Source organism: Micromys minutus, assembly GCF_963924665.1.
Source record: "Micromys minutus genome assembly, chromosome: 2".
In the NCBI taxonomy this organism is placed as follows: Eukaryota; Metazoa; Chordata; class Mammalia; order Rodentia; family Muridae; genus Micromys; species Micromys minutus.
The window spans coordinates 91199042-91314931 of record NC_137971.1 but is presented as its reverse complement, the minus strand read 5'-3'; the positions used below and the strand labels follow the sequence as shown (position 1 = coordinate 91314931).

Here is a 115890-nt window from a genome sequence, read left to right as displayed (position 1 = left end):
CTTACTGTTTTTATCACAGGTAAACATAGTGACAGACATGTGATTATTTTGTTAGTATCTTTCTCCCTTAGTAAACTATGAGCTCCAATCATTGTATTTCTCTTCACTTTTGAATGATATCTTTGCATTTATATACTTAGTGGAACATGTACCATGGCACATATGAAAATCATAAGACAGCTTGAAGAAGTTGTTTCTATCTATCATGTGGGTCTGAGGAACCAGGCTCAGGGTATCAAGTTTGGTGGCAGCTGCCTTTGCCAGCTAAGCTGTTGTCCATCTCCATTTTGTTTGATTTTATTTTTCATATTTTTTATTAAATGTTTTTACTTACATTTCAAATGTTATCCTCTTTTTTGATTTCCACTCCAGAAACTCCCTATCTCATCCCCCTCCCTCTACTTCTATGAGAGTGCTCCCCCACCAACCCACCTACCCTTTACTGCCTCTCCTGGCATTCCCCTACACTGGGGCATACAGCATTCACAGGACCAAGGACCTCTCTTCCCACTGATGTCTGACAAGGCCATTCTTTACTACATATGCAGCTGGAGCCATGGGTCCCTCCATGTGTACTCTTTTGTTGGTGGTTTAGTCCCTGGGAGCTTTAGGGGGTCTGGTTGGTTGATATTGCTGTTCTTCCTATGGGGTTGCAAACGCCTTGAGCTCCTTCAGCTCCATACTTACTTTCTCTTTAGTCCTATGCAGGTAAATTGATATACAAATCCTTAAACTAGGACTCCAATATTACTAGTTCTAGTTTCAAACTTTTACAAGATGCTACTACATCAGTAAACTATTTTAATAACAATATACTAACACCTAGATTTTAACTGTAAAGTCCTTGAGACAAGTAAATTAATCTGGATTCACATACTTTCACAAGTACTAACTGCCAATTTAACATTCTAATAAACTATTTTCATATTTAAAGAATATTAAAATGCAAAATTAAGTACTTAATGTGAACATTAGTTCTCCAGTGCAAGCCACACACTGAAGGAATGCCAAACAAGAAAGTGTCAATGAAATCAGCTTCTTGGAGCATAAGAATACCTGGTTTGGTCTTCAAACTGCTTTCTGAATTCCAACCAGTTTTCCATCCAAAACTCTCTTGTATAGTTCTTGCTTACTACCTGATAAGAAATTTAGAGCTAACACTGAAGCATTGGTCTTAATTAAAGGTATTCATGCCAATCAGTCAATCAATCAATCAATAAAACAAACAAACAAACAAAAATCAGATGCCTCTCTGAGGCTTTATGCCCAGACCACCTGTAAATGAAGAACCAGGCCAACACAGTGGGATGGCAACTACTTAGGACTAGATGCTGAATTGACAGGCTTTTCTGAAATATTTATTCCCTAGTCATCTCAGAATGCCAGAGTTAGGTAAAAGGTTCCTAAGGATCCCTGTAAGAAAAGTGCTGAGGTCCCTGATTACCTTCTCAGAGTGGATTTGGTAGCTGTAAGAAAAGGGTAGCCAATGTACTTGTGGAGAGGAGAAACACCAAGCTCTCCACATCCTCAGAATGCAGGTCTATTCTTCATACTGTGCTAGACTTTATGCATTCCTGCTCTGGGATCTATGCCACTGTCCCTTAAGAGTCCCCTCTGAGGAGATGGCTCGAGCAATGGGAAGTATAAAAACCCTAGAGTAAATATGTTCCCCTGTGTTCTGTCATTTCTCTCATTTAAAGGTAGCAGAGAAGTTGAGAGTCAAGGCTCGGGTTGTCCTGGAGTGATCCCTAAGTCCAGCTCTCCATTTTCTAGAACTGAACCTCAGAAACAGCTTATTCTAAAAGCCAGCATCAAGCTGGACAGATTCTCAGGTCTGTGGAGTCCCACTGATTCCCAAAAGAGCTTTTCCTACTAACCCTCCCATGGCTCAGACGGATTAAAAAAAAAAGGATTAGCACAACTAGAAAAATTTTAATTATATGGTGTCAGCAAGCAGGGTAACCATCTTGGTTGTGTGAAAAGTCACCTTACTAACTCTTAAAAGTCTTACAAAACAAGAATCTGCTTGACATTTTATGACCATGTGGCCAGACCGATATTTAAAGCCAGCTTCTTTATGCTCAGTGGTTACAAGCACTAACTGTTCTAGCAGATGACCCAGGTTTAGGGTCAGCGCCCACATAGCAGCTCACAAGCATCTATAACTCAAGTTATATGATATCTAATGGTGTCTTCTTGTCTCCATGAGTACCAGTTATAAAAGTGATGTGCTTACATATGTGTAGGGACAATACATATGTGTAGACACATAAAAATAAATACATTAATAATTACATTTTTAAAATCCAGCCATCACGTTTATTTAATTCTTTTGGTCTTTAGATTCCATGTTTGTAAAATGAAGGACAAATTCCTGCAGATATGAACACATGTAATCCAACAGCACACAGCAAGAGCTTGAGAAACTCTTGAAAAAACTTGCTGATAAATAAAATTATCATGTTTGCTTGTAAATACATTTTATATAGATATATATGTGTATATATGTGTATGTGGTGTGTATATGTGTATATAGGACATGAAACTAAAAGGACATCTTAAAGAATAAATGACATTAATCTAATGGAGTGGGAGTATAGAGAGCCTTTTACTGGAGATTAAGCTGCAGCTCTGTAAGCAAAGGCCTTCTCCATGGCTCCCAACTGTGGAACTTGATGAAAACAGGCAGACAATGGGGGGGGGGCGGTATCTGGGAAGGGAAGTTTATTGGCACTCCCTCCAGACCTCTAGTTACCTCATTAGCATGAAGAACTCTGTTTTGAGCCTACTTGACTGAGGTCACATCCCTTTTCCTGTTGTCTTAGTCTGGGGTGTTTGAAATGCTTCATCTATATGTGGAAGGGCTTGGGGCTTGGACGTGCTTGCCCTTACCTGACTGATGGTCACAAATCTATGAGGGGTTCCAGCTATGTGAAAAGGTCCTGGTGTTGGGAGCAGGCAAAACTAATACCTTCCCTTCAGGGTCTCTAGGGCTTCAAGCTTTTGGCTTGACCTTACCAGGGTTCCTTTCAAGGTCCGTCACCCCACAATTATCAAAAAAGTAGATAAAGTCATTAATTGGGGAAATGTGCATCTAATTCAGAAGGAGATATTTCTTTAAAGCTACTACTATTTATACATATATTTTACTATGTTATTTACAATTATGAGAGATGTATAAAAATGGGGAACATTTTACTGGTATGATGTATATAAGCCAAACTATCAAGGGGACTGAAGCAGGAGAATCAACCTGAGAATTGTAGTAAAGTCACTTCCTACTTCTTTTTGTACATTTAGGTGGGCATATAGCCCAACATAAAACACATAGACTTTAACACACACACACACACACACACACACACACACACACACACACACACACTGTACTGTATCTCCACCATCGGAAAATGTGGATTTTAAGATTCATTTTAAATTTGTGCATTTTCTAGAGATGGTCCACTCTGCAAGTTTATTGAAAGAACAAAACTGGATATTTCTCCCTCCTGATTACGTTATTTAAAGCATCTCAATCATCGTAATAATACATTATTTTGTCACATTCTAAGTTGAATCACCCTTTATGTTACATGTACATTGTTATTCAACATTTTTTATAATCTTATTTTTTTATTAACAGATGCTGAACATATGATTATACACAATTTAGATATACAATATTAGTTCAATATTAAAATTTAGGTATATTTCAATATTATTAAAATGGGCTCTTTTAAATATAATCTACATAAAGTAATATTTATCTCCTCTTACAGGAGAGATAGATATCATACTATATAAAATAGTTATGAATAATTTGAGTGGATATGTGTGTGAGAGAGAGAGACAAAGATTTTAGATATCTTTTGACCAAGTTTTTTGGGGGAAACAAATGTAATTTCCATAAATAAAATGCTTTGATGTTTGCAAGAAATCCAAAGTGATGTAAGATTTTAATAAAGAAAATGAGAAAACACCATATTTAGTTTTCATTTTAAAAAGAAGAGAATGAAATGTATGACTTTTTAATAAATTATGACATTTTTATTAAGTTATGATGGACCCTGTGGTGGGGATTCCTAACCATGCTGAATCTGACATATGGCAGCTGATAAAAAAAAAAAGTCCTAATAGAAATGTCAATTAGAAAAAATAAAAGTCGTTAAAAATCCCAGGTCAAAGAAGACAACATTGTGCAGTGAGGACAAACATCTTCTGAACCTAGATTTTGCAATATTACACAGATCAAATCTTGGTTCCCAGCAGGATTTTGTGAAGCCTCCGCCGAATCTCCTTGGTTTTGATGGAATAGATGACAGGGTTGAGCATTGGAGGTACAAACAGATAAACCAGCGATAAGAGGGTATGCACATACCGTGGGGCATGCCTCCCATATCGAGCAGCCATGGACACACCTACCATGGGCACATAGAAGATGAGCACAGCACACAGGTGTGACACACACGTGTTCAGGGTCTTCAGCCTTTCTTCCCGGGAGGCAATAGCAAGCACGGAACGAAGAATGAGAACGTAAGAGAAGGAAATGAGTGCCGAATCCAGCCCAAAGGTAGAGATGACTATGAACAAGCCAAATGTATTATTAATGGTAATATCACCACAAGGCAGCCGAATCAGATCTGGATGCAGACAGTAGGCATGGGAGAGCACATTAGCCTTGCAGAAAGGCAGTCTCTTCAGAAGGAAAGGTAATGGGAAAATCATGCAAAAGCTTCGAAGGAAAACGCACACGCCCATCCATATCACCCGGGCATCAGTGAGCACTGTGGAATAGCGCAGTGGGTTGCAGATGGCCACATAGCGATCAAAGCTCATGGCCAGCAGGATCCCAGACTCCATGAAAGAGAAAAGGTGGATAAAGAACATCTGGGACATGCAAGAGTTAAAACTGATCTCTCTTAAGTGGAAACAAAACACAGCCAGGACTGTGGGCAGTGTGGAGAAAGACACACCCAGGTCATTGCCTGACAGCAGAGACAGGAAGTAATACATGGGCTGGTGTAGACTCTCTTCCTCCTTGATGATGAAAAGAATCAGGGCATTGCCCACTATGGAGACAGTGTAGAGAACACCAAGGAGCAGGAACAACCAGTGCTGAGAAGTCTCCAGCCCTGGCAGTCCTGTCAAGATGAAAGGAGGCGACCAAGAGCTGTTGTGGGCTTCACCTCCCATTCTGGACTTCTTAGATGCTCAGAACTCTACCCTATTAAAAACACACACACACACACACACACACACAAATTTACATTTTCATGCATGGCCTGAGTCCAGTATTATTTTCTTTCTTATATCTATGTAGTCATTCACTTTAGAAAAGCTTTGATTCTGAAAGTACTCAATGTTGCCTTTCATTGTCCAAAGATTTCTGAAACTCTGAGCTGTATCACTGAACTTACCTGGAAATGGACTTTTTCTCCTTGTTTACCTGTGTCTACTGTTTTTTCTTACTATTAAGGCTGTGAACTCAGCTTATCAATATATTAGAACTAGTTTTTTCTAGTACCAACATAAAATTCTATTAATCCCAAGGTCTTCGGTTATCACAACCTCTCTTGATGCAAAACACTCATCAGACCACAATCTTTTCTTCTCTCTACAAAGTGATAGAACTGAGATTCTGCAGTTACTAAACCTATAGACCAGTTGCCCATTGTTTCCATCCATTCATCCAGATGAGAAATAAATGGCCAGAAAAATAGATATCCAAGCTAACTGTGGTAGTTCATACCTGTCATGGTCATTCAGAGGCTGAGACTCTGAGACTGAAAGTACTGAATTATTAAGTTTTCTAGCAAGACCCTGTCTTTAACAATATCCATCCACAGTGATAAGCATCCATGAAATGAACTGGCTATGCTTGCACTTTCTTCATTCCTTGATACCTCTTTCTCATTCCTCTACCCATTCAGCTAGTGACTGCTCTTCTCTCTGAACATTAGGATTTACTGAAAGCAAATTCTTAGCAATTTTGTTTATCATCAACTTGTAATTAGCTCCTGAAAGCTACGGAATTAATAATCACTTCTCTAAGCATTGCTTTCATAAGTAGTTTTTCCTTTTAATGACCTCACCGTTAAACCCAAAGTTAAGACTGAATCACAAACAATGCCTGCAAAACGCCATTTCCATCGCTTACCACATTAACCATGTAATACTGATAAAATTACAGACCCAAAGTGCTTCCTGCAGCAATTCATTTCATATCTTTCCAACTACACCCCATGCCTCAGAACCGATATACCACATCCCTAGTCCATGATCACAACCTCTTCAAGTCTCATTTAAGAAAATATTCATTATTTAGTTTTCTTTCTGATCAGAAGGTGCCATCTTCTGTAACTCCTGGCAGATTATGATAAGTAGTACTATCTTTTTTTCCCCTCAGAACATGTTTATGAACACTCCTCTAAGGTCTATTTTTTTGTGTGTGTGCTAAACTCTAGATTTTTCTTAGAAAAGTATGGGAGTGGATATTGTAGTCACAGAGTTTGCATTCATAATACAGTTATGGGGTAGGCTTTCAAGAAAATAATGTCTGATTCAGAAAGCAGGCGATGTTTCTTGGACCAAGAACAATAGACTGAAAGCAGAAAAAAAAAAAGATGATGAAGAAGAAAGGATGCAAAAATAAAAAAAGAAAAGTGTAAAGGCAATGGGGGCAGAGGAAAAACAAAAAAGAAGAGATGAAAAGAGGATAAGAAAGGTGAGGAGGGGAGAGGAGAGGAGAGGAGAGGAGAGGAGAGGAGAGGAGAGGAAAGGAGAGGAGAGGAAAGAGAGAAGCGCAGGTTCTCCTTCCAGTTGAAATGTTGCATTGCTGGGATTTCTAAGTTAATTGCAAAATCTTAGCACTTGATTTTGGAGCTCTGGATGATTCAAGTCACCTACCTGAAAATAACAAGAATGTCCAGTGTGATGAGAAAAAGAGCATCAATCAGGAGCATGCCTTGCACATGTCCTCCTGGTGCTTCCTTCAACTTTGTCTTGACAATGACATGACTGTATCTGGAAAGTCCTTAGGTAATTACAGCTCAGGTGCTCATGGACGTCTGGGAATAGAGAGCAGCAGCAGCATACACACCCCCCGGACCAAACATTTCATCTTCCCATGGGGGTACTTACCTTCCATACTTGGGCTCTATCTACAGAACCACACACACACACACACACACACACACACACACACACACACACACACATACACACACACAAATATGTATTTATTCACATACATATACTTATATACATGCACACATTCATTATACATAGATACACACTCACACACCGTTCTTAACTTGTCTTGAGTGTGACTCTTCTAATGATCATTTCAGATAAATTTGCCAGATATAATTCTCTCCAAAGGGAAGCTCTTCAGAGCATGCTGGCTGAACACGCTGGTGACTCTATCCAGTCTTTAGCATTATACTATCAGTACTTAACCTTAGAAAAGATAACATAATAACTAATCCCACATGGTAGCCTGTAGACTGAAGGGCTCCCATGAACTTCTTTTGCAGTCATTCTTGTCGCTGTACAATGCTTGTCATTATCTATTTGTAGGACAGAAAATGAAGTTTATGGGGGTGAATTTGCTTCTCAGTCAGGGGGTAGAATACATTCAGAAATGGAAGTTCTTGTCTAGATTTCAATGCTACCTCTAACATTTGCCTGTAGTGAGATTACAGTAAAATTTACATTAAAATAGTCTTATTTTTACTTATGAATCTGTGTAAGTGTAGGCAGGTGCTCATTACTCTGGATCTTTCAAAAAGAGCATCCACAAAGAAATCTGATGTGGATAGCAGCACTGCTTTGTAATGCCGTACAGAAATTGTTCTATTGTTTTATACCAACTAATTACCTGTTATTCTTTGACTGCAGATAAATATTCTAACAGCAATGTGTTTGGGAGATTTAATTATTAAAGGATACAAAGTATGGCGTATTCCCAATATTCCCTGAAATCACTGAGTACAGGGTTGAGGGCCTTTGGGACTTCCTGGGTAGGGGTGGTCACAATAGAGTGGTACACATATGTGGAAGTGAATGTGGTATACATCTGTGGAAGTGAATGGCTCTACTACAAAAGGTAAATCCTTGTCTCTGAAGAAGACAGAACACATATCTTGGAAGCTACCAAAAATTGGAAGCTACCCGGGCTGCAGAACTCAGGGAAGTTCTTTCAGGGTCCCTAGACCTTCCCAACCAAATGTAGGTAGCCTGTATTTCTCCATCTAGCTCCCTTTCCTTTTTAGCTCACATTTTATTTCAAATATGAAATAGATACTATTTTCAAAATAGAAAATATAGACTTTGCATGAATAGAAGCAACACCTTTCTAAATGCCATTTCTAATTAATAATAATATTTTGTATTAATCTTGCTCAATATTTATTTTAGAAAAACATGAACATATTTAGCAATAACATGCAAAGTTAAAATTTTGACTCACAAAGAAATCAGAATCTGTAAACACTGACAACAGTATTAGTGGTAATGCATAGGTAAGATGAAAGTTTAATGAAAGCTGTTTCGGTGATCATTAATTAGAGATAAGTAAATGGAGATGTGCAAAGTATCTGAGTTCACAAGTTTTATGTGACTCAAAGGTGGCACCAAGAACTGGAAAATGCTCACTTTAATATTTTAAGCCTCTTAAATAAAGTATATAATAAATTAGGTAGTTGACTGAAGGAACCTGCTGTGAACTATATATTTTTAGATCTGTTGTTTACATATATATTACATTGCTTTACTCATCAATAATATAAAATGTAGTAAGAGAGTTCTTAAACCCAGCATTAATGGAGCTAAAGCAAGGCCCTTTGTCATGTCTCTGCCTCTCTATCTCTGTCTCTCTGTCTCTCTTTCTTCACCCTACTCTCTTCTTTCACTTTGTGTGTGCATGTCTAGATATTTGTATGTACAGATACACATGGTAAATACAATAATTTATGTTTTTAAATTGTATGCAAGACATTTTTTCCAACAATTTTTGCTCATAAATGATTTATTTATAGTTCAACAAGATTGTATGTTGCATAGCTTTCTTACCCTCTATGCTATTTTAAAAATATTTACATTGACAGGAACCATCTGTCTCTCAACATTTTTATAAAAGTAGTCAAAAGGAATCAACAATAAACTATCTTCGATGTGAGGTGTGTTGTAATGGGTAACTTTTGACTTCGTCCTCAATGACAAATTAACGTTTAGTAAGTCCACATTTTATTATTTTCCCACCACTAGCAGCTTATCCAGGAGTTGCATCAATTCATAATTCATAGAGCACCATGCTTCATTAGCCTGCAAAATGGGATGTGTAGCCACTGGTGTGATGGGAATGACTGTACACTTATGGTTATTATTGTTAAGGAGTAACTAAGCACTGAGAATTGCTCAAAAGAGACTCCCTGCTTGATACTGTCGATAGTCCTGAACAAGGCTCGAGGTAGGCAGGTCACAGCGCCTAAAATAAAGCCTCTTACTATTTTTTTGTTATTCACGTCAAGTTGAATTGTCTTCCAATTTTTATCTCTATGCTCATAGGCTTAGCTGCTGTCAAGTTAGTCAGGAAACCTATTTATATAGGTCAGCATTCAACAGGGAGAGATGCGTAGGAGGTAAAAATGCTAAGAATAAGAAGAGACTGAGTACTAAAAGAAACATTTTTATTAAGCTCACAATCAAAAAGACTCAGCAAGCATCATGGAAAACGAGGTGGAGTGTAAGAGGTGAAGGACAAGGAGGAGTGCTGGGAAATGCTGTCTTCTGGTCATGACATGGGAATTTCATTCATGTATCCAAAGCACCTATGTTATGTACAAAAGGCGGCAAGATCAAGTCAGACAAAATTCCTGCACCAAAGGCAAAAGTACTTTTCAGGGCCCACCAACACTGAGAAAACTATTCCTATGTGATAGTTGTTGGGGCTGGTAAAACCATTCTTTTTTAGGAAGTGGCCACTGATAAAATTCCCATGCTCCAGTGGATGACCCATACCCATGCACATATTAGCAGCACTGATTAGATTTACTGGGGTATCTTAAGGGGGAAACAACATGCAATTGGAAAAAGAAGATGCTGAAGGGAATGCTCAGGCAGAGGTAAGGGATGGAAATGTGGGGTTCTTATCATATTTCATTGTACATATGCATGAAATGCCCAAAAAATAAAGACAAAAATAAAATGTAAAAAAATCATGGAGATAGAGAGATAGCTATGTGATTAAAACTTACTTCGAATTCAGACCGATGGTTAGCTGCAAGCATGAACAGCTGAGGGTGCTAAAGAAAGGACCTAAGGAGCTGAAAGGGGTTGCAACCTCATGAGAAGATAACATTATCAACCAACCAAATCCTCCAAGACTCCCATGGAGTAAAACACCAACCTTTGTGCACACTTTAAGAGACCTATTGATCCAGTTGCATATGTAGCTAAAGATAGCAGTGTCTGGCATCAATGTGAGAAGAGGCTTTTGTTCCAGAGAGGACATGTTTTCCCAGTGTAGGGGAATGCCAGGGCAAAGGGGTGGAGAGGGGGATCAGAAGGGAGTGCACCTTTGTGAAGGCAAATGAAGGGGGAAGAGAGCAGGGCCAGGGCGGGGTAAAAGGATAACATCTCAAATGTAAATACAGAGTATCTAATAAAAAAAGGAAAAAAATCACTTGGTGCATGAAGACTTGAGTTTCATTGGCAACATCAATGACAAAATATGTATACTTCCCCCTTCTTAAGGAAGCTTCTTTTCTCCACAGATGAAGAGCACTACAGAAAGCCACAGTTTGTTGAAATGCAGAGACCAACTGACCATGGGGTGTCCAGACCCATTTGATACACTACAACCCACAAACCTAAGGTTCAGGGAATATAGCAGAAGATGAGGAGGAAACACTTTCAGAGTCAGATCAGATGTCTACTGCAGGACTATGTCTTCTGGAGATTACAAGGACTTGAAATCATAAAATACCAACTATATGACTACCTAAACAAACTAATGTGGGTGAGGGAAATCTCACAAGGCCTCAACACTATATGAAGACATTTTCAAATATTAATGATATATGAGAGAAGAATATTTCTTCTCCATTGATGAACCTCTAATTTGTCATTTAGTCCCAAGTGGTCTATTCTATACACAGGTACATATGAGTAGCACTTATATACCAAACAGGTTGCATGTATACATTTATTAGTGCATATATAAAATAACAATATTTTTATAAGACCAAGAATATGCAGAGTGGAGACACATGAAAAAGACTATAGAAAGAAGGAATAACATACACTAAATACACATATATAAACTCTTAAATTTTAAAAATAATAGAGAAAAATTCCTAATTTAACACTGAACAGGTGAACATATTATTTTAATTTCTAAAAACCCAAGCAAGGCTTTATGAACACCTGTAACCGAAGCAGTGCAGTTGGACAGATGTAGGAACAAGGAAAGTTAGGGTCTTTCTGTCTACCAGACAACCTTCAGATGCAGAGCAAGAACCTTTCTCAAAGTCTTGAAGCAGAGAGAATGGCAGAGCAAGATACCTATTATCCCCTTCTGATCATTTCACATGCACACAGAAAATGTACTCACACAAAATTGACACTACACAGAGGGAGACACAGAGGCACAGAGACAGAAACACAGGTTCTAGCTCTACCCTGTAAATGCATAAAGAATCCAAGTTTTTTGCTATTTAATTAGGTCTTCTAGAGGATTGTCTAATCTGCAAGCTTATCAGGAAAGCAATGTTACATTACTTGATATCTTTTCCGTATTCTGTAATTATTTTAGCTATTTCAACAAATTTAGAAAATACTTTATTCATAAGTTCTTGAATTTAATTTTTAAATTTCTCTTTCACTGTCATCAAACTTATCAGACAAATTTTTCAGTCGCATGAATATAGACACAACAAATAATTTTACATATTTCATACGTTTTAGTACACATTGTCATTGCTGATTATATATTTATATACAACCTAAATTATGACATCAAAATTAGCTGAATTTCAAGATTACCAAAATACCTTTTAATAAAATTTATATACAAAATTTTTTATCTCATTTCTAAGGTCAAATGAACACCATGTTCTGTATAAAATAAATGTTTCTATGCATAGTTTATGTGCAGGTGGATGAGTGTGTGTGGGAGAGAGATGTTTTTGTTTTTACTGTGTTTCAATGTAATTTTAAAAATAATAGCATGGTAATTTTACATAATGTATGCTACATTTACTTCCCAATATTCCCAGCTCAATCCTCCCATCTCTGAGACTCTCCCACCACCCTCAGAAAAATATCAAGTACAAATTGTTTTGCCCATATATTCACTAGAGAGAGGTCAAACTCTCAGTGGCCAGCTCCTAAAGAAAACTGAGTCCTTTCCCACTCCCCACTCCCAGCCCTGCCAGAAGCCAATAACTGTGAAGAGCTCATCTTTAGCATCCCTATCACAATTTTTAAAATTAATTTCTTTATTTTATAAAATATTATTATAGCTCACAAATTTGATACATAATAATATATGATGAATACACAATTTTTTTCTTTTTTCTTTTTTTTTCTGAGAAGGACTGAGGTTTCCGCATTTTGGCCTTCCTTCTTTCTGAGCTCCATATGGTCTGAGAGTTGTTTCTTGGCTGTTTAGAGCTTTCTGAGCTACTATCCAATTATCAGTGACTGCATTTCATGTATGTTCTTTTGTGACTGGGTTACTTCACTCAGGATGATAGTCTCTAGCTCCATCCATTTGCCTAGGAATTTTATAAAATTATTGTTTCTAATAACTGTGTAGGCTGGTACAATCACTCTGGAAATCAGTCTGGCAGTTCCTCAGAAAATTGTACACAGTACTATGTGAAGACCCAGCTATTCCACTTCTGGGTATATACCCCAACGATCCTCCAAAAAATAATAAGGACACATGCTACACCATGTTTATAGCAGCCTTACTTATAATAGCCAGAAGCTGGAGAGAACCCAGATGTCTTTCAGTAGAGGAATGATAGAGATATTGTGGTACATTTAGACAATAGAGTACTGCCCTGTCACAATTTTTAAGTGTGTTCTTCAGTGACTTTCTCTCTAGACTATTGTATCTTTGCAGGAGGCAGGGACATTTTCACAGAAACCTCTGTCTAAAGAGAAAGATTTTTAAATAATACTATCTGTATATAAACTTTGGGAGAAAAAATCTAATTGCTATTATAAAACTGTTTCCATATCAAAAAGAGTATGTATCCTTTAGTAGAGAAAATGGAAAGATATTGTAACATAATGGGAAGCTGATTATCAGCCTTTTTTAAATTTAAGAAGTAAAGGAAACATCTACATTTTTTTCTAAATAATAAATAACCTATCTTATCATAATAAAGACTTGCTTTGAATCCTAAGTGCTCCCATCCAATATCTGATAAAAGGAATCACAATGCTAAGGTGGGAGATCAAATAAATATCTGTCTAATAAGATCTTCAAAACATAAGCTGTTGAAGTTATAGTAAATATCCTCTGAACATAGATAGACATTACAACATCCTTCTACTCAAAATTTGTTCCCCAGCAGGATTTTGCAAAGCCTCCGCCGAATCTCCTTGGTTTTGATGGAATAGATGACAGGGTTGAGCATTGGAGGTACAAAAAGATAGATGAGTGATAGGAGTGTGTGTACAAAGTGAGGGGCATGCCTCCCATAGCGAGCAAACATAGACACACCTACCTTAGGCACATAGAAGATGAGCACAGCACACAGGTGTGACACACACGTGTTCAGGGTCTTCAGCCTTTCTTCCCGGGAGGCAATAGCAAGCACAGAACGAAGAATGAGAATGTAAGAGAGGAAAATGAGTGCCGAATCCAGCCCAAAGGTAGAGATGACAATGGAGAGACCAAATATGTTATTAATGGAAGTGTCACCACAAGGCAGCCGAATCAGATCTGGATGCAGACAGTAGGCATGGGAGAGCACATTAGCCTTGCAGAAAGGCAGTCTCTTCAGAAGGAAAGGTAATGGGAAAATCATGCAAAAGCTTCGAAGGAAAACGCACACGCCCATCCATATCACCCGGGCATCAGTGAGCACTGTGGAATAGCGCAGTGGGTTGCAGATGGCCACATAGCGATCAAAGCTCATGGCCAGCAGGATCCCAGACTCCATGAAAGAGAAAAGGTGGATAAAGAACATCTGGGACATGCAAGAGTTAAAACTGATCTCTCTTAAGTGGAAACAAAACACAGCCAGGACTGTGGGCAGTGTGGAGAAAGACACACCCAGGTCATTGCCTGACAGCAGAGACAGGAAGTAATACATGGGCTGGTGTAGACTCTCTTCCTCCTTGATGATGAAAAGAATCAGGGCATTGCCCACTATGGAGACAGTGTAGAGAACACCAAGGAGCAGGAACAACCAGTGCTGAGAAGTCTCCAGCCCTGGCAGTCCTGTCAAGATGAAAGGAGGCAACCAAGAGCTGTTGTGGGCTTCACCTCCCATTCTGGACTTCTTAGATGCTTGGTCCTCTATCCTATAAAGACAAATACATTCCTTTATATGTGGTCTCTGGAGAAGGTACCTCTTATGCCATCTAATTCCTCATCTGAGAGCGCCATCTATCTTGTTTCATCATTGGAACATTTTTGAATTTTTTGAACTGCCCCAATGAACTCACGTGAAACAACAGATGTTTTGACATCCTCCTAGTCTAGGCATATTACTTTCTCCTTCATTGGATAAACTCTTTCTTTCTAATATATGAGCATTTTTTTTTTCAAAACCTGAGATGAACCTCCCTTGCTCTCTACTTTTCCAGTTGTGATCTCTTCTAAGGCAAGACACACTCATTAGGCCACAATCATGTTTCCTCTTCCAATACTGCCAGGCTACTGAGCCTCCAGTATCCACTTAGGACTCCCAGTTCCCACCACTTGAGTCTTCTAATGCTTCCATCCATTTAAGTATCACACGAAGCACTATACAAACTAAGCTTATTGCATCTATATGTTTTGGGATATTTATACATGCGTACATATGCATTTATGCATGGAACAATTAATGAAATGACAGGCCATACATTTGAAAAGAACAGAGAGGAGTACATGAGAGATTTTGGAGGTAAAAATAGGATTAACAATATGACGTAATTATATGATAATCTCTGAAACTAAAAATAATGAGTTTAATTTAAAAACAATGAGGTAAATTGTAAATAAGCAGAAAGATATCCATGCAAGCCTAGATCAGACCTGTGTTATCACCTGATATCCTGAAGCAGGGGGATTGTGACTTGCAGTCCACTTTGCACAGAAAACCAGAACCTATCTCAAATTGAAAACCAAAAGCCTATAGAGATGCTTTGTGACTCTTGTACGACCACCATCTTGCTCTCCTGTCCACCCATGACAGCATGTTACTTCCCCATGAAGATTCTGAGGATTACTTCAGAATTAAACCGTACTTAGTGCCTGAAATCAATGAAAGTGATTATGCCTAAGGTTAAAACTCATTTTATGCCCTGCCTGGGCATCTCCTTTTTCTTTGCCTACTACCTAATCAGTTCACTCTGGAGCTTTTCACGGTCCTCTGATTTCCCACTTCACACTACCAACAGTCACTCATAAACTAAGATCTTTTACTATGACGTAAAATACAAATGAGTGTTTCAAAAAGACCCAGGGTCTTTGATGTATAGGCCAAATACTAGATTTTTTTGAGAAAAGTGTTGAAGGTGGGAAGTAGTCCCAAAGCCTTTATATCCAAAGTACAGCCAGTTGGAGTATTCCCTCTGGGAAAGTAATATTTGATGCAGAAAGCAGGTGGGATGTGTCTGTGCAAATACAGCAAATAGAAAATGTAGATACAAGACGACAAGAGGAAGAGCCAGCAGGAAAGGTAAGAATTGGGTATGAAAAGAGTTCCTTCTTCTGACTGGAGTGCTGTGGTTTCTAAGCTGACAGAAGAGCCTTAGAACTTGAAATGTGGAGTATCAGACACTACCACTCGCCTACCTGACAGTCAGATGCATAGGCTGGATAAACGTAATTCTGGGGATCATTGGTTATCTCTCCGTGATCCCCAACCCTGCTTCTTCCAACTCTCTGTCCTGAGAAGGATATGACTGTATCCGGAAAGTCCCTTAGGTTATTACAGCTCAGACGTCTCATGGACGTCTGGGAATAGAGAGCATCAGCAGCATACACACCTCCTGGACTACTTAGCATTTCATCTCCCATGGGGTTATGACAGAGTGGAAATTATCGGAACCTAAGAGACCTGTTCTTAAGAAGATTTACCTCACCCCTTATTCACAGAAGTGAGAAAAAATGACTCCCTAAATTTTTGTAACAATTTATTATTTAATTCTAAGTCTTCCCATTCAGTTTATGGCCTTTGGGCTTCCCTCCTTACCTCCCTCCTTCCCTCCCTCCTTCCCTCTTTCCATTCCTCCCTTCTTCCTCTCCCTCCTTTTCTCCCTCCCCTTCTCTCTCTGTCTCTTTCTCCCTCTCCCTTTCTCCACATCTCTTTCTCCCTCTCTCCCTCTCTCTCCCTCTCTCCCTTCCTCTCCCCTCCCTGTCTCTTTTGAGTGTGTGTGTGTGCGTGTGTGTGTGTGTGAGCACATGTGCACATGTGTTAGTGTGCGCTCTCGTGTGTTCATGAGCACACACACACACATACACACACACACACACACACACACACACACACACACACACACACACACACGTGCTCACATTTATAATCAGTATCTACCAGAAATGCTGAATCCTGTAAACAGAACTCAATTTAAACTTCAACATTTAACTTGATCAAGACACATAAAAATCACTCATGATCCTCCATGAAGTTGTTCTGAACCCTTGTAAGAAACACTCGTTCCTAGGAAAAGATGAAGAAAGTTGGGGGTATATATGTATACTCTATGGAGGTACAAGGAGGCCTGGGGGGCAAGGAGGAATGTCTCTGATGGGCCCATGTTGGGAATTCCTTTCTGCTGAGGGACCAGCCACATGAGGACCGTATAGTACAGAATAGAGTTTATTCAGGGCATGGGGAGGGAAGCTAAGAGGGTCATAGGGGCAGAGAGTGAGAAGAGGGGAGTAGAGAAGGAGACAATGGCCATGATCACGTGGAGAGAGAGTGGGGAAGGGAATGGGGAGATGAGGGACAAAGGGAGAAGAGAGGGAAAGACCAAGAGAACTCAAGAGAGAGAAAGAGAGAAAGACAGAGAGAAGAGTGAGTAAGCAGCCCCCGTTATAGTGTGAGGTAACTGGAGCGGAGCACACCTGGCTGTAGGTAACTGTGGGGTAGGGTATATCTGGCTGTTCCAGGTAACTGTGTGGTGGGGTTTATAGCATCCCAACCCTAGTCATACACAGCTGGTCAAGCAAATCATGTTACTGCAAATTGTGCTATAGAGGATGGTTTTGTAGTAAAATATTGAGACATTGCACTTTGTTGTTTCCTTCAAAGATGGCTTTGGAATACCTATTAGGGAAGTATAACGGTCATAGGAATCCACAGATAAAAATAAAGACATTTCATAAACTTAAATTTTAGTCGATATTACTCTTAGCGCAAGAAAGGTTCCTAACCCCTCCCTGAATGGCTTCATTTTTTTAACCTATAAGTAGATACAGCTATATATCATAGAATTGTTGGGGTGATTGAAAAGAACATGAAAAAGCATTGGGGTGACACATTGATGACTAGGGAAACTTCTACCACTGCTACAACCTGAACAAAGAAGATACATGCAAACTCGGCATTAGGAAATTTAGAGTTTCTATCAGCAATGTCCTTCTCACATGACATATAAAATCATAAGCTACAAGCAGAGCTTGGGATTAGTAGATGTAGTGGTTTAAAAGGCAAACAATGACAAAATAGTTGATGGGATAAATCTAAGCAATAGAAAACTTGCCTAGCCCGTGGAGGCCCCAAAGTTTAGTCACTCCAGAAGCTATGAAAGGAAAGGATGAAAATGTTCAAACCTGGGCTCATTGTAATACTGAGTTTATCATTCTTTTAAACCTGTCTACACACTATTTCATCAGATTACTGTTCTATTACAAACTTTTTTGATTTCCTGATAACCCTAATCTGTAGCCCCTTTCTCTCCCAGACTTACTATAGAACAGTCATTAAGGGAGTTGTCAAACACCGAAGTCCTATTTCCTGTGTTACACGTGTTCCTTTCATGCAAGTTCATATTTATTCACTGAAGGCATCTCTCTTTTGTGATTTATTGAAAAAAATGAGATAGAATCCAATGTGCTAATGCAGGATTTTATGGATGAATAGATGGAAGGATGGATGGATGGATAGATGGACAGACAGATGGATAGACAGACAGATGAATAGATTATGGAAACCTGCATGGCCATGGAAGGGATTTCATGACATGGTTTTCGACCCCTGAATCAAAGCCAGAAGGACTTGGGTCTCCACAGTATTGACATTTGGTGCAGTTATAGACCTTGTTTGCATAATAATTACATTTTTAATTCATTATCCTCCTTCAGGGATGTTTTCCATGCCAAGGATATTGGGCCATGTTCTTCCTGCCAAGGTTAATGACTTCATGATAATTAGAAACAACAGGAGTCTGGGAGGAAAGAGTATGTTTAATGTTTCTTATCAAAATGGTGAACACTGTGACCTTCAAGATAGTCCTTATGTTGTAGGAAAAAATTCCAAAAACATGAGTTCAAGAATATATAATTTCTCAACTATACAGAAAATAAAGATGAAATATGAATTCTATTAGGACTTCATGGAGCTAAAAGAACAAAGGCAGCTGAACTAATGAGCCAGCTTGTCAAAAAATACAAAGGAAGGCAGATATCTAAGTTCAAAGTCAGCCTGACACAGAGTGAATCTAGGTCCAGGCGTGATGGAAGTGGTAATTTCAAAGCCAGATCCCAACCAGCTATTTTATTGTCTATGCTTATAAAAACAGGCTGATCTCTGAATTCATTTGCTATGTTTAAAAATATATACCTGCTCTCCTTTGCTAGGAGGCTAAGGTCATAAAATGCTGATCTGTGGTATTATCAAAAGGAAACGTAGGATAATGACTGAGTTGATATAGAGATAAAAGACTAGACTTTGGTCTGCAAAAGCCAAGCTATCTCCCAACTGTCTGGAGAGCCACCTTGAGCAGAACACAGTCATTTCTTCTCCTGCTCCCTAATGCCACTTTCTCAGGACCCCTCTTCAAGCCGAGGCTGGGACCTGGCAATAGAGTGATAGCACAATTATCAAATCAAAGTAATTAGCATGCTCCACTTTTAACAGCTATTTCCTTGTGGTGAGAACATCGAAACTCTTCACTATTTTGAAATGCACAATAAGTTATTGTTACTTTACTGTGTAATACTAGAATGTTTTTCTTTTATCTAGTTGTGACATTGTGTCCAGTGGCCATACACTCTTTATCCTTTTTCTGCTGTGTTCAACCTAAAATTCCATACATAACTGAAATAAAAGGTCTTTTGTTATTCAGTAGTTGGCTTACTTCGAATATCATAATGTCTTGGGTGGGTTTAATTAAATACCATTATTTATCAATTTACTAGTGTATTGCAATTATTAATTGAATATTCATATTATTAATTAACATGGAATTAATATAAAAAGTATGGATACAATCTTTAGTTTTCTTTTTCTTTTTTCAATTGTATTTAAAGAGCTTGGCTATACCATGCACTATGCTGGGTACAGGGAGAGCTTTAAGTTTCACATGACATTTAGCTATAAAATGACACCATGCAACACTATTGATCCTCTTTGCCTTCTTAAGAAAGAAAATATTCACATGTTTATCAACAGGAAATTATGGAATCTTCCTCACCTGTAAAATAGAAAAGAGGAAGAAGACGCAACAAAGTGCCTGGGTTGGTTTTTGTTTGTTTCTTTGCTTTTCTTGCACTTAAAAGTCTCAATTCAGACTTGATCTTGATTTTCTTTATATGATTACAGCAGAAATGTTTAGTAGAATAATATGAGAAGATTGTATTCAGGTCTATTTATTTATGATACAGTCAAAGTCACTAAACAACCAAATTCATTAAAAATATTTATTTAAGCACATTTGACTTGATTTGGTTGATAATTGCTATTATTGTAAACCATAGTTCATGGGGTTCATAATATATAAGGTACTTCATAAATATATAAGGTACATTTATGGAATGTTTGAAAATAAAGTTTTTTATCCAATTGTAATACATATAGCATTTACAATATGATTAACAATAACAGCTCCATATAAAATTATTTTTTAAAAGCATAATCAATTTTAGAATAAGATGTTTGACTGTTACAATTCAACCTAAAGAGATTACTGACACACAAATAAATACTTTATTAACTCACTTCTCACTTTGTATTTGTCTGATGCATCATGGGCCTCAGGATGAAGGCTAACAGAAGAAACAATGAATAAGGTACAAGCAGAAAAAACAAGTTCACTAAACTGAGTTGGTTAAAATACATTCCCCAAGGCTAGTATGACTGCAATGAAGGCAGTGAGTAGTTAAATCCACTTGGGTTAAGATTCAGGGAAGTTCAGACAAAACATTTTTGTAGAAATTAACTCACACATGTTATATTTTAGGAAATGTTTAATACTTTAAATTTTCACTTCACCGGGGCCATAGTGTATATATAGAGGTCAGGGCATAACAGCTTTCAGGATTCTGTTTGAGCCCTTCAAACATGGGGAGTCAAGCTTAGTGACAAATTCCTTTACCCACTGGCCCAACTTACTGGCTTGCATGTCATATTTAAAACTCAACAAAGAATCTTGTATTTATAAATACACGATGATATATAATTATATAATAAAAATATGTATGAACAAATAATGTATGTCTATTATTACATAAATATTAAAGCAATTCATCTTGTTATACTTTAAACCAAGCCTATGAAGTAAACAGATGAAAGACTGATTCCTTATTTCACATGCGGAAAAAAAAAAATGTCAAGACTAAAATCTCAAGTTTCATTAACACTTTCTCCTATTAGAATCAACATGACTTAAAGAGCTAGGAAACATTTCTAAATAAAATTCTCATCCGAAAAATGTTAGCAATGGTTTATAAGTTTGTTAATTTGTTATCTCTTTACCTTAGTTACACATTTACTATTCCTTATTCAACCATTTTTTCACTTAATCCTTTAATATTAGTCTTTCACTGTCAGATCCGATCTCAATGGGAGGATCATGGCAGGTCTCATACGGATGGATAGAATAGCACAAGATTACTGTCTTATTCTTTGTGAATAAATATATTCATGGAGAATTGCAAAACAGTCCCCCAGAATTAAAAGCAAAGGGCAGTTAACTTCAATTAGGTTAAACTAAATGCCGATGTGCCTCTGGTCTCCTGTGTGTCAGCAAAATGTCCAACGAATTCTGAAGACAAATTGTAAGTACATAAGCAGCAGAGAGCTTCAGCTTTTCAGACCCCAAGTACCAAATTAGTTTTGACTAAATTCCCACAGCACAGAAGACATGTGTTCATCCCACATTAACCCTATCTAAATCTTTATCTTTTTTATGCATATTCCTCAAAGCCCAAGACTATCACTAGAGATTTTAATATTAGTCTTTGGCTCTCTAGAAAATAACGATTCTCTTGCTTATCCTGAAAACAAGATTGCTTTCTGTCTCTAAGAAAAGTTAACAGAGTTAAGTTCTGGTTACGACCCCAAATGGTGTTAGCCGATACAAGCCTAATAATTTAGATTAAACTTATCAGTGATCCTGGAACTTTAAGCACAGACCTCACATCCCTTAGTTAATCTCTCCCTATTCTTGTGCCCGGCTGTCCATACCACCAACACTAGATCATGTACTGTTTCTGTCTTTTCCTGAGTCACAACTTCATTCTGAAAAGCATCTTGAGGAGTCTCCGGCGTATCTCCTTTGTCTTAATGGAATAGATGATAGGATTTAGCATAGGAGGCACAAAGAGATAGAGAACAGACATGAGGATATGGACTGCATGAGGCAGGCCAGCCCCAAAGCGATGCACAATGGAAACACTGACCATGGGCACATAGAAGATGAGCACAGCCAAGATGTGGGACACACATGTGTTGAGTGTCTTCAGGCGCTCCTCCCGAGATGCAATGGCCAGCACGGATTGCAGGATAAGCACATAAGAGATGAGGATGAGTGCAGAGTCCAGGCCAAAGGTGAGCAACACAATGGACAATCCATAGTGGCCATTGAGGGAAACATCAGCACAGGCCAGTTTAATCATGTCCACATGTAGGCAGTAAGCATGGGAGAGGATGTTCTGAGGGTGACAGAAAGGCAGCCTGTGCAAAAGCACTGGGAAGACAACAATGAGAACAAAGCTACGAAGGACTGTTCCCAGGCCCATTGCCACAATGCGAGCGTTGGTGAGCACCGCGGCATAGCGCAGGGGATTGCATATGGCTACATAGCGATCAAAGCTCATGGCTAGAAGGATGCCAGACTCTGTCCAAGAAAAGAGATGTATAAAAAACATCTGAGCCAAGCAGGCGTTAAAGCTGATCACTCGGGCATGGAAGCAAAGGGCAGCCAAAACAGTTGGTAGTGTGGAGAAAGACACGCCCAGGTCATTGACTGACAGCAGAGACAGGAAGTAGTACATGGGCTGGTGTAAGCTCTGCTCCTCCTTGATGATGAGGAGGATCAAGGAGTTGCCTATGATGGAGATGGCATAGAATAAAAGGAGAGGGAGAGACAGCCAGGGCTCCATGGCTTCCATTCCTGGAAAGCCTGTCAGAATGAAGCTGGGAGCCTGAGAGGCATTGATCCTGAAGTGTCCCATGGGATGACAGAGTCATTTGTCACCAGTCAGATGGATGTTTTGGAAAACTATAACATGTGACCAATACGACTGGTATTCCTGTGGATGGAAAGGCAGCACATAGCTTTATTTTCTTTTAATAATAATTGCACATGAATTTGATCTCTGAAATCCACTGGTGAGCTGATCAGAAGGTTTTTAACCTCTAGCTATGGGAAGATGCTTTTTTTCTAGGCCTCATTCAGAAAATGAATTGGACATCAAGTGTGGGAGTTGAGCATCTCATTCAGTCTCTTAGTAGCTTCTTGGGCATGGTCTTTATGATCAGTCAGTCAGCTACCTCCATATGCTTCCAACTTCATAGCCATTACCTAAGTTGATCTATAGGAAATTAAACATCCAATCTGAAAAATAAGAAAACAAATGTCTAAGTAAAATAAAGTTTCTTGAAAAGGAAGCTATATGGCTAGAACCTGAATTCTACTCAACTACAATCTCCAGGGTTTTTTTTTCTCTGTAAACTGATAACATATTGAATGTTTTTGTGTTTATGACATACCATTGCTGTTCCTCAGCTGGAATGTCAGATTTTCCCAGGTGTAGGTGATAAGAAATGTTGCCTTCCATCTGCCCAAATGCAGCTGTGAGAGGACGTGGTGGAAGAGCAACATACCTTTTGTTTTACATCCTTCTTCTTTGCCCTCTTGTATATGTTTTAGACACGCTCATTTGAGCAAGAAACTCCATTTGACAATGTTTTGTAACATTTCTGTGTCAAGCCTATAAGCATTTACTGCCTTGTAAAAGGTGGCTTTAGAATTTGTTTGCCAGATCAGTTTCTGTGTCTCACAGATAATCATTAACACACATATCCATAATTGAATAGCATACTGTTCCTATCTTTATTATTTTATATAAGCCTCATAAAATAGTTTCCTGTGGCAGAAGATAAGTATTATATCAGGGAATATTAATATTAGATATCAGAAGGAAATTACTTCTTGGGGTACAAGGATTTGAGACAGTCCCAAGAGTCCGGAAGGAAGGATGAGTTTGCTGGAAAATAGCATTAGTATTGAAGTGATAGAAAGGGCAGACAAGAAATACTTGGAGACATTTTTACAGTGCAATGACCTCCTGACAACACCATACAAAGAAAGAACACTACTTGTTTTAGGGGATCCATTCACTTTAAGAAGAAAATCTAAAATTGTCCTAACTAAAAGCCTGCTTAAGGGGGAAAAGAATAGCATTCATATCTGTTTCCACTTAGCCGGAGAAGATAAAGTGGCCTTTGTGGCCCCTTCTGACACTAATGTCACTTTTCTTAGTAGTTGTCAGGGAATTTACACTAAGGAACAGAATGAGGACAGGGCGTGAAAGAAGTGGTAAAGAGTTAGAAAGACAAGAGAACAAATAGAGGAAAGGCTGAAATAAAAAGAAATGTTAAAAAGAAATACTATGAAAATGAAAAAGGCCAAGTGGGGAAGTGTAAGGTTCCGGATGCAAGATCAGAGAGGGAAGACTAAAGTGACAACGGCAGCAACACTGAGAATAAAGATTAAGAGAAACTCAAATACCACTGCCAACAGCTACAAGGAGATATATTACCCTGCCTCATGCTCTAGGCATCATGTGCTATGCTCAGCCCAGAATTTGTGAAGGCTATAGAAGAAACCATATCCATACCATATTTCTCAGGAGCTCATCTCAACCTCTGAGCAATGCAAGGTCTACAGCAAGACCTAATATTCTTCACCCAAACACTGTTGGGAATAGGTTCATCGCCACAGGATCCTCGTGTTTACCTCCTGCGTTTTATTCTCTTGGGTGCTTCAGAGCTCTGTGCAAAGAACAAGATAAATGTCCCTCTCTTTCTAATCAAACAAAGCTGGCATGCACATGTGGCATGCCCTTATGACTGCCAGGGTCTTGTAAGCAATGTGTCAAATCATAGTCTGAGTTACAAAGAGCCCAACACTAGAACATGATATTATATGAATAATTCATTCTTTCTCTCCTCCAGCTAAATGGAACCCTTCCCCTAGGCCAGTTCCTACTCACTCAAAGACTCATTCACAGAATAGATGCACAAGCTGTACAATGAGGCTAGATAATCTCATAAACAATAAAAACAAATTCTTGTAGGTGAAGCTTAAGGGCATTGCTTTACTCAATCCTCACAACACACTTCACAGAGAAGGAATCCCCGTGTTTCATTTCAGAGAAAACTGGAGGCTCAGAAAGTGGAAGAAAACTTAAAGTTATTAGTACCAAGAGGCAAGACTCCTTTCAAACACAAACTATTCCTTTACTTGCTTACAGTTATCACAGTACATAACAGAGAGACATAATGCAAACCTGTAATCAAAACACAGGCAAACTAATGCAAAAGGATTGTAAATTGTAGACAACTCTGGTTGAGTCTAAAGCCTTGGGCAGCATGAGGAAAAGATGGATACACTTTGCCTCCATAGATTATTAACCCACTGCTATTCCATTTGTTTTCCGATTGCACTCACTTTGATGCAAGTGACAATAATTCATCCTCCTGCATGGTAGAATAAATATACTAAGGTTTAAAGTACACCATGATTTGCCATAATTTCTTCTTTTTCCCCTAAGAGTAGCAATTTTATCTGTCATACCTCATTCCATTACACAGGCAGCACTTAGGATTGTTTGTACCACATATCCATGTTTACTGTTGATAATTTTGATGTTGGTTGATGACAAATTATTTTTATAAAAACAAAATAAAATGGTATTTTATGATATTTATTTTAAATTTTTCATTACAGTATTCAACATAGAGTATAACTAGTTCAGAGTTAGTTGTCAAATGGACAGTTTAACTAATGCCTTACCTTCCACAAATTTTGCCACAGATGGATAAATTTGTTTTTCACACAAACAAAAAAAATGAACCCTGGGTGTTTTCTTATTTTATGTATCTGTGACATAGCTTCTAAATGTTCCTGTACATTTGTAGCTTGTGTTCTTTTTAAAGCATTTTGGCATAAAACTATATGAATATATTTTTGTCAGTACTTGATGTTTTAAGATTTGATAGTATGCATTGAAATATTACTAGTTACAATGAGCAAAAAGTACATGTAAAACAAAACATAACATAGAAATAGTCAAAGTTTTCTTGGTATGTAAAGATTAAACATAATGATTTTTAAATACCAAAAATTGCCACAAGGCTACCTTCTTAGCTTTTGAGTTATTAATGATTTAAGTTCTAGGTGTACCCCCACTCTGAGAGAGTGCCATAGACTTATTGTTCTTTTTTTTTTCTCTCTAAGGACTGAGGCTTCCACTTTTTGGCTTTTCTTTTTTGAGCGTCATATGGTCTTTGAGTTGTTTCTTGGGTGTTCAGAGCTTTCTGGAGCTAGTATCCAATTATCAGTGACTGCATATTATATCTTTTCTTTTGTGACTGGGTTACCTCACTCAGGATGATATTCTATAGATACATCCATTTTCCTAGGAATTTCATAAAGTCATTGTTTCTAATAGCTGATTAATATTCCATTGTGTAAATATACCACAATTTCTGTATCTATTCATCTACTGAAGGACATATGGGTTCTATTCAGCTTCTGGTATTATAGATAAGGCTGCTATGAACGTAGTGGAGCATGTGTCCTTATTGCATGTTGGTGGGTATTTGGGGTATATGCCCAGAAGTAGAATAACTGGGTCTTCAGATAGTACTATTTCCAATTTTCTGAGGAACCATGAGACTGATTTCCAGAATGGTTGCACCAGCTTATTACCCCACCAACAGTTGAGGAGTGTTCCTCTTTCTCCGCATTCTCACCAGCATCTGCTGTCATCTGAGTTTTTGATCTTAGCCATTCTGACTGGTGTGAGGTGGAATCTCAGGGTTATTTTGATTTGCATTTCCCTGGTGACTAGGGATGTTGAGCATTTCTTTAGGTAATTCTCAGCCATTCGATATTCCTCAATTGGAAATTCTTTGTTTAGCTCTATACCCCATTTTTAATTAGCTTGTGTTTTTGTTTATTTGTTCATTTGTTTTATTTTCCTGCCGTAATAAAAGGATGAAGCTATTGCTTCACAACTTGAACTTTTGGTTTGGACTGGCTTCTGGTTTAGAAGAGTACCAATGGATTTCTTTAATGCCTGAGTTGGGAGTAATGATGATTTGCAAGAAACTCTGGGATCTTTCTTCAATAAAACTAATTAAGTTTAGTTCACAGGTTTTGATATAGAGATTGGTTGGTCATTTAGGTATCTTTTAGACTTGCAGCAGTTTATTTGACTGTGTCCCAACAAACAGAGTTTTCAGGTTTCTGATGTTCCTATGATTCCCCATTATTGTATAATTATTTTATAAAAGATTAAGGCTTACTGTCAATAGTTTTGAATGTTGAATCTAGGCAATGAGGGTGTTTCTGAAATTCCACCTTACACCAAACAAAATTGCTGAGGTCAAAAATTATGGTAACAACATTTGTTGGCAAGAATGTAGAGAAAGAGTAACACTCCTCCATTGCTGGTTGGACTGCAAGCTAGAAATCAGTCTGGTGGTTCCTCAAAAAATTGGAAATATTACTACCTGAGGACCTATTTATACCACTCATGAGCATATACCCAAAAGATTCTCCAACATATAACAAAAACACCCAGTCCACCATGTTCATAGCAGCCTTATTTATAATAGCCAGAAGCTGGAAAGGATCCAGATGTACTTCAACAGAGGAATGGATACAGAAATCGTGGTACATATACACAATGGAGTACTACTCAAATATTAAAAATAATGACTTCATGAAATTCACAAGAAAATGGATGCAACTTGAACAAGTCATCCTGAGTGAGATAATCCAGTCACAAAAGAACACACATAGTATGTACTCAATGATGAGTGGATATTAACCAAAAAGAAGTTTGGAATACCCATTATACAACTCACAGACCATATGAATCTCAAGGAGAAAGAAGACCACACCAAAGTGTAAATGCTATATTCCTACTCAGAAGGAGGAAGAAAATAATCTCAGGAAGTAGAGAGAGAAAGGGGTCAGGGAGGGACAGGGAAGAGGGAGAAAAAGGGGGGGGGGGTTCAAATATGAAAGGAGATGGGGGAGAAGTTCAGAAGGTCAGGAATTTTAAAGAGGATATGTAGCAGTTGGGGAGGGGGAACTGGAGGTAGCTACTAGAAAGTCCCAGACACTAGGAACCCAAGAGATACCTAAGACCCAAAAGAGAGGACATTAACCAAAATACCCAACAAAGGGGAGATAGAACCTGTAGAGACCATATCCAGTGGATAGCCACGGCCACAGCTGAGAAATAAGGCCACTCACCCACCTCAAAAATATTAATCCATGCAAACTGAATCTAAGAGCACATCAACACAAACATTCATCATGGTCAAGTAGGCTTCATCCTTAGAAATTCAGGGATGGTTCAGTATACAGAAATCCATCAATGTAATCCAGTATACAAACGAACTCAATGATAAAAACCACACAATCATCTCAGTAGATGTTGAGAAAGCAATTGATAAAATTCAACACCCCTTCATTGTAAAAGTTTTGGAAGGATCAGGAATTCAAGGCCCATATCTAAATGTAGTAAAAGGAGTATACAGCAAACCAGCAGCCAACATCAAACTAAATGGAGAGAAACTTAAAGCATTTCCACTAAAACCAGGAACTCGACAAGGTTACCCATTCTCCCTGTACCAATTCAATATATTACTGGAAGTCCTGGCCAGAGAAATTAGACAACAAAAAGAGGTCAAAGGGATACAAATTGGAAAGGAAGAAGTCAAAATATCACTATTTGCAGATGATATGATAGTACACTTAAGTAACATCAAAATTTCTAGCAGAAAATTTCCAAGCCTGATAAATAACTTTTGCAAAATGGCTGTATATAAAACTAAGTCAAACAAGTCTTTGAAGAAAGAGATTGAGGAAGATGAAAGAGAGTGGAAAGCTCTCCCATACTCATAGATTGGCAGAATTAATATAGTAAAAAGGTCCATCTTGCCAAAAAAAATCTACAGATTCAATGTAATCCCCATAAAACATCCAACTCAATTTTTCATGTAGTTAGAAGGAGCAATTTCCAAATTCATTTTTAATGACAAAAAACCCAGGGTATCAAAAACTATTCTCAACAATAAAAGAACTTCTGTGGGAATCACCATCCTTAACCTCAAGCTGTATTACAGAGCTTGTGATATTTGTTGTGATAAAAATGAATGGTACTGGAACAGAGAAGAGCAGGTAGATCAGTGGAATAGAATTGAAGACCCAGAAATAAACCCATACACCTATGGTCACTTTTTCTTTGACAAAGAAGCTAAAAACATCCAGACACCATTTTCGGTAGATAGTGCTGTTCCAAATGGTGGTCAGCATGTAGAAGAATGCCAGTCTTCTTATTGCCTTGTACAAAGCTCAAGTACAAGTGGATAAAGGAGCCTCCACATTAAATGAGATACACTGAAACTAATAGAAGAGAAAGTGGGGAAGAGCCTCGAACACATGGGCACAGGGGAAATTTTCCTGAAAAGAACACCAGTGGCTTATGGCCTAAGATCAAGAATCAAAAAAAAATGGGACCTCATAAAATTGCAAAGCTTCTGTAAGGCCAAAGACACTGTCAATAGGACAAAACAGCAACCAACAGTTTAGGAAAAGATCTTTACCAATCCTACATGTGATAGAGGGCTAGTATCCAATATATACAAAAAAACTCAAGAAGTTAGACTCCAGAGAACCAAATAACCCTATTTTAAAAATGGGAAACAGAGCTAAACAGAGAATTCTCAACTGAAGAATACCTAACAACAGAAGCACCTAAAGAAATGTTCGACATCCATAGTCATCAGGGAAATGCAAATCAAAACAACCATAAGATTCCACCTCACACCAGTCAGAATGGCTAAGATCAAAAACTTGTGAGATAGCAGATGCTGGAAAGGATCTGGAGAAAGAGAAGCACTCCTTCATTGTTAGTGGGATTGCCAGCTGGTACAACCACCTTGGACATCAGTCTAGTGGTTCCTCAGAAAATTGGAAATATTACTACCTAAGGACCCACCTATACCACTCCTCAGCTGAAAAATTGCTCCAACATATAACAAGAACACATGCTCCACCATATTCATAGCAGCCTTACTTGTAATTGCCAGAAGCTGGAAAGAACCTAGATGTCCTTCAGTTGATGAATGGATACAGAAATCGTGGTGTATTCACACAATGGAGTGTTATTCAGCTATTAAAAATGTCTTTATGAAATTCTTAGGCAAATGGATGGAACTAGAAAATATTATCCTGAGTAAGGTAATCCAGTCACAAAAATAAATAAATAAATAAATCACACATGCACACACACACAGAGAGAAACACACACGGTAGGCATTCATTGATGAGTAGATATCAGCCCAAAAGCTCACATTATCCAAGATACAATTCACAGACCACATGAAGCTCAAGAAGACGACCAAAGGAGCAAGACTGAAGCAAAGTCCATCCAGAGACTGCCACACCTGGGCATCCATCTCATATATAGTCACTAAACCCAGGCAATATTGTGAATGCCAAGAAGTGCATACTGACAGGAGCCTGATACAGCTGTCTCCTAAGAGGCTTTGCTAGAGTCTGACAAATACAGAGGTAAATGCTTATATTCAACCATTGGACTGTGAATGGGGTCCCCAATGGAGGATTTAGAGAAAGAACTGAAGAAACTGAAGAGGTTTGCAACCCCATAAGAACAACAATATCAACCAACCAAAGACCCCAGAGTTCCCAGAGACTAAACCACCATCCAAAGAGTATACATGGAGGGACCCATGGCTCCAGCTACATATGTAGCAGAGGATGGCATTGCCTTGCATCAATAGGAGGAGAAGCCTTTGATCTGGTTAAGGCTTGATGCCCCAGTGTAGGGGAATGTGAGGGCAGTGAGGGGCATAGAAGCAGGGGCAGGGGTGATGAGATAGGTGGTTTCTGGAGGGAACACTGGGAAAGGGGATAACATTTAAAATGTAAATTAAAATATCCAATAAAAGAAAAAAATATAAATCCACAATTCCTGCTGTCAAAAGAAAATGCAGGGACAATAAGTGGAGCAGAGACTGGAGGGAAGTCCATCCAGAGACTGCCCTACCTGTGAATCCGTTCCTTCTGTAGACACCAAACCCAGACACTATTGCTGATGCCAAGAAGCGCTTTCTGACAGCAGCTTAGTATAGTTATCCCGGAGAGGCTCTGCCAGAGCCTGACCAATACAGATGCGGATGCATGCAGCCAAACATCTTGGATTAAGCTCTGGGACCGAAATGAAGAAGTTAGGGGAAGGACTGAAGGAGATGAAGGGATTTGTAAGTCCATAGGAAAAACAACAATATTAACCAACCAGATACCCCAAAGCTTCCAGGTACTAAACCACCAACCAAGAGTACACACAGGGGACACCCATGGCTCCAGCTGGATATGTAGGTGATGATTGCCTTATCCACCATCGCTGGGAGGGGAACTCCTTGGTTCTGGGGAGGCTCGATGACCCAGGGTAGGGGAATGCTATGGTGCTGTGACAGGCGTGAGTGGGTGGGAAGGTGGAGGAGTACTCTCACAGAGGCAGGGGGGGGGGGAATAGGGTTTGTGAAGGGGAAACTGGAAAGGATGATAACATTTGAAATGTGGATAAATAAAATAACAGATAATCAAAGGAAACTTAAAAATAATAAGATTTTTAAGTATTTACAAATTGGGTACAAGATAAGAACATTAAGGTTTCTACTTCCCTTCTGATTTGCAGTTTTACCTGAGCATCCTTACAGAAGAAAAGATTGATGTCATTGATAGGTGGACTCTGGTACTATATAAACACGTTTGTATGGAGCTTAGACCTCTTTTTCTGAACCCGAAGAGTTTGGGAGGCCAAAGTATTCACATGTTGCCAGGAAGCAGACATAAAAATCATTGTCTCCCTGTTCTATATTCAGCCCATAATGAATGAAGGCTGGATGGAAAGATTTATCAAGACAAGAGGCCACCAAGCTAATTTAGAAGCAAAACCGAAAATTCCACATAAAGTATCTCTAGTTTTTAAAAACTGGGGGAAACGGGGTTTTGGGATGTTTCATTAGAATTAGGATTACACTTGGAATTAATTACAAACTTGGCTATAAGCATCCAGTCATATAAGAACAAGTTAATTTTTCTGAGATTAGAAGCTGATCTCCAAGATCAGTGAGTGCACATTACAGCATTGTCACCTACATTACAAATATTTTGCACTCTCCTGTATGTTATTTACATTTTAAAAACCAGCACTTGGAGTGTAACTGCTGAAACAATCCTGTTGTGATTCATTAATGGTGGTTACATACAAACTAAATGAAGAAAAATGGTATCTCATTAAGGACTAATGTGTCCTTTTTATAAACTTCTTTAAAATTTTGTGACATTTTAGTGGTATTTGTTGCCTTTATTAATGCATGATCAGACATTTGAGAAGACCTGACCAGAGAAACAACAGGGCTCATACCTGTGGCTCACAATCTGAAACAGCAAAGGGTCCCACACTGAGAACCTTTACTTAATTCAATTCTCAACTGTCATGTTTCTGAAAATATTGGTAATTTTAAGGTGTATTTTGTGGACTGAAGGCTAATATTCAGGGAGCATGTACTTGACACTTTGCCCTAGAGAGGTCCTGTGTCCACAGAAACCACAACATACAGTGCATGGAAAATCCAGAGACACTAGCACACTTATAGAGAAAAGGAGACAAAAGAAGGGAAAAAAATGAGAACGAAATATTGCAAAGTGTTGCTTCAGTATTTTCCTCAAGTCCCCTGTGAAAAACTTTATTTCTTTTTCCTTTTTCAACATTTCCTTATTATTTTCCTGAAAAGGAAGCACTGTGGATCAAGTCCCTAGGGCAAATCATCTGACTTCTAAATTTGAATATTCCAATCCATACATAACCATGCCCTTTGAATAAAAAACGATATCAAACACAATCCTTGTGTTTACAAAACTGAGGACAGTTCTATCCAGATTACACACTTGCCTTTCATGTCCCCAAACAAACCATCCCAGGCAGCTACACATCACCTATACACATGAACATTCTATCACTCACACCTCATGAGCTTCCTGTTCACACATGACAACCCCCCATAAGCCTACCAGCCTAGGATCAAACCCTTAAGATTAGAGTCTCTAAAAGCAACTGTTCAAAGAAAGAACTCAGGGTTCAATTGCTAAGATCTAAAAAGAATCAGGGAACCAGGCTTAGAAAATGACTCATAGCACGGCTGCATGGAACAACTTCAGGAGCATGCCCCTGTTTGGAACATAGTGCCACAACAACTCATCTGCTTCCATCTTTGTCCTGCACTAAAGATGTATCAAACCTTTAAAAAATTCAAGTACTGACAAAATATGTTCATATAGTTTTATGCTAAAATGCTTTTAATAATCTGTACAAGTGTCTGTTTTTTTTTAAATAAAGTTGTAAGGTAAAAAGAAATTAAGTAATGTTCACTATTGCTTAATTAAAAAAAAATTATCTGTATTTCACCTTTCCAGAGTCTACATCCATTTTTCAGAGTATCCTCCTTACAATTACCACTATTCTCTTGGGATGAGAATAAGCTTTAAAAAAAAAGCACAAAGTTCTCCCTCTAATTTTCATCATCTAAGTTTTTCCCCTAGGAACTGTGGTTATCAAAAAACAAATCTTCACACAAACTCTCTCTCTCTCTCTCTCTCTCTCTCTCTCTCTCTCTCTCTCTCTCTCTCTCTCTCTCTCTCTCTCTCATCCTTTAAAATACTGAATGATTACAGAAACAAGTACAATGTACAGAGTACCTACCATGTGAGAAAGACTCTGAAATTTGGGCCATGACCATCTAAATTGATAGTTAAATGAATGAAATACTGCAGTTTAAATCAAGACCCCTGGGAGCAGGTTGCACCTCTGACAATAAGGATTGTTCACTCTGGTCTCCTTGGTTCATTTTTGTGAGCTCAGACCTCTCAGTGAGATCGAGGTACAAATGACTAAACTCTCCACCACTCTGACTGCAGGTATGGGATGGAAAAGAGATGCTTCTACAGTTAGAGTTTGTTTGTATGTTTGTTTCTAAGTTTAAGAAGAGAATTTTATTTGATCCTAAGAGAAAAACAACAAACAAGCTGTGGATATAAGTATCTGCATGAAGAGAAATGGAGCTGTGTGTGTGTGTGTGTGTGTGTGTGTGTGTGTGAGAGAGAGAGAGAGAGAGAGAGAGAGAGAGAGAGAGAGAGAGAGAGAAAGAGAGAGAGAGAGAGAGAAAGAGAGAGAGAGAGAGAGAGAGAGAGAGAGAGGCAGGCCTTATGAGCTATGATTGGGCAAAGAAGGGGGTGGCTTCAGAGAAAGAATGAAAAAGCCCAAAGTGCCAGGGAAGGCATGTTAGGCATGTTTAGCCTTCGGATGGTTTCCCCCAAAAGGGGGAAAAGGAGAAGTAAAAGAAAAAGTAGTGCTTCCCTGCATCATGGCTCAGAGAAATGGGCAGACAGCACAGTGGAGATTCCAGAGTGTGGCCAGGCAGAAGGGGCTACAAGCTTTGACTTGGTGACAAAACATTGTGGGAGATAGGCAAACCAGATATTACCGTTCTCAGTGCAGAAAGAATTAAAACACCTCAGCAGTGTTTTAGGGTTTGTTGATGTCTAAAATTAATAGATAGATGAGCTTAGGCTGGAATTCTGTTGTATATAGAACAAGATTACACAGAGATTTGAAAATAGCCTTACAATATTCATGTGTCTAAATTAATTCAGATTTCTTGAAACCCAACAAAAAGATATCTGTGAGTATACAATGTGTCACTGAAGGAAGAAACATACAACACATGCTATCCTTCTGTGATATCTTATTCTTTAGAGTACCTTTGTTGCTGGCAACACCAGGTTTAACCAGTCCTTCTTACATCTGATTCTATTAGCCCCTGGCCTGCTCCCTGGTCATTGTGTCTAGGCATTGCCCTGGTATGTTTGCAGGCCCATGAACTGCCTTTGCAGTAATTGGGAGCCACATCTAATATGTGTGATATATTTCATGCTTAAATTACTATAAATCCTCCTGAAACGGGTGGATATATTCAGGTTGACTACCACTTAAGATACAAAAACAAGCTGTTTGGCATATAATTAGGTGGATACTTTACAGACACAGAAAGGATTAAAGTGTGGGGGGAATGAGACAAATGGGGGGGGGGTTAATGTTGTCACTGTGAATTGTCAACTAATTGTTTTAGGGAAAGAGTTCAAAGGTTAGATGTCAGCCATGCCAATGAAAAGGTCGAGATTAGGAAGCACAAAGACAATCTCAACCCGGTAGGGTTCTTTAAAGGTAGTGAATAAAATCAAATTAAAAGATGCCTAAGAAGCCGACTGAAACCAAGCTTCAAAACCTGAGAATGTAAAGAAATGTCCCTAGCTTTTTGTTCAGAAAAGAAGGAAATCATACTTGGATGTGGTAGAAGATTGGCATGAATTAAGCAGAGAGAAAGAATAAACTGCTGGGGGGATGGTTTGTGCATTATGTACCAGGAGGATGTCGTCGCAGGCTAGACACTGGTACTTTTGTTCTTACGGTTGAGTTGTATTCTATAGACATTCCTTCAACACCTTCTGATTGGTTTAATAAAAATCTGAGTGGACAATAGCAAAATAGGAAAATATGGGTGAAACTTTTTTTATATCTTGGGGAAGGTATTCTCCATATTTACAATTCAGGTGTTATCTCCTTTCCACCAATCCCATCACACCTCCCCACACATTGCCTCTATGAAGGTGCTCCCTCTCCCAACCTCCCTCTCCTACCTCAGCATTCCCCTACACTGGAAAAACCACCTTTTGCTGGACCAAAAGCTTCTCCTCTCATTGATGACAGAGAAAGATATCCTCTGCTGCATATGCACCTGGGGCCCTGGGTCTCTCTATACGAACTCATTGGTTGGTATTTTAGTCCCTAGGAGCTGTGATGGGTTTGGTTAGTTGATCATGTGATTCTTCCCATAGGGTTGCAGACCCTCTCAGCTCCTTCAGTCCTTTCTCTAGCTCCTTCATTCGTGTCCCAATGCTCAGTCCAATGGTTAGCTGCAAGCATCCTCCTCTGTATCGGTATGGTTCTGGCAAAGCCTCTGAGGAGGCATCCATATCAGGTTCCTGCCAGGAAGCACTACTTGGACCAGCAATAGTGCGTGGGTTTAGTGGCTGCATATGCCATGGATTCCCCAGGTGAGGCAGTCTCTGGATGATCTTTTCTCCAAACCCTGATCCTCTATTTGTCTAATTATTTCTTCCCATGAGTGTTTTGTTCTCCCTTCTAAGAAGGACTGAGGCATCCACAATCTGGCCTTCACTCTCTTTGAGCTTCATAAGTTCTGTGAATTGTTTCTTCAATATTTCAACCTTTTTAAGAGGACTAGTATCCACTTATGAGTGAGTACATACCATGAATGTTCTTTTGTGACTGGGTTACCTCACTCAGGATAATAGCATTAAGTTCCATCCATTTGCCTAGGAATTTCATGAAGTCATTGTATTTTTAATAACTGAATAGTACTCCATTGTGTAAATGTACCAAAATTTCTGTATCCATTTCTCTGCTGAAGAACACCTGGGTTCTTTCCAGCTTCTGGCTATTATAAGTAAGGCTGCTATGAACATGGTAAAACATGTGTCCTTGTTAGATTTTGAAACTATTTTTAGGTATATGCCCAGGAGTGGTATAGCTGGGTCCTCAGGTAGTACTATGTCCAATTTTTTGAGGAACCACCATATTAATTTCCAGAGTGGTTGTTCCAGCTTAAAAGCCCAACAACAGTGGAGGAGTGTTCCTCTTTCTCCGCATCTTCACCAGCATCTGCTGTCACTTGAGTTTTTTATCTTAGCTATTCTGACTGGTGTGAGTGGAATCTCAGGGTTGTTTTGACTTGCGTTTCCCTGATGACTAGAGATGTTGAGCATTTCTTTAGGTGCTTCTCAGCCATTCAATATTCCTCAATTGGGAATTCTTTGTTTAGCTCTATACCCCATTTTTAACATGACTATTTGATTTGCCAGAATCTACCTTCAAGGAAAACAAGGAACTCTGGAAAAGAATTAGGTGAGAATTTGCCAGCCAGATTCAGAGGAAGAAGCAAGTGCCAGTCCTCAGTAAGGAGCCCCATGACAGAATGCTGATTAGTATAAATGGGACAAGTATAAGAGATAGTTACGAACAAACCAAAGCTAAGTCGAAGCATTCAGAATTACCGAAAGGTATCCATGTAGCTGCCAACTGGAGACAGTCCATCAATAATAAACATTTAGCTTGATAGTCAGAATTTTGTTATAAATGCATACAATAAACGATGAGTAAAGAAAGAAGAGGCTGTTTTATATGACAGTCTTTTCAGGGGCTCAGCCCAAATTAGTGGAAATGAATATTTTCACAATTAAAAAAAAAACGTTTTTCTTAGAAAGGCCATTATTTTAGGTGAATCAACTATATGCCTGATGCTGCAGGGCTGGTGCATCATTTAACCTGCGGCAGAGCCTTCTTCAGTCACGGATGTCTCCCTCCAATGTGAGTGACAGCCTCCCAGCAACACTCTTTCTCACAGGAATCCCTGGGCTGGAGGCTTTTCACATCTGGATTGCCATCCCTTTCTGCATCATGTATCTGGTAGCTCTGCTTGGGAACGCTGCCCTCATCCTTATCATTGGGACAGAGAGTGCTCTTCATGCACCCATGTACCTCTTCCTCTGCCTTCTTTCGCTCACTGACCTGGCTCTCAGCTCCACCACTGTTCCGAAGACACTTTCCATTCTGTTGCTCCATGCTAATGAGATTTCCTTTGGTGGATGCCTAGCTCAGATGTTTTGTGTCCACTCCATCTATGCTCTTGAGTCCTCAGTTCTCCTTGCCATGGCCTTTGATCGATATGTAGCTATCTGCAACCCACTGAGATACACAACCATCCTCAACCATACTGTCATAGCTCAAATTATCTTTGTTGGCATAGTCCGCAGTGTGGCTATTGTCTCCCCTTTCATTTTTTTGCTGAGGCGACTGCCCTACTGTGGTCACCATGTCATGGCTCACACATACTGTGAGCATATGGGCATTGCTAGGCTTGCCTGTGCCAACATCACTGTCAACATTGTCTACGGGCTGACTGTGGCTCTGTTGGCCATGGGCATGGATTCCATTCTCATTGCCATTTCCTATGGCTTCATCCTCCGGGCTGTTTTCCGTCTCCCGTCCCGTGATGCTCAACACAAGTCTCTGAGTACCTGTGGCTCTCACCTTGGTGTCATCTTAGTTTTCTATATACCTGCTTTCTTCTCTTTCCTCACCCACCGCTTTGGTCACAACCGAGTTCCCAAGCATGTGCACATCTTCCTGGCGAACCTCTATGTGCTGGTGCCTCCCGTGCTCAATCCCATCATCTACGGAGCAAGAACCAAGGAGATTCGGAGTCGGCTTCTAAATCTGCTTCACTTGAGGAAAGAGCTAGCATGAAGTCTGAGCAGAGATTAGAGATAAGAAAAATAAAATATTCTGGAAGGAAGCTCTCTGGAAGGAAGAGGATGGTACAGATGAAGAGGAGATTTAATGGTCAAATTGAGTAGACCATTTTTATGGGACTTTTAAAGGAATTCTGAATAGACCAGAAGTATCATATTTTTACCCTTCTCTCAGATATGGTGTCTTGACTACTTTTATGTCAGCTTGACACAGCTAGAGTCATCTAAGAGGAGGCAAACTTGATCGAGGAAATTTCTCCATAACATCCAGCCATTGGGCATTTTCTTGCTTCGTTATTGATGATGAGGATCTAGGCCATGGTGGGTGGAGCCACACCTGGGTTAGTGATCCTGGGTTCTAAAAGAAAGCAGGCTGAGCAAAGCCATGAAAGCAAGCCAGTAAGCAGCATTTCTCCATGGCCCCTGCACAGCTCCTGCTGAGTTCCTGCCCTCACTGCTTTCACAATGACTGAAATAGACCCTTTGCTCCCCAAGTTGCTTTGGCCTTGGTGTTTCATCACAGCAGTAATAACCCTAAGCACCACAAGTAGGTACAACTTCCTAAAGAAGTCAGTTACCAGCCTTATGGAAGGCCTGGGTTTTGGGAAAGGGACAGTGTACTCTGAGTCCAGTGCAACATTAAAAAAATAAACTTAGTATGAGTGGGAATCCAAGTTTTGACATTTCACCCCTTCAGGTAGCAACTAGGGCTCAAAGTCCAGGCAGAATGCCTAAACCTAAACATTTCTATTTACTAATTGTGTAGCTTTGAACTTCATGTACAGTGCCCATGTGCCTTAGGTTGGCTAGTAATTAACTGGTGGCATCAACATCTAACTCATACTGGGCTGTGAAATGCATGTCAATAAGTAAAGGAAATTTTTAGGGCATTGCTTGTAAAAGTTCAATAAACAAATGAAATGAAAATTTTGCACAATCTTCCTAAACACTAGAAAGCAACTTCTTTGCCTCTCTTTTTAAATTATTGTGTTTCACGAGTTATTGTGGTAACTGCATTAGAGAGAATATCTGCAATATGTAAGTGGTATTTGAGGTAGAGTTAATACTTAGTAAAATGAGTCTCCTCCCATCCTGTCTCCTGTTTCACTTCAGACCTGAAGTTGCCCCTCACTAATTCAGACAAGCTGAGTCAGTCTATCAGTCATCTCAGTTCTAAAATTTACAAGTTAACCTATACTGCTCAAATAGATGATTGCTGTTATTTGAAATTTAAAAAGATGTAGACTATGTAATTCAGGAAGAGACTTGGGGTTACACAAGACAGTTTTTCATAGACAGAATATTATCTAGCCTTTTATGGCGGGAATAATGTAAGCTCTGGACGTTTAAATCTCAGCTTCTTAGTCTTCCTGCTACATGAATCAGGATGCCCCACCTACCCAGATCCATCTTTAAAAAGTGCTTGTTATGGTATCAGAAACAAAGAAAATATTCAATTCAGACTGGTAGTAGTTGATACCATATAGTTAATCCTATTTGAATTAATGAAGACCTATATGTTTCTGATCTCCCTTCTAAACAAGAAGTCATCTGCAATTAACATTGGCTTTCAAAAGAAAACATCTTCAGTGGAGGCTCCCTGACTGTGTTAACCGCATTTCAGGGTAGGCCCGTATGCTCAGCAGTTTGCGGCCAATACAGAATGAACTCAGTGGTGGTATCGGAGATGTTTTTTGTTTCATAATGCTTTGCTTGTGCAATTTTTATCTGACTGGACTTTTGCTTCTGTATTGCGGTTACTGGTTTTGTGATTTTTATGGGTTTTGTTTTTGTATATATGTTTGTGTTTCTTAAGTTTTTCCATTTTTTTTTTCTAGTATGGTTGTTGGTTTGCCTTTTTGTTTTTTAAAAAGAGAGAAAAAAAAAGGTGTGGGGTTAGATGGGAGAGAAGATTGGGAAGACTTGTTGGGGGGGCAAAACATGATCAGAATATATATCATATCAATTTTCAATAAAAATGTTTCAAAGATCCTTTTGCAAAAAAAAAACTGTATTTTATTGTATGGCATGAAAAAAATAACATAATGATTATTTCCTTGTTGGTTCAATAATATTCAAACTTGCATCACAGCATGTATAGTAAATACAGAATTAACAAACACTTAGGGCCCTCCTGGGCAGCAGGGCTGGCCGACCCCGGGGATTGAGGACTAGGCCACGGGGCCGCTCCCTGAGTAGCAGAAAGAGAATGAAAGAAGTAGATAGTTTCAGTGTACCTGGTTTAATGTAGAGATCTTTGGTCCACTTACACTTGAGCTTTGTACAAGGAGATAAGAAAGGGTCTATTTTCATTCTTCTGCATGCTGAGTGCCAGTTGGACCAACACCATTTGTTGAATAGGCTGTCCTTTTTCCATTGAATGTTTACTGCTCCTTTGTCAAAAATCAGGTGACCATATACATGAGGGCTCATTTCTGGACCTTCTATTCTATTCCATTGATCCACGTGCCTATTTCTGTACCAGTATCATGCAGTTTTCAGCACAATAGCCTTGTAATATAGCTTGAGGTCAGGGATGGTGATTCCCCCAGATGTTTTCTTGTTGTTGAGGATGGATTTCGCTATTCTAGGTCTTTTGTTATTCCATATGAAATTGCACATTGCTCTTTCCAACTCAATGAAGAATTGGGTTGGAATTTTGATGGGGATTGCATTGAATCTGTATATTGCTTTTGGTAGGATGGCCATTTTTAAAATGTTGATCCTTCCAATCCATGAGCATGGAAGATCTTTTGAGAAAGTAGGGAAAACCTTAGAACACATAGGCACAGGAGAAATTTTCCTGAACAAAACACCAATGACTCGTGCTTTAAGGTCAAAGATTGACAAATGGGACTTAATGAGATTGCAAAGTTTATGTAAGGCTAAGGACACTGTCAAGAAAACAAAACGGCAGCCAATAGGATGGGAAAAGATCTTTACTAACCCCACATCAGATAGAGGCCTAATATCCAAGGTATACAAAGAACTCAAAAAGCTGGTCACCAGAGAATTAAACAACCCTATTAAAAATGGGGTATCGAGATAAACAAAACATTCTCAATTGAGGAATATGGAATGGCTGAGAAACATCTAAGGAAGTGCTCAACATCCTTATACATCAGGGAAATGCAAATCAAAACAACCCTGAGATTCCACCTCACACCAGTCAGATTGGCCAAGATCCAAAACTCAGATAACAGCAGATGCTGGCGAGGTTGTAGAGAAAGAGGAAAACTTCTCCACTGTTGGTGGGGTTGTAAACTGATACAACCACTCTAAAAATCAGACTGGTGATTCCTCAGAAATTTGGACATACTACTACCTGAAGATCCAGCTATTCCACTTCTGGGCATATATTCCAGAGACACTCCAATATATTACAAAGACACATGCACCACAATGTTCATAGCAGCTTTATTTGTAATAGCCAGAAGCTGGAAAGAACCCAGATTTCCTTCAGTAGATGAATGAATACAAAAATTGTAGTACATTTACACAATGGAGTACTACTCAGCTATCAGAGACAATTACTAAAAAAAATTCTTAAGAAAATAATTGAATCTAGAGAATATCATCCTGAGTGAGATAACACAGTCACAAAAGAACAGACATAAAATGCAGTCACTGATAATTGGATACTAACCCCAGAAAGCTCTGAACACCCCAGAATCAACTCACAGACTGCATGAAGTTCAAGAAAAAAAAAAAACATTATGCTCAATCCTTACACACCAAGAAAACTTTGACTAATTCCAGGTTACATCCTGTTTTACATGTACTTTTTGCTCATTGTAACTGTAAGATCTTAATGCACACTATCAAACCTTTGAAAAAAAATAGCCAAGCACTGACAAAAATGTATTTGTATACCTTTATGCAAAAATGCTTAAAATTTGTTCTTTATCTTTGTTTTTTAAAATAAATTTGTTCAAAAAAATAAAATAAAATAAAACGAATAGATAAATTAATTTAAAAAAAGAAAGAAGTAGATAATCTTGACAGTATAAAAGAAGAATGGGGGCTGGGGAGATGGCTTAATGGTTAAGAGCACTGACTGCTCTTCCAGGGGTCCTGAGTTCAATTCCCAGCAACCACATGGTGGCTCACAACCATCTGTAATGAGATCTGATGCCCACTTCTGGTGTCTCTGAGGGAGAGACACTGTACTCACATACTTAAAAAAAATAAACAAATAAAATCTTAAAAAAAAAAAAAAGAAGAAGAAGAATGGGTTTGTGAAACAGGACCTCCTGACAATCAACCCTTCAATGATAATCAAGAAAAGGACTGTGAATATTTTGTTGACAGCCTTTTTGAGGAAACAGAGAAGGCTGGTGCCAAATGCTTGTCCCCCACTGAACATAAGAAACAGGGAATTGCCTTCAGAATTACGGGAAGCTTTTGATAAAGATGAGGTGGATGTTAATGTTGAAGATTTAAAAAAATGAAGTATGTATGTCTACCAAGCCTGTGTTCCAGCTCTTCTCAGAACAGGGCCACAGACTAGGAAGTGCTACACCAAGAATCGTTTCCAAAGCAAAGAGTACTAAAGTTGACAATAAAAGCACTCTGTCTGCTGTTTCACTGAACAACCTGGAGCCCATTACCAGGATCCAGATCTGGATAGCCAACGGGGAAAGGACTATCCAAAGATTCAACATTTCTCATAGGGTGAGCCACATCAAAGACTTCATTGAAAAATACCAAGAATCTCAGAGAAGTCCTCCCTTTGCCCTGGCAACAGCTCTTCCTTTCCTCAGATTTCTGGGTGAGATGCTCACATTGGAAAAAGTAGATCTGCAGAATGCTGTAATCATTCAGAGACTCCAAAAAAACTGCCGAGCCTTTTAGAAAACTGACAGTTTCTATTTTTGAGAGACTGAGAGAAATGATGGTTGGAAGGAGACATGCTGAAGTGGGAGGCAGAAGTCAGTGTGACTAAACTCGTGGTTTGGGGGCTTCCTAATCCCTTCTGAGGGGGTCAGGCATCACAAGCTAGGAGAGTGACATGGCTGTCAACCAGAGTCTGCACTTTTCTCAACAGGCTATTCAGAAAAAAAATACCTATTTTCAATACTAGTTAACCAATGTGATATATAAAATAGCTGTATCATTAATCTTAATGTAGTCCTAATTAGCAGAATATTCAATTAGCTAAATTAGCATCAGCATTCAAATATTATTTTGAAACAACAGATATTTATATGTTAGCTAACTCAGTTTTTAAATACCAATACATTAAAATATTATGCATGACATATTAAAAAAAGTAATATGACTTCTGGCCTACTTCCTGACCAGGGCTGGATCAGTTACCTAAAGTCCTCCTACATCCTACAATCTGTCTGCCTCTAAGGAAGTCCACAGTAACCAAGGACACATAACTGTTCCTGTCTAAAAGAACTGCAGAGACAATAATGGAGAAGAGACTAAAGACAGGAGCCTAGCATGGCCGTCCTCTGAGAGGCTCTACTAGCAGCTAACTGAGACAGACACAGACACCTACACCCAACCACCGGATTAAACTAGGGCACCCCTTATGGTTGAATTAAAATGATTGAAGAAGCTGAAGGGGAAGGCTGGTGACCCCACAGGATGTCCAGCAGTCTCAACTGACCCAGTCCCCAGGGAGCTCACAGAGACTGAGCCACCAATCAGGAAGCATACACCGGCTGGTCTGAGGCCCCCTGCCACAAACATAACAGAGAACTGCCTGGTCTGTCCTCAGTGGTACACCTAATCCTCAAGAGACACAAGGTCCCAGAGAAGGGGGAGACCTGGGGAGGAAACACCCTCTTGGAGGCCAGGGCAAGGAGTGGGATGAGGAAGTGTTGGATGGGGAAGGGGAGGGGGGCAATGGCTGGAATGTAAGTAAACAAAATAATTAAAAACAAATAAGTAAAAAGCTAACACTGTAACCAAATCATTACATCACACAGCTGCGCATAACAATCTTTATTTAGTCAATAAATAAATGGTATGACCAATATGTTACTGTGATAAGTACCTTAAAAGCATATCTAGCACATAGCCTGGTCTTAAGATACTATTGAGCAATTTGACTCTTATTTGTCTATATTACACTGAGACTGGCTAGTCCAAAGACTCAGGACACAGGTAAAGAACTATTTTTAGCCAGGAAGGCAATTGAGGGACTAGTGTCACAATGTTCACAGGTGAAATTAAAAGACAAATGTCAACTCTGGCCATAAAGAGTTCTATGTTACATTTTAATTACAACTCCATACACCAGGAGCCACTAGGAACAGGGCCTTGTGTCTTGGTATAAGGAACTTCAAACAGAAAAACAAAGTATGGAGAAGAGATAGGCCTCAGTGGAAGAAGATGTGTTTAATCCTTGCAAGACTTGATGCCCCAGGGAATGGGGAGACTAATGGGGTGAGGAAAGTACACTCTCAGAGGCAAGGGGGAAGAGGAATGAGATGAGGAACTGTGGGGGAGGGAATGAAGGGGGAAAATGACTAGGATGTACATAAATGAAATAATTCTTTTAATTTATTTTTTAATCTTTGTTTACAGTCCAGACTTTATCCCCTCCTGGTCCACTGTCCAAATGTTCCACACCCCACACACCGCCCCCCGTCTCCAAGAGAATGTCCTACCCCACCCACATACACACACACTCCACCAGAACTCCCCTCTCCCTGAGGTTCCAAGTCTCCAAGGGTTAGGTGCATCTTCACTGACTGAGTCCAGACCCGGAAGTCCTCTGCTGTATATGTGTTGGGGGGTCTCATGTCAGCTGGTGTATGCTGCCTGGTTGGTGGATCAGTGTCTGAGAGAGCCTGGGGGTCCAGGCTAGTGGAGACTGCTGGTCTTCCTATAGGGTCATCATTCTCCTCAGCCTCTTCCAGCTTTTTCGTAATTCCGTCTCAAGGGTCACCAGCTTCTATCTATTGGTTTGGTGTAAATATTTCTATCTGACTGTTTAAGCTGCTTGTTGAGCATTCTGAGAGCTGGGTTCATAGGTGCTCACAAAGACTGAATGAGCCATCATGAAGTCTGTGGGTCTGTGCTAGGTCTTCTGAGTATGTGTTATTGTTAGCTTGGCATTTTTGTGGGGTTCCTAACAGTGGAAGAGGGGTATCTTCTATTATTTTATATGCTTGTGGGATCCTTTCCCTCCTATTGGGATTCCTAACAGCCTTTATGTGAGAGTTTATGGCTAGTCTTATTCTAACAACTTGTTAGGCTATGTTCAGTTGATATCCCTGAGAGGCCTGCTGTTTTCTGAAAGGAAATTAAGGAGACATGGACCTGGGAGAAGAGAGAAGGTTGGTGGTGTGGAGAGAGAAAAACATTCAAATGTGAGAAAAGAATTTTAAAAACTTAAAAACAAAAAGAATTCTGATTACTCTTGTTAGAAATATATAACCATCTTAATATCATGACTTGTTTTCTATGCTGTCTCAGTGAGATACTAACCTTCTGACGATACAGAAAGATGTTGTCCATTCCTGTCTCAAAACAAGACTCACTTTACAAAACCTGATGATCCTGGCTGTGGTGCAACAAAACAGTAAGAAATAAAGTTTGGGTCCCTCCATCTCTGTGAATCACAAACTGTGTTACTTTGGGGAAACAATGGATCTTCGCTGTGCTTGTGCCTTGCCTTTATAGCTCTACATAATTTGTCTTTCTATATAAAAGGTTTAGTGTGGCAGCTGTGCTGAGAATAAAGAAAAAATGAGAGTATAAGGAGTGATGCCGACAGTGCTGTTTAAATGCTAAAGTCATAATGTGAATATTGTCACCGTGCTAATAAAGCAATATGTCAAACATAAACCATGTAGAGTTGAAGTGGACAGACTTCTGCACACTCAGGTCTATGATAAAGAAATAAGACACCCTATGAAAGGCTCCTAGACACATATGCTTGCCATCAAAACTTTGATCAAGAACTTTCCAAAGTGCTCCTTGCTATGTGAGTTTCAAAGACAGCCATCCTGGTGCAGAACACTCTCCTAATAGTCTCCACTGATGGCACCAAGTCAATTCTAGAGATACAGTTTCTCTAACCACGTTTTGTTTCAAGGGGGGAGGAAGAGTCAAAACAACTGTAAAATTCTCCTTGTTTGATTTTTTTGAAGACATTGCTCTTGTTTGGGTTAATACAGTCTGGATTTACAAAAGCAATGACAACCCCACAATGATGCTCTGCTGTTATCTACCAAACACATTCTCTTTGGAGAATAACCCCGATACTTAATTTCATGGTAGTAAACTGGACAGCATAGCAGCAATGAGAATGGTGTTTTTAAAGCACTCTCAGAGTTTTTAGCCACTAAATACAAGATGTGGGAGAAGGAGTCTTGGGGTGGGACATTAAGGCACCTACAAGCCTGCAAAGTACTTGGTTAGAAAAAAGTGAATTTGCTATTTTCTTTTATGTTGTTGTTTTTGTTTCTTTATTTTTTATTTTCTCCTTTTCAACCTTTTTCTCCTTTTTTTCATCCCTTCCTTTCTTCCTTCCTTCTTTTCTGGAAAATGAGGAAAAAAATGAAAATTTTCAGAAAATTACAGATGTGAGCCTTGTCTTGAAACAGAGGAACTGGCAGCATCTTTTTCTGTCTTCAGAGGTTTAGAATCTCATTTAGAGAAGCACAGGTCAGAAAACGACCCAAACCACAGTGGCAGGATTGTTATATATTTCTAACATGAACAAATAGGATTTGAGCCTGTTGCAATTAGCCTTTTTTCTCATTAAATTGGGATATAAATTCTTCAACTAAATCTATGAATAGACAAAATGATTCTGTTGTTTAGATAGGCCCTGCAAAAACGAATGATGGGAGGCCATCCAGGAAATGCAGGAACGTTTGGAAAAATGGATAAAAAGTCCAGAAAACAAATGGATTTATCTTTTAAGAGACCATCATTGACTCTAGCATGGCCGCCTTCTGAGACAAAGAAGAGCAAATCCAGATTGGAGTTAAAACGTAGATAAATGTTTCTAAAACTGAAATGTAAAAGAGGAAAAAAACAATTCTCCATAGCAAAAGAAACAAGGATGAAGAGGGTTTTATGGATTTCACTGTGTCAATTGATGCGAGACACTGCCCACCTCTGAGTACACTGTACACCTTGAGAGTGTGCTGACATGTTCTTCACCAGACTCTGGGGCTCAGTTTGGAATGTATGCATATAATGTGTAATAATCATGCCTATTACTTCTCTATACTCCACTGTAGGGTCTAATGCTTCCAAGTAATGGATTCTCTTGGTCCTCCGGTCTCCAGGCCCCATACTGAGTGAGTTAGCAACAAGAAAAATATCTAATTGTTTGTAGGAGAGTGACAGCAACAGTAGGTGAGAGGAATTTGGTTTTCTCCACCTTCCCTTCTCCCTAAGCTTGATTGTTAATTTTTCTTCAGATGGCACTATAAGATGAGACTCCACTGCTGAAGGGATATGATTTGAGAAGACAAAGCCCTCAGTAAGGATCCTAGACATAGCTCACTCATGTTTTCCAGTTGAATCTTGGGTGGAGATCAGAGAGGTTTGGGGTTTGCACAGAGACACAAGTTCTGTGTGACAGGTATTACATGTGAAGTGGACACGTGCAAACTTTGAGAAATAGTTGCTAAATCCTGTGGATGTCATTGCTGCTATCTTACAGATGATAAAGCAGAAAGTGTGGATCACTGCAATAATGGAGACTTGTTAGCCCAATGGTCTAAGTACTCCACACAATGGACAGTCAGTAGAAGGATGCAACTGAATAAGAATATGTTAATCTGCACCTCTATAACATGATGAGAGAAATGTATATGCATGTGTATTATGGTTTGCCGTCTGCAACATAATTCCCTGTCCACCGGTTCAATACCGTCCATATTACCTAATGTTACTTCAGTATATACTATTAGTTTCAGCAAACATTTTTTACGGTGGATAGCCAATATGGGCTGATATATTTAAACATGTGCAGTGTGAGATTCCGTTCACTCATTCTTCCAAGTATCCTTCCATCATTCCTACACGTCATCCTATTCCAGCACTGACAGTGCACAATGGACTGGTTTTAGCACAGCCACTACCTCCCTTTCCCAGTTCTGCGGTTCTCGCTCTTCACTCCCCTTATCTTGTTTGTCTGTTGCCTTTGTTCCTGTTATGTGGTTGCTCTTAAACTGTGAATACCCCAGAGCATGGGACATCTTCCAACAAGAGAACCAGAACTGTGGTTATGAAAAGGGCCAAACCTTTGAGGAATAAATTCTAAAAGAGCTGGTGTGACATACTCCACCATTCAAGTACCGTTACAGAGTTGAGTTCTTAAAGAAAATTTTTAAAAGTGCGTTTGTCACAGAAACAAGACTCTATAAGTCAAACTATAAATAGAACTTGAAAAAGCTTCTGCATTTCATTGTGATAACTCCCTAACTATAAAGATTCATAATTACCCCTGAAAGGGAGATAGGTAAAAATTCAGAGGCAAGAATTGCAGATACAGACCAGTATCTGACAGGGCAGTAGAGACAAGCTTTTTGTAGGAGAAAAGGAAGAAGCCTGTGGAAGAGAGAAGATGGTCCTTTTGACAGAAGTCAAACTCACAGAAAAGGATCACAGAAAAGTTAGGCAGGTACCAGAGGAAGTTAAAAGCCAAATGCACTCTAGACAGAGAAACTTCTGGGTAAAGGCGTGGTACGAGAGATCTTAGGTTACTAACAGAATTCTATCACTATGGAAGTAACTAATAGTTGATGAAAATGCTGATGGGAGATATGGATGTTGATTCAGTGTGACTGAAAACACCAAAATTCTCAGGACATATCCAGCACGTGTGTGTGTGTGTGTGTGTGTGTGTGTGTGTGTGTGTGTGTGTGTGTGTGTAGTTGAGAGGTTGACATCAGGTATCTTCCTTTTCTGCTTTTCACCTTATATTTTGAGAATGAATGAAGATCATTGATTGGCTAGGATTAGCTGGACAGTGAGCTCCCAGCATCCTCTTCTTCCCCCATCCCATTGCCTAGTGCTAGGGATAAAGATGCACCACTCTACCAGACCTTTACATGGTTGCTGGGGATTTGAACTCAGTCTTCAAGCTAGCACAGGAAACACTTGACCCGTTATCCACTGAACCATCTCCCCAGCCCTGTTATGCCTGAAACATGAAAAGATTCTTGGATTAGAGACATGAAAATAAGTAAATCATGCTGTCAGAGTGATATACAAGTCCCTCCCCAAGTAAGACGATGCTACCCACCCGACCCCAGATCTACAACACACAGGAGCTCCAAGCAATCTTCTTTAATGTAGAACAGGTTTGGGCAGGGAGAGAAGGGCTGTCCAAATGTGCTCATAATCCGAGGAAGAGGAATTCCTAAAATAAGTGCCTTCCATCCCCTTCTCCCTTTTCCTCCCTCTCTACAGAATGGTGCAATCGTGACATCAGATGGAGAGACTACTCCTGCGGAGCCCCTAGAAGCATCTCAATGGCGGCGTGGATATCTCCATCTGTGGCTACCAGGGCCTGCAGATTTGTGTCACGGTTAGCAAACCCTAAGGCCTTCAGTTCCTCTAGTTCTTGCTGGTACCGACCTTCAGTGAATGGGTATGCGGGCAATGCAGTTTGGGTAAACTGGGAACAGGCACTGGCCAAGGAATGGAAGAGCTGAAGAAAGGCCAAGGAGTGTTGTGTGGTATCTTCTCTGTGGACTTGTCTTCTACCCCTAATTTCTTGGGCTCCTCTAGCCCCACGTGGTTTAGCTGACTTCCGAAAGAATGGTCCCAGCTCAGGCACCTCCCTGGACAATATCTGTAGGCCATCCTCTATCTGTAACAATGCTTGTAGCGCTCGAGGGTTGGCAAGGATGGAAAGAAGCGGTATATGATGTAGTAGGGGGTTACCAGTTGCCAGCTGGTGTGCCAGGGATGGATTCTGCTGCAGGACAGTCGAGGCTCGGTGTATACCACAGGGTGAGAGTCTCAGCTGACTGGCTAGAAGGACTTTCTCCACCGGCTGCTGGCCCTCTTGGGAGGGGAGATCGGAGCCTGGATGTAAGTCTAGTGTACCAGGTCGGCACCCTGAACTGGCCTGACTTGAAACTATGCCCTTGACCTGGGTAACTCCTCCTGTACTGACCTCTTGTGCCAAGGTCCTGACCGGAGCAGACGTGGCTGGAATGGTGGTAGAATCGGAACTGCTGTGAGCGTTGTTGGCTTCTCCTCTACACAGCTCTGAGCCTGAAATGTGTCCTTTAGAAGCCACCAATAAGGCCAAAGTGGAGAGCATGACCTGCTGAATGTCAGAGCAGCTAGGATGCATAGCGTTGTCACCCCCTGGCACGGCTTTCAGGGCCTCCAGCCTCTTCTTGTGTTCCTGCAGGACTTCCTGCTGTCGCGGAGGTTTCTGAAAGGTTTCCGGAAACTTGAGAGCTGGGTCCCGTTTCTGTGCCATCTTTGAGGATTCGGGAATGTGTACGCCGTTCGCTTGTTTCTCGTTCGCCAGTCCTTGGATCAGAGGGTCTTCCAAGAATTGCACCACAGACTCTGGTGCCGTAGGCAGCAGTTGGCCAAGCTGGCTGAAGAAATCAGCTGGGTCAGGTGAGCTCCGGGCCAGCCGGCCAAGCTTGGCTGATGGTTCTGAACGGTGGGTACAGTGGCCTGTGGGGCCTGCTAGAGTTCCTGTACAGGCTGACCCTTTCGAACGAGACCTCACTACCACGTGGACTGTGGAGCCATCAAGAATACCACGCTGGCTCAGTATGTCTTGATCCCGGAGGATCTTCCCCGTGAAGATGAGCACCAATCGGTCAGAGTCACAGTGAAGGTATTTAGAGATTTGCTTCTTAAGGCGGTGGACGTTGCTATTTTCTGCCAGGAAAAACTCTTGGCAGTCCTGTGGGGTCTTGATAGACACTCTGATGATACGCGAAGATGGCTCCCTACCAGACACCAGCTGGCTGTCCCCCGCTTCTTCCCTAGCCCGTGCCATATTTCCTGAAGAAGAGGATGCAGGGTTACGTGAGGGCACAGTGTAGTGCACACCTGCGGAAGCTTTGATGTGGCACTGAGCACACCTGGGATAAGGGACCAGTAGGTGTTCAGTGATGTCCTTTCACCTCCGTCCTGCAGGTCCCCCCTGCCAGTGTAGCCCTACAGCCACCTGGCTCCCATAGCGGGGGTCAGCTGCTCCTCCCTTTGGCAATCTTTAGGGGATATGGTGTCAGTGATGAGGTCACAGTTGAAAGGTACATCTGAATGGGGGCAGGGCAGAAGTCAGCCATCTGCCTAAAGTTGGGTTTTTCTAATGATTTGACTGAAGCAACAGACTGGGGAGGGGGAGCCTGTCAGTGTCTAGGAACATATTTCACATAAACGTCTTCAAATCCTAACACTAAACTCGACAAGTGATAATGGTTGAATAGGAAAGAAAGGTCTGAGAATTAGCTAACGAGGCACTCATTCTGGCCCCTACTCCTCCACTAAATTACAGTGTGTTCTCCATGATCCAGTTGAGGGCCTCAAGTCCCGTGTTCTATCTGAACAAAATGAAGGTGGGTGATTATAATGTGTAAACAGTTCACAGTTTCAATGGGATCTTTATTTTCCAAGGTCCCAGGTCCCAGGTAATCTCACTACATGGTTCTAAAGGTAGCATATTCCAGACCTGGGAGCGGAACTACTTCAGAAGAAACCTGGGGGTTGAGGAAGAAGGGATATGGGTGGTACTAGGGAGGGATTACTGAATGGTTTAGAGGGATTGTTGCCTTTCCAGGGAGGACCCAAGTTCAATTCCCAGCACCAATTTTAGGCAGCTCACAACTGGCAATCACCCCAGCTCTAAGGGATCCATGACATCATCTGGTTTCTGAAGACACTTATACATGTAGCAGACATACGTAAATAAGTACATATTTACTAGTACATATGTCTAGTAAAAGACAATCTTTAAAAAAAAAAAAAACTACTGTAGACTCAACTCAGAGGCTGGTGGCTGAGTTAAAAGAAATAACTGGTTCTTTGAATCTAGATCTAAATATGATTGAGCTACTATAAAGCTGTGTAAGAGGGATTGTATTTCAGCTAAGAATGTGTTAGGTTTGTATATTAGCCATAACACTCCCTCCCTCCCTCTCTCTCTCTCTCTATCTATCTATCTCTATCTCTCTCTCATTTCTCTCTCCCCGCTCCTCCTCCTCCCCCTCACACACACTCACACACACACACACGCATACACACACACTCATCTTTTTTCCTAGCTCTAGAATTTTCAGTAACCACAAAACCCAGACAAGAATTTGGCTGTCTAGAATGCCATCTCAAAGGGAGCTGGCAAGAGATAAAATATCCACCTAGTTCACTCTGCACCTGCACTGTTTAATAGATATGAACTAGGATCTCAAGTATCAGCCAACAGCAAAACATGGTAAAATGTAATTTCAGAGTCTGAAAGAACGTCTCACTCCCAGTCATTTGCACAGTGCCCTACAGCTTGCTGACAGATAGCCTTCCCAGATAGTACCCAGCCCTCAGAAGAACTTCTGCCATACAACTGTAGCTGCAAAAGCAATTCTTAACAATTTGCGTTGTATTGTCCCCAAGATGGGAGTTGTCGAAGGGAAGAAAGGGGATGAAGAAAACAATGTAGTCATGATTTAATGTGTGGTTATTAGTGTTTATGCTTATACAAGTTTATAATAAAAAGGATCGAACTGAACAAGTGAAAACAAAATATTCAATTCGAGGAGCAAAGGGGCACTGAGAAGTGAAAAGAAACTGAGTCCTGTGTTCAAGGCAATAAACAGATTAAAGAAAAGCCTGATGCTAAGTAGAATAAAGGGAGTGGTGACCTCAAAGCAAGGGCCCACCAAGCTAAGTCTTTAAACTGTAAAAATGTACTGAAATAAACTTGAAAAGGAATTAAGGAAAAGCTTCAGTACAGGCATGGTGTGCATACCTTTTATCACAGCACTCTGAAGAAGGACGCTGGTAGATTTCTGAGTTCAAGGCCAGTCTGGTCTATAGGGCAAGTTCCAGGATAGCCAAGCTTAGACAGTGAAGGAACCCATCAGAAATAAAGAACTTGTAAAAATTTATTTGAATAGGGAGACCACACCTAGGAAGCAGCAGAACTTGGCAGCTTCAGCTGTGTAATTCTGACTTTAAAGTCAAGGACAGAAGAAAGGAGTTGTGGAATCTCCCTCTGAGACTAATGGAACTTAGGCCAGACCTGTGTCAGGAATGTCCCTACCTGGAGCCCTAGAGAGTCAATTGTATGGAACTGCGAGGGTGAAACCTGAGTTGCCTCAGAAACTCCAAGATAGTGAAGATGCTAGATTTGTGGGATACCTGCCAAGGAAATCTACTACCAAGGGAGAAACCAACCCAAGAGAAAGAAGTGTGTTGCGGTCAACAAAGCTGAAAGGAGTCGGAGATCTAATGAATGCTTTGACATTGATCGTGGAGATACAGAATTTGGATTTTGCCCAGATGGTTTTCAGTCTTGCTTTGGTGCAGTATTTCCTCACTATGCTTCCTTTGGGAACTGTAATATACAGCCTCTGCACTTTCATAAGCTCTGGAAACTTTTGACGTTAGACTGAATGGATTTTGCATCATTATATGGCTACGTGCCTGTGGGAGGCAGTGTGTGGAATGTAGTGATTTAAAATAAAAATGGAGCCCATGGGTCCATAGCAAATGGCACTATTAGGATTTGTGGCCTTGTTGGAACAGTTGTGGCTTTGTTCTAAGAAGTGTGACACTAGGTTCTGGGCTTTGAGGTCTCAGCTCAAAACCAGGCCTAGTGGCACATAGCCACTTCTGTCACCTGCTAATTTGGATATAGAACTCTTAGATCCTTCTCCAGCACCATGTCTTCCTGCATGCCACCATACTTCCCACAATATTGATAATGGACCAAGCCTCTGAAACTCTAAGCCAGCACTGATTAAATGTTTTCCTTTATAAGATTGCTGTGGTCATGGTGTCTCTTCACAGTAACAGAACCCTAAGACAGATCCTCTTAACCACTAAGCCACCCTTCCGGTGCACAATGACCTTAATTTTATTAAAGCCAGGTTTGAATTAAATCAATTTAACTAAACTCAATTCGGGTAGAAAGACCAGCATTGTGATGCTACTAGTTGTAGTATCTTGGAAGTGGAATCATTTTTGTTCTTAATATTCTTTTTTTCCTATCAACATATCTGCAGTTTATATACACCAATCTTTCCTAAAATAGTGATGACTTTCTGACTCATATCACACTTGCATGACAATCAACACACCAAGGAGGATAAGCTATGTTGCCAGGAACAAGGCAGTTTTCCTTCACAGTGCCCACTCAGAATGTGCAGTAGAAAAAAAAGACTCAAAGCCACAGCTGTTAAACTTTAATGTTTGAATCACCTCAGAGTTGAAGTATGGAGGGGAAGGAACTAAGATGTTAAGAGAACAGAGAAAGCTTGAAAGGAAGAATATTTTAATTGAAAAGTAAAGACTTCTATTGTAAATTTCTCAGTTCTCTACCAATTTGTAACCTTGGTTGCCTTTTCTGAACTTTGAATTCTGCTCCATGTTCAGGAAAATGAACAAACAAAATTCAAGAGCATTTTGTCAGAAACAATGGTCTGAGCATTTACATTTTTGTCACTGAAGTTATAACTATTAACTATGCACAGATAGAATAAGGACATAGGTGTGTAAATGTGGGCATACACGTGTATAAATGCATCAACTCCATGCACATACTTGCAGGAGTCAAAGATTCAATACTCCCAATGAAATACCTCAAATAACGCCCTGCCCACATGTTGGGAACTAAGAATTAAAGCAGAAATACTTTTTTCCTTTGGGCACAGTGATTAAAAGCATGAAGTCTAGAAGAAGACTATCAAATTTCAAATCTTGACTCTAATAGGATGCTTCCTAACTTAAGCAATGTGCTTCCTCCTTCTTTTGTGCATCATTCTTCCTGATTCTTAAGTCAAAAACACGTGGCAAAAAGAAAGGGAAGATTAGTCTTCTCCAGGGACAAGACCCTTGGTAGGTTATCTAATTCCAACTGGTCAGCTGAGATTTAAGCCCCATCTACTCTGTTTCCCATACTCCATCTCAACTTCAGGACTCCTGAACAGTGACACTATATGTGTGTATAATATATAATATACATATATATACATATATATATATACATATACATATATATATGTGCGTGTATGTGTGTGTTACATTATATGTGTGTGTGTGCAAATAAAACCTGTTGAATCCATTCAGTGCTGCTCATATGTACATATGTTTAAGGCTGACACTTGGGGTTAGTTATCCAGCTAAAGAGCTCATTCCTGGAGAAGACTGATCCTCCCTCTTTCAAAGTTTATTAATTGCCTACAGTCCTTCACCTAGGGGTGGTGTCTTGTGAGATTTCCTACATCCAGGTTGCAAAGTGTGCAGGTCTTGCTTAGAAGAGTGTGTTGCTAAGATTTCTTTGGTACAGCTCCATGTTACATGGAAAACACTATCTCATACCAGATTTTCTTATCCTCTGGCTTCTAAAATCGTTTTACTAAAGTGATGCTCAGCTTCCTCTCTGGGATCAAGCAGCTAGAGACTTAATCACTTTTTTGTTTGATTTGGTTTCTAGTAAATCTCTTGGTAATGGAAAAGATATACCATTTGGAGGGAGCCAGGTACTAGGCCAGTGTAACATCTAAGTCTGCCTTTTCTTTTCCACACATATAAACTCTCATCCCATCTTGTCAAAGTACAGGTATTTCGTCTTGGACCACTGTTTCTAGCAAGACTCAGAGCAATGACAGTGAATGGGAAGGGATAGAAAGTCCTAGCAGTACTCGTTCAGTGACAGCAACCTGTAAGGGTCCTCTCTCCCTCAAATTCCAAGAGCCTTTACTCCCTCAGACACCAGACACCAGCTCTGTTCCATAGTGGCTTCTGTTGATATATATTGACTGTTCTCCTAAGCATTTCCTCATTCATTCTTCCTTCTACGTACTCATATTTCAAGTCTCTGTCATTTAACCATTTATGTGTGTTCCATTTGTTAACATCACCTTAGTTGCTGGGTAGAAAGCAACAACCTTCTCTCCTCCAGGATGGTCTGTTTTCTCCAGGTACAATACCATGGTGCTGGGTAAGTCAAGCTCCAATGAAGCAAAGATTCCAAGCACTCAGTCAACTCTGAAGAGCTCTTGAGAGTTAGCGGGATAGTAAATTCATGCAACAGTTACAGATAACTGTGTGGCAGATCTTTAAAAACTGTTGGATGTTTCAAATGATTCAGTAACATTTCTTCTGCATATATATCCAAAGGAAGTGAACTCCATATAAAACAGAGAAACCTGGATGCCTGTGTATACTACAGCAGTATGTCTAATTATTAATATGTGTAACTACCTAAATGGATGAATTTTTAAAATCTAGCATGTATACACCATGGAATATTATTTGACCATAAAAAGAATGAAGCCTTGTTATTTGCAACAATTCACATGGTGGTTAAAAAATGTTATTTAATACAAAGTAAACACAGGAAAATAAGAGTTCTGTGCTCTCTTATGTATCTTAAGTCAATAGGAGAGCTTAACAACATGCCCCAGTTGTAAGGACTGCTCTCATGGCACTTGTGAGCCTTTGGGTTTGATCCCCAGTCAATTTGAAAGCAAAGTAGAAATCAAAACAGGAGCCTGGGTTTGATGTGTCTGTGCAGTATTCAAGAAGGAACTGACTCACTGAACTCATATACTAGTAATTCCTGTTAACAGAAAAATGATATGACAAGAACACAATCCACTAAATGCTCTCCTAGCCATGACCCTAAAACTCATCCTAGGACTGCAAGGATGGCTCAGCAGATAAGAGGTCTGGTTCTTCCAGAGGTCCTGAGTTCAATTTTTAGCAAACACATGGTGGCTTACAACTATCTGTAATGGAATATGATGCCCTCTTCTAATGTGTCCGAGGACAGCTACAGTGTACTCAAACGAAATAAATAAATGACAAATAAACAAACCTTCATTCTAAATGTTCTCTTTCTGAGAAGTTTACAAGAGATGTTTATGTGTGTGTACCAGGTCTTAGATGCCCTAGAATTAGAATTCCAGGTGGTTGTGAGGCACCTACCCCAGAAAAGGTTCTGAGAAACAAAACTGGGTCCTCTGCAAAAGCAGTATGCACTCTTAACCACTGAGCCAAGAAATTTTTTGTACAAAGATTCCTCTTGGCCTTCCAAAGCTGGAAACCATGTGTTGCACGAAGCATCTTCTGCAGGTAAACAGACCCTGCAGCCTGCGTCTTTTGGGTTTCAGGAAACAGTGGGATTAAGCTTGCCTCTTGATTCTGCTTAGTGCTGCAAAGGGAAATGTTCTTTTTATTTGGTCAAGGTTTCCCTCAATCATAGGAAACAGGCAGGGGAAATTGAAAGGGCAAGGGCTAACAGCTGTATGGCTGTAGGACCCAGCTAGAGATTGAACTGCAAGTGTCCAGGGAATGCTGTTCCTAAAGCTTGGTCTCTTCTTTACACCATATGCTAGCAGCTGCTTTGGTTACTCTAAGATTTGATTATAGAAGCCAAGCTCTGAGGCTCTGACATTTAAATACACACCATAGGTGGTTTTCCCATAAAGGTATAATCCACTGAAGACCTCTTTCCTTCCTTCTGTGTCTACACTGTAGCATGAAGGCTCTTGTCTGTGTTCCTAGTCTGTTTGACTTGATGGACTGTATTTGGTGTATGCACATGCACATGTACATAGGGTATGCACATTCAGAAACACACTGGAATACATCACCTGTGCCATTCTACCAATAAATATTCATACAGACATTCCTGGGTATAGGTACTGAAAGTCCCAGCTCACTTGATTCACTTACAGGTTGTGGCATTTTTACACGGGAAACACACAGGTAATGGGGACAATACTCTTATCTGAAGTCTGTGTCAAAAGTCCCTCTTCGTACATAACATCCCTTCTGCAAGAACAGCCAGCCTTCTTTCCCCTGCAAAGATTTATCTGCTTCATTCTGAACATGTTGCAAGTTTTATCTCTGGATGGCTTACCTGTCTCCCCAGACTGGACTATCAACAAGTCTGCTCATGCTATGTCATAGATCTGCACCTGTTTCCTTTTATGTGTGCAGCATATATATGTCGGAAAGGGAGTGTGTGTGTGTGTGTGCTTGTGTGTGTGTGTGTGTGTGTGTGTGTGTGTGGTGTGTATCAGGATATATATACTGAAAGAATTGTTCACATATTTATTGTACATATATGTTCACACAAAAACACAAATATTAATCTTCTAAAAGGAGGAGACAAGGAGAAAAGAAGAAAACTTTTCTCTCTGAATCTGTCTGTAAGAAGTAATATAAACTGGGTAAGACTGCAGAATCCATAATTATAATTGAGACTGGATTCTTGCTATTCTGACTCTTACCAACCCAGAGAGTAATTTCAAGTTTGTCAGATAGGCTTGAGAGATAAGAAAAATAAGCAATAGTGTCCTTTTTCAAGTCAGGCGTGTAATAGGGTATACCAAAACAGAGTGTGCAGTAGCTGCTCCTGTAGTACATGAAAATCTGAAGAACTTCCAGAAACCCCAGAAATTTCATGGACCTTCAAAGGGTGGTAGCAACATTTCCTTCCATCCCCAAGATTTTGACTCCTCTAGCTTCTAACCGTTGAGCTTCCAATACCCTCCAGAGAAACCGCCTTTACCACCTCTTTCTCCACATGTCCTCCTCCTGTTCTCAGAGCCCACAAGAATCAGACTCAGGCAATTGGCAGCACTAGAGACTGGATGTAATTGCATCTCAAGATAGGCACACACAGAACTCAGTCAAAGGCCCCAGGTAGAAGAGTGTCAGGCACAGTTGGATCACACAACATCCCTGCCCTATTTCTGGCTTGCCATCTTCCTTATTGACTCCAGAAGATTGTCTCCACAGTAAAGAACATCATAGTAATTTGGTTTATAGTGAAGCTGTATTCAAGAATAGGAGAACTAGGGTAATAAGACATGGGGGAAAGCACAAAGGAAAAGATATGGTCCAACAACAAGAGTTCCTAAGACTTCCTCAGTTTCTCCACAGCAGCATCTACATCACCCCCTGTAGCGATGAGGGCCTGGAGATTGGCTTCAAGATTCAGAAAGCCCATAGCCTGTAGTTGTTCCAGTTGTACCCGGAAGTGAGCCTCCAGTTGTAGCTGCTGGGGATTGGTACTAGCTAAGGCTTGCAACACCTGGAGGAAGGGTGAGGAATGGAAACCTAGCTCTGCAGAACCCTGTACTAGGGAAATCTGAGGACTTGCAGCTGGTCGGGGATCCTCGGACATAACAACACCTTCCCTAGATTCTGTACCTCCTGTTACTCCGCTCAACCCTGCTAGGCAGGGCATGAAGCAGAGCAGAAGGCGGGGTGCTTCAATAGCCAGAATCTGCAGACCCTGCTCAATCTGCAGCAAGGCTTGCATGACACGGGGATTTGCCATGGCTGTCTGAAGTTGCAACAGTAGAGGTAGCTGTTGCTGTATCTCATTCTGCATTCGAGGGATTTGATTTGTGCCAGCTGATCTCAGAGATCTTGAGTAACCTGTTGGAGGAATCCAGGGAGATTCTGGGACTCCAGGAGTGGCTGACATAAGGGAAGAAGGCATAGAAACAAACGGGGATCTTTTGGCAGAATCTCCGATCTGAGAGGTAAGATTGGGAAGGCCAGTACTTGGGCCAGTAGAGCCCTTCCCTGCATCATGTAGGCTTCCACCTTGTCCAGTACTGTTCTCAGATGAGTGTCTCAAGAAAGCTGGGCAAGAGGACTTTCCCTTGATTGCTACTGACTCTTTGGGCAGAGGTTGGCCTGATCTAGGTTTAGGGGATGGGGGTAAAGTTGGAGGAACTCTGTTTCCTGATAGTGGTGCTTTCTGGCTTTGGCTTGGAGTTGGCACAGCACCCTGCAGATAAGGTCCCAGGAACTGAGAAGTCTCATGTAATTGTTGGAGATAATCAAAGAGTCCTATGTTACCTAGAAAGCTTGGAAACCTGTTTCTACTCTCAGATGTATCCTGGTCCCCAGACTGTCTCCCTTGTCTGCCACCTGAGACCCCATATGTGGAAGTCCAGGGATTGGGAAGAGGGTCACAGTTCTCTGTCCTTGATGGTTGGCTGCTGGTAGTGGTAGCACTAGCAGTAGTAGCAGTAGCAAAAGGATTGCCACCAAACTGCTCCTGTACTGCATTAAGCATAGGATCCATAATATCTGTATACATAGTACGGAGCACATTATAGCCACCAGGGATGCTCTCCAGGTTACTGAGTGCTCGATCCTGGCTACGCATCATCTCCTGCATCATGGAAGGGTTACGTAGAAACTCCATTGTCTGCCGCATGATCTCCGGGTTGTTAAGAATATGGCCAATCTCAGGATTCTGCTGGATCAGCTGCTGCATGTGAGGATTGTCAAGAACCAGCTGGCGCATTAAACCCGTGTTGGACAGCAGACCCTGGATGAAGGGATCATCAACTAGCTGAGCCACAAGTTCAGGCACTGAGATGTGCTGCCACATTAGTGAGCCTGGCTGATCAGAGAAGCTACCTGAGGTCAGACTTAACCCACTGAGGCCTGTGAGGACCCCTAAGCTGAAAGAAGGAGACGCATCCACAGGGTAAACAGAACTTGGCTGAGGAAGTTCTCCAGGATTTGGACCTGGAGTAGACACTGGTGGTGCTGGGCACTCGGTGCCTGTGGTCCGACGCTGCATCTTAATGACCAGATGGACTGTGAGGCCATCTCGAACTCCACACTGTGCCAATGAGTCAGGGTCCTTGAGGATTTTTCCCGCAAAGATCAGGACCAGCTGATTTGGATGTGCCTTAAAGCGATGTGATATCTTTTCCTTTAACTGCCGGATGGTGCACGTGTCTACAACTGAGAAATCCTCCTTGTCCTTGGGTGTCTTCACTGTCACCCGGATGAGCTGGGAATCCTGGGCTGGCACTGGGTTGCCCTGTGGTAGAGCCTCTCCACTTTTGGCCATGATGGGCAGCAGGAGGCCCAGGTCTGTGGGGACACAGCTGAGGGGATGGGGGTGGGAGACGAAGATCATCCTTTCAAACAATGATGAAAGTGAGAAAGGGGTATAAGGAGGACCTTGGGTCTCTGGGGCAGGGGAAGGTGTAGTGTTCACATGGAAAGGACCACTAGGTCACTTGGAAAGGAGTGCTTTGAGAAAATTATGGACTTAGGATATGTTGGTCAGGGAGAAAAACACTCGGGGCCCAGGGAAATGGTCTTGAGATGATGAATAAAAAAATGGGGGGGCAGTGAAAGGGCCCAATTTGGGGGATACACACCAATCTGCTGTGGCCCCGTCTTTCCTCTTAGGCAGGGCTCCAAACTGCCCTCATCTTGCTGTGCAGCCACCCTGAAGGCCTTCTGGGCTGGAACCTATTCTATCAGGTCACCTCTGTGACCTCAGCACTGACATCACAGCCTCACGCCATGGACACTGGAGACTCCAAGGTGATCAGAGTTCCTGGTAACCCCAAACTCCCCACTTCTATTGTTAATTAAGTTTTTGTACAGAGGAATGGTCATATAAAGAAACTACATGAGGGAAGTCATATGCAATTTAGAACAATAGAGTTACAGGTGTTTAGGATACATATTTTTATCTAACAAATAGAAGTGCAGTAAAATAGTTAAATATTGCAAGTCTAGTTTATATCAATGTTGAGATTACTTGATTTACTGACTGGCTAAGGCTAGCTATACAATATATATAAAAATAGATGAAAAACTGCTAAATGTCCTGGTTGTACATAAGATTACCTGTGTAGTATATACAAATAAATAGCTATGAAAATACTGCCTTTGGTACAAGATTAAAATCTGGAATATTATAATTCAGAGAAGGGGGATGAACAAACAAGGTAGAATATAAAAGATCAAAAGGCATTGCAAAAGTAAAAGAGCAACCAACTACTGAAAATTAAATAGCTCCAAAGGGCCAACTGACTACAGAACTTTTAACCTATTTGATAATTTCATACATGTATACATTGATCATATCTACCCATAATTTCCCTCCCCATTTGCTTCACATTCCCCCTCCACCCTCTTGTTCTCTTGTTTGCTTTTTCTTTTTTCTTTATTGAATATTTTATGTATTTACATTTTAAAAACCTTTCCTGGTTTCTCCTCTAGAACCTCCCTCTCCCATCCCCCCTCCCTCTGCTTCTGTGAGGATGCTCCCTCTCTCACCCACTCCCACCTCTCTTCCCTGGCATTCGCCTACACTAGATAATTTAGCCTTCACAGGACCAAGGACTTCTCCTCCTATTGATGCCAGACAATGCCATCCTCTGCTACATATGCAGCTGGAGCCATGGGTCTCTCCATGTGTACTCTTTGGTTGGTGGTTTTGTCCTTGGAGGCTCTGGAGTAGAGGAGGTCTAGTTGGCTGATATTGCTGTCCTTCCTATGAGGTAGCAAACACTTCATCTCATTCAGTCCCTTATCAAACTCTCACATTGGGGTCCCCATGCTCAGTCCAATGGCTAGCTGCAAGCATTCTCATCTATATCAGTAAGGCTCTGGCAGAGCCTCTCAGGAGAAATCCTTATCGGGCTCCTCTTGTCAGCAAGTACTTCTTGGCATCAGCAATAGTGACTTTGTTTAGTGGCTGCACATGAGATGAATCTCCAGGTGAGGTAGTCTTTGGACGGCCTTTCCTTCAGTCTCTGCTCCACTCTGCTTCTTTATACAGGAGAAATTCTGGGTAAAATTTTTAAAAGGGTGGGTGGCCCACATTCCCCAACCAGAGGCCTTGCCTAACCTCTGGGATATGGTTTCTACAGCTTCTCCCTCCCCTTTGTTGGGCATCTCAACTAATCTCATTCCTCATTTTTTCTGGATCCTGGGAGCCCCTTGCTTTCCTGGCATCTGGGACATGCTGATGGCTACCCCCAGTTCCCCATCCCCCATTGCTACACACCTCTGTTCAAATTCCTGACCCTCTGTATATCATTCTCATCTCCTCTCGTGTTTCTTGTAACCCACTAAGGCCAGTTAATGCAGCCTGCTGTTAGACTGCCTGACTCTGCCAGCTTGGTCTTGTGTAGCTCTTTTGCAGGTAACTATAGCTGCAATGAGTTCATGAGTGCAAGTCCATGCCATATCCAGAAGACATCATTTCGCATCACTCTCTTACAATCTCCTCTCCGTACTTCCATGCTGTTCCCTGAGCCCTGGGTGATTCTGATGTGGATTCTAGGAAGAATAGGTAGCTCATGAATAGGTAGTTGGGATGATTGAATAGATTAACCGAGGCTTTGGTAATAGACCAGCAACAATAAGACCAGCAAACACAGCTGTGTGGCTTACTTGCATACACCAGTTAGGCAGAGCTGGGTATAACTATGATGTTTGCTAGAGAATTGTTTCATTGATGGATCCCAGAGTCATCCTGAAACTAGAGAATTTGGGTCAAGAAGCATTCAGAAGGTTCAAGATTGACAGCCACTTCTGAGAGCACTGATAATGAAAGTGGCACCTACCTTGTTATATGTTGGAGCATCTTTTGGGTATACTCCCAGTAGTGGTATAGCTGGGTCCTTAGGTAGAACTGTTTTCAACTTTCTGAGGAACCATTAGATTGATTTCCAAAATGGTTTCACCAGATTGCAGTCCCACCAAAAATGGAGGAGAGTTCCTCTATCTCCACATCTCTGCCAGCATCTGCTGATGCCTATGGTTTTGATTTTAGCCATTTTGACTGGAGTAAGGTGGATCTCAGGATCATTTTGATTTTCATTTCTCTGATACTCCAACATATAACAAGGACACATGCTCCACTATGTTCAAAGCATCATTATTTATAATAGCCAGAAGCTGGAAATAATCCAGATATCCCCCAACAGAGGAATGGATACAGAAAATGTGGTACATTTACACAGTGGAGCACTACTCAGCTACTGAAAACAGTGCCTTCATGAAATTCACAGACAAATGAATGGAACTAGAAAATATCATCCTGTGTGAGTTAACCCAGACACAAAAGAACACTCAAGATATGTACTCACTGATAAGTGGATATTAGTACAAAAGCTCAGAATACCCATGATATAACTCATAAAACATAGGGAGCTTAAGAAGAAGGAAGACCAACGTGTAGATGCTTCAATCCTACATAGAGAACAAAACAAAACAATCACAGGAGGTAAAGCAAGCACAGGTCCTGGGAGGGAGAGAGGAAAGGGATGGAAAAAGGAGGGCAGGATCGGGCATTGGAAGGGACAGGAGAGTACAGAGGGTCAGGAAATTGAATAGAAACACAGAGCAGTGGGGGATAAAGAGCTGGAGGTAGCCACTAGAAAGTCCCAGATGCCAGGGAAACAAGAGGCTCTCAGGACCCAACAGTGATGACTTTAGCTGAAATACCCAACAAAGGGGAGATACAACCTATAGAGACCATATCCAGTAGACACTCAAGGCCCCGCGCATCTCAAAATTTTTAACCCAGAAATATTCCTGTTCAAATGAAGACAGGGACAAAAATTGGAACAGAGATGGAAGAAGAGGCCATTCAGAAACGTCTCCACCAAGGAATTCATCCCATCGGCAGACACCAAATCTCCACACTATTGCTGATGCCAAGAAGCTCTTACTGACAGAAGCCTGGTATGGCTGCTCCCTGAGAAGTTCTGCCAGCATCTGACTCATACAGACACAGATACAGCCAGCTATCTGACTAAGTCCAGTTGCCCCAATGGAAGAGCTAAGGGAAGAACTAAAGGAGCTGAAGGGGATTTCAACCCATAAGAAAAACAAATTCAGCTACCTGGACCTACCACCTAGAGCTCCCAAGGGCTAAACCACCAACCAAGAAGTATACCTGGAGAGATGCATGACTCCAGATACATATTACCAGAGGATTGCCTTATCTGACATCAGTGGAGGGAGAGGCCCTTGATTCTGTGGAGACTTGATGCCCCAGTGTAGGGGGATGCTAGGTCAGTGAGACAGAAGTGGGTGGGGGAGCACCCTCATTGAGGCAATGAGAGAAGGGAGAGGGGATGGGATAGGGGATTTGTGGATGGGGTTACCAGGAAGGGAGATACCATTTAAAATGTAAATGAACAAAGTGATTAATAATAAAAAAGAAAAAGACAAAGGAAGTGATACCTACCACAAAGTGGAGAAGCAGGACTTCAGTGGACAACTTCCATTACAGAAGATCGCTGAGGAAATCTTTGACAAAAGGTTTTATGTATGAGAATTTTGTTATGACCTACGTCATGTGTTTTGTGAGATTTAGATGTTTGGGGAAAATGGTGACATGATTTTGAGGATAATAAATGTAAACATAGTTAGATGGGGTATGTTCAGAAAACATGGAAATGAAAAATAGTAAGATGATACCACATCAGGCATGGTTGGGATGTAATTGTCATTCCAGCATCTGGGGAGGCAGATGCCAGAGAATATGTTCTAGGCTAGCCTCATTTCTTTCTAGATAGGATAGATAGATAGATAGATAGATAGATAGATAGATAGATAGATAGATAGATAATCATGTCTATATGTACCTATCATCAACCTATCTACCTATCAATCTTCGGCTGTTTATATAAACAGACACAGTATACCTATAATTCCTTGAAATATTTTTGGTAGGTTGTAGTGGTGACAGAGGGTCTAAAAGGAAGCTTACTAGAAGTGATGGAAACTCGGTGCTCCTGCCTCCTTATACTTGCTGATGATAGTGACTTTGAGGCTACCTTTGAAATACAAGAGAGTCTATCCCAAAAACAAAAAGAATATGTTTTGCCTATATAGTTAATGACTGAAACAGTGCCAACTTATTACATTATTACAAGAGTATATTTTTTAATAGCTGGACCACAAATGGTTGTGTATCCTTCCAGGCTGGGATATTTAGACATGGCAAGAAGAAAAGGTAGAGCTTGGTGAAGTGCATGATGTCATGCAGACATAGTGTTCCATGGACGTCTAGATTAGGAATGATGGGAATCTGCAGTAGAGGTGACTCTAGTTGTACCTCTGGTAGATAACAGAAGACAAGTAACAATCTACATTTTGTAATCATGGAACTAAAAATTTATAAGAGGCCCCAATTATAAATACCAGTATCTCATTTATACATGAATCCATCCTACCTAGATCTATCATAGCTCTTCTTTCATGTTTAATTAGTTTTTGAAAAACATGACTAAATATCTAGGCCTCTGTGATGTTTCCCTTTATCGCACAAGTCTCTCTCACTATATTTGGTCTGTTCTTGTACCACTAAGAGATTTGTATCTATGTATACACGTCCTAGGTTACATGCATTTGTTCTCTGACACTTGGTCATTCAATTACATAAGCAAACAGTAATTAGTTATCAAGAAACATATTATATATTATTATATATTATATGTATATTATACACCACACACACATATGTATATATATATATATATATATATATATATATATATATATATATATATTTGTCTATCTGTGTATCTGTATTTTGCCTAGTAGGCAAAGCAAAGACATCAAGCACCTTTTGTTGATTTCCTGGTGGGGGGGACAAACTAAACATGTTGATATTCACAATCAATCCCAGCACTGGGGCAGCAGAGATCGAGGGATTGACATGGGTTGAATGCCAGTTTGGTCTACATAGAAAGTCTCTGTCTCAAAAACAAGATAAAATGAAGGCAAGCCTCAGATGAAGGCAAGTAGGTGTAGCCATTTTATTGACAGATCTTCTAGCCATGACCAGGAAGCTAGTATTCAGTTGAGCAAGCATTGATTGGTTTCTCCTGTTCCAGGACTTCTCACAGTTGGAAACATCAGGAAAGATAGGAAAGGCGGGTGAAGTGGTCAAATGGGTCAACACGCAGTAGAAAGCAGTTGGTGAGACGTAGTGGTTAGAGTCCCTGAGAACCCTTGAGCTTGTGAATAGCAGCATTAGTGTCACCATCAGTAGCAATGAGAGCTTGTAGGTTGGCCTCATAGTTCACAAATCCCATGGCATGAAGACTTTCCATCTCTTTGCTGAAATGAACCTCAGGGGATTGTAAGGAATGAGAAGTGTCTCCAGACAGAGGCTGTACTCTCTGAAAGACTGTTTCAGATTTGTGGCAGATTTCAGGACACGGAAGCTCAGCCGTGTCTTGCACATTCCAGGTCCAGGGTACTGTATCAAGGTAGCCACAACTGGAAGGAATAAGCCAACCTAGACACCATAGGTAAGGTTCAATGTAGGGCAAAAGGGCAGGAGCCTCTGTAGCCAATAGCTGCAGACCGTGCTCAATTTGTAATAATGCTTGGGATATGTTGGGGTTGGCTAGGGCTAAAAGCAACTCAGAAAGCTGTGACAACTGCAAGGATGTGGGGGTTTGCTGCCTCCACTGCTCATTCAGCTGGGGCGTATTTATGTGCAGCAGCATCTGAGCTGCTATGTGTGGGTAGTTCCTAAGCAACTGGATCATGCCTCCTGTGATCTGAGAACTGGTCTGGTCATCTGACTGCTGGAGATCATCCTCTAAACACTGGTCAAAGCTACGTAGAGGGATGGTAGTATCCTTGTCACTTTGTTGAGGCTCCTGCGTGACTGGTATGGTAGGTAAGGATGGAATCTCAGCTGGCTGCTGAACAGCACAGATATTGCGTTGGCCATGGGTGGCAACTGTAGCTGGATTTTCTCTGGAAGCATTGTTGGTGTTGTTTGCAGTAGCATTTGTTGGAGTGATTGATGATAATCCACAAGAATTTGCATAAGTAACTTGGTTAGAGGAGAGCTGGTTCCATTGTTCTTGGGGTGATAGTTGAGATGGGGAAGGAGTCTGGACTTGTTCTAGTACTTGTCCCTCCAGAAGACCTGTAAAAGTGTTGCCCTCCAAAAGATCATGAGCACCATTGAGCATTTGGTCATTGAAATTGCCATAGCTCTGGCTCAGGGCATTGTTCCCATTTGGAATATTCTCTAAGTCCAAGTATGGTTGTGGGTTCAGTGTGTGCTCAGGGTTCTGTGCTGGCTGCTGGATCTGCATTATCTCTTGGATGATGGCAAGGTGCCTGGCCAGCTCCAGAGTCTGGCATAGGATCTCAGAATTGTCAAGGAGATGGGAAACTTCTGGATTCTGCTGTATCAGCTCTTGTATATCTAGTTGTTCCGGAGGCAGCTGATGCATGAAGTATATGCTGGGCAGCAGTCTTTGGACACAAAGATTCTCTAGAAACTGTGCAGTGTGCTCTGGACTACCCACTTCTGGGTCTTGAGTACCCACCTGGGCTACATCCGGCTCCATGAGAAGGGATGATTCCATTTTGGTTTCACTTACGCCTGCAGATTGGCATACCACACTGCTATCTCCTATGGGGTTTCCGTCTTGATGGCAAGGATTGCTGTTTGGGTTCCGGAAAGACTGAGCCAAGGATCTGGAGCCATGCTTGGACTTGATGACCACATAGATGGTGTGGCCATCCGTGATGCCCCTCTGGCTTAATGTGTTATGGTCTTTGAGAAGGCGACCCATGAACACCAGTACCAGTTGTTCCATTTGGCATTGGAAGTGAACAGACAGCTTCTCCTTGAATTGCCTCACTGAGGTGTCATCAGCTACTGTAAAGATGTTCTCGTTGCCTGGAGTCTTCACAATCACTCGAATGACACCTGGAGAGATATTCCCATCTGCAGGCACACCTGCAGGATACATGCTCTGGGGCATCCTAGCAGATCGAAAGATAATATGCGGCACAGACCTTAGTGGAAACGCAGATGGGGAGCAGGCAGAAGCAGGGGCAGGGGGGTGAGGGCAGACAAGTAGTGGCCTTCTTTGCAGGTGTTGTGTTCTGAGGTCATAGGTTAATTTTTCTTGATGCCCCAAAAAGGATAAATGAAATAAAGTCAGTATTATTCAATGAACCCTCACCCCGATTCTCCAGATGTGGCCCAGCTGAGGCCCGGCATGGCTACTGACTCATACTTGGCACAGAGTGGAATAAGTAGGGATGACCCTTCATAGCTGCCCCACCCCCAAGGGCATGACCTGTTCAGAAAAGAAATATTGTGATGTCAACTTGAGCCTCACAATACATCATGATGAAATGGGGATGAATAAATTTGATAGGGTGCGGATGTTTCTCTTCATAATAAAACAAAATAGGGCAGACTTTAAAAATAGATAAAAGTTTCCAGTAAATAATAGGAGCAATAAGACAGATGTGGAATGTATGTTTCTATAGTATTGTGTATAGGTCCCTCTTTGGAATAGTTCGGCTTATTTAATAAAGTGCTGGATCTGCTGAAACTATTAAAAAAAAAAAAACTCATCTTGAGAATAAGAATGGAGTCTCCATCACAGGAAGGACTTACTAATTTTGTTAATGACCTTGAAAAAAGTGACCATTAGAAAGGAAAATAGAAACCAGACTTGATAGAACATGCCTTTAACCCCAGCACTATGGAAACAGAGGCAGGAAGCTGTCTATGGTAAGCCTGGTCTACAGAGTAAATTCAGGCCAGCTTTGTCTCAAAAATTAATCAAATAAAATAATATGTTTAAAGAAAGAAAAATGAAACAAAGGTGAAAATCTTATGTGAAAAGGTAAGCCACATTGTCCTCTGAGGTCTAGACTGTGGGACTGTAGACTTATGTGAGAATCTGTCCAAGTAGTAAGTAAAAATTTTCTTCTTCTCGGGGAAGCAGGCATGACACTGGCCATGGAGGCTTTTTACAAAGACAGTTTCAAAGTAGAGGAGAGTAAGCTGCCATACACAGCACATTTTTATTCACATAACTTACGTGTCATTTGATCTCTATCTCTGCCAGCATACCAGCCTGAATGAGTGAAGGATTTTAAGGTCGTTGCCCAGACTTATGTGTAAGCAGCAAGGAAAGCAGGTGTCTCTAGGTCAAGTGATAACAAGGAAAGAAGCTTAGCAATGCATTTCCTAAGGGAAACAAGTGAAGAGTCAAGATTCTTGGGACTCAGATTCTTAAAGATAGTATTTGACTGTTTTTGTTAATTGGGAAGCTTATGAATTATTAGTGGATATATTGATATATCTACATGAATACCTAAATGTAGATATATATATATATATATATATATATATATATATATATATATATATTGAAATTTCACATGTTCTAGGATTCATATTTGGGAAAATTCACAAAAGAAAAGTGTGTGCATCCCCTAGCTTGGGAAGAATTGTGGATCTGGGTTTATACAGCCACCTAGAGAAAGGGGAGAATTGTGTAGCCAGATAAGGGACACACGGCATTTGAAACTGAATGTTCTCAGTGTGTTGAAGAAGGGAATAAAAGGACAAACACACACTAGGAGACTTCCTGTAATCATACCAAGAATCTTTATTTAAAATGTCTCGAGCCACAGTTCCATCCATATCCCATCATACAAATTCTGACTGACACCCTGAACACAGTCAGGCCCAAGTGCCTTTTCCAATTCTAGTGAAATTTAAGATCAGTTGAGGGCAATGAAGAATTTATCTTCGGACCAAGATTCTGCCTCCCTTCTCTGCGGAACCTTTTAGGGGTATGAAGATCCAAGAGGGAATTTCTGCACCCGACTCTCAATACCAGCTTCCATGGATCTTCTTTGCTGAAGCCAGATGCACTCAACCCTGAGAACTGACGGTTACGTGACTGTAGAATTCTAGGTACTATCCTGATAAGTTTTAAAGTATGACACCCAAGCTCAGAAAGAAAACGGGGCAACATTTCTCTAGCTAATTTTTTGGGTTTTTTTTTAAGTGCTAAGGATAGAATAATGAGTTTTCTTCCTACTGTGCTAAGCATTGTTTATAGGGCCTGATACATGCTGAGCACAAGATTCCGCACCCAGCTACTCTCCCCACCCCTCCCTAGCTAACAATGTATTTTGTTTCTTAATCAAATCCTTGCAGGCCATTATTAGCATCCTAATGTGTTCACTAAGATATTGATTATGTACAAAGCAAAACCAATCAGTATACCTCAATCATTTGGGTGGATAGTTATTAAGGGAGTTGTCCTTCAAGAGGGGAGGGAGAAAACATAATTCTGACAGGACCCTGGTGAGTCATCTAGTCTCCAGTCCTGGATGGCTTGTTGGACCTGATGGATTGGGATGGAGCTGGAGCCCCAGAAGGCCTTTTCACGGGAGAGCTTGGCAACTTTTGCTTTAGTGTCTGGAAGGTGAGGTCATAATTTATTAAGAATCCATCATTATAAACATAGAGCCTGTGATCCCAAGGGCAGTAATTGATGCCATGCAGAGTTTCCAGCATCTTGTCCAACAGGATGCTGAGGTGGTGTTCCTGCCCAGTGGTCGTGTCATAAGCATAAAATATTTCCTCTTGACGAGTGCTTAGTGAGCGTAAAGCATAGAGAACCCCACAGGCCATGAAGGCCCCTGAAAGACCAGGCTTATACTGGCTAGTGTACCAGGTTTGCTCAACTTCTAGGGTGCTATCGTTGAGAAGACTGACAACCAAGTTGCCTTTACTCTCCTCTGTGGCATACAACACCCACAGTCCCTTCTCGTCTCCAGCAAAATCTATGGCGGTCCAAGGCACACAAGCATATGAGAAGCGGTTGTTGTAGGTGGCACTGGGCAATGGGCGTCGCAGCACTAGGGTGTTGGAGGAAAGATCCACCTTGGCCATGTCTCTTGTGCCATAGTAGTTAAAGTACATGAAGTTCTTGTAGACAGTGTTGCCACTGCCATCACCATAGCCCATCTTCCATTGCTCATAGTGCTTCAGCAGCACAAGGTCATCATAGGATCTGTGCAGCCTATAGTAGTCAAAGTACCTAGGCCAAGCCCCACCCAACATTAGAACCATTAAGTACGGCAGTAACTGCAGTAAAGTACTATAAAAATGGTCACCCCAAAATGGAACATCTATAACATAGAAGAGAGGATGAGGAGATTAAGTGTAACAACCAAAGAACCAGGAGACCTGCTGTGTCTTCTGGGCATAACAGGAATTTTGTACCAATGATATCACAACAATATGGCCACCCACACTAGACCAGTACACATTCCAGCATAGATGTGGGAAAGGTTTCTGAGGTCACCACCCCAGGATAAAGAGCTACAAGCAGTCCACAGCTGTGGAGGAAAGAGGGTCTGTTTTCTTCAGGCACAAACCCCCTAACAGATTGTCTATGCCCACATGGTCAGTCCTACAGATATGTACATATGGGAAACATCAATAGAAGTCCCTAGAAAGTGTGTCAGTGTGTGTGTGTGTGTGTGTGTGTGAGAGAGAGAGAGAGAGAGAGAGAGAGAGAGAGAGAGAGAGAGAGAGATTACAGAAGAAGAGTACATACATTTTAAGGGAGTTATAGGGTACACACAAGAAGAGTTAAAGATGAGTCAGGGAGAGAAGGGTAGACATAATGAACATACATTTAATTTACATATGAAATTCTCCCACCCACAAAAAATAAAAGTGGGAAGCCTTATATGCCAATTGAGAGCATAGACTTTGGAGCCACATGAGGTTTATATTCTATCTTTTATTTACTATGCATTATGCCAAAAAAAATAGCTATTTTAAAAGCAACAACTACAGAGTCTGCTAGCCATGTAAATGAATATTTTCATTAAATAATACTGAAAATATTATATAAAGCAAAATTTACCCTTAAAAATTATAGAGATAGGTCTCAGAAAGTTTAGATTCTTTCTCTGAAGCCACAGAGTTTATAACTGAAACCTGACAGGAATAACAAAAGTCTATATTTCATCGACTGTGAGAACTGACCTAGACAATGAAACCAATAAATTTAGCTGAGTGTTTGTTGTAAAGAGCAATTAACAAATAGTTGCTGTGCATTCTTTACAGACAGCCCCTGTACCAAGGCTGCACTACAAGCCACCTACTGGTGAGATGCAAGCAGACTATGGTTCTAGAGTCAAGTTCAAGGATGTTTCAATAAAAGCATTCTTAGGTTATAAGCATTCTCATGCCTTAACATTGGGTAGTAGTTCTAAACTACCAATTAGCCTCTTGAGAGTTTCCAGAGTAAAGAAACAGGCTCGAGAACAAAACTCTCATGGGAGGAAATGCAAAGTCAAATAGAGGAGCAGGGATTGAAGAAAAGATCACGCAGAAGCTGCCTCACCTGGGGATCCACCACATATGTAGTCACCAAATCCAAGCACTATAGCTGATCCCAAAAAATACTTACTGGCAGGAACCAGACAGAGACGGCCCCTCAGGGACTATGCTAGAGTCATATACATAGAACTGAGCATGCTTGCAGCTAACTATCAGTCTGAACTTGGGAATCCCAATGAGGTTGCTAAAGAAAGGACCTAAGGAGCCGAAAGGGGTTGCAACCTCATGGGAAGATAACATTATCAACCAACCAAACCCTCCAAAATTCCCATGGAATAAAACACCACCCTTTGTGCTTTGAGAGGCCTATTAATCCAGTTGCATATGTAGTTAAAGATAGCAGTGTCTAGCATCAATGTGAGAAGATGCTTTTGGTCCAGAGATGGCATGTTTCCCAATGTAGGGGAATGACAAGGCAATGGGGTGGAGAGGGGGATCAGAAGGAAGTGCACCTTTGTGAAGGGAACTGCAGGGGGAGGTGGATGGAAGCAGGGTGGGGTAAAGGGATAACATCTCAAATGTAAATACAGAGTATCTAATTTAAAAGAGGGAAAAAGAAACAGGCTTGGTGGTGTATCTTACAGGTTACATAGGCTAGTTAGAGTTGAGAAGCATTATTATGACTAATGTTCATCTCTTTCAGAAAATCTTCAAGTAAAGCTGTTTAATAGCTGGTTCAATACATATTTACTTCTCTTTACCATGACTTGTTGCTCCGGTAGGTCTTCACCACAGTGCCACACACATTGACTTTAAGCAGAATGAGTTGTGCCCACCTTCCTAGCCAGCTGGTGCATTGAATGACTCACATACCTGATTCACTGGTTCAAATAGCCATTCATTTAACCAAGGAATACTTGTCAGCACCTACTGTGGTGATTCCTACTTTTCCATGTAATCTCATGAAGTTTTATCATATATGTAATTATCCTCAGGTTATACATAGTTAAGAATGGTTCATCAATCTGAAGTCATTTAGCAAAAAGCCGATATTAAAAATCATCCTCAGAACAGTTTTACTATATGTCTCAAGACTGACCAGGACCATTATTTAAAGAGCTAAGCAAAAGTTTGAAACTCTATGTGCTCTAAGATCAAGAATCGACAACTGGGACCTCATGAAATTACAAAGCTTCTGTAAGGCAAAAGACTGTCAAAAAGACAAAACCACAATCAACAGATTGGGGAAAAGATCTTTACCAATCCTACACCTGGTAGAGGGGTAGTGTACAATATATACAAAGAACTCAAGAAATTAGACTCTAGAGAAACAAATAGTCCTATTTTAAAATGTGGTACAGAGCTAAGCAAAGAATTCTCAACCGAGGAATATTGAATGACTGAGAAGCACCTAAAGAAATGTTCAACATCCCTAGTCATCAGGGAAATGCAAATCAAAACAAACCTAAGATTCCACCTTACACCAGCCAGAATGGCTAAGATCAAAAACTTAGGGGACAGCACATGCTGGAGAGGATGTGGAGAAAGAGAAACATTTCTTTATTGTTGGTGGGGTTGTAAGGTGGTACAACGATTCTGGAAATCAGTTGGGCAGTTCCTCAGAAAATTGGACATAGTACTACCTGAGGACCCAGATATTCCACTCTTGGGAATATACCCAAAAGAAGTTCCAACATCTAACAAAGACACATGTTCCACCATGTTCATAGCAGCCTTATTTAAAATAGCTGAAAGCGGGAAAGAACCCAAATGTCCTTCAACAGAGAAATGGAATCAGAAATTGTGGTACATATACACAATGGAGTACTACTCAGCTATTAAAAACAATGAAATTCCTAGGCAAATAAATGGAACTTGAAGCTACCATCCTGAGTGAGGTAACCCAGCCACAAATGAACACTCTTAGTATGTACTCACTCATAAGTGGATACTAGCCCTGAAAAAAACTTGAAATACCAAAGAAACAATTCGCAGAACTTATGAAGCTCAAAGAGAAAGAAGGCTATAAGGTGGATGTGTCAGTCCTTCTTAGAAGGGAGAACAAAACACTTATGGGAGAAAATAAATGGACAAATAGAGGAGCAGGGATTGGAGAAAAGATCATCCAAAAATGGCCTCACCTGGTGATTCATCCCACATGCAGCCACTAAACACATGTACTACTGCTGATGCCAAGTAGTGCTTACTGGCAGGAACCTGATATGGATGCCTCCTCAGAGGTTCTTCCAGAGACATACTAGAGGAGGATGCTTACAGCTAACCAAAAGACTGAACACGGAGACCCCAATAAATGAACTAGAGAAAGGCAAAAATGAGGGAGCTGAAAAGGTCTGCAACCATAAGGGAAGAACAAAATGATTAACTAACCAAATGCACCACAGTTCCCAGAGTCTAAAACACAAACCAATGAGTTCACAAGGAGAGACCCATGGCTCTAGGTGCACATGCTGCAGAGGACAGTATTCTGTGGCATCAATGGGAGGAGAAAGTTCATATTCCCAGTATAGAGGAATACCAAGGTGCTAAGGTGGAGAGGGTGGTTGGGAGAGTGAACACCTTCATGGAGGCAATGGCAGGGGGAGGGGCAGTGGGATGGGTGGGATAACATCTGAAATGTAAAGACAGAGAATATCCAATTTAAAAACAAAAAAGAAAAAGAAAAGATTGGGACTCTAAAGCTGTTATAAAACAGTTTGTGTTTGAATTGGGATAAGAGACTTTGGTTCGTGATAAAATTTAAAACTTCAGAGTGATAGGGGCCATATAAGTCCCATAGAAAGCATTGGTTGGTAATCTGCCAGGTCTATGCTACACTGGCTGTCCCAGGAGCAAACGTAAATCAAACATAAGACTCTGTACAAGGGCTACTACTAAGAAACCTGTTGGAGCCACGTTAAAGTAGTTCATATGGAATGAATCCAAGCATAGAAAATGTGTCATTTAGGACTCACCTGCCATCAGCACGCAGCGGAGCCACCCAGTAAAGAGAAGAAGCTGGATTGGGTGCTGAGTCTCGACCCCAGGCACCTGCCTTATATGACAAACCCCTCCAATTGAGCTTTACCACAAGGGGTCTGCTCACTTTCTGCAGGCCTCCGTGAGCACAGGAACCTACAGGGGAGAGCGGACAAGATATAAACTAGGTACCTAATCCATAGGAAGCATTATGAACCATAATTAGCCCATGTGTGCTTGAGAACATGTTCATGCAAGTGTATACATAATCATATAAATAAACTGTGCATAAATAGAGACAAAATCATGTGCCTGGCTATAAGGAGTAAGAATGGTTGCATATGTGAGTATGTCCACGAGAAGATATCAATCTTATTATAAACAGGAAGTTGAGTACTTATTCCTTATCAAGTTCTTTACTGCCTTCCTCTTAGTCCCCCCCCCCCCCCCCCAGTTTATTATAGCAAGCATGTGTTGGCCCAGTTGTTGAGAAACAGAATTCTGGGGAAATTAGTCTGTGAACTCACCAGGAGCCAGGGGTGGACCAGAGTGTCTGGAGGACTGTTCCTGTTCCTTTTCCCTCTCACACTCACTTAGTTGGCCCTCAAGGATGTTCACTTCCTCTTGGAGGGCATGGACGCTTTGGCGGTCAGACTCAACCAGAAGCTTCAAGGTCAGACTGGCATTGGTCACCTGAGAGAATGAGATTTCTGGATCAGAGTGTGCTCGACTCACAACTGTCATCTTTCTCAAGAAAGAAGAAAGTTTGGAAGGTGTTAAATATACCTAACTAGGTAAGACAGGGAGCTGTGAGAGTAAGGGAGGGGGCTCTTTGATGTATCTACACACCCGGTTCTGGAGTTGAAGGAGGAGGTCTGAGGCTCCACTGACATTTCTGTTGGCCTTAAGCTGGGCTGCCAAATCCTGTGCTCCTTCTAGCTCCAGCCGTAGCAGGTTGAAGGCTGGGTTGTCATATTGGGACACAGTGACACCAGGATTCCTAGACTCCAGCATGTGACTCAGTTCTAGAGTCTGGCTGTCTTGGTCTTCAATGACATGTGCATACTCTTTGGCCTGGGTATGAGAAAATAGGTATACAGTTCCCCTAAACATCAGAGATACTGACTTTTCTGATCCATTCACATCCAGAGATAATGACTTACAAAGCATCTATGTTTATCCCCTTATTTAACAGTACTATTGTCCCCATTTCTTACCTGAAGACATTCAGGTCCTTGCTTTCCTGGGGCCAAAATAAATTTCACCTATACCATTCATAGAACCCTTTAGAGCCACCCTTAAAACTACTTAGATGAGTAAAACTAAAAATACCAATTTCTAGTTTGACCATATATCATTAACCTTACTTGGAAGCTCAACAAATAAGATTCACTAAAGCACTGGCTACACTGGACTGCAGATAGAATATTTCTGCTCATTTGCCCTTATTAGGCTCAGTGTTGAGCTTTCCAGATCAGCTCACGAACACAACACTCTATTTCAGTTCATTGCCACAAACCTGTTCTCTGTTCCTTCACATTGGTCAACGTAATTTCAAGCCTTTGATTAGACTATATGTATATCTATGTTTCCAGTTTCGTGTTTTTCAATTAATCTATGTCTAATAATTTATCTATTAATGAAAAAAGCACCTGTAATCATCTATGAGCTTTGTCTTATTGTTATTTCTGTCAGAGACCAGTACCAAAGAATAGTACTGGATTTCCATTTGATTCTAAGGATTGATCTCAAAGACAAGAAATCATTGTCATGGACTCATTCCTAAGCTGAAACCAATAAAGGGTGTGCTTACAAAACTGTTATCCCAACTCCAGCACAAAGCTCCAGCACTCACCCTGGATAGCTCTTGTTCATACTGGCCGATGAGCTCCTGTAATGTATTCTGGAGCTGTTCCAGCTGCTGCAGGAAGATAGAGTTGTTGGGTAGATGGACCACACACTGGAAAGAGCCACTCTCATCCATGGAGTTTAATACACTTTTCACCAGCTGCAAAAGGAGGGAGGGCCAAAGACACACTGAGGACAGGAAAGCAACTAGACCATATGCTGTTTCCAAACATAAAAGAGGAAAAGAATCCAGCCCTGCTGGAGAACAGTTAGTTCCCTTTCCACGTGGAGCCCATACTGACTGTATAGAGGTCCCTCTGTTGAAAGTTTGAGTTATTTTTAAAATGTGCCGGATTTGAAGTTTCAATCCCCTTCTAGCTTTCATTATTTGACTACCCTCTTCCTGTAACATGTCCTGAATGCATATGGCTACACTCCATATAGCCAGTTGGCAATATCCTCTACATCTGTGGGAGAAGGTAATATGTCAATAGACAGACAGACAGACAGACAGATAGAACACTTGAGATAGAACCTGCCTGCTTGTAATAAACACACTTAAATGTCTTATTACAATTATTTAATTCATCCCCACTTCCATCTTGAAGCTAAATAAACTGGCATTAGATTGGAAATCCTTTCCTCGATTTTTAGACTAGACTTCTTGTACCAGCTGGGGTTTCTTTCTAGAATCATCTTAACATATGACCTCTACACTTCCCTGACCTTTACCCTCTCCCATATCCTTTTGGGCTCTCATAACCATAGTTTATTCTGGATATATCTCTAGCCTGAAACTCACTCTCAATAAGTTATAGATTCTAGCAAAAACTAAAACATATAGCCACTCAGTCTATAAGCTATGAGCTGATGACCCTTATTACCAGCATGCTTATTACAAGAAGAGTATGCACTTAATTGGTGGGAAGCAAAGACTTGTAACAGTAGGTTGTACAGTCCAGTGAGTCTAATTATCTATCTATCTACTTATCTATCTATCTATCTATTTATCTATCTATCTATATATATATATATATATATATCTATATATCCATCTGTCCATCCATCTATCATCTATCTCTGTCTCTATCTCTATCTCCTCTAATCCTATGCCCATACAACCCAAGAGAAAATTAGAGCGAAATGTTGCCCCATCCTTTAAGTTTCTTTTAGTTCTCTCCACTGTCACTCTTGCCAAGGATATAGGACTTCTTGAACAACATGAGAATGAAAAAGGCTGCCACACCAAAACACAGAACCATCTCACTCCTACATGATACCTTCACCCTCCGCCTGTACCTGAGGCTGTCCTGAAATCACTAGGGGCAGCAGCAGCAGAAAGCAGGCCAAAATAGCTGGGTCAGACTGCATCTTGATCCAACTGTAGGTATGGAATTAAGTCCCTAGATTTACCCTGAGCTTTTATCTTCAGTGAAAATGAATAGTCTCAGTAGGAGGGACAAAGATTTCAACATCAAAGGAGCTAAGGTAATGTGGAGGGTCTTGAAAGAAGAGAAAGCATGTCATAGCAAACAGGTGACTTCAAACATGGGTGGAAGTGGGTTTCCGCTATGTAAGCATGGATTGTCCTCATCTATCCCATACTGATATTTGTCCCCGCCTTTCAGGCTCTCTTATACAAATAGATTAAAGCAAATCTGAGACATCTGGAGGGGCCTTGGGATGGGTCCCTTTCAAAGGGGATTATGGTCTTTTTCTCAACTTTCAGGGAGGAAGGTCCTAGAAGGAAATGCAACCTAACCTGTTCATTTTAAGGACCAAAGCCATTTACTTAACCACTTAACCATGTCCCTTGAATGGGGACCAAAGTGTGCCCCTGGGGGGCACTGCTTAAGCAACAGGGCACTGTGTTGCCCTCCTACAAACTTTCCCTCATCCTCAGCAATCTACCTCCTCACAATGCTGGGGACTCTGAACATACTTATTGTATTTAACCTCCAAATGCTCTCTATTCTCACTGTTCTGCATGTCCACAGTCTCTACTATCCTTGTTCTAAGAAACCTCTATGCGACCAGCAACAGAAGGCTATCAAACCTCTCAAGAAAGAGTTTGGTTGCTAATGTCTGGACAAGAAATCATGACTCAGAACTCTCACTTTGGGCTATTCTAAACGTGTGTGTGTGTGTGTGTGTGTGTGTGTGTGTGTGTGTGCATTTATGTATGTATGTCTCTATTTCTCTGTCTCTGTCTCTTTCTGTCTCTGCCTCTCTGACTGTCTGTGTGTGTGTGTCTGTCTCTGTCTGTTTATGTCTGTATGTCTGTCTATCTGTGATTCTGTATGTGTCTATCTGAACGTATGTATGTATGTATGTATGTCTCTGTCTCTCTGTTTCTGTCTCTGTGTATATGTGTGTGTGTGTGTTTGTGTATATGTGTGTGTTCTCAGTCTTCTTACTTAAGTACTTACTACCCAAGCAATGTGGAGTCTTCCTGGGAGACACTAGATCTCATTGAAAAGTTTCCATGAAGGGTTTATCATTCCATTTTTATTGAGAAGGTTGGTGTCTGTAACAGATATCTATGTCAACTGCTGCTTCCCTTCTTCTCACAGTGACCCTAAATTCAGACTCTGAAGCCACTTAGTGCTCAGTCCCTCTGACTGTTCACTTATCCTTCAAAATTCCATCTGTGCTATACAGCTGGTTTTAAAAACACATGCGAGTTCTCTGTTTTCTATTCTAGAAAGACTTCGAGATTTGAGTTAGATATAATTCTGGGGAAATTACATTATATTACAATATTGGGAATTCTTTGAGGTCATATTTTATCCTGATTTACAGATTCTCATTCTCTAGCCTCCTTATTCAAAACTGGACATTCCTTCTCCAGTTAGTCCCATATCCTGGCCTTTTCATCCAGAAAACGGAGGTTAAGAAAATAGCCGATGGTCTTCCTGAGAAATCAAATTTATGCATCACATGAGAATGTCTGGAATCATGGTCTAAGTTGGTGTCACTAGATCTGTTTTACAGAAGAATGAATGAAAGGAAGGCCACATGAGTAGGGGAAGAGCCTGGGCAAGAATGAGAACATGAGCTGTAGCCAGTTCCCCGGACCTTAACAAATGATCTAGCAAATGACACAAGGTGGGAAAAGCAGGAACTCTTTAAGAATATGATCAGAAATAGGGACTCCCCTATGGAAGAAGCCCCAGTATTGTCCCCTCCACAGCTTTCAAGAGCCCAAGGTAATAACCACCCAGGTCAGAACCCAGTGTCCAGAGCTCTGTTTCTTTATCTATGCTATATCAGTTCTCCAGCTCCTCCTGACTTCATCCCTTCCACAGACATGGAATTCTTGCTTGATGCCAGATACCTTACAAAGGTATCTGGTATCAGTGTAGATTAGGATTCAGTGTAAAGTGATGGAGAGAAATTGTAGTTTCGTAAATGTGTCTTGGGCCTACCTGTGTGTCATTGAAGGGCTCAACCTTCATATTTTTGTGATTTGTCTCTGGAAAGAACTTCAAGGCTCAGATTGGGCAGGTGGAGAGAAGTCGGTTTCCTGTACTTTGCTTATCTACGTGTTTGGAATAGGTAGTATGGTCACGGTACCACCTGCTGGCAGATGATGTAAATCAACACTTGGGCTCATCCATATAAAGCTTGACTGTTAGCGCCCACCTTTCTCATTCTTGGAAGCAAGTGCCTAAACCTCTGAGTGATCTGCTGCATGCACATTCCATAGACCACAGGATTAAGTGCAGGAGGAAATACCACATAGAGATTTGCCAGTACGATGTGCCTGTGACTGGGAACTGTATGGAGGCTGAAACAGTGATCCAGGAAAGAAAAGAGAGCAGGTGTGTAGAAGGGAACAATGACAGCAACATGGGCCCCACACATACCCAAGACCTTGTAGCCAGCACTGTGGGATGGCAGGCCAAAGACAGCATGGAGTATACGGGCATAGGAGGTACCTATGAGCCCAAGGTCCAGGGCTGGGGAGAGAGCAGAGCAATGTCGTGGTCAGTCCATACCAAATATTGGGATGTGTGTCACCACATGCTAGATGAGCCATTCCCATATGCTTACAGTAAGTTATGAGACAAGTCCCAATGCCCACAGTAAGAGAGTCTCTGGAGAAGGACCATGGGGTGCCATAACATAAACACCCCGAGTCACAGCTGCTATGGCCACTATACGCCCCATAGTATAGAGGCTGGCAGATGGCTACGTAGTGGTCCACTGCCATGGCTAGCAACACTGAGCACTCAGCGATAAAGGCCACATGAACAACAAAGAGCTAAGCTAAACAGCCCCCAAAGGGAATTTTATTCACCAAGCCCCAGAGCATAGCTCGAGCTCTAGGTACTGGAGATGTGGCAGAATCAAGTCAGCAGCCACCAGAATCCCCAGAAGCTGGTACATGGGAGCCTGAAGGGTTGTGTAAACTGCCACCAGTTCCAGGAGAAGGCTATTCCCCACCAAAGATGCCAGATACAGCAGGCACACAAGCACAGAAAGCCAGGAATGCAGGCCTTGAGTCCTGGCACACCCAGCAAGACAAAGACCCCAGGCCCAGAAAGTGTCTGATTGAGGACAGTCACCACAGGATTCAGCTCCATCTTTCACTTTCACTTGGCCCTGTCCCTGCAGGGAATGAAGGAGTCCTGTTAAGGGTAAACTGTAGTTCTACAGAGACGTGGGAGAGGTTGGGTTTATGGAAAGGGGGGTGTAAGGTGCTGCAGCATCTTTGATTGCTATACCATGGACTGTTTGTTGTGCTGAACAATGCATTTCCCAACCATATTGTGAGGTTGTTAATGTTTCCATATAATGGATCAAAGAATGTGGATCTAAGTGATTAACAGATGCCTAGTTACAGAACTGGTAAACAGAAGAGTTAGGGGTTGAGTCAAATCTCATCTGCCCAAACACCAGGAACTTTTGAGTGCCCCATACTCTGAATGGAATGCTCCTGCATCTGTCCAGGCATGTGGGGAAATTGTCATTAGGTAGCAAGCAAACCACCTCTTCCTTCCACCCCAGCGAAATGTACATCATTATGATCAGGATGAAGGAAACAGGAAGTGTCTTTAACTGGAAGTGTCTTCCAATCCTTTAACTGACAAATGCTAAGAGGAAGGTCCTGGACCACAATCCTCCTCTCAAACGTTTATTAAGTTTTTATTTACTCTCCCAAATGTCATATCCCTCCTACTCTATAGGATACCTTCTCGCTTTCAATAACATATCCCCTTCTAGTTCTTGTCCACCACAGCTCTAAGTACTTTACTTTGTGGAATATAGCCCTTTCTTTGATCAGTATTGACATCTGAGATTTCCCCAAATCTAACTCTGTGGTTCCTGTCTCCTCTGTTCTTTGTCCATGGGAAGATACTGGTGATTCTAAAGAATCGGTCTATGAAAATCTGGTACTCAGTAAGGATAAAAATTATCAGAACTTGGACAGCAGTAGAAGGGGCTGTCTTCATAGCAAAGGAGCTCGTAGTCAAATTAAAATGATGGTCCTGGAGGGGGTATAGTATTGGGGAGGGCTGACAGACAGTCAGACAGACAGGACAGGCAGAAAGAGTCTCTATGTAGCCCTGGCTAGCTTCAAACTCATAGAGATCCACCTACCTTTGTCTCCCAAGTTCTAGAAAAACCTGAATCAGGAATGATAGTAGCAGTGTGTAGCCCAACACTACATGTGGCAGGGTGAGGCAAGAAGATTATGGATTCTAAGCCACCATAGGCTAACTCAGATACCAACACCACCATATACCATGCACACACACCCATAGACACATGTACAAACCACCACTACCACCACACCACACAAAACAACCTAGAGGAAAGAATTACAGTAAAATGGAGTTCTTTTTTGCTCTACCCAGAGACCAGTGCTGTCACTGAGTTTCCTTAGAGGTGGAATCTGGTGCTGTAACCTGGCCTGTTAGACTGTTAAGTAGCAGACTGAGGAACCTCAGGCAGGTGACCCGAGAACAGTTCAGCAGAGATACTTCCAAGGTGGTTGCTCATCGGACCAGCTTCCCACAGAGCAGAGAAATTAAAACCCTCACTAGGTGTTCCCACATAAGAGCCACTGATTAGGAAACAGATCTTCCTTTTCGAAGGTGATGCTTTGCCAAGTCATGGCACCCAGCCCTGTTCCCTTACCATTGGGCCCCACAGATTCCTCTGGACGCTAAGAACATCCTGTTCGGGCCCCTTTACACAGGGTGGACTACAAAGAACCTAAGATATCAACTCCCTCTGTGGCTGGGAATGTCTGTCCCCAAACCACAGTGTAAGCACAAGCTGTACCCATGAGAGGGCCCCTTAACGAAGTCCTGTGCTCAGGATCAGGGCTCTACCAGCACACATCCTGTTGGCACCCTTCCAAGGACAACGGCTTTGGACTTTTTCTAACCATAACATTTATTTCCTTTATTTCCCTCTACACACTAAGGGGAGATGGGGAGAGGGAAGCTGTGGACCCTCCTTGCCTCCTCTAACCCAGTGGTTCTCAACCTTCCCAAAGCTGAGACCCTTTAATACAGTTCTTCATGTTGTAGTAACTACCCCCAACCATAAAATTATTTTTGTTGCGATTTCAGAACTGCGATTTGGATCTGTTGTGATTTAAAACATAGATATCTGTGTTTTTCTGTGGTCTCTGGAGACCCTTGTGTCAAGGTCATTCGAAGGGGTCTCGACCCAGAGGTCGAGAACCCTTGCTCAGGCCTTACCTCTGCCTTGTCCTGACTCTCTGCAGGCGTCACTGGACTCTTCTCATTTTCTAGCTGCCTGCTCTATTCTTTTAGTGCCATGAGCCCTTACCCAGCATGGCAACCTCGGCATCTCGGTCCCATTCAGCTAGAGGCAAGCAGATGGAGAAAAGTAGAAGCATTCTCCCTTAGCCCCCAGCACTAGTCTGGCTCTGGGCTGCGGCACAGAATCTAACTGCCTCTGGACAGTGGAGACACTACTGCAGACATGTCAGACTACCGCAGGCTGCTTTCCAGGATCAGAAAATGCCTTTACAGAAAGGTCACATAGGGCTGGGGCCACACAAGATCACCCAAGTCCGGTCCAGAACACTTCGTCCTCCACTGTCCCTAGCTTCTTTCCTCTCAGGATAGCAGTTTCCCTCCGTTGGAAGCTGCCCATGCCACTTGCTTAGATGCTGAATGTTTATCTAGCTGTGTATCCCTTTCTAGATGGTGTCTCTCTTCTGACTCACTTGGGCTTGTCTTCTCCAGGGTCAGTCCTAGGGACATGGTAGTTCACAAACCAGCTAGGAACCAAGGTTCAGCCCTACCCTCTGTTGCCTCCGGAAACCACGAGGTTATTAGCGTCTCTTCTGTTTTTCCTGATGATCCTCTTTGGGGTGATCTTGGGTTCTTGGAGTCCCTCCTCTCCAAGTGCTTTTTGAACCAACTCCTGCCTAAGAGGCTTATGTGCAGTTTGGTCTTTATGTGAGTCCTAAATGCTGGAGAAGGGGCTATCTCAAAAGCTGTTGCCTGTACGTGGCTTGTGTTCTTCTAGTAGGGCTGCTTTGACTGGCCTCGGTGGGAGCAGATGTGCCTAGCTTCACAGAAACTTTATATGCCAGGTTTGGGGGATATTGAGCGGGGAGGAGATGGGAAGGGAAGATGGAGCTGGGGTTGTGGGGGGTAGTGACTGGGAGTGCAGCAGTGAGCAGGATTAAAGTGAATAAGTAAAAAATAAATAAATAAATAAATAAATAAATAAATAAGGAAATAAGGAAAATTACACATTTTAAAATATTACCTTGTGTATAATAAATAAATACAACTTATCTGTCAGGGTTTTTTTTTTTTTTTTAAGGACTATGTCAACCCTTCTGGGAAGAATAGAGCACCAGAACCATATGAATTCCAGCCAGGCATACAGAACCTTATAAAGTCCAGCCAGGCACACAGAAGGCAGGCTGGAAGGACCCCCCAAAAAAATCAGAACACTCTTCAGTCTTCTTTTTATGATTTGGGAAGAATCAATTACCTTGGAAGCATAAGGATAGAAATATGACACCTATTTATATTTTTCTTGTTCCTGCTTGCTCTGCCTTCAGCACAATGACAAATATTCCAAGCAGGCTCTGAAGCCAGGTTCTTGAGGCACTTCTGCCTGTGTAAAGCTGTGACTTTACACAAGGCCCTCAGGCTCCTCAGCGTCATATCCTCATTCTAAAATGATGACAGTCCTCTGTGCACCAGCTCTGCATGAGACTGGGGAAGGAGTGATATAGATACATATGTGACATGTATGTGCTATAAATCTAAGGGACTTGGGACGTAGCTCAGTGGTAGCACTTGCCTAGCTTGTATAAGACCTTAGATCCAAGCACCTGCAGTACAAGAAAATAAAACAAACCACAAATCAAGAATATAATTATATAGGGCTCAACCGTGCCTATGATGCAGTAAATAAGGGGTTGTTAGGACTTCAGTTTTTCTTTTCACAGAACCAGAGGAGAGCAGGCTGAGTAAGCGTCTTCTGCCATGCTGCCCTGTACGTGTTCCTTCACACCATACGTGCTCCTCCACACTGTATGTGCTCCTCCACACCGTATGTGCTCCTCCTCACTCTGCACTTAGCTTCCTGCTGTGCCCTCACCTTTGAGAATCTGGCACAAAACACTATTATTATTATTATTGCTCTGTATAACTGTGTCAGAGTAGTAAGACAAGGTGTGTGCACACCATGTGAGGGCAGTGCCCATAATTTGAGTTTTGTTTAACAACGGTCTTGTAACCAGCCCAATCCCAACAGGTTCTATTTTGTCAAAGGAAAATCTTCCCTTGATCTACTGAAAATCTTTCATTACTCTCCCTTTGAATCAACTGAACAAATAACTCATTCGGCTGCTCATAATAGTTTGCTTCAATAGCCAACTCACATTTTGTGTTTTGTTTTTAGCTTAGGGTACATTGAAAGACTATCTGTCATATCTGCACATGAGGAGCGTAGTAGAAATGCCCTTCGAAGGACAGGAGTCCTCGGACTGTGTCTAAAGTCTAAGCAATCGTTGACAAACTGCTCATGTGACATGGACTGCTCACTTCTGTGCCATAGACACTGATTTAAGATGATGAAAAGGGACCTTGTCACTATATGGTACCCAGACTCTTAGAAACTCTGAAGACGCTTCTGTGGCAAGCTGAGAGACAGCAGGTGGAAGTGAATATGATTTATGAGCACCTCTCAGGACCAATGATCTCCAAAACTCTGGTCTCAGCTCTGTCCTGTTAGTGCAGACTTAGCAGCGGTTCGAGGTTATCTCTGTGGACTCTCCTGGACCCAGGGTTCACATGCCTGGCATATTCAGAATCTAGGGAGAAATGGAAACTGGGCCAAGAGGTCCCCAAAAATCAATTGCATATGAGATCAGCAAAAGCAGATAGACGTTCTCTTTAGTACAGAAAATAATGCTAAAAACAGCTGTCACTGGCAAGTTGTTATTCTTTTTATTTTATTAGATATTCTCTGTATTTACATTTCACATGTTACCCCCTTTCCCTCCCACTTCCACCCCTCCTCCCCCTCCCCTTGCTTCCATGAAAGTGCTCTCTCTCCCAAACACCCTCTCTCACCTCAGTGCCTTGGCATTTCCCTTCACTGGGAAAATGCACCTTTGCTGGACCAAAGGACTCTCCACCCACTGATGCCAGACAATGCTATCTTCTGCTGTATATGCACCTGGAGCCATGGGTCTCTCCATGTGTGCTCAATGGTTGGGATTTTAGTCCCTGGGAACTCCGGAGGGTTTGGTTAGTTGATAATTTTGTTCTTCCCATGGGGCTGCAGACCCTGTCAGCTCCTTCAGTCCTTTTTCTAGCTCCTTCATTGGGGTCCCCATGTTCAGTCTAATGGTTAGCTGCAAGCATCCTCAACTGTATCAGCATGGCTCTGGCAGAGCCTCTGAGGAGGTATTCGTGTCAGGTTTCTGCCAGTAAGCGCTTCTTGGCATTAGATATAGTGTACTGGTTTGGTGGCTGCATATACAATGGATCCCCAGGTGAGGCAGTCTCTGCATGATCTCTTCTCCAATCCCTGCTCCTTTATTTGTCTGTATTGTTGTTCTTAAGGACTGATTCCATCCCATCAGTTCTGAAAGGAGATATTTTGATGGAAACAGACTGGATGTTTTTATTCTAGACTGGACTTTCAAATAAAACTTCACTACCATGCAGCCTTGAGCACTCTCCTCATTTTTTTCAAGCTTAGTGGTTTTTTGCTGTGATGAGGATTATGCATCTGCCCCTAAAGTGGCTGTGCCTACTTAGGTAACATAAAGAAAGCATCCTACAAGTACCTTTCACTCACCTAGTTGGACACAGCACTACATAGGGTAATGTGACCTGCCTGGTAAGGGAAGCTTGAAGGCAAACTCTGGCTACTTTTGATGCCAACTACATCTACATTGGGAGCCTCTTACATGCCAATAATAGACATGGCTGTTTACAAAACTTCCTTTTCTCCAAACACTATACAGTTTCCCATTTTGAACTACTTAATGGTTCTCATTGTCACCACAGAAATCCTATTTTATAGCTGGTTGTATTTCCCAATCCTAATATTTCATGCATACACCTTTGTACTGGATAACTAATAGAAGTCTATAGCCACAGAATTTACACCAAAAATAAAGCAATAATAATATATAGGACTATACAGTTTGCTTATGGGAAAGTCACCGAGTTTATGTAATTACTGTCTCTCAGAGCAAAACAGAACATAGATTTTGTATCTGTCATCTGATGATCCAACAGAAAAAGTTTGTAAATTTCCATGCCACAAACAGCCATGGATGAGGAGGGCTGCAAATCCGACCTTACTGGACCATTTTTCTTCTTGAATAAACAGTAAAGGAGCAGGGGTTGGGAACTATCCTCTCAGTTTTCAACTTGATGGATCTATATAGGCACTGACAGAGCAGCTAAGGCAATCTTCAAGTGCAAACACTCTCCTGTAATACTGACCCCACAAGGTCAGAAAGCCTACCCTACATTCCCAGGAAACTGATGGCTTCTCAGAGACCATCAGGTTTGGTGTTTTTTTTTTTTTTTTTTTTTTCTTTTTTTTTTTTTTAAGTGATGAGGCCCTAATAGACAGTGCTCACGCAGTGGCCACAGATCCAAGAGTATTTGGGCAGCATAAATTAGACTTGATGGTTTTTGTTTTGTTTTTTTTTAAAGGAATACATAGTTGGATTTGCATGAGTAGGGAAGATGGGTAGACCTGGAAGAGCTGGGAAGGGGGTATACGTTATCAAAATACATTGTATATGATTAATTAATTAGTTAAATTAAATTTTTTACAGTAAAGATCACATATAAAAACCAAGGTGTATTTAGGATTAATACCAGAGACCACAGAGTTACAGAAATGTACATTCTCTTGGGAGGGAAGATAAAAAAATAACAGTCATGATCTGGGCAGAGTCAGAGTGGGAGGGGGAACAGAGACAGTGAACACAATGGTTCCTTCTCTTCTTTGTTTTGCTTTCTAACTCTATTAGTCTTTCACGGAAGCCATTCGTGCATGTCAGTGAATAACCATGGGTTTTATTTCCTACCAAGATGAATAGAGTGTGTACTTTCAAGTTATCCTAACTCAGAATGTATTTATTTTTTGAATCCTCAGAAAGCTTTTAAAATATCAGTTCTTAGCTAATCCACGTTCTCAGCAAAATGGGAATTACCAGAAAATTTCCTGATACCTATTAATTTTCAATGACTAGTCTTCTAGTTGGCATAGAGTGAAAGGGTGGATACCATTGGCTAGAGTGGTAAGGGGGCTCTAAACAGGGAGATATAACTCTGAAAGCAACATCTATAGAGCTGGACATTTAAAAGTAAGTTTTAGTGACCTCACTGTGATTACACTGGATTGCAAAAATAATACAGTATGTACTTCAAAAGTGCTTTTTAAAGATAGATCTAGGGACTGGAGAGATGGCTCAGTGGTTAAGAGCACTAACTGCTCTTCCAAAGGTCCTGAGTTCAAATCCCAGCAACCACATGGTGGCTCACAACCATCTATAATGGGATCTCATGTCCTCTTCTGGTGTGTCTGAAGACAGCTACAGTGTACTCCTATATAATAAATAAATAAATCTTTTTAAAAGATTAAAGATAAATCTAAAACTATTACTGCTGGAAATACACAATTGAGATAAATCTGTCAATTACTTTGATTTTAATCATTTCATAATATATGTACATACAGCAATATACATTATACACTGCATCTATTTTTTTCTTTAATCTACAGAAAACCTTCAATACAGGATACATGGCATCTTAATTTAAAAAATGGTAACTATATAATTTAAATTTTGAAAATACAACTATTGTTAACAACAATAACAAAAACTGACCCTGAAACTCCTGAGCATTTTTCCCACCCTTAGTCTATTTCTGTGAATCTCAGCTCAGTAGGAATGTCGTTAAATTTCTTTTACTCTGAAAATCATTTATTTATGTACAACAACACAACAAAATAGAATTATCCTGAAATTTTTCACTTGATTTTTTTAAGAATTATTGATTTAATATATATAATACACTGTGGCTGTCTTCAGACACACCAGAAGAGGGCATCAGATTCTATAACAGATGGTTGTGAGCCACCATGTGGTTGCTGGGAATTGAACTCAGGACCTCTGGAAGAGCAGTTAGTGCCCTGAACCATTGAGCCATCTCTCCAGCCCCCCACTTGATTTCCAATGCACAATTAGAATAATCTTTATGCCACACAAAATTTCATAAAGTTTCTGGATGAATGGTGGTGGTACACATCATTAATCTCTATTCAAGGGGCAGAGACAGGAGGATTTCTGAGTTCAAGGCCAGTCTTGTCTACAGAGTGACTTTCTAGACTGCCACAGTTACATTATGTTTAATGGTCAGGATAACGTCTGCTTCTTTCTTATTTTATTTATATGACTAGACACTGTAGCTGTCTTCAAATAGATGGTTGTGAGCCACCATGTGGGTGCTGAGAGTTGAACTCAGGACCTCTGGAAGGGCAGACAGTGCTCTTAAATTCTGAACCTACTTTCCAGCCCCCATCATCAAGATTTTATGCCAGAAAAAAAAATCTTTATTCTGCATTAGTGAAACTTGCTAAGAATCTTAGAAAGTCACTTGAGATGTAGTTCCTGCTCTTCAGAAAATAAAATTTGGATAATGGCAGCTGGCAGAATCTGCTTCTTCTTGCCCCAGAGTGTTTTCCTTCTCCTCGACAATACAGGACTGGCAAGAACCCTGAGAGAAGGGATTCCGACTAGTCGGGAGCAGAGAGATCTCAGCAGAGCATGCAGAAAGTGTGCACCTGCCTGCTCGGCTAGATCCAGGGATCCTGGAATCCATTGGCACCTGGCCCTCTGTTGGGTGCACAATACGCACTCAGAACATCCGCCACCAGGAACAACAGAGATCCAGGGACACAGGCCAGGTACAAGGGAAAGGCAAGAACCAATCACTGACAACAAGATGGCAAGAGGAAAGCGAAAGAAAACACTAAAAGAGCTAACCCTAGAGGTAGAACACCTAAAAAAGAAATCAGGAGTCACAGATGCAAGCATTTCCAATAGACTACAAGAGATGGAAGAGAGAATCTCAGGGGCCAAAGACAACATAGACAAAAAAAGGCAGAGAAGATGCAAAAACCAAAAGCTTCTAACCCAAAATGTCCAGGAGATCCAGGACACAATGAGAAGATCAAACCTAAGGATAATAGGAATAGAAGAGGGTGAAGAATATCAACTAAGAGGTCCAGTAAATATCTTCAACAAAATCCTGGAAGAAAATTTCTCTACCCTTAAAAATGAGATGACCACGAGCATAAAAGAAGCCTACAGAAATCCAAATAGGTTGGACCAGAAAAGAATTCCTCCCGACACATAATAGTCAAAACACCAAGTGCCCAAAGCAAAGAAAGAATACTAAAAGCAGTAACAGAAAAAGGTCATGTAACATGTAAAGACAGACCAAACAGAATCACACCCGATTTCTCAACAGAGACTATGAAAGCTAGAAGAGCCTGGACAGACATCATACAGACCCAGAGAGAGCACAAGTGCCAGCCCAAGCTGCAATACCCAGCAAAACTATCAATCACCATAGATGGAGAGATGAAGCTATTTCAGGCAAAATCTAAATTTACTCAATATCTGACCACAAACCCAGCACTACAACGAATTATAGGTAAATAACCCAATACAATGAGGGGAACTGCATCCTAGTAAAAACAAGAAAACTCCTAAGCAAGAAAACCAAAAGAAGAAAGACACACAGGCACAATTCAACCTACCAAAGCAACAATAGCAGGAAACAACAACCACTATTCCTTGATATCTATTAACATAAATGGACTCAACTCCCCAATAAAGAGACATAAGCTATCAGACTGGATACATAAACAAAACCTAGCATTTGGCTGCATACAGGAAACTCATCTCAGAGACAAAGACAGACACTATCTCAGAGTAAAAGGTTGGGAAAAAAAACTTCCAAGCAAACAGCCCCAAGAAGCAAGCTGGAGTGGCCATTCTAATATCGAATAAAGTAGATTTTCAACCAAAAGTTATCAAAAAAGATAAGGAAAAACACTTTTTACTCATTACAGGGAAAATCTGTCAGGAGGAACTCTCAATCCTTAACATATATGTTCCAAATACAAAAGCACCCTTATTCATAAAAGAAACCCTATTAAAGCTCAAAAAATACATTTTACCCCACACAATAACAGTGGGAGACTTTAATACCCCACTCTCACCAATCGACAGATCATGGAAACAGAAATTGAACAAGGACACTGTAAAATTAACAGAGACTATGAACCAACTGGAATTAATAGATATCAATAGAACATATCATCCTAAAACTAAAGAATACACCTTCTTCTCAGCAACTCATGGCACCTTCTCGAAAACTGACCACATAATTGGACACAGAACAAGCCTCGATCGATACCAGAAGATCGAAATACTCCCATGCATCCTTTCAGATCACCATGGTCTAAGGCTGGTCTTTAATAACAACAAAGACAACAAAAATCCTATATACACATGGAAACTAAACAATGCTCTATTAAACAACAGCAAGGTAAAAGAAGAAATAAAGAAATTAGGGATTTTCTAGAATTCAATGAAAATGAAAACACGACATACCAAAACTTATGGGATGCAATGAAAGCAGTACTGAGAGGAAAACTCATAGTTCTGAGTGCTTCCAAAAAGAAACTGGAGAGAGCATGCACTAGCATCCTGACAGCACAGTTGAAAGCTCTAGAACCAAAGGAAGCAGATACACCCAAGAGGATTAGACGGCAAGAAATAATCAAAATTAGGGCAGAAATAGACCAAATAGAAACAAAAAAAAAAAACCATTGAAAGAATCAACAAAACCAACCAAGAGCTGGTTCTTTGAGAAAATTAACAAGATTGATAAAACCTTAGCCAGACTAACTAGAGTGCAAAGAGAGAGTATACAAATTAACAGAATCAGAAAGGAAAGTGGAGACATAACAACTGAAACTGAGAAAATTCAAGAAATCATCAGATCCTACTACAAAAACTTATACTCCACAAAATTGGAAAATCTGGAGGAAATGGACAAATTCCTAGACAGATACAATATCCTAAAGTTAAACCAGGACCAAGTAAACCATCTAAATAACCCTATAACACCTAAAGAAATAGAAGAGGTCATCAAAAGCCTCCCAACCACAAAAAAGCCCAGGTCCAGATGGGTTCAGTACAGAGTTGTATCAGACATTTATTGACGACAATACCAATACTCTCCAAACTATTCCACAAAATAGAATCCGAGGGAACACTACCTAACTCATTTTTCGAGGCTACAATAACCCTCGTACCTAAACCACACAAAGACCCTACAAGGAAAGAGAACTTCAGACAAATCTCACTTATAGACATTGATGCAAAAATACTCAACAAAATCCTTGCAAACAGAATCCAAAAACACATCAAAACGATCATTCACCATGATCAAGTAGGCTTCATCCCTGGGATGCAAGGATGGTTTAATATAAGGGAATCCATCAATGCAATCCACCATATAAGCAAACTCAAAGAAAAAAAACACATGGTTATCTCACTAGATGCTGAGAAAGCATTTGACAAAATCCAACACCACTTCATGTTAAAAGTCTTGGAAAGAAAGGAATCCAAGGCCCATACCTAAACACAATGAAAGCAATATACAGCAAACAAACAGCCAACATAAATCTCAACGGTGGGAAACTAGAAGCAATCCCACTAAAATCAGGGACTCGACAAGGCTGCCCACTCTCTCCCTACCTATTCAAAATAGTACTGGATGTCCTGGCCAGAGCAATTAGACAGCAAAAGGAAAACAAAGGGGTACAAATTGGAAAGGAATTAGTAAAAACATCACTATTTGCAGATGACATGATAGTGTACTTATGTGACCCCACAACTTCCACCAGAGAACTCCTACAGCTGATAAACAAGTTCAGAAAAGTGGATGGATATAAAAATAACTCAAACAAATCAGTAGCCTTCCTATATTCAAATGACAAACATGTAGAGAAAGAAATTAGGAAAAATATACCCTTCACAATAGTCACAAAAACTATGAAATACCTTGGTATGACTCTAACAAGGCAAGTGAAGAACCTGTACGACAAGAACTTCAAACCTCTAAAGAAGGAAATCGAGGAAGATCTCAAAAAATGGAAAGATCTCCCATGCTCATGGATTAGAAGGATCAACATTTTAAAAAATGGCCATCTTACCAAAAGCAATCTACAGATTCAAAGAAATCGCCATCAAAATTCCAACCCAGTTCTTCATTAAGTTGGAAAGAGTAATGTGCCATTTCATCTGGAATAACAAAAGACCTAGAATAGCAAAATCCATCCTCAACAACAAGAAAACATCTGCAGGAATCACTATCCCTGACCTCAAGCTATATTACAAGGTTATTGTGCTGAAAACTGCATGGTACTGGTACAGAAATAGGCATGTGGATCACTGGAATAGAATAGAAGATCCAGAAATGAACCCTCACGTATATGGTCAACTGATTTTTGACCAAGGAACTGTAAACATGAAATGGAAAAAGGACAGCCTATTCAACAAATGGTGTTGGTCCAACTGGTACTCAGCATGCAGAAGAATGAAAATAGACCCTTTCTTATTTTTTGTACAAAGCTCAAGTGTAAGTGGATCAAAGATCTCCACATTAAATCAGGTACACTGAAACTCTTAGATGAGAAATTAGGGAAAACCTTAGAACTCATAGGCACAGAAGAAAATTTCCTGAACAGAAAACCAATGGCTCGAGCTCTAAGGTTAAATATTGACAAATTGGACTAAATGAGATTGCAAGGTTTCTGTAAGGCTAAGGACACTGTCAAGAAAACAAAACGGCAGCCAACAGAGTGGGAAAAGATCTTTACCAACACCACATCAGATAGAGGCCTAATATCCAAGGTATACAAAGATCTCAAAAAGCGAGATACCAGAGAATCAAACAACCCCATTAAAAAATGAGGTACAGACTTAAACAAAACGTTCTCAATCAGGGAATATCGAATGGCTGAGAAACATCTAAGGAAGTGCTCAACATCCTTAGCCATCAGGGAAATGCAAATCAAAACAACCCTGAGATTCCACCTCACACCAGTTAGTTTGGCCAAGATCCAAAACTCAGATGAGAACAGATGCTGGCAAGGATTTGGAGAAAGAGAAACACTTCTCCACTGCTGGTGGGGTTGTAAACTGATACAACCACTCTGGAAATCAGTCTGGCAGTTCCTCAGAAAAATTAACATAGTGCTACCTGAAGACCCAGTTATTCCACTTCCGGGCATTTACCCCAGAGACGCTCCAACACACAACAAAAATACATGCACCACAATGTTCATAGCAGCTCTGTTTATAATACCAGAAACTAGAAAGAACCCAGATGTCCTTCAGTAGATGAATGGATACAAAAATTGTGGTACATTTACACAATGGAGTACTACTCAGCTATCAGAAGCATTGACTTAACGAAATTCTTAAGAAAATGGATGCATCTAGAGAATATCATCCTGAGTGAGATAACCCAGTCACAAAAGAACAGACATAATATGCAGTCACTGATAATGGGATATTAACCCCAGAAAGCTCTGAACACCCCAGAAACAACTCACAGACAGTGTGAAGCTCAACAACAACAACAAAAAAGAATATATTTTAATTAAAATAGAACTGTATCACATTCCCCCTTTCTCCCTACAACCCTTCCTAGTCTCTCTCCCATCCCCTCAAATTAATAGCCTCTTTTCCTATATTATTGTTACATATATATGTGTGTATGTATATGTACCCACAAATACTTAATTACAACCTTAAAAATGTATCTGAAATAAATAAAATAAAAGACCTCTTTTTCCCAAGAGGCAATGAAATATAGTTGTGATAAGAAAGAAAAGCAAGTACTTTCTGGAGGAAATAGGAAACTAGGTAAAGGAGGGAGGATAGCAGGAGCGAGAAGCAACTGAGAACAAACCATAATGGCATGGCATATACGTAGGAAAATATCATCATGAAATTAAAATCATCCTGTCAAGCCCTGTGTGGGGATGCAAGCCTGCAGGCCCAGGAAAACTGCCTGCAGTTGGAGGCCAGTGAATTCTGCTGGTGAATTCCAGGCCAGCATTGGGTGCAGAGTAAGGGTTTCTCTCTCCAAAGAACACGAAGCCCTAAGGGGACAAAGGGAAAGAACAGAGACAGTATCCCAAAAGGAAGGCAGAGAGAGAAACCAACCAGATGCAGCAAACCGCACCAGTGTCTGGGGAAATGGAAGTGTCCTGGGAAGGCCATCCAGCTGCTTTTCAAAACAAGCCTTCTTGAACAGAACTTCATTCGTGTGAGTGACCTGGGCTTTTTAAATGTAATTCATTAATTCAAATTAAAGAGAGAAAAAAGACCTCTTTTCCCTTTTCATGATGCCCTTTCTAGTGTTTTTACTCTCTCCCTCCCTCTCCCTCTTTGTCTCCCTCTTCCTCTCCCCACCTCTCTCTTTCTCTCTCTCTCTTAAAATATTGGATCCACATGAGAGAAATTAAGGTGTGTCTTTCTGAATCTGAGCAACTTTGATTACTATAATTCAACTGATAATTTCAAGTTCCACGTTTGTGGAAATTTCTTGTTTTACTTTATGTCTGATTAAAGTTCCAGTATGTAGGCAGCATAGGTTCTGCTTTCTAAATTAATTGTTTGCTTTTTGAGATTATAATATAATTAGTCCATCTCGAATGTCTAAGATAAAAAATACAGATGACAGCAGATGCTGGTGAGGATGCAGAGAAAGAGGATCACATTACTGTTGGTGGGGTTGTAAACTGGTATAACCACTCTGGAAATCAGTCTGCTGATTCCTCAGAAAATTGGACATAGTACTACCTGAAGACCCAGTTATTCCACTTCTGGGCATATACCCCAGAGAAGCTCCAACATACAACAAAGACACATGCACCACAATGTTTATAGCAGCCCTATTTATAATAGCCAGAAGCTAGAAAGAACCCAGATATCCTTCAGTAGATCAATGGATACAAAAATTGTGGTACATTTACACAATGACTCAGCTATCAGAAACAATGACTTTATGAAATTCTTAAGAAAATGGATGCATCTAGAGAATATCATCCTGATTGAGATAACCCAGTCACAAAAGAACAGACATAATATGCAGTCACTGATAATTGGGTACTAACCCCAGAAAGCTCTGAACACTCCAAAAACAACTCACAGACTGTGTGAAGTTCAAGAAATAAAAGAAAGAAAAAGAAAAGAAAAAAACATTATGCTTAATCCTTACACACCAAGAAAACTTTGACTAATTCCAGGTTACATTCTGTTTTACATGTACTTTATGCTCATTGTAACTAGTAAGATCTTAATGCACACTATCAACCCTTAAAAAAAAAAAGCAAAGCAATGACAAAAATGTATTCATATACTTTTATGCAAAAATGCTTAAAATTTGTACATTTATCTTTGTTTTTTTAAATAAAGTTCTTCAATTAAATAAAAGAAGAAGGTAGTTAGGTCAGACTATTGACACTATTAGATATTCCTGAAAAGCCCAAGTCTCAATTTTACTTATTTATGTATTCATTCATTCATTACTCATTAATGTTGAAAAGGCTCTTATTGACCAATTCTTTTTTTTATAAGAAGGGTTTCCAGATAGGTCTGTTCCAGTACGTAGCTTAAGCATGTTTTGTCCTCAACCTCTGTAAGTATTTTTAAAGGTTTATTTATTGTATGTATGTGAATACACTGTTGTTCTCTTCAGACACACCAGAAGAGGGCTTCAGATCCCATTGCAGATGATTGTGAGCCACCATGTGGTTGCTGGGAATTGAACTCAGGACCTCTGAAGAGCAGTCAATGCTCTTAACTTCTGAACCATCTCTCCAGCCCCCTTACTGAGCAATTCTAGTGGTCATGTTAACATCCCTAAGTTTGGTGGACCCAGTTCCAATCAATAGTTATATAATATTTAAAAATATATTCAACAGGGGAGAAAATATATTCAGCAATAACTGTAAAATGTAAAGCACAAAATTGCTCATTTTTCTTTCAGGTTTGTGTGTGTGTGTGTGTGTGTGTGTGTGTGTGTGTGATGTGCATGTATGTGTTCATGTGTGTGGGCACATATGTGTAGCACATGCCAATGGAAGCCTAAGGTTGATGGCAGGAATTATTAATTTTTGCCCTATACTAATTGTTGAGGCAGGGTCTCACAGTTAAACACAGAGCTCACAAACACGGCTAGTATCAATAGCCAGCTTTTCCTGAGATCCCATCTCTTTCTCATGAAGCTGGAATTACAGGCCAACACACCCACCCAACATTCGCATTGGTTGTGGGGATCCAAATGCTGGTCATCACACTCATGGCGTTAACTGTTAAACCAACTCCCCAGCACATTTTTAACTTTCATTGCATCTCCTTCTCATTAGATACAGGATATTACAATAATACAATAACTACATTTTAAAGTGCCTCTTTTCCATATCTAATAATGCAAGATCGATTATTTAAATGCCATTTGAATATAAGGTATTTTTTTTAAAATACACTACCAGTCATTTTTTTCTTGTGTCATTATTTTGTATGACTAACAAAATAGGCTTAAGACTTGGACGTTTGTAATTCTTCTCTTTAACTTCTCTGTCCCTTTGTAAAATAACCAAAATTCTTTCTTATTCTTTTACACCTGGTTACATCAAGACAAACAAAAGTCAGAGCCAATTTTTGTCATTAGAGCCTGAGCCAATATAAATGAGCTCCTGGCATATCTAAATGGCTTTTGCTAGACTAAAATAGGCATGTGCTTCGATACCGTACTCTATTTATTTGTAACTCACATCTTCAAAATATGCCGTCTGACATTTGCCTCTAATTAAATAGCATCAAGAAGCTATTGCTTTATACATAAACACAATTCTTTTAGCAGAATCAAAAAGTGGCACCCTGACAGACCTGACAGATGTTGGCCCTATTTTTTTTTTTTTTTTTTTTTTTTTGGAAGAGTTCAAATGAAGTAAAACATCTTAAAACAAAAGGTCCTACTAATCCAATTGCACTTATTATATTGAGAAGTTTGTTTAATTTGAGACCTCATTACTAGTTTTGATGGTTAGGCATCTAAAAGACTAAAATGTCAATTTCTTTATGTGTGACTTAATTTTCCTTGTTTTAATTGTAGCCCTTAGCCAATCGTTGGAGATCTAATTTAACTTTTGTTTTTTACCATCTAGAATTAAGTTCTTTTATAGACCCGTGTTTCTAGAGAAAAGTACTTTAACCTTTCATTTCTTTACCTTTTTTCTTCTTCTTTTTTCAATGTGTGAGAGTTTTACCTGCATATGTGTGCATGGACCATGTGCATGCTGGTGCCCTCAGACACCTGAGCATGCCAAATCCCCTAAAACTGTCAGATGCTTGTGAGCAGTCATATGAATGGTAAAATATCAAACCCAGGTCCTCTACCAGAGAACCCAGTGTTCTTAGCTGCTGAACCATTTCTCCAGTATAACTTTTCTTAAAAACAAACAAAACAAGTATTGACTTAATCCTGTCCTAAGAAAAGTATCTGCAATGCTGATTAATAATTTCACTCAGATTTTCTATGAATTTATTTGATAAGTGTTGTCTATGCACCTGGTAGACAACAGGACACATGTCTGATGTTGCCTGTAAATAAATAATAACGACCATATTAGAACTCTAAAAACTTGGGCTGGAGAGATGACTCAGTAGTTAAGAGCACTGCCTGCTTTTCTGGAGATTCTGAGTTCAATTCCCACCAACCACATGGTCATATGCCCTTTTCTGGTGTGTCTGAAGAGAGCAACAGTGTACTCATATACATAAAATAAATAAATCTATTTAAAAAAAAAAACTGTGCCATCAAAATGACTCAGCAAGTAAAGGTCATTGTCCCCAGTTGAGTAAAACCTAACTTTGATCCCCAGAAACTACACTGTGGAAAGAGAGGACTAACTTCCCAACAAGTTGTCCTCTAGTCTCCACGTGGAAACTGTGTAATGCACATGCCCATATTCATACACATACACACACATATACATGCATGCACACGCACATACAAATTAACAGATTTAATATTTTCAATCCATAAATCTATAGAATCAGCAGTAATTCCCTACCTTACTATGATGCATAAATACACAATTAAGTTGTGTGTGAAAAATAACTTCAATTCCCCAGTAACTCCATGTGTCCTCTCTTGGAGTCCAGTGGTTTCTGGTTCAGACTTTTACTATTATACTTTATGAACTGGCCCCAGCTCTAAGACTTTAGTCACTGAGATCATTTGGGAAAGAGCAAAAGAATGGCTTTGTCCCGGATCTGCTTGGTCTTCACTCCATAGACAATAGGGTTGAGTGCAGGAGGGATGATTACATACAGGTTGGCAAACATAATGTGAAAAGTCCGAGGGACATTGCGCCCAAAGCGATGAGCGAGGATGGAGAAGAAGGCCGGTATATAGAACATGAGGATGACACAGACATGGGAACCGCAGGTGCTCAGGGCCTTCTGGCGTGCATCTTGGGAGGGGAGGCGGAAAACAGCCCGTAGGATGAGAGTGTAGGAGACGGCTATGAGGACCACGTCTATAATCACTGTCATGATGGGGACACAAAACCCATACCAGATGTTGATGGAGATATCTGCACATGCTAGCCGGGCAACACCAATGTGTTCACAGTAGGTGTGAGCAATGATGTGTGTCCTGCAGAAGGGTAGACGGTTCACAAGGAAAACGCATGGGACAAAAACACAGAAGCTTCGGAAGGATATTCCCACCACAATTTTGACAACAGCTTTGGGTGTGAGGATAGTGGTATATCTCAAGGGGGAGCAGATGGCTACATAGCGGTCAAATGCCATGGCCAGCAAGATAGCTGAGTCCAAGACAAAGCTGTAGTGCAGAAAGAATAACTGGGTCAGACAGCCAGGAAAACTGATTTCCTGAGGACCAAACCAAAAGATGGTAAGAGTCTTGGGAACACAGGTAGTGGACAATATGAGGTCAGTCATGGCCAACATGGAAAGGAAGAAGAACATGGGGGAATGAAGACTGTGTTCCACAGCAACGAGGTAAAGAAGGATGCTGTTGCCCAGGATGGCCACCAGATAGATAAAGCAGAAAGGGATACTGATCCAGACATGGTACCGTTCAAGTCCGGGGATGCCTGAGAGAGTGAAGGGGCCAGTGTTGTAGCTACTCACGTTGTACATGGCCACTGAGATCTGAAGAACAGTTCTGTCCTGAAACCAAATGTGTGTGGTGAGTATGAGGAATTGTGTGCTTATTCTTTCTCCACACCCTCACTGGGGGCAGTTCTGCGTCCTATACTTGAAAAAAGAAAATCCAATTACTATTAAAAGCAATACTCATGGGCAGGAGAGACGGCTCAGTGGTTAAGAGTACTAGCCGCTCTTCCAGGGGACCCAGGTTTGATTTCTGCCACTTATTGTTGTGGATAAATCCAGTCCCAGGTGATCTGATACCCTCTTCTGATCTATGTGGGCACTGGGCATACACATAATGCGCATATATAGATGCAGACAAAACACTGACACACTAAATAAATAAATAAATAAATGAATGAATGAATGAATGAATGAATAAATAAATATCCACCCCTCCACCCCAAGGAGAGCTATGGTCATGACTTTGAGAAAGAGCCATCAGACCCCTGGTGTTAATTCCCATGTTTCAATAGAAACTAAATCAAGAGAAATAACTTTTCCAGTTTATAAAACGCTAATCCTATTTAAATGACAGTGTTTTCCCTGAATCTATATAATTCATCACTGCATGGATGTGGGGGGAAAGGTATTCTAACTGCTTTCAGGAATAGGATTACACTAAAGAGAATGTCTCACTATTGGGAACATGAGGTAATTTAGCAATGTTGGGTGCCTACTCTACTCCAACATCTCTAATGTGTTATCCCATCTAGAAGCCCCTCATTTTAAATGAAAATCGGATTGTCTTCAGGTGGTGGTGGCACATGCCTTTGACCCCAGCACACGGAAGGCAGAAGCAGGCAGATATCTGAGATTTCAAGGTCAACCTGGTTTACAGAGTCCCGGATACACAGTGAAACCCTGTCTCAGAAAAATAAATAAATAAATAAATAAATAAATAAATAAATAAATAAATAAATAAATAAAAGGAATTTTTTTTTTTTTTTGTTTTGTTTTGAGAAACTCAAGTGACCCCTCTGGCCAAGGAGCCAAACCATTAGATTCCATAACCAGCACTTTCATAGCGTCATCCTTTACCGGGGGTACCCGCAGATTTTGTGAAATGCTGGGAATTCACAAGAGATGTTAAGATATAAAAAGAACAGTTATAAGCAGAACCAAGATCTGTCGAAACACCCACCCCACCCCGGGTTTGATTATTGTCCTCCTTGGACCTTGCAGACCAATATACTTTCTGAGACAGGGATCCCTGATGCCTCCTCATGAAGAAGGACATGTGAAGCTGGGCCTCCAGACTACCTTAAGGATAAAGGGAAAAAAAATCACTAAGAATTGGAAACTGATTCTTTGTGCTTTTAAAAAATAATGCTGGAAGGACCTCTAGTGGGAGGATGCAGATTTTTTTTTCTAAATGATGAGTTAAAGTAATAACACCCCCTCGCCCCCAAAAAAAGAAAACAAATTTGTTTTGAGAATTTTCAGCATTCAACAACAATGAAAGTCTTAGCATGAAACCACTTTTGTAACTTTCCTAAAAGTCTTCTAAGAAGATTGTGGCCTACGTTGGATGCTATAGTGCTCGCTTTACCTGTAGGTTTTCTCCCCCACTCCTCCTGAGTTGCACACATCCTGGGTGCCAAGACACGTCTGTTACCCCAGCTTCAGGGAAGATTAGAAGTTAATGTACATCCTGGGATATATGAGACCCTCTCATTAGAAAAACACCACCACAACAAAAAACCTACAAAACACATCAAAAAATAATTTATATCTTACAGATGTAGAAATTAAACCAGAGAGAAATAAGTTCTCTTTCAACTGAACAATGAATCTCAGCGTCAAAATCAAACACCAAGTCTTTTCCAAAAACTCTCTGTTCACGAGCAAAGTTCACTGTGCAGCCAGCAACTTTATGGAAAACAGAAGACGCATGTTATCAACATAGCAGCAGAGAGAGGGCTGCACACTAGAAATAACACAGAATAAACTAACAAGCACAAAACAGGTCAACACTGTGACACCAAACTCATCACAAGCGTATGTTGTCTGAACAACATTTCTATCTTAAAGTCTAAGTTCTCCGTAAAGTTTGTCCAAACAAGATTCAATTATATGTTACTGACATGTGAAACATACGAAATGATGAAGAACAGATAAAATGAAAGAATAAATAAGTGTATTTTGGAAGAAGTTGAATGTGACAAAAGGAAGCTTAACAACATAGAAATCAGAAAAGGCAACTTTTGAGGGGTAAGTGAGAAAGATTGGCAGGAAAAAAGGAACTTGCCTCCAAGTCCAATAACTTACCTGTGATGCCTGGGACCCATGTAGTGAGGGGAGAACCTGACGCCTGCGACGCCCCCCCCACACACACCTACAAAAGCTACTTCCAAATCATTTAAGGAAATTAGTATGTAATCATTAAACAGAGAAAAGGGCCTGTGTACTATTGAAGGGAACACTCTTTAATGAAAATGCAAGCCATGTCACTTACAGGCTTCTCTAGAACTTAACTGTGTTTAGTGTGTGAGCAAGCAGACCTCTGCGCTCAAGTGGAGATCAGTGGGAGATGTATGCACCCCTTTCCTTCCTTCTGTGGGGTCAGGTGTCACACTAAGGTCACAGCCTTGTTCGGCACCTTTAACTACCACCCAGCTCACTAGCATTTTTGAATCTTCAATTTTTTTCATGTAATTATTTGAACTAACTGTCCCCTCACAATGCACCATGAAGGCACTTTTCCTGTTTTATTATTATTCTCCAAGCATATTATTATCCTCCAAAAAATCTTCCCGTTTTTTGACATCTGTTCATTAACTGTAGATGTCTGCACACTTTTTTATTGGATATTTTATTTATTTGACATTTTAAATGTTATCCCCTTTCCCAGTTTTCCCTCCACAAACTCCCGATCCCATCCCCCCTCACACTGCTTCTATGAGGGTGCTCCTCACCCACCAACCCACTCCCACCCCACCGCCCTGGCATTCCCCTACACTGGGGTATCGAGCCTTCACAGGAGATGCCTGCACTCTTGTGATGCTCTGAAAACTTTTCTTTAAAAGATTTTCTTCACTGATCGATTCTAGGAGCCAGAAAGAGTGCACTCACAGCATGAGAACACAACCCTAGAATCAACTAAACAACTCACAGGGACTCACGGAAACTGAAGCAACACAGACGGTGTGTAGGTGTGAGTTTGGTCCTCCGCATGCACGTTTTGGTTATTAGCTTGGTGTTCTTGCAGAACTCCTAATTGTGACACTGGAGATGTACCTCTGACTTTTTCGCCTGTTCTTGGGACTATTTTCCTTGGTCACCTCATCCATCCTTGATATGACAATTTGTGCCTAGTCTTCCTCGTCTTATTTGAATTAGTTTTGCCATGGTTGGTTGCTATCCTTAGGAGGCATGCCTAGTCCACTCCGTGCACTGAAAGGATACATCTCTGGAAACAGTTTCCAGGTCTCTCTAGATTAGAAAATTGTATTTCTTCTACCATGAAATTCCTAACACTTATATTATGCATTTAACATTTCTCGTACAGAGAACAGCTTGAAACCAACTACGGGGAAGCATGGTGACTATGTCCCATAATCTGAGTACTTGGAAAGTCTCCATGAGTTTAAGGCCAGACTGGATCACACAGTGGGCTCCAGACCAGCCTAGAATAAAAAGTGAGAACCAAATAAATAAAGTAAAAATAAGTGACCATCTTATTTTAAAAAATCTTTAAGAGCTCAGTTTTATGTGAATTTGATCTTTGTTTTCTGCTTGTGTAATACTGAACACATGGTTTGATATCCTCCAAATGCATTTTTCCCCCCGTAGAAGTCAGGAGCTAACAGGTTCTTAATAAATTGCAAAGCTTGGGGCAGGTAAATGGCCCCGTTCGTAAAGACATCTGTTCCCCAAGATCAGTCCCCAGCATTCACCCCCACATAAGGTGGGAGGAGAGAGCTGACCCCACAAATGAGGCACGGGACACCATATGCATGCTCTGACACCTCCAACCACACCATCATCCACCTCCTCCCTCCCTCTCTTTCTCTCCCTGTCTCTGTCTCTGTCTCTCTCTCTTTCTCTCTCTCTCTCTCTCTCTCTCTCTCTCTCTCTCTCTCTCACACACACACACACACACGCACACACACATGCACATACACATACACACACAAAATAAAACTTTAAATTTTAATAAATAACAAACTTATGAAATACTTTCATCATCCCAGACACATCCTAATATGCATGGATGTCAGAAATCCTCAAAACACGTAAAAATCCTCAGAGATTGAATCTCAGGGTCAGAATCCAACCTTCTGGACCCAAACCCTCTACACAGCCTCGTTCTTTCTCTTTCCCACTTATCCACAGTTATCCATTCTCTGAAACCTAATAATCTGACCCCGGCCTCAAATGCTTACCTACAAGAACTAGACTAGGCCCGTCCTTGAGTCTCCAATCCGTCTTCCATTCAGTGCTTAGCCTCTAGAACTTCACTTCGGCCTCGCCTTGCCAATCCTGCCTGCCTGGTCCAAACCCAGCACTTCCCAAACCTCAGGCCCTCGATGAGGACTGAAGGACAAAGAAATAGCACTATTTGGAGGAAGTCCTCTTACTTATTTTTGTTGCCGTAGACCTTCAGAGAAGCCCCCACTGGGCTTGCAGGCCCCTGAGGAGCCTGCATCTGACCCTGACCAGTGAGTTGGGATTGTACAGACACCCATCCCAAGGGTATGTAGCTGGCAAGGGCCTGAGATCCCAAAGGCCGAGTCCCCACTGCAGTCTCAGCTCTTCCTGGACAGATCACGTCCTGAGAGAAGAAAGTCTCAGGAGGACTGCAAACCAGGAAGTGCCCTCTCCAACCTCACCACTACAACCTTCTGGGGCTCTGTGTGACATACGCTTTTCTGTGCCTGCCTTCTCACCCAGGATGTGGCTATAGCTCTGGGAGTTATAAGAGAGAGCAGGGGGGAGGGTAATCCTTGTTTTCTAATTCTTAAACACTTAACCTTAGACGACATCAAAACAGAGCAAGACAGAACAAATGGATCCTACGTTTTTGTGCAATTCCTTAATGCATCGTTTCTGGAGCTGACTTCTAGGTTGAATCTTTGATTATTATTTCACTTCCTCCAAGTTCTTTTTTTTTTATCTCGAGGCTTATTCTTTCCAGGATTGTGAATAACATCTCCACACTTCTAACATCCAGTAAATCTCTCAGGAATTCTCTCAATGTCGGTATAATTATAAACTAACTCTCAAGCTTTGCTCATAGTCCAGCATCCCAAGCTTCTGATGACATAGAACTCATCCCGGGTCAGGACAAATGTAAAAACACTTTCTGTGCACCGCACACTATGGCAGAGATCTAAGCGTTCACCTGGGAAGCAGCAGTGTCCAATACTAGAAAGCCACGTAAGATTTCCCTCAAAATCGCTTGGGAAGAGCCCAGCAGCAACTGGCGCCAACCAGTCAGTAGGTGGCGCTAGTGAAGCACCCAAATAGCGCCGTCGCTGCCCATACAAAGGGGCTTCGGACACCTGAGAGGGAAAGGCTGTGGACAGGCCCTCTGCTATTGCTGAGCAGCGCCTGATAGAGACAAGAGTGGAGAGAGGTAGACCACTCCCGCAGACAATGAGAAATGTGCTTTGACTTTTCATCATAAGGAAAGAAGAACTCATACCAGGAAACGTCATGACACTAAAAATTAACAGCACCACTAGCAATGCCTGTCAGTCGGAAGAACACCTGCCTTGCACACACAAGGCCCCAGGTTCAATCCTTAGTACGTCATTAACCAGGCATGGTGGCATGCCTCTGTAATCCTCCACTTCAAAGGTGGAGGCAGGAGGATGCATCAAAAATATAAGGTCATCCTCAACTTTATAGGTGATTTAAAAGCCAGCCTGGGCTACATGAGACCCTGCTTTAAAAAAGAAATCAATGTTTAAATGAATAAAACAACACTACCTATGCATCTGTACAGTATCTGCTTAAAGCGTTGTATTAGTTGTCTGGCTAATGCAGTAAAATACCAAACCAAAGCAACGTAAGGAAAAAAGGGTTTATTCTGGCTCCAGCGTATATGGTGACAAATGGTCACATCACATCTGAGTCAGGACACAGAGGGAGATGGATGCTGGAGCTCAGCTCACTTTCCTTTTGTATCTAGTCCGCCAGGTGTGGTGGATCCTCTCACCTCAATCTTATTGGACAAGCCCTCACAAACAAGCCCAAAGTTGTGTCCCCAAGACGATAGTGTATTCAGTCAGGACACACCATGTAAGTGTAAGAGGTTCTTCAGGTCAGGGAAGGGGAAGAGAGTCCTGAAGTGGAGAATGGGTGGCGGGGGGAGAGTGGGTGGTGGGGGAGAGTGGGTGGTGGGAGAGAGTGGGTGGTGGGGGAGAGTGGGGGAGAGTGGGTGGTGGGGGAGAGTGGGTGGTGGGGGAGAGTGGGGGAGAGTGGGTGGTGGGGGAGAGTGGGTGGTGGGGGAGAGTGGGTGGTGGGGGAGAGTGGGTGGTGGGGGAGAGTGGGTGGTGGGGGAGAGTGGGGGAGAGTGGGTGGTGGGGGAGAGTGGGTGGTGGGGGAGAGTGGGTTGGGGGAGAGTGGGTGGCGGCAGAGAGTGGGTGGTGGGGGGAGAGTGGTTGGTGGGGGCAGAGTGGGTGGCAGGGAGAGAGTGGGTGGTGGGGGGGGAGAGTGGGTGGTCCCTGTGGGGAGGGCTTTCACTCTGGTGTAGATGCGAGTTTGGTTTCACCACAGGAAAGGCTTTCAGGACCAATCAGTAGGAAGAGGAGTTAGAGTTTATTAGGACGGTGTGCTAACACAGATTTAAGCACAAGGGTTAAGATGGAAGCACTCAGGAGGGTGTTTCAACTGTATAAAAGCTGTATAACAGCCTTTGTGCACACACACACACTCACACACACACACTCACACATACACACACTCACTCACACACACCACACACACACTCACACACACACACACACCACACACACACCACACACACACTCACACACATACCACACACACACTCACACACCACACACACACACACACTCACACACAAACACACACTCACTCACACACACACTCACTTACATACTCACACACACCACACACACTCACAAACACCACACACTCACACACACCACACACACACTCACACACAATCACACACACACTCACTTACCCACTCACACCACACACACAAACACACACACACACCAGAATGAGAGAGAAAAAAAAAGATTTGAATGGGTTCTGAAGTTGCACCTTCAAAAGTTTGCTAAAAACTTAAGGTGAAATCATAAGGTACTAAAACCATGGCTGTTAAGGTAACACTGAAGATCAAGAGGTTACAGGGAAGTTAAATGTTTTTATGTAAACCCAAGTTGACAGTCTTGATTGTAAGATCTCCAGAAAGCACTGAGACCAGACTCACGATTCACTGCTGTTTTAGCATTTCTATTTGAAAGTATTTCTACAGGAAAGAAGATTGCTAGGAAATTGCTAATTGCATGGGAATTCTTTACTCTCCGCAGACAAGAAATGTCAGCCAGACTCTGGAGCTAGGGGTTTCTTCTCATGGCACCCTTAATTTTCCCTGACTCTTAATCCTGCCTCAAACGATACACTTGGGATTGGAAAACCATGAGGACAGTGGCTGAGAAAAACCCTGCAGGAAAATGCTTCAGGAAGGATAATAGAAACAGAAAAGAGTGGGCTGAAAGATGGAAGTCAGGAAAGAGGAACATTGAAACCAAAAAACAAGCAAAGTAAACAAAACAAGGAACAAACAACAATAAAACAAAAACAAAAAGTCTGCAGTGGGGCCGAGAGGCTGAGTTATCACCAGGTCCCTAACATGGTACGTTTGTCCTGTTGATCAAAACCATTCTGTTTCGTTTGGCCCCGTGCCAAAGCTACAGCTGTTCCCCAGAGACCTGTGTTGAGTGGATTGGGTGAAATGCTGGGAGAGGCAGCTGAGGAACAGAGGGGTACACCAAAGCAGGAGAATGACTTCTCCCCAAGGGCAGGAGGAGAAACACTGGGAGTAAGCCGGAGACTATACTCACATATTTAAGAAGCCCGAGCTACAGATGAAGCGTGGAACAGGGAAACTGGATCAGAAGGTGCCACAGGGGAGGTAAGTCTTGAAGAGGTTTCTAGGGTGGAGGGAAGTTTGAAACAGAGGAAAGGGCAGAAAAACCCTAGCAGAGGAGGTGCTCTTCAAAGAGGGACCGAGGGTGTGGTGAAAAGTAGCTAGTGAGCTGCATCTTCCTAAGAGAAGATAAGGAGAGAAGTTCCGGGGTCACAGTTCAAGTGAGGATGGAGAGACAGGTGGGTGGCTGGTCCTTCTTAGGAAGATCATAAATGTCACATGGGTTCTACCATTAGACATGGGGGAAGAGCAGAGGAAGAGGACACGGTGCTGTGGACCATTCGGAGGGGACATACACCAAGCTGGACACCAAGCTGGTCGGGTGCAGGCTGGGATAGTGGGAGTAGAAAGAAAACAATATTGCAGCTGAAAGAAAACTAAAGGATGGGGGAGGGGTGAGGTGGCTCGGTGAGTAAGGGTGATGGTGGTCGAGCCTGAAGACCTGAACTAATCACCAGGACAGGAAGAACACAGAGAAAACAAACTAAATTAGGCTATGCCCATTTGATGAAATTTCTACTAAAGAGGAGTTCATTTTCAATAAAAAAGAGCTTACTTAGAAAAGAGAGGGGAAAGACTTAGGGCCAACATACATTGATTAAGAAATCAACAAGGATAAAGAAGATGACAAAGAAATCCAGGTATCTGCCTACATTTGTATTAGATGAGATATAAAGTTATCAAATGGGAGTCTACACTCTACAAGAGGAAACAGACAAGAAGCCAGCTTGAGGAATTGCTGCTGGGTAGGGGAGGTGGGGGAGTGTGAAATCAGGAGCATGCGCATTGCTTACTTTGGACCTGGCCGAGTGGAAGCCTAGAGCTAAGAGAAAGAGTAAGATCGGCTGTCTACCTGTTCAAGTCTGTTCTGCTTCTGTTCTAAGTGAAATATTTAGGTAAAGGAGACAAACTGTAAGGAAGAGGCAGTTTAGATGCTACAGAAGGAGAAATCGGCTCATGGAAGTGTTGGGCACATAAGGAGAGGACGTTTGAAAGAAAGACTTGCTTGATGGGCATTCACAGTGGGATTGCTGGACTTGCTGGGAGTGTGTGGGTCAGTGAAGGGAGTGCAGAGATCACTGGGCTGGGCAGAGAGATGCAGAGAGCTCAGTGTGTTCTCTGAGGTGCCTTGTTCAGCAGGAAGAGCCAGCATCAAGGTGGGAACTGGTGCTGATGTCACCCACAAAGTGGGCACCAACAGTAGAGGAAGATGACCAGTACAGTGTGGGAAGAACAAGCCCAAATGGCATTAATTCCAGATTAGAACAGAGCAGACTGTGATTATGGACCTGTGGGATCCGTGGGTGTCCTCACTGTGAACCTGGCTGAGTGAAGGGAAACGCACCTCTTCTCACTTCTGCTCAACATAACGCATAGAGAAGTCCTACAGCAGAAATCAGTGAAGACACAGTCCTGACTCAGGGAGCCCACAGTGGGTTAGGAGGAAAGAAATAAAAGGGAAGAGGAGTGGCAGAAGGCAGGGAGAGATTATGAATTCAGGAGTATTATGGAGTGCCTAATTCAGTCACTCTGGGGGATGCGGAAAGCATTTCTGCGGAAGTCTTGACTTCCTTCCCTAAATAAAACGTTGAGTGTAGAGGGTCCAGGAGACAGAGTGCTACAGAGGGGGAGGAGAGCAGATTCACTGGCTTACAGGTTCCGAGGGAGAAACTAGGAAGAGTTTGTGTGCCTAAGCAGGTAATTACTGCGTGTCAAAGGTTGCGGGGCAGTTAGTGCAATCAAGTTTGCGTTCTGCTCTTTCGAGCACTTACAACCAACGGTAACGCCAGTCCTAGTGATCTAACTAGTCTTTTGGCCTTCCGGTGCACACACGGCATACTCTAACTCCTGGTGGCATCCGCTCACAGATGCGCATTGTAAAAACAAAGGAGAAAGAATCAGGATTCAGACAGTCGCGGACTGAGGAGCCCTGAGGAACATAATACTCAGTTAAAGATGAGTGTAGATACTTTTCCCTTGTATCCTGCCTCTCTAAGCTGAGGGTGAAGCCATTAAGCTCAACTGAAGTCTAAGCATGCTCAGGGCTGATGCAGTTGAAATCAAGGAACAGCCAAAAGTTAGCGATGCCCAGAGAAGTGAGGGCATCTAGACTCCATAAGGAAGAAAGCAAAGTCCTTACATCTGGCCAGGGTCACAAACTTAGACCGTGTCAGGATCACCGAAGCACAGTTTGCCTAGTCAGTTCAGTAAGCCCCTGTTTCCTAGGCCAGCAGGTTTCTCTTCAGGCTGAAGAATTTACAAGTTCCCTTATGATGTTAATGGCAGGAATCCGGGAATCACTCTGCTGAAACAAGACAGTATACCTCCCTCCCTGCCCTGCACTGGGCAGTAGCACTGCACTGATAAAGGTGGTGAGGACATAGGGGTGGAGGGTGGGGAGTGGGAGGAGGGTGGTTAGGTGGGAGGGGGGAGGTTAGTGCTGGAATCAAAGGTGTGAACCACCACCACCCATCTGATAAAAGTTAATTTAAAATAATGTCAACAAGGTAGAAATTACACTCATCTTAAAAATCTGGAAAGTGGGAGCTGGGGAGGAAGCTTCTTTGGTAAAATGTTTCTTGTGCTATCACGTAAGGCCGAGTGCGATTCCTACCTACCATTCATGTTAAAAAACAAAAGGAAAGCAAAAAGCCCTGGGAGCTGGACAGGCATCTTAGCAGTTAAAGCACTGACTGCTCTTCCAAAGAGCAGGGTATCAACTCTGAGCCCTCACATGGAGGCTCACAACCATCTGTAACTCTGTTCCCACCGTATCTGATGCCCTCTTCCATGAAATCGACTATGTACACAACAGATACTCACACAGTTCACAGAAGTACACTCAGGCACACATAAGATAACATTTTAAAAATTAAAAACAAAATGAAAACAACTTAATGTTTAGAATCCCAGTTTCTATAAGAACTTTTTTTTAAACCTTTTGTTTTATCAAGACAGGGTTTCTCTGTAAATCCCTGGGCTGTCCTCCTGGAACTCACTCTGTAGACCAGGCTGGCCTCGAACTCAGAGATCTGCCTTCCTCTGCCTACAATCTACTGGGATGAAAGGCGTGTTCCACCGCCACCCAGAAAATCCTTTTTTTCATCACACATAAATTTATTTTCAAAACAATGAAACTTTTCAGTCAGTACAAATATTAGGGATGTTCTTTTTCAGTTTTTTAAAATTTTAATTTGTATGTATGCTTATTGCATGTATGAATAAAAGTGCACCACGTGCATGCTAATGCTAGCTGAGTCCTGATGAGGTTGTATCACCCGGAAATGGAGTTATGAATGGTTGTAAACCATCATATGCATGGAAATCAAACCCCAGTCCTCTACAAGAGCAAGTGGTGTACTTAACCCCTGAACCATCTCTCAGGCCTAGTAACGGCTTTCAGTTTTTATCACTTATTTAAAACTTTACTGGGCTATGTTTACCTCTGATAGATCCGCAGCTCTAGAGACTGCTTTTCCGTGTTCTAGATGTTGGTGTCGTTCAGAACCCATTCAACATGCCTTAACTCGGTAGTTTCCTGACAGCTCCATAGAGTTCCTGAACGACCATGCGGAGCTGATCTGTGAGAAAGGCCTGCAATGGGGCTCTTGGTGCAGAATCCGTGTGGTCTTGTGTCTGGACCATGTGCTTATGTGCATAGTTGTTGGACGGCCTGTGAGCCTGCTTACGCTCTAATAACCGTGGTCAAAGTCTGCGTATGTTTTTCTTCTTTGACACAGGCTGGGCACAACGTCATGGCTTTCCTACCTGCTTACAGTGGGGCTGCTGTGAACAACTCGGACACTCGCAAGGCAGGCTGCCTCCTCACCGGCATCCCTGGGCTAGAGTACCTACATGTGTGGCTGTCCATCCCCTTCTGTGCCATGTACCTAGCTGCCCTGGCAGGCAATGGCATTCTAATCTGTGTCATCCTCTCCCAGCCAAGCCTCCATGAGCCCATGTACATCTTCTTGTCTATGCTGGCCAGTGCTGACGTCCTTCTGTCTACCTCCACCATGCCCAAGACGCTGGCCAACTTCTGGCTGGGTTCTAGGCACATCTCCTTTGATGGCTGCCTGACTCAGATGTTCTGCATCCACTTCCTCTTCGTGGCTGACTCTGCTGTCCTGCTGGCCATGGCTTTTGACCGCTATGTGGCGATATGTTCTCCTCTGCGCTACACCACCATCCTGACCGGACAGGTCATGGGAAAGATGGCTGCCGCTACCCTGGCACGCAGTTTTATAATCATGCTCCCATCCGTCTTTCTCCTCAAGCGGCTAAACTACTGCCGGATCAATGTCATCGAACACACGTTTTGTGAGCACATGGGAATCGCCCGGCTGTCCTGTTCTGACATTTCCGTTAATGTCTGGTATGGGCTGGCAGCTGCTCTTCTCTCTACAGGCTTGGACATCATCCTCATTGCCGTATCCTATGCCCACATCCTCCGAGCGGTATTCCGCCTCTCTTCCCAGGAAGCCAGGTCCAAGGCCCTGAGTACCTGTGGATCTCACGTCTTTGTCATCCTGCTGTTCTACATCCCAGCCCTCTTCTCTGTCTTTGCCTACAGGTTTGGTGGGAAAAGCATCCCACGCTATGTCCACATCCTGGTGGCCAACCTCTATGTGGTCATCCCACCTATGCTTAATCCTGTGATTTATGGAGTAAGAACAAAGCAGATCCTGGAAGGAGCTAAGCAAATGTTTGCGAATATCACCAAGGGATTGAAGTAAATGTACACAGTTTGGCCTCCGCTGACTCCTTTTCTGCACCTATCAAATGCCCCGTGTCTGCCTCATCCTTGAATCTTCCCTTTCTGGCTCTCCCTCTATGGTTCTTATCCAAACCAAGTCCTGATTACTTTTCTGAGAAAATGTTAACAGTACCTATTCTACTCTCTGGTCTCTTCAAATGTGTTCTCCTCCCTACTGCCTCAGTCACTCAGAGGCCCATGAGAACTTACTCCGAGTTTACCATCCAATGGGTTTACTCAGCCAACATTCCGTTGGCTCCTTAATATTTTCTTGATTATTTCTGTGTGGTTTTTGACATTTGTGTACCGGTTCAACATGCTACAGCCACCCCAGAGAACGGTCACAACCAAATATTGAGTCCCCTGAGATGGTGTCTTTATTGCTTAGCAACTGCACAGGGCCATTACCCATGAAATGTCTACCTTTATCCAGTATCTTTTGGTTTCTGTATTATTTAGTAATTAGTTAAATAAATATGAGCTTTGATGTGTGTTTTAGTAACTTAGTCACGTATCAGTAATTATTAACGCCAGCCTAGCCTGCTGTAATGGAAAACAACTCACCCTAAAGTTTAGCTCAGACTGGACTAATTCATCCTTAAAAACAATCCACATCTCAGTCGTATCATTCATGGCTGCATTCTCAGCCCACAGTGAATAAAATAATAATAATACTTTATTTCTCTTTTCTTCCCCAAACCCCCTTTTTGGAGACAGAGTTGTCTCACTACATGTCTCTGACTATCCTGGAACTCCCTGTGTAGACTAGGCTGGCCTTGAAGTCAGAGAGATTCACCTGCCTCAACCTCTGCCTCTCGAGTGCTGAGATTAAATCATATGCCACCACCATGCCTGGCTCTATTTCTTGTCTTATTAGTAAC

General features: G+C 41.3%; 10 protein-coding genes and 1 pseudogene across 11 annotated transcripts; 3 read left to right on the top strand and 8 right to left on the bottom strand.

Moving 5' to 3' along the window:
- Positions 1–4245: 4245 nt before the first annotated feature.
- Positions 4246–5190, bottom strand: LOC308418082 (olfactory receptor 51I2-like; the record flags this gene model as incomplete). Its single annotated transcript, XM_080913412.1, has 1 exon — positions 4246–5190. One exon carries the CDS (start codon positions 5188–5190, stop codon positions 4246–4248), a length of 945 nt encoding a protein of 314 aa, XP_080769538.1.
- An 8375-nt stretch (positions 5191–13565) lies between these two features.
- LOC308418077 (olfactory receptor 51I2-like) lies at positions 13566–14510 on the bottom strand (the record flags this gene model as incomplete). The annotated part of the gene is made up of 1 exon (XM_080913407.1): positions 13566–14510. The coding sequence occupies one exon, from the start codon at positions 14508–14510 to the stop codon at positions 13566–13568; it is 945 nt and encodes a 314-aa protein (XP_080769533.1).
- Positions 14511–21898: 7388 nt separating this feature from the next.
- Positions 21899–22846, bottom strand: LOC308418063 (olfactory receptor 51I2-like; the record flags this gene model as incomplete). The annotated part of the gene is made up of 1 exon (XM_080913394.1): positions 21899–22846. The coding sequence occupies one exon, from the start codon at positions 22844–22846 to the stop codon at positions 21899–21901; it is 948 nt and encodes a 315-aa protein (XP_080769520.1).
- Positions 22847–37435: 14589 nt separating this feature from the next.
- On the top strand, positions 37436–38389 carry OR52D1 (olfactory receptor family 52 subfamily D member 1; the record flags this gene model as incomplete). Its single annotated transcript, XM_080913054.1, has 1 exon — positions 37436–38389. The coding sequence occupies one exon, from the start codon at positions 37436–37438 to the stop codon at positions 38387–38389; it is 954 nt and encodes a 317-aa protein (XP_080769180.1).
- Positions 38390–40029: 1640 nt separating this feature from the next.
- On the top strand, positions 40030–43339 carry LOC308417739 (UBX domain-containing protein 2A-like; annotated as a pseudogene). The gene is made up of 2 exons: positions 40030–40072; positions 42615–43339. The product of its transcript is annotated as a UBX domain-containing protein 2A-like (transcript).
- Positions 43340–49822: 6483 nt separating this feature from the next.
- On the bottom strand, positions 49823–51355 carry LOC308417738 (ubiquilin-1-like; the record flags this gene model as incomplete). Its single annotated transcript, XM_080913053.1, has 1 exon — positions 49823–51355. One exon carries the CDS (start codon positions 51353–51355, stop codon positions 49823–49825), a length of 1533 nt encoding a protein of 510 aa, XP_080769179.1.
- Positions 51356–59443: 8088 nt separating this feature from the next.
- UBQLN3 (ubiquilin 3) lies at positions 59444–61491 on the bottom strand (the record flags this gene model as incomplete). The annotated part of the gene is made up of 1 exon (XM_080913340.1): positions 59444–61491. Exon 1 carries the CDS (start codon positions 61478–61480, stop codon positions 59444–59446), a length of 2037 nt encoding a protein of 678 aa, XP_080769466.1. The 5' UTR covers positions 61481–61491.
- Positions 61492–67316: 5825 nt separating this feature from the next.
- UBQLNL (ubiquilin like) lies at positions 67317–69361 on the bottom strand (the record flags this gene model as incomplete). Its single annotated transcript, XM_080913052.1, has 2 exons — positions 67317–69153; positions 69324–69361. The coding sequence occupies 2 exons, from the start codon at positions 69359–69361 to the stop codon at positions 67317–67319; spliced, it is 1875 nt and encodes a 624-aa protein (XP_080769178.1).
- A 2124-nt stretch (positions 69362–71485) lies between these two features.
- Positions 71486–79666, bottom strand: LOC308417736 (olfactomedin-4-like; the record flags this gene model as incomplete). Its single annotated transcript, XM_080913051.1, has 6 exons — positions 71486–72215; positions 76444–76603; positions 76975–77140; positions 77297–77521; positions 78303–78455; positions 79595–79666. The coding sequence occupies 6 exons, from the start codon at positions 79664–79666 to the stop codon at positions 71486–71488; spliced, it is 1506 nt and encodes a 501-aa protein (XP_080769177.1).
- Positions 79667–101177: 21511 nt separating this feature from the next.
- Positions 101178–102110, bottom strand: OR52H1 (olfactory receptor family 52 subfamily H member 1; the record flags this gene model as incomplete). The annotated part of the gene is made up of 1 exon (XM_080913429.1): positions 101178–102110. The coding sequence occupies one exon, from the start codon at positions 102108–102110 to the stop codon at positions 101178–101180; it is 933 nt and encodes a 310-aa protein (XP_080769555.1).
- An 11898-nt stretch (positions 102111–114008) lies between these two features.
- OR52B6 (olfactory receptor family 52 subfamily B member 6) lies at positions 114009–114989 on the top strand (the record flags this gene model as incomplete). Its single annotated transcript, XM_080913343.1, has 1 exon — positions 114009–114989. The coding sequence occupies one exon, from the start codon at positions 114009–114011 to the stop codon at positions 114987–114989; it is 981 nt and encodes a 326-aa protein (XP_080769469.1).
- Between the last annotated feature and the right edge of the window lie 901 nt (positions 114990–115890).